The sequence below is a fragment of the Scomber scombrus genome, chromosome 9, assembly GCF_963691925.1.
Source record: "Scomber scombrus chromosome 9, fScoSco1.1, whole genome shotgun sequence".
In the NCBI taxonomy this organism is placed as follows: Eukaryota; Metazoa; Chordata; class Actinopteri; order Scombriformes; family Scombridae; genus Scomber; species Scomber scombrus.
Window position 1 is genome coordinate 32,650,070 of NC_084978.1, and position 144,179 is coordinate 32,794,248.

The 144,179-nt window shown below is 40.6% G+C and overlaps 3 protein-coding genes and 1 long non-coding RNA gene across 5 annotated transcripts in view; 2 read left to right on the forward strand and 2 right to left on the reverse strand.

The window, feature by feature from the left end:
• The window catches only part of LOC133985502 (storkhead-box protein 2-like), a 165,193-nt gene extending 142,068 nt beyond the window's left edge, over positions 1–23,125 (forward strand). For both annotated transcript variants that reach the window (XM_062425160.1, XM_062425161.1), the window contains exon 4: positions 22,921–23,125. In XM_062425160.1, coding sequence (XP_062281144.1) covers positions 22,921–23,125 — 205 coding nt within the window. The remainder of the gene's footprint in view (positions 1–22,920) is intronic.
• On the forward strand, positions 6,852–8,588 carry LOC133985509 (uncharacterized). Its single transcript, XR_009925471.1, has 3 exons — positions 6,852–7,757; positions 7,859–8,041; positions 8,173–8,588. It is a non-coding gene; the product is annotated as an uncharacterized LOC133985509 (long non-coding RNA).
• A 20,779-nt stretch (positions 23,126–43,904) lies between the features above and the next one.
• Positions 43,905–113,586, reverse strand: enpp6 (ectonucleotide pyrophosphatase/phosphodiesterase 6). The gene is made up of 8 exons (XM_062425306.1): positions 113,337–113,586; positions 96,791–96,970; positions 95,426–95,537; positions 54,351–54,492; positions 54,062–54,241; positions 48,743–48,880; positions 44,531–44,654; positions 43,905–44,156 (listed from the first exon to the last, which is right to left on the reverse strand). Exons 1-8 carry the CDS (start codon positions 113,584–113,586, stop codon positions 43,948–43,950), a joined length of 1,335 nt encoding a protein of 444 aa, XP_062281290.1. The 3' UTR covers positions 43,905–43,947.
• An 8,674-nt stretch (positions 113,587–122,260) lies between these two features.
• LOC133985656 (uncharacterized) lies at positions 122,261–123,446 on the reverse strand. The gene is made up of 2 exons (XM_062425307.1): positions 122,938–123,446; positions 122,261–122,627 (listed from the first exon to the last, which is right to left on the reverse strand). Exons 1-2 carry the CDS (start codon positions 123,444–123,446, stop codon positions 122,261–122,263), a joined length of 876 nt encoding a protein of 291 aa, XP_062281291.1.
• Positions 123,447–144,179: the final 20,733 nt, after the last annotated feature.

A 144,179-nucleotide genomic window follows, 5' to 3' on the forward strand; every position in this document is an offset into this window, starting at 1 on the left:
CAGAGAGGGCCTTTCCTTCTCCATGGAAGTTGTGGTTAGGGAAAGTGATGAGTTTTGAGATCCAGATGTATTCCTTTGTAGTTGATGTAAAATACCAGGAGTACGGCAACTGGATTCAACTGAATTTTATTTATATGGTGCCACATCACAGCAAAATTATCTCAAGGTCTAGACCACATTCTTTGATTTAATTAAAAAAGACCCAGCATTCCCCCATGCACAAACACCAGGCAACAGCAACAAGGAAAAACACCCCTTTAACAGGAGGAAACCTCGAGTAGAACTAGGCTCTTGGTGATCATCAGCCTTGATCAGTTGGGTTGAGTGTGAAAGAAGACATGAGAGAGAAGCGAGAGAGAGTGAGAGAGGAGAGGGAGAGAGAAGAGAGAGACACAGAAAGGCACAGTAACAACAACAATGGTAATAACAGAAGTATGACTAATGATGATAATAATAAGAGCACAATACATTGATGTCAAGGACAGAGTTGACATCTGGCTGACTGGCTTCTGCATCCCCCAGTGAGATGAGAGAGCACAAAAACTCTTGGGAAGAATTTAAGTTATTAACATTCATTAATGGTACATGAATGTGAACAGATAGAGAGGGGGTGGAGGATAGAAGGAGCTCAGTGCATCATGGGAAGGCCCCTGGCAGTCTAGAGCTATAGCAGCATAACTAGGGGCTATAACTATAAGCTTTATCAAAGATTAAAGGTTTTAAGCCTACTCTTAAATTTAGAGAGGGTTGCTTGGCCACTGGACAGGATCTGGAAGATGGTTCCACAGGAGAAAAGCCTGATAGTTGAAAGCTCTGCCTCCCATTCTACTTTTGGAGAGACTAGGAACCACAAGTAAGCCTGCATTCTGGGAGTGCAATGTTCTACTGGGGTGGTCGGGTACTAGGAGCTCTTTAAGATATGATGGTGCCTGACCATTATGGACTATGTAGTGTAGGTGAGGAGAAGGATTTTAACTTATATTCTGGATTTTACAGGAAGCCAGTGCAGTGATGCTAAAATGGGAGCAATATGATACCTTTTTACTTTTTTAACTTTTTGTTCAGTACACATGCAGCTGAATTTTGGATAGAAACCTGCTAGGGCAGCCTGATAATAATGAATTGCAAAAATCCAGCCTAGAAGTAATGAATGCATGGACTAGGTTTTCTGCATTATTTTTAAACAAGATGTGGCTGATTTTTGCAATGTTTCATAGGTAAAAGAAAAAAAGGTAGTCCTTGAAATGTGTTGTATGTGGGATTTGAAGGACATATCCTGATCAAAGGTAACTAACGCCTAGAGTCCTTATGTTGGTGTTGGAGTTATATCATTAGATAAGATGTTTCTATTATGTTTAGGGCCAAGCACAGTAACTTCAGTTTTGTTTTGAGATTTATAGTTTTATTATAATTTTCATCAATGCATTACAAAGACAAACAATACATGAACTGTATAGAACATTCCCTTCATAAGAATAATGCATTAAATTAAGTAAACTCATAACTGGTGAAAAAGGGAAGCATGGGGAAGTATTTGCAGTGCAGACAGAACCTAAATAGTAACAGGAAAAAAGTAATGGAGAAAAAAAGACGCAAAAAACAAAAACCAAAAAAACAAAGATGTCATAAAATGAGGTAAAGAAAAGAAAATGTTTTACAATGGTAAACAATAAGATTGAGGACAAGACACTTGTATATGAGTCAATCCTCCATCAGAGTCCTTAATGTGGGTTACCCAAACATTCCATTTCAATGTGGATAGGTACTAGGTCAGTACGGTGGCCGACCGGGGCCAACCACTTCATTTGGGGGAGAACAGCTGCAAGTACAGAAACGATGCAAACTCCAAAACACAAACAAAAGTCAAAACAAATACAACTACAAAAACACGCTGCAAATAAAAAACATGCTGCAAGAAACAAAAACAAATGCATAAACGTCAAACACGCTGCAAATAAGGAAATGATGCAAAGCCAGAAACGATGCAAATCAAGAAAACACCTGCATTAAGAGAAACGCTGCATAGAGAAAAACCAGTCACTACAATGGAAGTGCCCCAAACCTACAGGGGGCGCTCTAGGTAGTCACTTTTGACAGACTTTTTTTTTTTTTTAAAGTTAAATACTATATAAAAATATAAAATAAAAATTGGGGGATTCATGTAAGGAAAAGGAAAAACAAAACAAAAAAACTAAAACAAATAAAGTGCACATAAGTTTCCATGTAAATTAGGCATTTAAATCAACATATCGGAGCAGAGACAAGAAAGGAAAGTCAAAAATTAAAATAATGTGTCCAGCACTTATTTTTCTTGCAACATGAAAAGAAAATCTTAAAATCATTAATAAATCCAGGGAAGGAGGGCTTACAGTTTCTCCATTTTGAGCAGTGAATATGACATTTACCCAGTAATAAAATGATATTAATAATGTCCGAAACAGAAAAAGCCAAATCATCCATGTAGAAAATAATATGACATAGTTCAAAAGATGGCACATCTTTAATTTCTAGTGACACCCAATTTTTAATGTCTGATCAAAAACATTGTGATATAGGACATTGAAAAAATAAATGTTCCAGTGTTTCATTCTCTTCATTGCAGAAGGAACATTGATCCACCTCGAATTTAATCCACAGGATACATTTTGTTTATGTTTTTGAAATGAGTTTCTTTAACTTAAGGCAAAATAGGCCATTTAATAAATTTAGAATACGCTTTGTTCAATGTAGCTGAATTAACCAAATTAGAACTGTGCCAAATGATCCCTCTGCAATAATCAAGAAACAATCTGGATTTCAGAGCACTAACAATAAACTTATTACTACATTTTTTATCAGTCAGATTACATTCTCCGATCAATTGATTTGGTAATACTGTTAAAGCATTATTATATATTAAAAAGTTATGAATTAAGTGAGACAAAGGTAGAGGAATCACACTACACATTTTTTTATATTCTCTTTGAGAACTATTTAAATTGTATTTTTCTATAAAGTCTGTGTAATTCAAAAAGATACCATTACTATCCATTCAATCAGTTACAAAAATAATGCCTCTTTCAAACCAGGTACTTTTAAAGACTGATTTTCTATTAATTGTAATTACTCTGTTGTTCTATAAAGTTGAATTATGAGGAAGAAATTGTGGGTAAATATCATCTTCCAAAAATTAAGAATCTGTTTATGAAAATTGGACAGCTTTATAGGGATCTTGTTCACCTCAAAATCACATTTCAAAATAAAATGTAAACATCCTATTTTCTTAAACAAGGACCGTGGAGTGTGGAACCACATGGAGTCTGGCTGTGACGGACAAGATTTTAACCAGTTCACTCTAAAGGTGCCGACCATAGATTAAAATTGTGGAGTTTTAATACCACCTGTGTCATACTCCTTAACAAGCTGAGACCTTTTAATGTAATGAGTTTTGTTTCTCCACAACTTTTGACAGAGACGCTTTCATTCACAGCAGAATGGGCATGGCACTGACCCTCAGTGGTCTCACTCTCTCCCTTTATACCTGCCTCCCGTTGAGTCGAGATAACCTAGAGCGCCCCCTGTAGATTTGGGGCACTTCCGTTGTAGTGACTGGTTATGCAGTATTTTTCTTAATGCAGGTGTTTTCTTGATTTGCATCGTTTCTGGCTTTGCATCATTTCCTTATTTGCAGCGCGTTTGACGTTTATGCATTTTTTTTTGTTTCTTGCAGCGTGTTTTTTATTTGCAGCGCGATTTTTTAGTTGTATTTGTTTTGACTTTTGTTTGTTTTGGAGTTTGCATCGTTTCTGTACTTGCAGCTGTTCTCCCCCAAATTAAGCGGTTGGCCCCGGTCGGCCACCGTAGGTCAGTACTTCATAAATCTGAATGTCAGCTTTTCCAGTGCTACCAGATGACCAATCTGACTAAACCAGGGATTGACAGAGCGAGCCTCCTAGGTCTTCCATTCACACTTGATTAGTTTGCGTCCCAGCATGAGCACTGTGAATCCACTTTGCATCTAAGGGGCTGATACCCCGAAGAAGTGAAGATCGCCTAAGACAAAAAGCCTAGGAGAGAAGGGAATTTTGTGTCTCTGGATACGTTCGATCTGGGCACTAATTCCCGCCCTGAAAATGTTGTATCCTAAAGCAGTCCAATACCATGTGCATCACAGTAACTAAGTTTTGTTTGAGTTCAGTCGCAGAAAGTTGCAGGTCATCCATTTCTTCATGTCCTTACGGTTTTCTTTGAGTTTAGTTAACTGATCGGACTCATCTGGCTTCATTGAGAGATATAATTGGATATCATCATCATCATCATCATCACATTACCTAAAGAAAGCATATATAAAGTGAGTAGTATTAGTCCAAGCACTGAACCCTGAGGTTTTATCATTAATGTGTACAAACTGTAACTGCTCTGATAAATTGGATTTAAACTAGTTTTATTCAGTTTTTTAATGCCAATTCACTGTTATAGTGTCTGTTATAGGATGTGATGGTGCACTGTTAATTTCAGAATGACAGTCCTTAAGATTTATAGGTTAGATATAGATCTATAGTTGGCTAAGACGTTTGAATCAAGACAACGCTTTTTAAGAAGAGTTTTTGTTACAGCTACTTTAAAGGACTGTGGTACATATCCTGTTACTAAGGACTGATTGAACATATCTAGTAAAGAAATGCTAACTGAGGAAAAGAGTTATACACAGAGCTAACCTCTTTTGTTTTATCTCTTTCCTAAGCAATGGAGTTGAGAGTCATTCGCAGTAAGCCTGCAGCACTTTCAACAAGATGCGTAGTCCAGTAATAAGAATGTAAAGTTATTAAGTAAGGGTCTGCTAAAATAGGATGTCGTGGAAAAACTATTAAATGTTACATTTTGATGCCATATGCCAGAACAAGGTTGAAGTTGTGGTTAAGACAGTTAGTGGGTTTATTCACACTCTGAGATAAGCCAATTTAGTCTAATAATGAGATAAACACTGTGCTAAGGCTATCATTATCGACATCAACATGAATATTAAAGTCACCCACTATTAGGCTTTCCGCCAATCTGATCGGCTATATCGGATCTGCCGATATTTTGCATTTTATGCAATTTGTGAGATCGGCTGTAATGTCTTTTTTGCCGATCCGATCAATGTCGACATTGTTGTGTTGAAACTTTTTGCAGATGCTCCCGTTGCATAGATTGCAGATGGTTTGTGTTTTATCTGTCTCATTTAATCCGAAGAAATTCCACACCACTGACATGTTTGTTTGGATCCGCTAGTTTTGAGCCCTGTCATGATGTGACGGACAATAAAGTTTTTTAATCTTGAATCATTAGCTGTCGGATTCAAACCAACATGTCGGTGTGGGACTTCGTCAGAGTAAATGAGACCGATAAAACGCAGGCTATTTGCAATTTGTGCAACATTAAAGTACCTCGTGGGGGAGCATCCGCAAAAATGTTTCAACACCACAAATGTAATCAGGCACGATAAGGAACACAAGGAGGAGCATGCCGAGTTTAAGAAACGGAGCGTGGACAAAGAAGACGTGATCGGATCGGTGATCGATTTATTTAAATTCACTAATTGGTGATCGGTCCCAAAAATCCTGATCGTCTTACGCCTACCCACTATAATGACTTCATCAGTGCTAAGGACTAAGTTTGATAAAAAACTGAGAAAACAGATACAAATATGGGCCAGGAGAACGGTACATTATAACAAATAAAACTGGCTATTACGTTTTCTAGGCTGGATGTGAAAGGCAAAGAACAAGGCTTTCAAATAAGTTATAATGAGGTTTAGGTCTATGGTTAATTATTAGGCTTGAGTTGAAAATGGCTGCAACTCCATCTCCCAAGTCGGTCGGGAGGAATGTGAGTATTAATATGACTGGGAGGAGTGGATTCATTTACATAGTCTTCATGATACAGCCAGGTTACAGTAAGACAAAATAAATCAATATGATAATCTGAGATTACATTATTTATTTATATGGCTTGACATATATCTAATGCTGTGCTATTTTGCCTTATTTGTAGATATGAGTCACGCTGAATTGACATTACCATATTTACGTTGATCCTTAGCCAGCAGTTTTGATGTTTGAAACATGAAGTGTGTTGAACCGTGAGCTTCTGCTTAGGGCTGTGCTTCCTTTAGACAGTCACTTAGCGACCCTTGTTTCTCGGCTGCTTGGGTACTACCATGGGAGTAGGAGCTACGGGTCTACTAGCTAGGAGCTACTACATTGGCTCACCCTGGCTACAAGGGGCTGGCTAACTACATTAGCTAACGATTGGGTTTCCATGCTATGGAGCTGTGATTTGAATTCACTGAGCCTTGCCTCCAACACTCCAAATAAATTAATTTATTACATTACCTTTTTCACTAAAGGAGGCAGAGGAATAGCTGAATATATGACACACCAAGTCAATGTCAATGTCATCTTTATTTATATAGCACATTTAAAACTGCCAATGGCCTACCAGTAAAAGAGAGGAGGAGAGCTAAAGGACAGAAGCCTTTGCTAAGTTAGGATGCTGCAATTCACCATGAAAAATTACAATGTTGCTATAGTCACCAATACTGTTATCATATTCTTAAAGTCTGTGTAAAGTCAATTCATTGATTTACTTCTAAACACATGGTTTCAGAAAACATGTGAAAAGGCTGATAACTATGCAGTACTGAATTGTGGAGATAGAGCCTTAAACTGTTTTCTCACCCTCTCATTTTTCCTGATTTTCTTAGCCTGCGCATATTTATTCTTACTTTACACAGACTTTAAAGACTTCAGTAATTTCATGAAAATTTCATACATACTATCTAGGCTATAGGTTGGGCAAAAGTAAAGCCATCATATCTGCTTACTTCCAGTTAGGGTTGCCAACTCCCTGAAAAATAAATATAGGGACACCTAGTTGGCAGGGCCGGCTGACCCGATTGCGTTCACCCCTCCCGGCTTAGTGAAAGCCGGGAGGTTTTTAGTGATACGAATACATGGAAAACTAATTATTATTCAACCATTTATTTATTTAAATCTGTCCTGCTCAACTTAACAGAATAAAATAAATATCTTTCTTCTAACAGAACGCAGTCCTGCTTAACGTAACAGAATAAAATAACAAAAAACAATAGAAAGCAGAAAATTCTTGTAATAGTGCACATTTAGTGCAATAAGAAAAGTGCAAACAGAAAGTCTGTGGAAAAGTTGTAAACATAAACACTTTGTACCTCAAAATCTTGTCTTCCGGTATCTTCTTGCAACAACGGTCCCTCGACCAATGAAAAGAGCCGGATTCTGCATTGTCATTCTTGTGTGTGAGTGTGCTGTCAGCTCATTGGTCACAGACCAGGACAGGGCTGGCAATAAGAATACCATAAATTTTCATATAAAACGCCCTGTCATTCATTGATTCCATTGACATTTTACAGACTATTTTGATTCTCGCGGAAATACGGGACAAAGTATTTTCAGCTCAATACGGGACACGCAATTTCTTTTCTAAATACGGGACGATTCCGTTATTTCAAGGGGCGGTTGGCGACCCTACTTCCAGTCCTTTTGAATGCCACCTGCTGATCCACAGATTTTCTTTTTGCTTTTCACATAAGCATCTCTTAATGCATTTCATCTTTACTTGCAAATGTTGACTGGAACAAAGAGACACAGGAGAATAAAATAATTTCACATGTAACTTCTCTTTGCTTGTTTTTTCACTCACAGGTAATTGGTTTCTGAGGACTCACTGGTCAGCCTAGCATTCAGCTATCACATAAGGTACACAGCTGTAATAAAGTCTGTCTATATGGTGTGTGCACCATTTATGAAAAAAAAAAATAAAATAAAAAAAAAGTGATGATGGAGAGGTTTCTACCCAGGCCAGCAAAAGACACTTGGAAGGAGGCACAGGGCTTCTGGGGAAAATTAAAATTCCCAAATTGCCAAGGAGCAATAGATGGAAAACATGTTATCATACAAGCACCACCATCATGGTGGAGTGTATACTGGATTGGAGGAATTGATACCAGGGTGATGCAGATTTCCCACTCAAGCCATATTGGGTAAGACCATACCCCAGACAGAACCTCACTCATCAAAACAGTATTTTCAACTACAGACTGTCAAGAGCAAGTATGGTGTTGGAAAATGCCTTTGACATTCTGTCCTAAAGCTGGAGAATATTTCATTGCAGAATCAAACTTCACCCACCAAAAGGAGACACACTTGTGGTGGCTGCATGCAACTACCTGTCTTAACCCTAGTGAAAACCAGAGGTTGCCAGATGAGGCAGAGCAGATGGCCCCAGTAAGAAACACAGAAGGAAACAGGGCATCAAGGGAGGCCTGTAATGTGCGGGAGGTCTTTTGCACCTTCTTCAACTCTCCTGAAGGCTTCTTGGCAGGACGGAATGTTTTTTTGCAGACTCAAAGAAACTGTGCATATTCATTTGCAAATAGCTGTCTTTTGTTTTTCAGATTTGTTATTTTTTATTATGTTGGAAAACAAATTTAAAAAGGCTGATAACTGATTTTGCGACCAAGTTGTATTTTTGTATTCATGAAAAGGTCTTGTTTATGGTGTCTTTCTTTTGAAAATAAAATATATGAAAAAACATTTCTGTTTGAGAACTTTTGAAAGCATGGCCTTATTTACTTAATGGGCCATAACTCCCCAATACTTAATTGGATTGCAACCAAACAGTCACATTGCATGAGTGTAACATTTCATACATTTCTACCTACAGTAGGCACTTCAGTAACATTGTAAAATGATATATCTGCAATTGTGTTATCTTTAATAAAATTAAGTTGGTACACAAGTTCTCCGGGAGAATGCGCACAACATAGTGAAACATGCCACAAATAGCTCCATCTTGTGGCCAATAGTAAAACACCACCATGCTATTAATTAACTGCCATCTTTTTAATGTAATATTCTTTGAAATCCAAATTCAGCAGAATTATACAGATGGGGATGCTGAACAAGTCTGTAGGTGGTGCTTAAAGATTGGAAAAATTGCTGCTACCGCAGAAGCTTGCAGTGGCAGCAGCACTTTGCAGTAGCAGTTGTAGCAGTAGCAGTGGCTAAGAGCGGCAGCAGGAGTTAACGGCTTCCAGCTCTAAAATGCATTTTCTGAGATGTAACTGAAAACAGATAAAATGCATTTTAGAGCTGGAAGAAAAGAGTGGAAAAGTAGTTAATAACTGACGAGGTCTATCTGACCCAAATCATTGGAGGCTATTAATTCCACCACAGTGAATATGTTTTGTGTGTGTGTGTGTGTGTGTGTGTAATCCTGCAAAATCCCTGTTATAATCACACAATAATGTCCAAATATTTTCTTTTTTTCCCCAATACTTTATTTTTATAGAAAGAACATAAACCACATACAGCATTCATAAAAAAACATGGAACAAACAGTTGGTCACCAACACATTCATGGGTCAATGACGTATAAGGATTTATTTAAAAATAATAAATATGGGAATATCTATTGCAGTAATTCAAACATTAAGAAAGGTTGAGTACACATAAATACATATGAAAATAGTAAATTAGGTGTTTTATGTGTTTTCCCATCTCGATGAATTAGAACTGACCTTAAAAAAGTCATGTGGTGCGACCATGATCTATCTTAAAATAAATGAATTTAAGTGTTTCGAAACAAATTATTTGCATGTGTTAAGTTTTTGTAAATAATAATCTCATATTTATGTTCTATAATGTCACAGTTGCCTTCTTAAATGTATGTAAGACTTATTTTTCCTGTAAATTGCTTAAAAATGATTGAAAAAATTTAAAAATACAATTCAGTTAAGCGTACTGTATCAGTGATTAATATTAAAAGTGATATTTTACTCTGAATTTAATACAGTTATTGGTATTATTGGTCGCACCACATGATATTTTGTCACTTTAAATAACAGAAAAATTACTAATAACTTGTGGTTTTTGAAAAGTTAAAGTGATTTCATATAAAGGAAAGGTACTACATATATATGGTATTTTTAAAAATCAATTTAAACCTTTTTCTAACTGAAAAAAATGCAGTTAGACTGAAAATGTCATAGTCACGTCATTGACCCTCATACAGACATACTGATGGAGATACAAGTCAGTTCATACAGTAATGGCTCAGTGAACATCTCTTGTGGTCGCAAACATAATCAATTTTTCCCAATATTGTAAATACTTGTCTATCCGTAGACTTAGCGAAAAGGTCATCCTTTCCATATTTTGAATATTAGTCACAGTATCTATCCAGTCTACCTCTGTTGGAGGTGTGGCCTGCAACCATTTTCGGGTTACAGCTTTCTTGCTGGCTGCTAATAGTATTTTTAAAAGATATTTGTCTCGCACCAGTAAATGGGGTGCAATATTGCCCAAATAGAGCAATGAATTTCATCGGCAATAATATTTTGTATAACCCGTTTAATCTCTTGCCAGTATGGCTGAATAGCTGGGCAGCTCTAAAATATATGAAAATGGTCTGCTAGCTGTTCTCCACAGTTCCTCCAACATAGACCTCTGGACCGTCTCCCCTGTCTGCACACATTTTAGCTTAGGAATGATGAAATACCTAACCAGATTCCGCCAGCAAAAATCTCTCCAAAAACCAGAACTAGTGGAAGTTGACTGCACAGAGCACATATTCAACCACTCTTCGTCTGTGATGACAGTTCCAGATTCTTTCTCCCATTTTAATCTAACCATATCTGAATACAGAAGTACAGTGTTGAAAGTTTCTTATTGTCCTTTTTTTTTTTGTACATGTCAATAAATATGTCAATTAAGTTAGTCTCACATTCCTCTTTTGGTTTTATCTCATCATTAAAATAAGTCCTGATTTGAAGATACCTAAAGAAATCCAATTTTTCTAATCCATATGAATCCGAAATTTTTCTGAAAATTATCAAATTCTCCCTTCGATGAAATTGAAGTAGTGAAAGTAGTGATTCTCCTTCTATACCAATGTTTAAACCTCCCGTCTATCCTTGCAGGCTTGAATTCGGGGTCAAAAGCAACCCATCTCAGCAGTTTAGACTGCCTTTCAACTACTTGTGATTTACATTCCTTAAGCCAAATTCGAAGGCAAACTTTAGACCATTGATTCAGCCCACTAGAATGCTGCTCATACAGTATTTTACTTACCAGTATAGATTGTAACGGTATATCTAATTGTGAAGTTTCCAAATCCTTCCATTTTGCTGTATAATTTGGATTACAGCAGCATGCCAGTGGTATTAATTGCACTGCCTTATAGTAGTCTGATAAGCATGGTAGGGATCTACCCCCTTTCTCTTGAGACAGTTTCAAAGTTTTGAATTGAATCCTTGGCCTTCTACCCGCCCATATGAATCTTGAGATCCATTTATCCCATTAGCTAAATTGCTTTGGTGTAACCATTACTGGCAGGGATTGAAAAAGGTATAAGAGTCAGGGAAGTAGGTTCATTTTTTATTGTTTTTATCCTATTGTGCATGTCTAAGGGCAGCTGAGACTATCTGTCAATATCTGACATGATGGTTTTACTTATGGGACCATAGTTTCTTTCATATATTTTTTGGATAGATCTTACGGTATTCAAATCCCCAGGTACTTAATTTCCGATGAGTTCCATTTAAAATCCAATTTATTTAGCATGCCTTTCTGAGGGGTGTAGTTATAGCTTAAAATTTGGGTTTTTTTGCACATATAATTTATATCCAGAATAGGTTCCGAAGTCTTTTAGTGTAGACATCAACCTAGGGATGCTAATCAATGCTGTTATAAGCAGTAACACGTCGTCTGCATATAGACAAATCTTTTGCTCCAAGCCTCTGACCATTATTCCTTTTATTGCCGGGTCATCCCTAATTGACTGTGCTAAGGGTTCGATAAATATGGAAAAAAGAGATGGCTTGAGAGGACAACCTTGCCGGCAACCTCGCTCCAGTTCAATGGGCTGTGAGTGATGTCCGTTCATTTTTATTCTGGCTTCTGGAGAAAAGTATAAGGTTTTTTAAAACATCTAATCGAGTCATCTTTAAGTCCAAATTTTCTCAGCGTCAGATATACAGTTGTGACCAAAATTATTAGCCCCCCAGGAATTATGGAACATTTTCCTAAAATTCTTCCAAATGTTTGCAGCATTGATAAAACTCGATATAATCAAACATTCACCAGTGCTTTTTAGTAGCTTTTGGTACATTTTGGAATATAAAATAACATTTTAGGCTTGCTTTATATGAAATATAGAGAAAAATGGGGATGTCAAAAATATTAGCCCCCATGATGGGGTGGTCAATAATATTTCCCCCCATGTGAATTCTTGCTTTCAAAAACACACCTAATTAACCAATCAGCTTTCAAACCACACCTGTGCAGTCAATTGGCTTCCTCACAACACTTGGACATTCAATCAGCATAAAAGGACTCCAAGGAACAGGGCACTTGAACACATTATTGAGAGGGACTACTTTTACTCACCATGCCAAAGACAAAGGAAATCAGTCTTGAACTCAGAAAGAAGATAGTGGAGGCTCATGATAAGGGGGAAGGCTATACTGCCATTTCCAAGCGTTTCACAGTGTCTAGAACCGCTGTACGTTGCATCATTGCCAAGTACAAGGAGACAAATTCTGTAAGAAACAAACCTGGGCGGGGTCGTAAGCTCAAGATTTCAAGAACTCTAGAGAGGAAAATTGTCAGAGATGTCAGCAAGAATCCCCGGACATCTGCCAAGATGATTGTTGCTGACCTGGCCTCTTCTGGAGTTGATGTTTCAAGGAGCACAGTTGTGAGGGCTCTCCATCGTGGTGGGCTTCAGGGCCATCGTCCAAGAAGAACCCCTTTACTCAAAGAGCGGCACATCAAAGCCAGACTGAGGTTTGCCCGTGAACAGGTGAAAGGTAAAGATGAGTTTTGGAAGTCTGTGCTTTAGTCTGATGAGACTAAACTGGAATTGTTTGGGCACATGGATGTTGCTTATGTTAAGCGAAGAAAGGGAGAGGCCTTGAACCCTAAGAACACAGTTCCCACAGTTAAACATGGTGGTGGGAGCATCATGCTGTGGGGCTGTTTTGCAGCCTCAGGCACAGGGAGCCTTGTTCGGGTGCATGGCATCATGAAAAAAGAAAATTATGTTGACATTTTGAGGGATATTATGCAGAAATCTGCTCGTAGTTTATCCTTAGGTCGTCGCTGGGTCTTCCAACAAGACAATGACCCGAAGCACATATCGAAATTGGTCCAACAGTTCCTGAAGGATACCAAAACCAAGGTCCTGGAGTGGCCCGCACAGAGCCCAGACCTCAATCCTATTGAGAATCTGTGGCGGGTGCTCAAAGTGAATGTCCATGCTCGGAAACCACGCAATTTGGACCGACTGGAACAATTTGCAATGGAAGAATGGGCCAAAATCCCTCAGGAGACCTGTACCAACCTAGTAAAGAACCACTCTAAGAGGTTGTCGTCAGTTGTGGCTCAGAAAGGGTACACTATTGACTATTAATGGCCAGGGGGCTAATAATTTTGGATTTCTCATTGTTGCCCTTTTTTGTTTCAATTCATTGTATCAATAAAATAACCTAATCAAACTTGTCAACTTTTATCTATGTAGCGTATTTGTTTCCACAATAATAAACACGTGCTGTTAATGGCCATTTCCATGGAGAAATCAAGAATTGTGTCTAATTTCACAAGGGGGGCTAATCATTTTGGTCACAACTGTAGGTACTCCCAGTGAACCGACTCAAACGCCTTCTCAACATCTTGACTGAGTGCTACAGCTCTGTTATTTCCCTTAGTCACATGATGAAGTACATATAGCACCCGTCTAATATTGTCTTGCGTCTGTCTATCATGCACAAAGCCTGTTTGATCTGGATCCACTAGTTCTGGTATTATATGTTCTACTCTTTTAGCCAGTATTGACGCGTACAACTTATAATCAATATTCAGTACAGAAATTGGTCTATATGCACTACACTTTTTTTTTTTAGCCTTCCCCTCTTTATGAATAACTGAAATTATTGCTTTCCTCTATGTTCTTGGTGGATCACCTTCTTTGAGTTTGTGGTTAAAGCAGTCCAAGAGTATGGGCATTATTTGCTCTTTAAAGGCCTTATACCATTCGGCCGGAAAGCCATCAGTTCCCGGCGCTTTATTGGCTTTCAACTTAGAAATTGCCTTTTCTATTTCCTCCTTTGTGATATCTGCCGTAAGGGCTTTATTCTGTTCTTCACCTATGGAGGGTAGATCTAGTGATTCTAGAAATGTATTTATTTCCTGAGGGCTAGTTCTATTCAGTTCCCTATATAGTTCCCTGTAGTAGTTTTCAAAAATGTGTTCTATGTCCTCTAATTTGTGGCACGCTTTTTTAGTTCTAGGGTCTCTGATTTCAAATATAGAACTCTCTGCTTGTTGCTTCCTTAGCCTCTATGCAAGGAGTTTCAGGGCCCTAGGGCCATTCTCATAATATCTCTGCTTAACAAACTTGGCTTTTTTCTCTAATTCCTTCTCATAGAGTCCATCATTTAGTTCCTTTTTGATGGTGTTGATTTTATTTAGGATGTGGGGATCTTTCCCGTCAACATGTTCCCTCTCTAACACTTTCAGATTTTCTTGTAGATCAGACAGCTTTTTATCTCTTTTGTTTTTCTTATGTGATGTGTAGGCAATAAGCTTTCCTCTGATCACTGATTTAGCAGCATCCCACAAAACACTTGACAATACTTCACCATCATTGATGTTATCCATGTAGCAGTGGCGGTTCTAACTTGAATGAATTTGAATTTGTTTCTGTGGGTCTCACAAATACACCAACATTCACTCTCAGCATTCCAAGATAAAATAAATAAATAGAACATAGAAAAACAGTACTAAGGCACCTGCTGAGGTAGAGCAGCAGCAGCTGAATAAAGTGCATAATGCATGTTAAAGTGCACAATGCGATAAACAATAAATAATTCAAATCATATATAAAACTTCGCTATTAAAAAGTCGTACAGCTTGGGGGTACATGCTGTTCTTAAATCTTGATGTTCTTGCTTTTATGTTTCTCAGTCTTTTATGAGAGGGGAAAAAGTTCAGTAGGCAGTTAGCTGGTTGGGAGGGGTCCCTTAAAATCTTTAGGCCTCTTTTCTGCAACCTGGCCTTGTAGATTTCTGAGAGCAATGGAACCTCACACCCAGTGGTTTTTGATGCGGTGCGCACCACCTTGTTCAGCTGCTTCTCCTCCTCTACAGTCACATTTCCAAACCAGACAGTTACAGCATAGGTGAGAATACTCTCCACAGCTGCCCGGTAAAACTGTAGCAATCCTTTGCTAGACACCCCACTCTTTTTCAACTGTTTTAAAAGGAATAGTCTGGTGAGCTTTCTTTAAAATCATACAGGTATTGTCCTTCCATTTCAAGGTGGACATGATGGTCACTCCCAGAAACTTAAAGCTGTGTAACCGCTGCACTTCTATGCTGTTGATAGTCAAGGGTGGGTGGTCCTCATGTTTAGTACGAAAGTCCACAACCATTTCCTTGGTTTTACCCACATTGAGTTCCAGATTGTTTGCACTGCACCAGTCTAGCAGAAATGAGATATGATTTCTATACTCTGATTCCGCATTTCTATTAATTAAACCCATTACTGTAGTGTCATCAGCGAATTTGAACAATTTAACTGATTGATGATGTGAGATACAGTCATTAGTGTATAGTGAGAACAGGAGAGGGGACAGAATGCACCCCTGGGGGGCCCGAGTGCTGACAGTCAGGGGTTTTGATGTTTTGTTGCAGCTCTTAACCACCTGCACTCTCCCTGTAAAAAAAAATCAAATATCCACCGGCACAATGACTTATCAACACCCATATGAAGGAGCTTATCATCTAGATGGCAGAATCATATTAAAAGCTGAACTGTAATTGATAAAAAGAACACTTTCATAGTTACCAGGACCCTTTAGATGTTGCAGAATAAAATGTAAACACAGAGAAACAGCATCATCAACAGACTTGTTAGCTCAGTATGCAAACTGATATGGTTCTAGAGTGATACTGGACAAATGGTTACAAACCAAGCGTTCGAATATTTTCATTATGACAAATGTTAAAGCCACAGGTCTATAATCATTCAGACAGCTTCCATTGGGTTTCTTAGGCACAGGTACAATCACAGCAGATTTGAAACATTTTGGAACCTTTTGCTGAGTAAGAGAGCAGTTATAAATGTAAGTTAAAACAGGAGCCAATTCATATGCACAGTATTTAAGACTAGCAGATGAAATTTGGTCGGGGCCAGCTGCCTTTCTACTGTTTTGCCTGCATAACAGGTTTCTAACCTCATGCTCTCCGATTAAAAGTGGTGGAGCACTAGGTTTGGATGGATTCGCAGTAGAAAGGTGTGAGCTATTTGTGGTTTCAAACCTACAGTAAAAGTTGTTCAGCTTATCAGGCAGGTTAGGATCAGTATCCAGTCAAGCATGGTTCATCTTATAGTTGGTCATTAATTGAGAGCCACGCCACAGCTCTCTACTGTCCTTAGAACCAAGCTTACTTTCTAGCTTTTCTTTACAGTCTTTTTTAGCTTTAAGAAGAGCAGAAAGCAACAATAATAATATAATACAAATACAATAGAGAATAAATATTCTTAATAGCACAAATCATTTGTACACAAATGGAAAAACACTGAAGAGAATCTAATTATTACAGCAAACACACTGTTTAAATGGCACAAGACTAAACCAATTCACCTTGAAGGTGAAGAGAGATTCTTTTGTAAAAATAAAAATGTGCATGAACTATAAGCCTGTATTTATAATATTATGAATGAAATGTGCGTTATTTGGAAGAAAGTCGAGGTGTGACTGACTTTAGAGTATTGCTCTATTATGTGGATCCCCCGTTCTCCCCTGCCTGTTCCAGTAGGGAGACCCAGAGGTGAACTGTCCCTCCCTCCCCTTCTCTCACAGCTTCTGTGAGCGCGGCACCATCTCAGCAAGCAGGGAAGCGTGCACAACAGAGTGATAAATTGACTTGACGTGCAAATAATAGAAAACGGCTTCGCGGTGTAAAGGTTTTGGGTTTTTTTTACAAAGAGCTTGTGCCGCCCCCCATGAGTCATGACAAAATGCCACCCTGGGCGCTTGCCCAATTCGCTTGCCCAATTCGCTCATATCGAAGACCACTACTGCCATGTAATCTTTAAATTCCTTCTGTACATAGTTCTTATATGTGCTATCATTTAAGATACTTGAATTAAGTCACCAAAACGTGTTTTTCTTTTTATTGTCTAGGTGCAGGGTTAGATAAACAGGTCAGAGACATCTCGAATCCCTATACTGCATTCCTTGAGTCGATGTCTGTTATATGTAAAAAAAAAAATAGTCAATTCTTGAGTGCAATACTATTATTAACGAGAAAAGCACATGTTAAATTTCACAATTTTCAACATAAATCTTAAAAGGTTAACAAAAGCATCCTCATTCCTAATATCATCAAATATAATCCAAACATAACGATACATAACTTAGAAACTTACAGATGATGCTTTCACAAGCTCAAACAATAGGATGGTGGCAGATGAGACATGCGTCTGCTCCTTGGTCTGCTTGATGTCTACTTTCAGACCACATGTAAACCTACTGCAAACTAAATCACCACTAGGATGTGCTACAATGCCAAAAGGAAACTTAAAATCCAGAGACAGGACAGTAACTACCCCATATTCCTGACATTGCATTTAATCCCACAGTTAACACAGGTAGGTGAATGACATGTTATTGGTGACCGAACTTGAACTGTTTTTAAACTATAAAACAAACTCGAAACATTGCAAGATAAAACAAGCCAATAGAATAAAAAACTCAGGTAGACCTCCATTTTGAAGTAGTACAACACTTGGACGCTCGCTGGACGTCGGCAGGTGTTTTTCCATACTTTCTCCAGGATCCAGCAGATCCCGGATTCAGCAGTGCTCTCACGCTCAAGCGGGAAGCCCCTCTTCTTCAAATCCTCCGCTGCACTCCCGTATGTTACCGGTCCACTGTCGAAGAAAACTCGTAGCTTGGCTGGCGGTGGTGTCTGAAACCGTAATCCCTTTTCCCGCAGAAGTCTCCTAATCTGCGCATACGCCTTTCTTTCTTTTTTCTTTAAAAAAAAAAGATTTTCTCTGGCATAGACGCCTTTATTTGAAAGTAGAGAGACAGGAAATTACGGGAGAGAGAGGGGGGTGTGACATGCAGAAAGGACCGCCGGCTGGGTCTCGAACCAGGGTCCGCCGCTTACATGGCATGCGCTTTTAACCACTCGACCACCTGCGCGCCCGATACGCCTTTCTTTTTGTCAGCGTTTCTGCAGGGTAGTCATGGTCGAAATAAATCCTCCTGTCGCCATAGTAGATCTCCCTCCCCATTCAGAATGCAGCACCAGTTCTTTTGTTTTAAACTCGTGAAAGTATACAACCACCGACCTGGGTTGTGCCTCTTTTGGGGGATAAGGGCTGAGTGCTCTGTGACACTGTAGTATTATATTGTCAATAAATTGCTGGATGTTGTTTTCTTCAGCTCCCTCTGAGATGCCATAAATGCATGTTATTACGCCTCGAACGTGCTTCCAGGTCTGTTAGCTTCATCTGTAATCTATCCTGGGTTTGTAGTGACTGACTCAGCGCCTCTTTGAAGTCCACGGCCCACGGTCCACTCCTCAATGTCTTTAAGGTCGGTTGTTACTTCACCTAGCTTGTGTTGAATTTCCTCCCTTATGTCAACTAGCTCCTTTTCAAAGTTCTCTGATGCTATCTCGAAAATTACCCAGCTCAGACTTCATATCCGTGACCATAGTCTTTATGTCTGTGCGGATGATGGCAATGCTAGATTCCATATCCACTGCTGCTAGCTCAGTGTGTTGTCCTCCTCTGCCATTACCGTCTCCGTGTTCCTCGACTATGGCCCCTTCTGTCGCCAATTTGTCGCCCTTCTCCACTTTCCTGGGTTGTTTACCCTTGCCCTTCTTGTGTTTTTCCCCCTCCATCGTTAATTAGAGCAAAGTTTGGAGAGTATTTGTATTTAAATTGGGGAATAAACTCCGACCGACCGGGGGGGATTATTTATGCGGCCATCCGCTTCAGTCGCTCCACCGGAAGTCCTCAATGTCCAAATCTTAAAGACTGTGTAAAGTGAATTCAGACATTTTCTTCTAAACACATTAAATAGGTCATAAATGTATTTCTAAAAGTGTGTGTAAAAAGCATTTAAACCATTTATATTTGAATTGTGGAGCTAGGCTTCACAAACTGTGTTTCAAAATTTCTGTGTTCAGGATTTAGTGGGCGGGTCTGAAGCATAACCCCGCCCCTGCTGCTGTAGCGGTATAAATACATTCAGCGCACACTACTACTACTACAGTGTACAGTTAGCCAGTTTCTCTATAGGTATTTATGACAGGACTCTTTGTGACTCCACAGGATGATGTCTGCAGGATCTGCTTGCATTGCGTTTCAGCTGTTTTCCGAATCACTTGTGGCTCCATTGCTGTTTTTTAGCAGGCAAATTAATAATATTCCGTATTTACTCAAATAGTGGCCGGGACCTTTAACTGCATAGGGTACCAGGCTGGAAGCAGGTGTTACCGGCCTCAAGCCTAGGGGTACCTGTGTCAGTGGCTAAATTGCTGGTGGCTGCCATTAAAACAATTACAGTGCCACAAACCACAACAAGCTCACAAAAATTGTATTTATAGCTCATTAAATCAAAACCAAATACTTTATCTTCACATTATTGCATATTATGTCAATTTGAGCTAGGCAGTGAAAACAATAGCTTAGATGCTAGCTTACAAAATACATTCACACAAACTACGTCCAAACTCGTTCTTTGAGCGCTATTAAAGCCCAAAACTCAAGCCAAATGCTTTTTTAACATCTAGGTAGTATGTTGATTAAGTTGTTTTACACCACCTTTTTCATACCTGTGGAGCAGTAAGGAACAGACTTGGGTTCATCAGTGTGTGACCAGCTCAAGCACCATTTTATTCTGCCTATGACTAACACAGGCTTGAGTTGGCTGTTTCTTATTGAACCTGGTATTGCAGTGACACGTACTGTCACAAAATGGAATAACAACAATTTAAATTGAATGTAATGTGTGAGAGTCTAACTTATAAAGTAGCTAGTTATTTACAGGTATTAAAGTTTTCCGTCGCTAAGACGGATTTCCATCAATTGGTCTGCCATAAGGTGATATACACGAGTCAATTTCCAAATATCAATACATTTTTAAAATAGCGTTGGAAGTAAGGAGTACTGCATCTAAATGACTGAGTTAAGTTGTCACAACTCTCCACCGCTGTCTCTGTGTCTGCTGCACAGAGGACTCAGCGTTAGCCTCTGCTGCAGTTTGCTGTCATCGCACTGCTCTCAGAGAGTCTGTTCACGGCAGGAATACTGCTGCTTTATTCTGCCTCGCTGTTCTGTATGAAAGGTCCGGACACTGAATAGGGGACAGAGTTGCTCCACCAGTAAGCGGCTACAGGACGCGGTTGTGTTAGCTGTGGTTCGAGGTAGAGAGTGAATGAAGAGAGGGATCGCTGACAGTAAGAAAGCCGGTGAATCAGATCAATAAAACGTTATTTTCAAATTGTTTACAGCGGGTTACGTTCAACAGCACAAATAAACTTCCCCACACACCTCCACTCAACCCTGCAGCTCAACCTCAAAGCTCTGAATCGGTAACGCCAGCGTGTTCACTGTACAAGGCAGCGACATTATGCTGGTTTTGGTTGGTTCAATGTAAGAAAGCAAAGGCTCAATGAGAGATCTTCTTTATGGCTATGATGATGATCTCTGTATTAATGAGGGGTAAGGATCACCTCGGGCAGAACTGAGCCCTCAGTGTGTGCTGCTCACACAGAGACAGTGAACCAGGTGAAAACTGGAGGTGAAAACTGCACTTGTTATGAGAGAATAATAAAAGATAAATCATTGGCAAATAGAAACAAAAAATTACCCATTTTCTTATATCCTGAGACTGGATGTTGTCATCAAGACAAGAGCGCAATAAAGATCAATGAAAAATAAAAATCCTCTCTGTGTCACTGCAACAGTCTGACGGACCGTTTGAGTTTTTATAATGTTAATATGCCTAACTATTTTCTGAAGCCCATAAGATGCTAAAATAACACACAAAGGATTTCTGATTGAACATTTATGCCTCCGACCCCCCTGGTTATACAGACTGCAGTATGCCTTATTAATGCCTGTAAGCTTTTCCATTTTATTTAGAAAAGAGCAGCAATGGTTAGTAGCGGGATGAAATATAATCTTGTTCAGCAGGAGAACAATTTGCCGTTTTCTTATGCGTTTCCACCCTGTTTACCTTAAATCCTAGGAAGCGACCACAAAAAGGTTTCTATGAAATGGTAGATAGTGAACAGCTTTTGACTTGGCTGGAAAACAAATGTCAGCTTTAATCCTTGTATTTATGTTGTTAAATAAGAATAGAGGGGGTCATTTTCTATTAACTTGTAATAGAGACCTTTTTTTCCCACCCTCTACACAGGCATATATTAGAAAGAGGCCTTTATTTATAATTCCTTCTGTTTGATCAGTATATTTGCTCATTTTTTGTACAAAGCCTCATTGTTTTCTTATCTACTTCATTTTACTCTGTTAATTTTTGTTATCGTATTACTGGTAATCCACTTACTCTGATGTGCAGAAAAAGAATTTTAGCACTTAAATTACACCTGGAATGTTTTGGCAGTTGACCACTTAGCTGTAGCATGTGTATAGATATTGCTGCCATAGCCAAATGACGCTCATGTAGTGTTGCTTAAATCATTATTACTAAATATGTGCTGCTATCCCATTTAAACAATCTTGGGCATATAGGTGAGGTAACGGTGGTAACAACTATTTATGCTTAACTGCCATGATATAAAAAGCACCAGGAGTTTATCCACCCTTGTTTTTACCCTGGCCTGTTTTTGTCCGTGCCCACCATGCCTCTGCCATTATCAAAGACCCGGCTTAGTCTTTTATTTGAGGAAATACAGTAGTTAATATAGTAACAAATTGCTGTTCCTAAATATGACAACCTTTTGTGCCTCTAGTTTTCTGTCACTACTGATTTTCAAAACACACGTGTGTTTGAGATTAAGTCAGTAAAAAATGATAAGCACAATAAAAACTTCTTTCTTAAGTCCACTGTCAATTAATTCAGGCAATTATACAATTGAAATGAATTACACACTTCAGAGACACAGACACTCGATGTGAATAAGTAGGATTAAAAAAAAAAAACATTTTTAGTTTCGGAATATAATATATAATATAAAGGTGAACAAATCTCAAAACCATGGACCTCAGCGTTACTAAATCAGTTACTACATCAGACCTGCATTTTGAGCTACTGTTATCTTGACACTGTCATGAACATGGGTCCTCTATCAAAATCTAGTTTGAAGAGCTTTATTATTTTACTTTAAATATTGATTAATACATACCCATGCAAATATTAATTCATAAATATCCAAGCAATGTTCCCCAATCCATGCATACTCTTGAGGACCACCCTGAAAAACGCATCTGATAAAGTATCTTCTCCTAGCCAGTTAAGACAGTGACAAAGGCCAGGAGGACTTGCTGATGTAAGCTCTCACTGGTTCAATTAAGCAAAAAATAAAAAACAAAAGAGTAACCACATAAATTGTAACAAAATTGTAATTTGAATCTGAAAAAAAACAAAACTCATCAAAGATTAAGTAAACGATAGTTTGAATATAAGAAAGTAGTCACTGACAAACAGTTCTGTCAATAGTATCGAGGTTCTGCAAGAGTGTTTCCCAATCCGACGGGAAATAATGAAGTCCTGTTGTCTGTTTATTTTTTGTCCCCAGCAGAAGTGGAAGCTTCAAGCATTTCCTTTGGTGTGGTTACATATTTTCTCACTGTGTCTTTCTCTTTGCAGAACCAGGGAGAGCCTAGCATCTAACACCTCTTCCATAGTGGAGAGTAACCGTCGACAGAACCTGGCACTGAGCCCTGGCCACCTCGGCATCACCACTGGCAACGGTCCCCCTTTCTCCTTCCGAGCCATTCCTGAACCTGCCAGCACCCAACCAGAGAAACTCCAGAAGCCCAATACCTGCCTTGCTTCAATCACCAGCGTCTAGAGGCGGAACTGAGGGCTGGGTGTAGCTGTGAGAGCCAATGGAAACCCCCCCCCCCCCCCCCCCCCCCCCCCCCCCCCCAAGGACTGTTACAACCTTAGACTGACAGAATGACTGAATCAGTGGAGTTGGCACAGGCCCATTGTGGAACTATAGCTGTTAACACACACACACACACACACACACACACACACACCACATACATACAGACAGACAGACAGACAAAAAAGGAATTTAGACCACCAGGAAACTGCTCTTTCTCTCACACATACAAACACGTACACACCAGGCCACTGGGCGGATTGAACATTGTCATTTTACAGCCCTCTAGTTTACACACACACACACTAATGTTGTGTTGTTTCACTTAGTGAGTTCTAGTTGTGTGTGTGTATGCGTGTATGCGCGTGCAGGGGATATGTTTGTGTACCAGTAATCTGTAATCTCAGGTCATGTTATTTCCTCTCCCATTCCAGCTGCTCCAGATCAACACATCTCCCTCTAGTAGTGTCTTCTGCTACTATACACTGGAGTGATGCAGCTCTGCTGACTACTGTTATTGATGGTGTATACACTCACATTGATCCAGCTTTTACCCACTGAATTAACTATAATCTATTCACCAGTGTAAGGTGCATGGCCACAGAAGTTGACAGCTTGAAATTCCTTGAATATTGAATATTGCTCCAAAATCCAACAACAATGCGGGGTGGTTAGGTAGTCAAATGTTTTACCTGTACCCAGGATTGTTTTTAATTAATTGGCCAGTTCTTGCATCTGTTGGAAGCCATGATGCCCATATGAACTGCCTAAACAGTATTTCCATTTTTAACAGCTATTCCCAAAAATGTCACTAGATATATAGAAAACCTGAGTTGCAGCTCCACAGATGAGATTTTTAAATACAGTACTTAGAGCTTGTATCTCTATTTTCATGTTACCCCTCATGTCCACTGGATTTAGCTGCATGTCTACCAGACACATGAGCCAAGTGTCTTCCTCGTGCCTCCTTTACAGGCCAGGTGTATCTTAACAGAGCAGCTCACATGAGAGCCTGAAATTCTTTTGTCAATATTGATAGTTGACATGAAATGAGTGCTTAATGACACATGACATTTTGTTGATGTTTCATTTTGGATTTCTTTTTTTCTTGTTTGTTTATAAAATCACCTAGCACTGGTATAGTCTGCAGGTGTTGCCATAGTTTGCAACAACTGCCATACAAGCAGGCAGAAGACATGCATCTGTCTTATTAATATATAAATGCATTAACAATGACTGCTGAGGTAGCTAATTTCACATGAGATGTTAAAAGGAGCCCCTACTATTAAGACTTGTATGCCTTAATACACTACAACTGCCTTCTCCTACTAAAATACGCTGTTAGAAACACATTCAATATTTTCGTTATTTAAAAATCCTCAATGTTTAATACATATTTTGAACTCTAGGTTGATTACCTAAATTGATTGCGTTTGAGAGGCGACTGTGCTGCTTTTGGTTGTAATTTCCAGTTGAAATTTCTCCTCTTCTTTACAGCTTTCTGAGCGATAAGAAGAGGAGAAAGAAGTGGAAAAATGCTAGTGGATGAATAGAACTTCCTAATCCCGCAGCTGTGTTCTTGCCATTCAGTATTGATGCATTTGGTCCAGCACAGCTGTTATAAGAGCTAACGGGTGCTACTGGTTATAAGCAAAGACTACAAAGACTACAACCAGATGCTGGATGCTCTCCTGTTAGGATGTAACGTTAAACAACCTGCTCCTGCAGTTACAGCCTCTGAAGGTGAACCATCAGACATGACCCTGATAAACACAGAGGAACTTGACTGTCCACCAGTTTTACCTTTGACTCAGCGATCTGTAATTGTAAAGTGTTCTCCTATAAGACCAATGCAGTTTGATCCAAACACTTACCTTAAACAGCTGGTGACATTAAGCGGAGCTCTTTACGACACACATTCTCCCTCTCAGTTAGCATAGGCGAGCAGCTGCTGCACACTCTCTCCTCCTCACCTCTTTGATCATCATTTTGATTTAAAATTGCAGTAATGTCTTCTTTGTTGTCCTTCTCGCTTACTTTGAACTCCAGATTAAATAGAGAGGGCTGAACAGAAGACTTTGTCTTGCTGTAGTGTAAACAGACCAAAGACCATTGCAACCATTTGACGTCACTACCCAGACTGCATTGCAATGTAAACAACATGGCAACTTATGAGGGAAAGGATTTAAGAAAATTTAAGACACCAAGAGTAGGGCTGGGCGATATTACTTAATATCAATATCACGACTAATTGAAGCTTTTACCTCGATTAATGAACGATTATTTTTATTGTTATTATTTTTATTAAAATATTTTTTTATGCTCAACTATTAAAGCTGGCATATTTTGTGGCATTTGTAAATGCCTGTGACAGTGACAGTTGCTTTGTGGAAGCACTAGTTGTAGGGTGCCTGTCAGTCTCCCTCTTTTTTTGCACTATGCACTCTTCATATTGGGTAACGTGATTGTGGTGTTACCCTGGCTCGCTGAAATAGTTTTTCTGCAGTACTTGCACTTGACTTCTTTCTGTTCAATGTCGTCTGCAATGAACCCAAAATGTGTCCAAACAACGGACACGGCATTCTGTTTCGGTACAAGCTGCGGTACAAAGGCTCAGTGTTTGTGCTCCTCTCCTTACAAGGCATAGTTTTTTTTTTCTTCCCTCAAGGGGACAGCACGGGGAAAGTAATAACCGACATGAGTAAGATTACGTCGGTTAGAGGGTTTAAATGTCGGTTTCGGTATATTTTCGGTTAATTGCCCAGCCCTAACCAAGAGTGTTTTTATATTACATTTATATAGTTCATGATGACTAGGTGAAGGCCTTCAAGTCTTAATAGTCGGGGTTCGATTTAACATTTCCACAATGCCAGACACAGTGACTAAACCCAGGAAGGTGATCAGAGTCAGAGAATAAATTCATAAAAATATGAAGTAGTCTTTGTTTATAGACCTGGTATTTTTGCTCTTCAATATGGCATTGAATGCCAGATGTTGACGTCGCAGCAGAACTTCAGTTAACCCACTTTTAATTAAAAAAGCATGTCTGCTTAAATCATTTTCCTTCAAAAAACAAAACCAGTTAAGCCAGGGTGTCATTTATTGCTCTTACACGTTTTCAAAGGGAAGTGAGAGACAAATAAAACACAAACAATGTAGGCAAAATGACTTTCAGTGGAAATTTGAACTGCAACAAATGTGTTGTGATACAGCCAAATTCAGTGGACATGAGGGATTCTCATAACATCCCTGTTAAGTTTAACTGCTAAGCTGCTAGCTATTACTCAGACTTACAAGATGTGCAATTTATCAACCAGCAAAAACTGTTTTCAGTATATGAGCTGTGGATTTCAATTAAAGGTGCAGGTCTGCATTAGAGAAAAAGTGCAAATTCAATTAATCTTTTTCGAGATCATTTCTAGATTGTTATCTAGAAAAAAAACTAATTCAGACCAATGTTGTACACAACAAGCAGGGATGTGGCTTTTCTTTTCAATTTCTTGATTTATACACATCCTACCCATTAATTTACATTTTGATCATGTTCATGACTAATTCAATTTTAATTACTATTTGATTCAGATCCCTTAAGCATTCTCTCTTTCCTGGTGCTAAGATGTATTATGGTCAGTGATGGCCATGATAGTAATCACAATAAAAATAATGGTGATACAGTTTAAATATAGTATTAAATGGCTGCCGACACTTGTAAAATAGGTTTCACCTGCATACTTTGGCATTTGGGTGAACTGGATTGGTATTACACACTGACTAAACAGACAGAGAGAGAGATGGGACAACCACTGACACAGAGATGTGACATGAGACCTACATTTGACATGTGTTGGTTTCATTCTGAAACCAGACAAGGGGCATGCACTATGAAGCAGGATTTTGAGTTAGCTGAGTAACTTCAGGTTTAACTGGGTTTTCAGGGATTTGACGGTGGTTCACTTCTTACTGGGGTACATCACCATGGCAACTTATGCTGAACAGCTAACCTGCTCTTCAGAGGAACAAATCACAACCTGTCAACACCCAGACCACTGACCAATCAGATCACTGGAAAAAAGGAGTCATCATTCCCACAGGATCCTGACATGGACAAAATTCCTGAGTAATAAAGTGACAAGTAAAACATTAGCAATATCTACTTTTCCACTGTTTGCATTATTTTTTTTAGTCTTTTATGTGAAATATTAAGATGGTTACTTCATCATCCCATTAAATAGTAAAAAATAAAAAGCCTCACTCTATACTTAAGTCATATATAATAATACCTACATGCATTTTAAGCCTTAGCCTACTTTAATGTTTGGAAATTATTTCTAGTGTTTCATCTTATTCTGTTGTATGATTATTAGCTGTTGTTTACGTTTTACTACACTGAAAAAATGACTTTTTGCTGTCACTAAAATGTTCTCAACAGGTACTTACACTGTTTCATCTCATATCATATGTAGTACTTCATTCATGGTTCTGATGTCACTCATATCTTAAAACTACGCTTCTTTCACATAAACGCGCTCATAGCTTGATCGGAAAATCCTGGGTTGACTGATAACCAGTTTCGTAGTACTGGTCATCTGTACAGCCAATGTTAGGCTCAGTGAAGCCAGCTAACAAAAATATATCCTGGGTATGTTGAACTTGCTTCGTAGTACAGGCCCCTGATCTGAGCTGTATTTATCTATATTGAATATTACTGTCGTACATACAGTACAGTATATACAGTGATATATCAGTCATTTGAGTCTGATCCTCCTAAAAGCTGAGGGAGTTGACAAATCCTCCCATTGTTGTTGTCCTACCGGCTCCTCTACAACTACCTCCACAGCAGCAAAAACACAGCCCATCCTTTCTACTATCACACTGTCGTCAGCCTCTAGCCTGTGAATGTCTACACACACACACACTTACACACCGCACATCAAAGTGTGGGACTCCCCTGTTGTTTCCCTTTGTTCACTATTAGGGTTTCTTCTAATGGTACATGCATTGTGGTTTAGCTGCCACCCCCCCCCCCCCCCCCCCCCCCTACTGAATTAGGAGTCACTTAAATACAAACTGCATTAGATAATGTTCGTTATGGAACTATATTACATTTATCAACCACAATATGGAGTGGTGTACATCAAGACACTTGTTGCTCTCATGTTGACTTAACTTGCTTGCTGTATGATAGCAGGTGATGCTTTTATAAAAGTTCAATTTATCTTAATAGATTTACCAAATTTCTTCCACTGTACTAAATGTACAGTTGGCCTGGAAAAGTGTGCAGACACCATGATCAACCAGTGAGAGTCACAACTCTCCACCTGCAAACACATATTTGTGGGAACACATAACCAAGATAGAGATGGGAATTGAACTCCTGTACATGGTATACTGGCACTATACCCCTTCACCACAATACACAAGGAACACATAATACAAGGGAACAAATGGCTAGTCAAATCGATATGGGCATGATGTATGAGGATATCAATCTAATACCACTGGTATAGTATTCTACACTCTAACCTTACGCTATGCAGAGCTTTAGTTCCCACTGCATCCGGTTCTATTCTATATCCTGTCAAATTTTTAGATTTTAGTGTGCTTCAAACAAAGTTCATAGTTCATAGAAGTTGCACGATCATGTCTAAAGGCATACACGTTTGGTCCTTTTCCAAACGATGACCATGGAAGGTCGGGTGAAAATCGTTTTGTCTTAGCGAGGAATGACACCTAGTAAATCACACAAATGGGGACACTTTCAGACAGACTCCTCAAAGCTATTCCAGCTGAATCAGTGACTGTATAAACTGGATGTGATTGTTAGATTGTAAATTTTGGAAATTAATAAGAAATAGTTGCAAACTGTTGAATGCATCCTCTACCAATTCCAATGTTAGAAATGTGTAGGGCTAGATGTTTCAGAGAGTGTTAGACAATCCAAGAAATACTTTGTTTGAAGCATACTGAGGCCTTAAATGTCTATAACTTGTCTTAAACCTGTCTCTTCACTAAGTTGTCAGACCTTAATCTACCACTGTCATAACATTACAAGCAAAGTTCTTTACAAGTTTTCACAATTGCATTTCCAGCATTGTGCCAATTACATTACAATACAAACAATGTCTGAATTGATTCTGGGGTGTTTTAGAGCTTTCATCAATAGTTTCAGAATTAAAAATCGGTTGAATAGAGATTTATACTCTGCTCTACTGCTGGTCTTGGATTTTAGTATTCAGGTTTGCTAGGGACTAAAACCATTGGGTGTTCCAACAATTTTGATTCTAGTCTGTTATCTGAGTATCCTAGGCTTGTATGCAGAAGTCTACAATGCCAGTAGGGTTCTAAACCTACTTTAGGGTTTTAGTCCCTTTTACCAATTTTCCAGGGGTATACTGTAAATCATTTTCTTAAATAGGGTTCTTGTCTCCTCTCACCCGACAGTAGAGATCGAGTCCATTACAAAGCTCACGACATTAGGGATTTAGTTCTCTTATAATTGCAATAGCGTCCTAGTCCCAGTTACCTCTCCAGAAGAGTTGCAGTCCCAGTTGTACCTATGTAGCAGAGACATAGACGAGGATAAATCTCATGCTGTTAGTGAAGTTCTAGTTTCTGTTCTACTATTACGATTTACCGAGTGCTAATTGCTGTCACTAGTTATACAGTAGTTTCAGTCTCTATTGTGCCACTAATCTTGGGTTTACCATTACAGATGAGTTCTACTCCCTACAGTTGAGTTTTATCTACACCACTTTTCAGGGGTTTTAGCTTCTGTTCTACCGTGAAGTTCTTGTCCCTGTTCCACCAGTAAAATAGGGCTCCTGCCTGGTGAAGGTCATGGGGTTCCATCCCTCATGTCTGATGTTTGCACTGCCCTGTACCCCAGTCCTCTCTGCTACTGTCTGGCCCAGTGGACCTCCACTTTCTCCCCTTCAGCCCCTATCCTGTAACGTTCCTTCCTTTTTCTACACTGACAGTCCATGAAATGTCTTCCCTTAACATCGATGGTGGTTTATAAAAATGGAGGTTCAACAATAACATTATTTCTAATGGTGACAGTATGTCATACCTGTAAATGGTTTTATCTGTCATGCCTAGTCAAATAATTTAAACAATAAAAGAGGGATTTTTTTTAAATGTCTATAATATCTGAAAGTCCCTTTGATGTGTAGTACTGGTGTTACTGTTGTTGTAGTGTATGTGATACCCTATGAGGATTGTGTTACTTTTTAAAATAATAAAATAACAATGTTTGATTACACCGTTGTTGTGTGTTTTTCATGTGATTAACATTAATGCTTTATTAGAATGCAACGCTGTAGTATGTGTTCTTGCTACCGCTGCTCCCGCTCTTCGTTCCCTCTCAGCTCACTTAACCACTGCCATTATCTTTCTCTCTCTGCTCAAGCTCTCAGTTCAATTCAAGTGGCTTTATTTAATAACATAAAACATAAACATTCAACAAATTAAATTATGAATTAATAAATATTAATTATTTGCCATGTGGGACAGGGGGTTTACAGAGCTTGTAGCTCATGGCACGCTGCTACATATCTTGCTGCCAGTCTACAGTGCTCCTGCCTCTCTCCCCGTAGAACTGGAAGTCTCTCAAAGTCACTTAGATAAGAAACTCTGGGAATATTTTTATTGTTTTTACAAAATATTTGACTTTGATATTGGTTGCAGTGAGTTAAGAAGTGTCTCCACTGTTCTCTGGTCACAACACAACCTCTATTTTCTGGGCAGCCAGGTCTCTCTGCCAACCTGCTTTCACTGCCAGGTTGTGCTCGTTCTGTCTGAACTTTGTCAGTGTTCTCCTCAGGCCGTATTCACACCAAATTAGGTGTTGCAGTGCACCTCCGCAGGATTGAGGTGTAGGGTGGGGTTATGTTTCTTTGTGTTTTTCTTCTCTCTCTCTCTCTCTCTCTCTCTCTCTCTCTCTCTCTCTCTCTCTCTCTCTCTCTCTCTCTCTCTATTATACTGGTAATCAGATTTGTTTGCACTCCTACTTGTTAATTTCACTGCCTCTCACCTCTGTTTTTCTCCTGTATATGCTCGTTCTTCGTTGTCCCACTCACCTAGTCAGAACCCAGAAGCTGGTGTTTATATCAAACAGCTGTCCCTGCACTCAGACACAGAGCTGAGCAGCTTGCTGTTTGCGTACTTATTCAAGGTTGTTTTTCCCCCCATGGTTTATTTAAGAACATTTCCAAATTACAGAATGCATGAAAAAAAAGAATCTGTAATTATAATATGTATATAATTATATATATACATGTTGTCTATATTTACAATACAATGTAATAAAACATGTCAATAAAGAAAGACAATTATAAACCATACCCACAATGAGAACAATAGCACATCTCTTATCCATAAGGTGTGTGAGGGTGGACGCTTAGCTTTCCAGTGAATCAACATTAACCTCCTAGCCATGAGAAAAAGAAATGCAACAAAGTCTGATTTAGACCTGGATAGTTTGACGGTGTCTGGTAGGACTCCAAACAAGGCCACAATGTGGCATGGCTCTAATTGTATCTGCAACACATCTGAGATGGAAGAGAATACAGAAGACCAGTATGTATGTAAAGTGGGACACGACCAAAACATATGAACCAGTGTACCACGGTGCTGACGACATCTGTCACAAATTGGATCAGTATTGGGATAGCCCTTGTCCAGTACACATGGTGTAGGAGCTTACACTGAATAACCCCATGCCTAGCACACACTGAAGATGAGTGGATGCGGCCAAGAATAGACCCCCAGGCGGTGCCAAATCCATACCCAAATCCTGGGACCAGAGGGCCAAAAGTGATTGATCGGGAGGAGAGCAGAGAGATAGTATGACACCATACAGTGTGGATACCACGCCCCTCATTGTGAGGGGCACCTTAAAGATCCTATCAATAGGTGTATCTGGGGGGATATTTGGAAAATCTTTATATATCTTTCTGTAAAAATCGTACTTGTCTTATTTGTAAATATTTGAAAAAATTAGTACGGGAAAGCCCAAATTTCTCAACTAGCTGTTCAAATGTAGCAAAGACGCACTTTACAAACAAGTCCCTTACTGGCGCCACAGCCTGAAAGCACCATCCTCCATTGAGGGAGGGAACAGGGGGTTGCAGCTAAGTGGCATACAGAGTGATGGTGTTTTGACTCCTAGATGTTTACAGAATTGGTTCCAAATACGAAAAGTGGATGAGACAAGTGTATTTTTCCCAGGGTGAATACAGGGAAGCAGGTAACTCGTGCATATAGACTGGCAGGTGCGCTTGAGAGGGCCTCCATCAAGCACCAGACGAACACTGGAGTACACTGAAAGAGATGACGACATTCATTTTAACTGAATTTATTCTACCAGCTAGCAATAAGGGCAGTAGTGACCAGCAATTTACATCATCTTTATGCGTGAGAGTAGTGTTTTAAAGTTGGTCTTAAAGAGGTTGCTGAACTTTGGAGAGATTGCTACACAAATGTATTTAAAGCAGGTAGTTTTGTTGACAGGAAAGATTTCACTTTTATCAAGATTGATTTAATATCCTGATACAGCCCCAAAATGCGTTAAGATTCCAAGAATATGCGGCATAGACTCAATTGGATTAAACATATATAAAAGTTAAACTGGTTAAATTCCGACCTCTGCCTCTTCCTCACCTGCCAGACACAGAGTTACACCATGATAGTAATGACACATAAATAACATCAGACATATTACCTTGCAAACTTGGTATAAAATGTTATTTACTACAGGAAACATAAATAAATAAAAACCTTGACTGTGTGACGTTACTCTTCCAGTCTATGCCCTCTTGTGAGTCAAAAATGGGAAAGGGTGGGCGATTGTCCCAAACCTTGCTAAAAGGGGCCAGTGGGGCAGGCTGAGTGAAAAAGGAGCAAAATCAAGCACAGTTGGGGCGTTATGTGAAATTGTGAAGGATTTTCAAAACCGTGCAAAATTGAAAAAAACAACAGGGCCGGTAGTGTCGAAAAAGTCAAAAATGGGGAAGGGTGGCCGATTGTCCCAAACATTGCTTAAAGGGGTTAGGGGGCCGGGCTGAGTGAAAGAGGAGCAAAATCAAGCATAGTTGTGGTGTTATGTGAAAATTGTTAAGGATTTTCCAAAGCGGGCAAAAATTGAAAAAAACGACAGGGCCGGTAGTGTCGCAAAAGTCAAAAATGGGGATTTTCCCAAACCTTGCTAAAAGGGGCCAGGGGGGCGGGCTGAGTGAAAAACGAGCTAAATGAAGCACAGTTGGGGCGTTCTGTGAAAATTTTGAAGGATTTTCCAAACCGGACAAAAATTGAAAAAAACCACAGGGCCGGTATTGTCGAAAAAGTCAAAAATGGGGATTTTCCCAAACCTTGCTAAAAGGAGCCAGGGGGGCGGGCTGAGTGAGAAAGGAGCAAAATCAAGAACAGTTGGGGCGTTTTGTGAAAATTGTGAAGGATTTTCCAAAGTGGGCAAAAATTTAAAAAAACGAAAGGGCTGGTAGTGTTGAAAAAGTCAAAAATGGGGAAAGGTGGGCGATTGTCCCAAACCTTGCTTAAAGGGGCCAGAGGGCCGGGCTGAGTGAGAAAGGAGCAAAATCAAGCACAGTTGGGGCGTTATGTGAAAATTGTGAAGGATTTTCCAAAGTGGGCAAAAATTGAAAAAAACGACAGGGCCAATTGTGTCGAAAAAGTCAAAAATGGGGATTTTCCCAAACCTTGCTAAAAGGGGCCAGGGGGGCGGGCTGAGTTAGAAAGGAGCAAAATCAAGAACAGTTGTGGCGTTATGTGAAAATTGTGAAGGATTTTCCAAAGTGGGCAAAAATTGAAAAAAAACGACAGGGCCGGTAGTGTCGAAAAAGTCAAAAATGGGGATTTTCCCAAATCTTGCTAAAAGGGGCCAGGGGGCGGGCTGAGTGAAAAACAAGCTAAATCAAGCACAGTTGGGGCGTTATGTGAAAATTCTGAAGGATTTTCCAAAGCGGGTAAAAATTGAAAAAAAACGACAGGGCCGGTAGTGTCGAAAAAGTCAAAAATGGGGATTTTCCAAAAGCTTGCTAAAAGGGGCCAGGGGGAAGGGCTGAGTGAGAATGGAGCAAAATAAAGCACAGTTGGGGCGTTATGTGAAAATTGTGAAGGATTTTCCAAAGTGGGCAAAAATTGAAAAAAAACGACAGGGCCGGTAGTGTCGTAAAAGTCAAAAATGGGGATTTTCCCAAATCTTGCTAAAAGGGGCCAGGGGGCGGGCTGAGTGAAAAACAAGCTAAATCAAGCACAGTTGGGGCGTTATGTGAAAATTGTGAAGGATTTTCCAAAGCGGGCAAAAATTGAAAAAAACGACAGGGCCGGTAGTGTCGAAAAAGTCAAAAATGGGGATTTTCCAAAAGCTTACTAAAAGGGGCCAAGGGGGCGGGCTGAGTGAGAATGGAGTAAAAATAAAGCACAGTTGGGGCGTTATGTGAAAATTGTGAAGGATTTTCCAAAGTGGGCACAAATTGAAAAAAACGACATGGCCGGTAGTGTTGAAAAAGTCAAAAATGGGGAAAGGTGGGCGATTGTCCCAAACCTTGCTTAAAGGGGCCAGGGGGCCGGGCTGAGTGAGAAAGGAGCAAAATCAAGCATAGTTGGGGCGTTATGTGAAAATTGTGAAGGATTTTCCAAAGTGGGCAAAAATTGAAAAAAACGACAGTGCCTGTAGTGTCGAAAAAGTCAAAAATGGGGATTTTCCCAAACTTTGCTAAAAGGAGCCAGGGGGGCGGGCTGAGTGAGAAAAAAGCAAAATCAAGCACAGTTGGGGCGTTATGTGAAAATTGTGAAGGATTTCCAAAGTGGGCAAAAATTGAAAAAAACGACAGGGCTGGTAGTGTCGAAAAAGTCAAAAATGGGAAAGGATTAGCGATTGTCCCAAACCTTGCTAAAAGGGGCCAGGGGGCCAGGCTGAGTGAGAAAGGAGCAAAATCAAGCACAGTTGGGGCGTTATGTGAAAATTGTGAAGGATTTTCCAAAGTGGGCAAAAATTGAAAAAAACGACATGGCCAATTGTGTCGAAAAAGTCAAAAATGGGGATTTTCCCAAACCTTGCTAAAAGGGGCCAGGGGGGCGGGCTGAGTTAGAAAGGAGCAAAATCAAAAACAGTTGTGGCGTTATTTGAAAATTCTGAAGGATTTTCCAAAGCGGGTAAAAATTGAAAAAAATGACAGGGCCGGTAGTGTCGAAAAAGTCAAAAATGGGGATTTTCCAAAAGCTTACTAAAAGGGGCCAGGGGGGCGGGCTGAGTGAAAATGGAGCAAAATAAAGCACAGTTGGGGCGTTATGTGAAAATTGTGAAGGATTTTCCAAAGTGGGCACAAATTGAAAAAAACGACAGGGCCGATAGTGTTGAAAAAGTCAAAACTGGGGAAGGGTGGGTGAATGTCCCAAACCTTGCTAAAAGGGGCCAGGGGGGCGGGCTGAGTGAAAAACGAGCTAAATCAAGCACAGTTGGGGCGTTATGTGAAAATTGTGAAGGATTTTCCAAACCGGGCAAAAATTGAAAAAAACGACAGGGCCGGTAGTGTCGAAAAAGTCAAAAATGGGGAAGGGTGGGCGATTGTCCCAAACATTGCTAAAAGGGGTTAGGGGGCCGGGCTGAGTGAAAGAGGAGCAAAATCAAGCATAGTTGTGGTGTTATGTGAAAATTGTTAAGGATTTTCCAAACCGGGCAAAAATTTAAAAAAACGAAAGGGCCGGTAGTGTCGCAAAAGTCAAAAATGGGGATTTTCCCAAACCTTGCTAAAAGGGGCCAGGGGGCGGGCTGAGTGAAAAACAAGCTAAATCAAGCACAGTTGGGGCGTTATGTGAAAATTGTGAAGGATTTTCCAAAGTGGGCAAAAATTTAAAAAAACGACAGGGCCGGTAGTGTTGAAAAAGTCAAAAATGGGGAAAGGTGGGCGATTGTCCCAAACCTTGCTTAAAGGGGCCAGGGGGCCGGGCTGAGTGAGAAAGGAGCAAAATCAAGCACAGTTCGGGCGTTATTTGAAAATTGTGAAGGATTTTCCAAACCGGGCAAAAATTGAAAAAAACGACAGGGCCGGTATTGTCGAAAAAGTCAAAAATGGGGATTTTCCCAAACCTTGCTAAAAGGGGCCAAGGGGGCGGGCTGAGTGAGAAAGGAGCAAAATCAAGCACAGTTGGGGCGTTATTTGAAAATTGTGAAGGATTTTCCAAAGTGGGCAAAAATTGAAAAAAACGACAGGGCCGGTAGTGTCGAAAAAGTCAAAAATGGGGAAAGGTGGGCGATTGTCCCAAACCTTGCTAAAAGGGGCCAGGGGGCCGGGCTGAGTGAGAAAGGAGCAAAATCAAGCACAGTTGGGGCGTTATGTGAAAATTGTGAAAGATTTTCCAAACCGGGCAAAAATCGAAAAAAAACGACAGGGCCGGTAATGTCGAAAAAGTCAAAAATGGGGATTTTCCAAAAGCTTGCTAAAAGGGGCCAGGGGGGCGGGCTGAGTGAGAATGGAGCAAAATAAAGCATAGTTGGGGCGTTATGTGAAAATTGTGAAGGATTTTCCAAAGTGGGCAAAAATTGAAAAAAACGACATGGCCAATTGTGTCGAAAAAGTCAAAAATGGGGATTTTCCCAAACCTTGCTAAAAGGGGCCAGGGGGGCGGGCTGAGTTAGAAAGGAGCAAAATCAAGAAAAGTTGTGGCGTTATGTGAAAATTCTGAAGGATTTTCCAAAGCGGGTAAAAATTGAAAAAAAACGACAGGGCCGGTAGTGTCGAAAAAGTCAAAAATGGGGATATTCCAAAACATTGCTAAAAGGGGCTAGGGGGGCAGGCTGAGTGAAAAAGGAGCAAAATCAAGCATAGTTGCGGCCTTATGTGAAAATTGTGAAGGATTTTCCAAAGTGGGCAAAAATTTAAAAAAAATGACAGGGCTGGTAGTGTCGAAAAAGTCAAAAATGGGAAAGGGTGGGCGATTGTCCCAAACCTTGCTAAAAGGGGCCAGGGGGCCGGGCTGAGTGAGAAAGGAGCAAAATCAAGCACAGTTGGGGCGTTATGTGAAAATTGTGAAGGATTTTCCAAAGTGGGCAAAAATTGAAAAAAACGACAGGGCCAATTGTGTCGAAAAAGTCAAAAATGGGGATTTTCCCAAACCTTGCTAAAAGGGGCCAGGGGGGTAAAAATGTATCTAATTACCAAACAGATTACACCTAGTGGAGCGGGTGACCGTTCCAAGATGGCGGCCCCACGGCTCGTCAGCACCAATAGGCAGTAGCGGTCGATGCAGTGTCTACTCTTTATTATGTCTATGGTCATGAAGGCCTGTGTAATTCAAGTCAATGTGGGCATGAATTTGAGTTTGACAGTTGTCTTAGCCAATCATGCTTTATTGAGGTGTGGGCCATATCAGGACATTCACGAATACCTAGCGGATAACATATATAAGCGACCAGTCAATCTAGCGGAGTGAGTGAGTGGGCGAGCGAGAGTGAGGGAGCGGCGTGTTGCAGTGTTTCAGTGTCAGGGCGGACAGAGGTGTGTTGATGATCAGACAGAGCTGGATGAGCAGTATAAACTGAATGTAGTTGGAATGTATGTTATGAGCCACATTTTGCAATAAAAATAAATTATGCAGTCCTTCGAGCAAAGCAGAGTTCCTGAATTTTGTGTAGATACATTTAGCTGATTGTAGTGATATGATGATGAGCTGCAATTTATTCTATGGAGCAGTAATGAGCATAACTTACAAAGAGCTTGTGCCTTTTCCCATTTCACCTCAGGAGGTGTTGTTTCATACTTTTGGTAGAAATATTAAATCTACATTGAAATTCAATTGTGTCTAAGCTCAAACAAACACAAAAAACATTGGATCCATCTTTAGTTGTTGAACAGTAGCTAATGATTATTCTAGACAATTTACTTTAATTCCAGCTAAACATATGAAGTAAGTGAATGTGTGATTTGCTTGTTTCATTTAGTTTTTTTTAAATAAGTGATGTCATGATAGCCAGCTTTGAATGACTGTTTTTCCGGAATCACCTTTGTGTGTCGTGAAGCCAGTTAGGGCAAAGAAACCTTTAATATGCTGAACATCCATGTGACAGGGCTCTGGCTATTATTTGTATTGCTATGTTTAATTTGTTATTGCTACATGTCGTCCTATTGAAGGCCCAGGGTCCAGGTCCACGGTTCGCCACTGGTATAAAGTAAAGCTAGGTACTATTATTACTAATAACTAGATAAATATAAGTGCTTTGAAAAAGGCATTTTCTTCACTTTTCTAAATTCAATATAAGTAATGTAGTGCAGTGACACTCTCATTCTTAGTCTCTGTCTCTGTCTCTGTCACACACACACACACACACACACACACACACACACACACACACACACACACACACACACACACACACACACACACACACACAAATCTATAAACTGTTGATGTTAATAGTTATTTTTTTCATTCAAATGCTACTTTCAGGCAATATGTTCATCTGTTTATTTTTGTTCATGTTCATTTTTGCAAATCTATAAAATTGGCCAGAGATTATATTTGTATTTATAGTTCACTGTTGAATGTGTGCACTTTCATTTGCACTTAAAGATAATTAAGCTGCAAAAAATCTTTAAAATGTTGTTACTGATACGGCAATCTGTACATTTACTTTATTTACTGTTTGTTTCTGCAAATACAGAGTATTGTTTGTGCAATGTTGAGCAATTTGAATGCACTACCCCTTTATTTGGATTTATATACACTATTTGTAATTAAAAAAAGAATACTTTAAAGAACTGTAAATAAATACTTTTAATGTTTTTGAATTATATGTAGTCCCCTTCGTAATAAATGGTAAAGCAAGCGTATCTGTACATGTTCAAAGATATTTGAAGGTAAACTGATTCACTGTTTATCTCTCTGTTGATCTTGCCTATTAATTTTCCCATTGAACGGGTCACCTTAGTTATCATCAGAACAGTTGTCCCCCCTGAAAAATTTGTCAGGTGCCGCCACTGCTCTCGACCTCAACTGGTCAAGGCAGATGGCTGCCCACTTAGAGCCCTGTTCTGCCTGAGCTTTCTTCTCGTTAAAAGGGAGTTTTTCCTTGCCACTGTCGCCAAGTGCTTGGTAGGCTGTGTGTGTCAGCCAGTAGGATTTACCCTTGTTAGATAATTAATTCTTGTCATAATGTAAACTTAACCTCAATGTTGTTACATTGATTTCTCCTCACATGAGGTTCACTCATGCAAGCTGTTTTTGCTTATAAAAGAAGATCTAATGACAGTTCATCAAATACCCGTTTAAGTTTTTTTACGTATCCAATTCTGAGAGTGTAGAAGGGGAGTGGTGTTTTCATGATCAGTCCTGACGTCCAATGAAGATACCAGGATCTGTCTTATGTTACTTTTTATGTAGTTCTGTCCCTTTAAGGTTAAGGTACTGTAAGGTAACTTTATTTGTACCCGAAGGTAGATTCGGTTCACAGTTTAAGTGATGATTTGGCTTCATCCACACAAAACAAACAAACAAACAAACAGGTCAGACACAGTAACATAATAACAGTAAAAAGGTAAAGTGCCATCAGTGTGTCCTTTCAAAGTGCTGGATCAAAAAAGAACATTTAAAACCATTGTAATACTTCATAAATGAATTTAAAAGAAAACCTAAATAAATAAATAAAACTGTAATTACTTAAATTTAATTTGGGGTAAGTTTTATTTATCTCTCTAACGGCTGATGGGACAAAGCTGTTTTTATATCGCTTTGTTTTGCAGGCTGGGAGTTTGTATCTGCGGCCTGATGGGAGGGGCTGAAATTCCCCGTGTAGTGGGTGCGAGCCATCTAGGAGGATGGAACCAGCCATCCTCTGTAACTGCCTGGTATATACCAGGGATTCTGGGTTAAGCTGATGTTCTCCTATCAGCCTAACATCTAACTATTTGATTTAGGGAGTTCTTATTTTTTAGGGAAAGGTTGCTAAACCAAGACACCAAGCAGAAAGATCAAATAGATTCAATAAAAGCACGGTATAAGAGGGTCAATAAAGTTCGATCAATGTGAAAAGAAGACAGCTTTCTCAGACAATACAAACGCTGGTTCCCCTTTTTGTACACAGCTTCACAGTTTGCCTCAAATGTGAGCTTATTATCACTGATTGTTCCCAGGTATCTATATCTTTCCACAGACTTTTTTCTGTCTGACCCTTTATAACGGTTGGCTTCTGGACCTTTGGGCATTTCCTAAAATCAATTTGCATGTCTTTAGTTTTTGAGATGTTCATCTGCAGGAATGACTTGTCACACCAATCAATAAAATCCTGAACCCCATGGCTTACCTCATCTCCTTGGAGTAGGCTTACAATAACAGAGTCGTCAGCATACTTTACAATAAATCTGTCTGCCCTGCTGCTGCGACACATATTTGTGTACAGAATGAACAAGAGGGGGGACAGTACACACCCCTGGGGAGAGCCAGTTGAGGTGCGGGTTCGGTCAGATAGGATACCATTAACTCGCACTCTTTGTGTCCTATTAGATAGAAAATTAAGAATCCAGCCCACAAGATTATTACTTAAACTGAATTGCTCCACAAGCCTTTCCGTTAAAATGTGGGGTTGGATTGTGTTGAAAGCCGATGAGAAATCAATAAATAAAAGCCGAACATATGTTCCTTTTCCTTCCAGATATTTAAAAATCATATTTATTAAAGTGACCGTTGCGTCCTCCACTCCCATGTGTGGCCTATAAGCAAACTGCAAGGGATCAATTTCAGGCTCTGTCACCTTAACAATTTCAGATCTCAAAAGTTTTCATCACAATGGATGTGTCAGTGCGATAGGTCTGAAATCATTAAGCACTTTAGGGCAGTTTGTCTTGGGGACTGGGACGACCACAGCATCCTTCCAGCATTTGGGGACATGCTGTGTTTGTAGGGACTTATTGAATATGTAATGAAATATTGGACCCAATTCTTTAGAGCATGATTTCAGCAGGCGGCCACACATATTGTCAGGTCCCTGGCTCTTATTTGTTTTTATTAGTGAGAAAGCCTTCACAATGTCTTCCTCTATAATGGTAACATGATCATGAAGAGCATTTGCAAGAACATGGTCTGCATCAAAAACCTCTAAAGTGAGAGTGCTGTTATTATTGGAGTTGCTAATACCTGCAATGGTTTTCATACATGACCAGGCTGAACCCAGGTTTTTTGCAGCTAGGTTGTTTTCCAATTTTCCCTTGTAGTTCTGTTTTGCTCTTAGTATTTCAATGTTCATATTTTTAGTGGCTGATTGTATCTCTAATGCAGTTCCTTGCTTGAAAGCAAGTTTCTTGGCCTGTATGCTAGATTTAATAGATTTCGTCACCCACAGTCGATTATTAGGGTACATTTTTTACTCTCTTGCATGGTATGATCATGTCTCTGTAGAATGCAGCATAAGAACATGTTACATCCACAAGCTCGTCTAGGTCTCCATCACATGCTTCTACAAACATATTTTTAGTGCATTCAAAACACTTCTGCAAACACTGAACAGAGTCCTCAGTCCATGTTTTAATGTCCTTAGTTGTGACCTTTTCCCTCTTAAGGAAGGTTTTATAGGTGGGTAGGAGGTTGTGATCTCCATGGCCCAGGGAATTTATATGCGTCTTTTACTGATCCATAACAAAGATCAATGGTTTTATCCCGTCTGGTAGGACAGGTTACATATTGATGCAGGTTTGGAAGTGTCTTTTTAAGTGAAATGTGATTTAAGTCTCCGAGTACGAATATCGGAGCGTCAGGGGAGAAAGACTGGAGTTTGTGTACAACGTCAGAGACAGTTTTGCAGGCTGAGGGGGCATGGGCTTTCAGATGAATATAAGCGACTGTAATAAATAGCTGGTGGAACTTGCGAGGTAGGTAGAAGGGGCGCAAAGACACTGCTAAAGGTTCAACATCAGGGGTGCAGATGCGCTCTCTCACTGTCACTGAAGTGCAGTATCTTTGACTCACATACAGGCATACCCTTCCTCCCTGGGATTTCCCCGTCACCTGTCTGTTCCGATCCAGGCGATGCAGTGGTCCAAAACCACTGATCAGCAGGTCAGATTCCGGGTCACTTTCAGTTAGCCATGTCTCCGTGAACGCCATCACACAGCAGTCTTTAAAATCTTTAAGAAAGTGGACATTCCCCTGGAGTTCGTCCACTTTATTCCTAAGGGATCGGACATTTCCCAGGATCATCAATTTGCAGTGTCTTAGGGCTTCTTCGTGGAATGTTAATTTTTTTTTGTTTATCCAAAAGAGGGGCAGTGTCAATTTCTCTTTCAAACATAGTTTAGTTTATTTCACCCAGGTTCAAAGGTGATTTTGGCAAGATGGTGTTCTGAGCATAGCATTATCAGTTACAATATACCTTTGTTTGTGTATAAACATAATTTGTGTGATTTTCTGGTGACATTGGTACTTATGGGGACCTAAACCAACATATCGTTCAGATTTAACCAGGGGCCCCAAATGATTCCCCACTCTCTGGGATGACTATTTGATTATTTATTATCAAATGATTGAGGAATTACATTTTTTTATTCTAATTGTCCTGACCCTAAACCAGTGAAAAGTGAACCACCGTCATGAGACTGAATTAATTCCTTTTTGCCTGCATAACCATGATAGTGGTTTAATTATTCTAATTGACACTTCTGTTATTCCACACTCTTGAGCAAACTAGTGATATCCTGATAGACAAACAGAATCGTGTTTTCCAAATCAAAGCACATTTATTTATAGAACACGTTCCATAAAGTATTGTATCATACAGGGTCCTAGAAATCCAACAAATCACGTCACATGACTAACTGAATTAAACACCAGATCAAGGCTGTAATCTCAGTAATCATCATCCACCATATATACTCTCAAGATTTTAAAAGGAAAAGTAATACAATTGATTGTCTGTATAGATACAAGTTATTTTATGCAAACCAAAGTCTGTAATTCTCACACAAACACACAAATCCAATAGAAATTTGTAGTGTTGGCTTATAATAATCTCCCAAAGTCGAGAATGGTCCGTTTGTTTTACTTCATTTTTACACTGAGTGGATCTTTTTCGTGTTACAACAACATACAAATTTAACATATACAGAGAAAATTGAATGTAATATGCTGCCTTAGGTAAGCATACAGCTCAACATATATGTATATCAATGCTTACATTAATCAATAATTACTGAATATGTCAAGTTTAAACAAACCAGTTGTTTGAAGGAAATTCACATTTCCCTGTAATTTGTTTCAAATTACATAGCTCCAGAAAGAAAGAATATATATAACATACTGGAAACTGCAAAGCACCAGAAACGAAAGTGCTGCTATTATGTGTACTTCTAACATAAATAAGCCAAAACTGTGAAAATGCTCAGGTAAATGCCTTTCTTACATTTCTCCTGGGCATTTGATGTCTGTTTAACCGACATCAACACATTTTGATCAGACATGGAGATCAATATGTGGAGAATGTTTTCCACCATGATCTTTTCCAGCTCTGCATGTCTAATGAACATGTGAGATCAGGGCTCTTCAGGTTTCAAAATGGAAATCCTTTGTTAGGCGTGGGCTTTCTTCAAGGTCTTTTCAAGAAGTTGGAAGTTATGGCAAACTCTGCAGGCTTCAACGTTTTGGTCCTTTCAAATGCTCTAACCACTTTAAGATGATTTTTCCAGCCTATTAAATTTATTTTCCCATTCTGCCAGGCACATTGACCTCCACATGGTTTAATGTTCCAACTCTAGCTATCATTAGTTATCAACATTGTTTATTGTTTAGTCCCACAGTGCAAGCAGTATTCCTGACAAAACCATACAGCAGGTCCAGAGGGTAGGGCATGATGGACCATCAGAGCCATTCAGGAAGTATTCCACCCGAGACCAGGACCCATTATTGGGCAACGGTTTAACTCCCAATGCCCAGCACATCACATTATAGATGTCCACTGCTCGTATTGGAGCCGCCTGAACATTCTGCTTGAAGTCTAGATGAAATGAAGTACACAAAATTAAATCAACATCACAACATTACAATTTTTATTAATTCCACCACAAAGACACCATTGCAGAAATATATGTAATTTCTCCTGCACTTTAAAGTTTACACTTTCCATCTGCTTCAAAACACACCCAGGATTGGGCCCAACTTTGGTTGTGAGTCAGGTCTTAATTACTAGGAACTTACTGTTGCCTACTGAAGTATATTTCCACTGACATCCAGCTTGAGACACAATAACAGGAGAAGAGTGTGGTAGTTTCAAGACAGATAGTATTGTGAAGCAGGGTGTTGCTTTCTTGATAAATCAAAGGCAAAAATAAATATTCAGATTGTACTGTGAAAATATGATTAGTTTGTTACCAGGTCCTGTTGCCAAGAAAAAGCCTCTCATGTCAAGGAACTCATTGTCGTAACCATGCCAGCCATTTTGCCATGCTGAGGGCTCACCAGTGTCATTTTTCCAGTATGGGAGTCCATCCTTATTCTGGAGTCAACAGACATACACACACAAACACACATATCCACATTGATTTAAACAAAGACATAGCATTAGCATGTGGTAAGGTTTTCTGGGTGACACTATCAAAAACTGCAGAACATCTAATAAATGGAGCTTGAGGTATTGTTTTTATTATGTTGTTACCAAGATCAAGAGAGAACTTTCTAACCTTTTCTCGTCAACACGGATGAAAAATCCCTGCACGTATATCTGTTCTCCATTTACCCATATCAACTTCATTATCTCTAAAACTTCTTTAAGGGACTGTAGTAAGGGTCGACCGATACATCGATGTGTGGTTGCGTTCGCCGATATATATATATCATTTAACCTAAGTTACAGACAGGCGCATCTACAGGCAGCCCTGTGTTGTTGGGGGCGCTGGAGAGCACGTGCAGCGCATGCATTGCCCTTCCCTCGCTGGCAGCGTGCAGCTGGAAGTTTTGGAAGCCTGCCAACAACAATACAGCTCCCAGAGTCCCGTGAGAGAACGGTAAATTTTCACTCCGACTGAGAACGGGGCGGAGCAGCCATCACAGCGGTGTGTGTGTGTGTGTGTTTTTGTTTGTCTCTCTCTCTCTCTGTCTCTCACTCCAACTGAGAGCGGGGCGGAGCACCTATCACAGCGGTGTGTGTGCGTGCGTGTGTGTGTGTCTGTCTCTCTCTCTCTCTCACTCTGACTGAGAGTGGGACGGAGCAGCCATCACAGCGGTGTGTGTGCCTGTGTGTGTGTTTGTCTCTCTCTCACTCTGAGTGTGGTACGGAGCAGCCATCACAGCGATGTGTGTGTGTGTGTTTCTCTCTCTCTCGCTCTCTCTCACTCTGACTGAGAGAGGGACGGAGCAGACATCACAGCGGGGTATGTGTGTGTTTGTCTCTCTCTCTTTCACTCTGACTGAGAGAGGGACAGAGCAGCCATCACAGCGGTGTGTGTGTAAACGCTGCTCTTCGTCTGGAGGGAGGAAAAGCAATATCGGCTCCAAATATCGGCTCAAAAAAATCGGCAGCACATATCGGCCATCGGCTAATGCTGATGTAAAAAAAAAATCAGTATCGGTATCAGCCATAAGGGAGGGACACAGACAGAGAGAGTAACAGCACGGCTGCAGCTATCACATAGCAGGCTGACAGCCACAGTTTCTGCTTAATACAAACACTAAGACTAACTTTAAGTTTAGGTTAGGTTAACTTTAGATATGTATACAACAGAGAGCAGGAAGTCTCATAAACAGGGCTCTCAAGTTTCATGAAAGGTTTGGAGTGAGATTACATCTGTTAGGACCAGAACAACTCAAAATTCTTTGGGTTTTGGCCACAGCGGCCCCTCGGCCCTATCCAGTTCTCCCAAAAAATGTTGCTACTTAAAAACCAGTTCAATTTTACATACAGTTCATAATTGACCAGCACAAATAAAAATATTATATATTTTTATTTAATTTTTTTGAAATAAATATGTGTCAAACATGTATCAGCTGCACACAAATGTTTTTAAGAGGTTGAAATATTTCCAAAGTTCAAAGTAAAACATATTTAAGGTGTTTTTACAGTTTTAAAATGTAAAAGTTGGTCAAATTTGACACTATGGCACAGCAGTGCTCAACTTTTGTGTGTGTGTGTGTATTGGCCTGTGCATTACTGCACATGCCACATAGGCAGCCGACCCCGGTTTGAATCCCGGCCGGAAGTCCTTTGCTGCATGTCACACCCCCCTCTCTCTCCCAAGTTTCCTGTCTGTCTACTGCTAAATAATGGTGTCAATGCCAGACAAAATCTTAAAAAAAAAAAAAGATGTTGTGTGTTGTAAGTGTTTGTGTCAGATATTGATGCCTTGATGACAGACGTTATAAAATTATACATCCTTGTGGTCTGTTTGGGTAGGTAGAGACCGTCATATGAGAACGTGCTCGCAGGGGGGAAAAAAACAACTTATTTTCCGAATTTACCTGGCTACAAGAACTACTATTTTTTCTGATTGGCTGGTAGGTCGCTACCTATGGACAGCTGTGAACTCAGCAGAGAAATCTGCCTACACCTTGCTGTTCATTTCTGTATATTATAGCTTATATTAATTTCTGTGCACCTAGGCACTCTTAAAATCGCTCCAGATTATAAAGTTGGTGACTCTCTGTTGAAACGCAGCGGATTTTGATGTCTCGCCATGAAATTTCAAAGCCTTATAACCTGCCAGCCACACGTCTGGAGTTGTGCCAGTTAACATCCAATAGAGGTCGATTGCATGGAGTGTGGCTAAATGGCTCAACAGCGCCCCCTTGAACATTTAAAAATTGAAGCCCGCCTTCCAAATTGACATAGAAGAATAAAATTCAGAAGGCGTATGTATTACAGCCAGACGCACAAAAATGCCTCTTGAAGCCATACCCTAAATCCAACAGGAAGTCGACCATCTTGGAAAAACTGCTCAATTTTGCTTTTTTTTGGCCATTTCCAGTCCTTACATTTTTAAGTTGATTGTCTCCAAATTATCTTAAATAAAGGTCATCTTAAGACCTTTGTGATGATAAGTTATTAAAAGCTAAAGTCTGCTTTAAACGGCCTTACCGTGACGCCACACCAAAGTCTGCTAATTCGTTATGAAGCAAGAAGCTGCTGTAACTTTAACGGACATGTTCCAATCATTTGTGGTCTTAGATTGCCAACTAGTGGAGAAAACTTTTATTGATTCAGCATACCTGATAAGGAAAGGTGCCTCAGTTTTCTGTTTTATAGTTCTAGTTTATTGACTGTTATTTTTATTGTGGTTTTAGACAATGATTGCAAATCAAACCACTGTCTCCTTCATCCTTGATCGGATGCCTGTGGTGGGTGTAATTCTGCATTAAAGAACTTTGCTGTTTCAAACCTTTGGAACAATCAGATTTACATGAGCTTCACATGGTGTGTTGTGCACATCATACACATGACTTATGATTAGTGGCTGTGTGTATTACTTAGTGGCTGTTTTCTAGCTCCACATAGTGAACCCAGGAAGTGTTATCTTACCACTTGGTGCAGTGTCCAATAATAGACTGCATATGAATACGTCTACATGCGAGCCCTCTGACTGCGCCACAGCCCGATGTGCATGAGGTGCAAGGCCCCTCCCTCCAGATTGACGTAGACGAACGAATTTTGGTTTATATGTATTATCTAAAGATGCACAAAAAAGTATCTTGGACCCATACCCTCACTCCAACAGTAAGTCAGCCATTTTGCAAATTTGCCATTTTGGTGCTGTTTGATACCATTTCCACACCACGTACTATGATGAATTCCTCCTACAGATTTAATCAGACCTTGAAGATGCTGCTTCGGGGCGGTGCGGGGGAGTGAGGGCCCGGTCATTACTGCTTGCATCTTTAATTATCTTTAAATTGTAGTTATTTTATGTAGTATCTCTGGATTTGTTTTCTTTATCACATCATTGTTTTATGTATGATACAAAATTATTCAAACTGGTTACCACTAAACACTGAGCTTTTTGTTTTAATTTACTAATTTCAACTAGCCTAAAATGGTTTCTAGTTCCATTTAAATCATCATACTATCTCAGACACATCCAACACCCTTTCTTTGTGGTACCAACAATTTGTTAAGAAATTGGGAGCTTTTATATATAAAGTTGCATTAGACTGGAATAATTAGCCAGATCCATTATTTATTTTCAAGTCTTTATGTTTGTTTACCTCAAATGATTTGTTCTTGTTTTTAACTGTATTTACATACATCTGTAATATTTTTCTCTTTTACCTCACTGTTTTACCCTTTTGTTTTGTTGGTTGACTCAGTACTTACCACAATTTTGTTTGATCTGGCAGTTGCTAAGTTGTTGTTGGTCTGGTGGTCCTTGTAACAGATTGTGTTTTCTTTCTTCTTGTGTGTTGTTTAATTTTATTATCTTTATCATTATTAATATGGGTTGTTTGTGGAATTGTCTGTTTATTTATTTATTTATTTATATCATTTTCAAAAGCATTTGTTACACAGGAACCCCTTGAAAACAAGATGATGCATCTTAACAGGGGAAGCTTACCTCAAATTTCAAATAAGACAAATGATAAATTATTATAATTTACCTCTATGATAAACCAGCTTGGCTCAGCCACAAGCGTCAGGGTGGAAACAAACCGTCCTCCTTTGTAATGGAGACGTTTGGGGATCTCATGTCTGGCATAGACACGCATGTTAGGGGCCTGGGACAATGCAGCATACACCTGGCATAACACAAATACAAAAAAAACAGTGTTACACACACCCACACCCAAAAGAAAAAACAAATAAACATGGGGAAGGAGGGGTTGGCATCAATGGATACAGCAATAGCCTACATTAGGGATCCTCAAACGGCGGACTCCGGCCCGCATCCAGACTGCGGGACAACTATCTGCGGACCCTGGTCTAATCTTAAAAAAAGAAAAATCTTGCATAAAATATTATTATTATTAAATGCGAGTGTTCGCGAGTCGGAATTATCCGTTTTATCGCAGGTATGGATGTGTGACTCCAGTCCTTCACCATGTGTATGTTGGTCTCCATGGCAACAATGCGCTGATAGGCTGTGACTTGTTGTGACATTTTTACTGCAGCACTACAGTTCTTTCCTCCTTTCTTGTGTCATTTGTTTTGGATTATTTGCAGGGGTTGTTAATGTATTTTGTTTTGTTTTATATAAGTATTTATTTGAATTTATGTTAAAACGAAAAATAAATTTAATAATAATAATATTTTATGCAAGATCTTTCTTTTTTTAAGATTAGACCAGGGTCCGCAGATAGTTGTCCCGCGGTCTGGATGCGGACTTAAGTCCGCTGTTTTAGGATCCCTGGGTTAATGTCTGTCATAGCCAGACCACCCTTATGTCTTGGTAATAAAAGTTTCCATTTTAGGTTTCTTATTACACCACAAAAAAGACAATAACAAAGATGGTAACTCCTTAAATCAGCTTGATGGAAACTGCATGGGTAAAGCTGACATGATGAATAGTCTTGGAAAATCATTCATCTTCATCACCTCAGCCCTCCCTCACAGAGACATTAACATTTGTTCAAAGATTTTGGAAATATGGGCTGTGATTATAATACCAAATTACTTCATTCCATTGGGTTTCCACATGAATGGTGCATTACGAAAGTCCATGGAAAAAGTATTACAATTCAGAGGTATTACCTCAAATTTACTCAAAATTACTGAATGTATTGAGAAGCCTTAATACTGGTGAGATAGATTACTTAGGTGTAATATTAACAAAATGTTGTCTGTGTATAAATTTGATTTAAAGTCATACCCTCCTACTTTAATGTCCTTTATTTTTTAATAAAAATAGTTGGTGAGACTGAAGCTAGGTGCATAAAAAAAAGGAGCAATGTGCATAAAAAAAGCTTTCTCTGCATTCAGTGAAACAGCCAGAGCTCGCTTTATAGATAATGTGATAAAGTCTTCTCATGTTATTAGATGATAGTGCCCCTTATAGCAGCTGATAACGTAATTACAAACAATAACGTCATAATGGCCAATAACATAATAAATTTGCCCATTATTAAATGTAATAAGCCGATAACATAATATATTGCCAATAACATAATAAAAGTCCCGACCCAATAACGTAATAAGTTATTACATTATTGGCTGGTTATTACGTTTTTACGTCACGGCCAGAGAACCGTGCATTATGATTCACCGCTAAACAACGTTGTACTGGAAACACGACTGAACGAACTAATGAACGAACTATATGAATCCATTCCCTTCCGAACTGACTGACGGGATCTGAATCTTGACAAAGAATCATGAAATCCATAACCATATCACATCCATAACCCTGGAACTGTTCCAATGATGCACTTTATTACCTGACTGCATTTAAGCCAAAAAGATTTATGTGAGGTTTTATTTATGAGGTTTATTTACATTTGATGTTAATCCTATTCATATATTGGTGTTTTTTGCCCATTATATTAGATTCACACCTGTGCTACTTGGCTGGAGCCAAATTAATTCATTTTCCATATAAACTAACAATTTTTTTCTGATATTTGGCATTCAGTTTTAATTGAAAATACACTTCATTCCTTGCGGCTGTGGGATATAGGATATTTATCTGGTACTGCAGCTGCACTACAGCTGAGAGGATCATTGGCTCCTCCCTCCCCCCCCCTCAGCGACATCTACTCGAGCCGTCTCCACGGGCATGGCAAAATGGCTCTATAGCGCCCCCTAACACTTTTCAAAACCAAACCCCCCCCCCCCTCCTTTCTCTTTGACGTTGATGAACGAAATTTGGTAGGCACATGTATCATGCCAAGACTTGCAAAAAAGCCACTTGAGGCCATACTCCAAATCCAACAGGAAGTCGGCCATTTTAGGTCATATCGGCGAAAACAACGTTGTTTTGGGCGTTTAACAAACTCCCCCTTCATATTTGACCTCAGCAACTTCAAATTTAGTCAGTATCATCTACAGACCTTGGAGATGATTAGAATATTGAGTTTTCATCATTCCCAGGGGTCATTGAATTTCGCCATGAAAATTAAAATGGTCAGACATAAATGAACGTATGAGGCCCAGACTTCCTGTGCTTGATAGGAGTCCCGCCCTGAACAGATCCATATGTCAATACTGGATCTGAGTCATAGCGCCACCTACTGGCAACAGGAAGTCACATGTTTTACACTTTTGCGCCCTGTGGGTAGCACGTTGATCAGATGCATCTCAAATTTATATAGCAAAGCGTCAAGACCTTAAAGATTGTATATTATAAAGTTGGTGACTCTCTGTCAAAAGGTGTTGCCTTGACGACGCAAAGCATCGCCATGAAATTTCAAAGCCTTATAACTTGACTCCACATTGTCTAATCTTTTCCAAATTTCATATGATTGTTCAGAGTCCCGGTCTGAAGACATGTACAGGGTCATATTTAGTGACATTCGTAGCGCCACCTAATGGTAACAGAAAGTGACATGCGTCATTCTATGACTAATTACTCCCAGAATCTTAAGTAGGTACACCTGAAATTTCTCATGACCCATAATCAAATACTGTTGCAATGGCGACACATTCTATGCCATGACGTATGATTATTTTTTTTTACAGTCAGAAACATAAAACACACGTCTGGAGTGGTGCCAAGTAACATCCTAAATAGGTCAATTGCATGGGTGTGGCTAAATGGCTCAACAGCGCCCCCTTGAAAATTCAAAATCTAAGCCCCGCCTTCCAAATTGAGGTAGAGAATTGAAATCGACAATGCATATAGCATGTCCAGACGCACAATAAAGCCTCTTGGAACCTTACCCTAACTCCAACAGGAAGTCGGCCATCTTGGAAAAACTCCTTAATCTATTAATTAATCCAAATTCAGTCAGTATCAGCTTAAGACCTTTTTGATTATAGGTTATTAAAATCTAAAGTCTGCATCAAATGCCCTTACCTAACGCCACACCAAACTCTGATGATTCGCCATGAAGCAGGAAGCAGCTGTAACTTTAACATACATGTTCCAATCTGCACCAAATGTCTCATGGTTGACAAGAGTCCCTTCCTGAACACATGCTACGATATTGTCTTTTAGTCATAGCGCCACCGACTGGATACAGGTAGTCAGCCTTAGGTGACAAACATCATCATATTTACATGAAATTCACATGGTGTTTTCTTCATCACAACATGACTTATGATTAGGTACGGTGTGCGGTGCAATGGCTTCAGTACCAGTGATCTGTGCGTGAATAAAGAGTGAGTAGTTTATCTGCTGCATTACTAGTATTGTATTCCGTTATGTTGATGTAACTGGAGATAAGTTTATTAGTTAATGTGGAGAAGAGGTCAGAGTTTAATTGCCCGCCATGCCGGCTCCATGCCTGGCTTTGCACTTCAGGTCAAAATATATCATGTAGAGTCCAAACTATGTTCACACATGTGTTACCTGTTGTAGAGTCTTAAGAGTGTTTTGTGATTGCGCTGGGGTACAGATTGTTTGATGTGGGGTGTCGTTTCCATGCCGAAATGAAAGCTAAGGCTAATTAGCCACTGGAAGTGGCGCGCTGACAATGATTTAACAATAAGAGCATCCGGCTGCCACAGGCAGTGGTATGTCAGCATTAGCGGTAGCTTGACAGTGAAAACAAGCCTGAGAAACTTGTGTATTGAGTGTTTGGAGTATATTTCTGTTTCCTTCTAGTGTAAATGAGTAAGAGAAAATGTAAGATTGTAATCATTTGATTACCTCCTCTGGTTTAATTACTGTTAGTTGATATTAGGTTGGTAATATTATTTATATTACTTCATGTGTGCAAGATTAATGTATGGATATGTGGTTATCCTTTATTGAGTTGTTTTTGTTATTCTTTCTTTATAGAAAAACCACACAATCACAACTGTAATATCCAGCTGTTCTGGAAGCTCTGTATGTTTGCTTCAAAGAAGAAGAAGTAAAGAGAGTAAACTGCAGATTGTCCTCTCTGTTCTTTATTCCTCCATACTCTGGAAATGGCCTTAAGTGGTGTTCTGGCCGACACTCCTGTGTGAATTTAGTAATACAATCAGAACTAGCACACAGCTAGAGCTTCTCTTCCCTACATTGTTTGTCCGATGATTGAGTGAAACTAGCTAGCATATGCAAGCGTCTGTGATCACTCGTTACCATCACAGTAAACAACAGTAAAACGTCTGTGCCAACAGGATGTGAATATCACATCCATCAAACGTCACTGTAAATACTGACAAAACATATTGTAATTAGTAGCACAGAGTGATTTAGTAGTGGTAGCAGTTAGTAAATCATTAGGAAAAAAATAATTTATTTTATAAGTGTTTCATTTATTATAACTCCATTATAAATCGAAATATCGACTAACCAAGTCGAAATAATGACGTATTAACTTGAAATAATGAGAAAGTATGGGGCGCCCGGATTGCCTGGTCGAGCGGGCGCCCCTTCTGCACCGGCCGTGGGTTCGTGTCCGACCCATGGACTTTCTCATTATTTCGAGTTAGCAAGTCATTATTTTGAGATAGTAAGTCATTATTTTGAGATATTTTCTCATTATTTTGGGATAGTAAGTCATTATTTTGAGATACTTTCTCATAATTATGAGATACTAAGTCATTATTTTGATAGACCAACCCAGGTCCCTGGGGAGTCTAAGTCCCCAGTTGGGACCCATAGAATAAGATACTGTTGGAAATAACCCTCACAGAAAAATATTAACTTATTTCTTTTCAAAACATTATCAGTTATGTCATTTATGTCACGTAGAAAAAAACGCACACACAAAAAAAATAGCATTATTGTTATTTTAGGGTCATGGTTTTGCCTTTCCTAGTACAGATACGCATATCTATGAGATTAAGCTTAAAGAGCATAATGGCAGAGCCTAAAACACAGATTACAGTCTCACCTGTTGGTACTTGTTTTCTTCTGGCCACAGACTGACTACTGGTCCTCTGTCCATCATCTTGACAATGTCTGACATATTAATATACTTGTCCAGTTCTATGACCTTGTCCATCCACTGGATCTTTGTCATGCCATGGTCAGAAAATAGCATAATGTTCAGCTGTTTCACCATGTTCTTCTCCTGAAAGAATATCATAAGCAAGATAAACAGATGAAAATAAACCACATGACAGCAAAACTATAATTGTAGAAGCTGTAACTGTAACAACATTGTTAATGATACTACTAACTTTAATTTTGAAGTTGAGTGTCTGCATGGCATGGTCCAATTGTTGCACAGCTGCTCTGACCTGATGAGAGTCTGGCCCAAAGTGATGACCCTCCACATCTATTTTCTCATAATATATTGCTGCCATGTCTGCATGACCTGACCTACAAACAAAGACACACACACACATTGTAATATGTTCAAATCTATATATTTGATCAGGATATGTCCTTTAACTCGCACATCAAACTAAATTTGAATGACTGCCTTTTTTCATCGACGTAACATTGGCAAAATTTAAATAGATAGTGAAATTTGGTAGGCACATGTATATGTATCGAAGTCCAACAGGAAGTCAGCCATTTTGAATTTCCTTTTCAATTTTTTCAATTTGCAAGCATTGTATTTTAACAAACTCCTCCTAGTGATTTAACCCAACTAAATCATTAGTTCCATTATGAAATGCAATTTATGCAGCATGGTGGTATATTTGCATGTTTCGCCATTAAACAAGGTGTTGTAACTCCACTGGACTTTCTCGAGTCTGCCAGCAAGTTTCAGATACTTGATTGGGGACCAGGCCTGAAAACATCTGCATCTAAATATTGACTCACTGCAATAGGGCCACCTGTTGAAAACAGGAGGTCAGCTTTGTGTGAATAACATCATCCAATTTGGATGGAATTTACATGGTGTGGTCTCCACATGACAAGACATGACGTGTCATTAGTGGGTGTTCTGAAGCACACCATAGTGTACACAAGAAGTTATATTTAACCAGTACATGCAGTAGGGGTAGGCAATATAGCCTCAAAATTATATCATAATATTTCAAAGAAATTTGTGATAATGATATTTATGATGATATAGAAAAAACATTTTATCAGTGACTGCAGATTTCAGGCAGAAGTATTTATTAGTGCAAACAAAATGAAGGGCATTTTCCATCTTTCTTTTCCAATGAGCTACTGTCATTGATGACAGACTACCTAATTCAAAATGTGAATCTATTGCCACAAGGTGGCAGCAGCAAGAGCAATATAGTGAAAAGGACACAGCAAGTCAAATGTAAACACAAAAGTGACTTATGTATTGTTTTCCCTGGAAATCTTATAAGGATCCCTGACTAATAAGACTTGTATGCCTAATTACATTCATGTTGTCATCAACTATATAAATGTGATATAAAAAACTCTTGGGGCCTGATTTATAAGATCCCAAATAAAGGGTATTAAATTGCGTGTGCAATGCAATAGATTGCACGTTTAGTTGGCGTGCGTTTTGCTGGTGATCTACTCAGAATAATTATGCAAATGACAACAGGTGCAGACAGCAGTATTTAAATGAGGGTATTGGGTCTTAATGGAGAGTTTTGACGAGCAGAAAGCCTGCAAACGCAAAATGAAATTTGATCCCATGGAATTAGATGTTCTAGTGTAAGAAGTTAACAAACATACTGAGTTACAACAAAAAAATATTACCAAAAAAAAACGCTATATGGGAGAGTATTTGTGACAAAGTCAATGTTGTTAGTAAAACCAACAATATTCCACTCCAAAAATATTGGGGAAAATCAGGCCCTTGGTGTCTTCATTTTTTTATAATATTGGAAAAATCACTCCTAAGTCGACATTGTTGTTTACATCGCAATGCATTCTGGGTAGTGACGTCAGACAGTTGCAGTGGTCTTCAGCCCCAGTCTGTTTACACTACAGCGAGATAAAAATGTCCTGTCCAATTTGAACCCGAGTGCAATATAGCAAGGAGGACACAGAAAACATTACTGCAAAGAAGACAATTGGAGAGGTGAGGAGGAGAGGAGAGGAGGACAGGTGATGAGTGCTGCTCCCTGTGCTAACCAGGAGAGTGTGTGTTGTAAGGAGTTCCGCTTTCTGACACCAGCTTTTCAAGGCAAGCGTTTGGATTAAACTATTGTTGTCTTATAAAACTGCATCGGTCCTACTTGGAGACTGTACACACACTGCCGAGTCAAAGGTAAAACTGGTGGACTGTCAGGTTCCTCCGTGTTTATCAGGGTAGTGTCTGATAGTTCACCTTCCACCCACTGTTTGCTCTTCCTGTAATATGTGTTGCTACTAGTGAGTGCTCCAGCAATGCTCGGTTGGGTCATTTGTTTTTTTTGGGCCGCACATTACCAGGTGCTAGTTTCTCTTCCTCACATGCCTTCATAGCCTGGTTGTTCTCAGGTGTGTTTTTGCTTCAAGTGGTGAAACAAATTTGTTGTTTTTCCACCTTTAGTGGTAACAGTTTTCTTGCATATTCTTGCAAAATATTGTGCTTTGTTGGAGGTCTGACCTTAGGTAGCGAAACCACTTCCACATTCGTAATCTGAGGGAGTTGCTGCCCAGTCCACGAAATTTGCAGTGGGTTGCAATTTTGCAAAACCCACGCGATAATTTCCAAATTCCTGGAAAATGTACTTATGGTAATTTTGTGAACCAATTTGGTAGTTTAACTCCTCAGAATGAGACCACATTTCCCACAAACACCAATCTTCTCAGCTCCCTGCATCAGTCAAATCAACCAATGTGACACGTCATAACAATGTGCATTCGCAAGTGAAGATATGGGAAACATACAATGGCGAAGGTTAACCCCTCTCATTTGCCAAAAAAATAACTGCAAACACAGTGCAAAACTATTTTCAAATGTTTTACACACAAATGGAGCCAAACTGTTTTGCACTCTGTGCAATATTGTGGTGGAACACAAATGGAAATCATCACTGGGAAGCCACTTCTTTACCATGAAACACTTGAAGATGGTTTCATCACCCCAACGACAGCATAGACAACTCAGTGTTACCAAAGCGGCAACATCCAAATCAGTTTTTTTTGAGTGCCGAAAGAGTCATGGTATGTAGCCTAAAAGACTGAAGCTGGTCAGGTCATGAAGACATGATCGTAAAAGAGAGAACATGCATGGCTATAATAATTATAATGATAATAATAATAATAATAATAATAATACATTTTATTTATAGAGTGCTTTAACAATACTCACTATGAAAATACAATCAATAAAAGCAATGCAGAGAAGAAGAAACTAAATAGAAAACAAAAACAATTAAAATTAAAACTGCAAGCAGTGTCGAAGGGCCCTCGCATCCCCGAGATTACCCCCAACTGTAACGCGCGACGTACATGCACGTCGGTGCATGCGGCAGTCGCAGGGCGGGCAAAACTGGCATGTAGATGTCTTAGCTCCTGTGCCTTTATGTGAAACCAACTGACAACTCTCTTTCAGCTAGCCAAACAACGACGGGGGCAATGGCGGGGCCAAGCACTGCGGGCGAGATGATTAGCGCCATCCGCACTGAGGTGAAAGCGTTAAAATCAGAGATTATGGATGAATTCCGTGCCACAGCTCAAACTATCCGTGAAGAAATAGTTAAAGAACTTCGCACAACGATGACCTCACTACAGTCAACAGTGAATGACCATGCTAACAAAATCATTGCCTTGGAAACTTCACAAAATGACGTTACTGACCGGCTGGAGGAGATGGAGACTCGATGTGCTGCCCTGATTGCAAGCAACGCAGACCTCAGGGCTGCAGTGGATGATCAAGAGAATCACTCCCGTCGACAGAACATACGTGTGGTCGGTTTACCTGAGGGAAAAGAGGGCACCAACCCGACTGCCTTCATGGGACCCTTCCTGAAGGGCGAGGAGTCTCTCGCTGACATGCCGGTCATAGACAGAGCTCATCGTACCGTCGCAGCCAAACCACTTCCAGGTAAACCCCCGAGAGCTATGCTAGTGTGGCTGCACTATTACCAGACGAAGGAGTTGATCCTCCGTGCATACCGTGAGCGATAGCAGCTGGTTTATAACGGGAAAAGGATCCACATATTTCTGGATTATTCCGCTGCTCTCGCCCGGCGCAGAGCGGAGTTTAAAGATGTGAAGGCTCAAGTCCGCCATGCCGGTGTGAAGTTTGGCCTACTCCACCCCGCCATGCTACGGATCACCTTCCAGGGAGCGACCCACACGTTTGACAGCCCCGATGCAGCGCTTCTGTTTCTCCGCACAACTATTCAACCTGCGACCAACCGACCGCACAACAGATGATGCAGTCTACCTATAGATATTATTTAAAACTCCTGGATTACCTGTATCTTTTCTCTCTCTTCTGGGACACGGAATTTTGATTGTTGGATTTAGACATTTTGGATGTGTGTTGTTTTTTTTAATGTACATACCAGCTTTGACAGCACGTGGGGGTAAGTGAGATAACTCTGTATTATGCTCCAAGTACACCTGTCCATTTATATTAGGCCTCATATAATTTACCTTACCTTTTGGTGTAAGGTTGATGGTGAGGGTTTTGATGAACCTAATGATGTAAGTTAATAAGACTTGTGTTGGGCACTATGTTCAGCCTACCCTACAGAAGAAGAGAAAGACATGTCAGATTTGACTGTGTGAAGAGCACCCCCCCCCCCCCCCCACACACACACACACACACACACTTTTTTTTTTTTTTTTTAAATGTACTTATTTATACGTACTGTTGGGAAGTCTGTCGATTTGTGGGGTGTGTGGGTTAATTCCTAACTTCATTCAGACTATCACTTGCTGCGTTTGTTTTTTGTTTTGTTTTTCTAAGTCTGTGAAGATATGATTATTATAGGAAACACTAGCTACACTTTAGTGATGTTGTATCCCACTGGAGAATATACTTGCTCTGTGTCTGCTGCAGAAGTTGCCAGGGCTTATGTAATTGAAAAATACATAAGGGCCTGTTTTAAAGGGCTTTTATTGTTGATGTGGCCTACGCTCTTAATTACTGCAGCAATTTCTTACATTCTTGGTTTTAATTTGTGTTCATGCCTAGTTCTCAATACATGCTGCTTACAGACTAGCTGGCTGTTTTTATTAGTTTTTATTTATTTTCTTTCCTTTTTTTTTTTTTTTTTAAACTTATTTAGAATGGGTTAGTACTATGCTTTTGACAAATTTTCCTACCTGAGTATATAACTAACTGTGGCTACTAAGATTAAAGCTTAAATTTAAGCTACATTTCTTTATTGTTCAGTGGAGTTACTCTGTTAGTTTCATGACAGAGAACGACTGAGTAATTTACACAAGCGTTTGTTGTGTTAGGGTTTTGGGTTTAAGGTGGCTTGTTTCGGAAAGCACCTGGGGTGAGTGAGCGGGATGCCAGGGTGAGAGGTGGGGGAGGGCTAATCAGAGGGTAGAGATTTTTTTTTAAATGATTTACTCTTTTCTTTATTTTCTCTCCATTTGTGTGTGCAACTTTTACATGGCTCTGGCTGCAAGGGCAATGCACTGGATATTTCTTCTCCTGCATTCCGTATGGCTGATTTGAACACTACTGAGTGTAGTATCCGTTTTGTTTCCTGGAATGTTAAGGGTTCAAATAAGGCCACTAAATTAAACAGAATAATGACCCATTTACCATATTTGAAGGCCGAAGTCCAGGAGACACACTTATGTGCCTCTGGCGTGCCAAGACTTAAAAGGGGATGGGTTGGTCATTTATTTGACTCAAAATTTTATGGTGAAGGTAGGGGTGCTGCCATATTAATTCGTAAAAATATTACCTTTGAAACACTTAGCTCTATCATTGACCCCAATGGCCGCTTTGTTATTGTTTCCGGTCTCATCCAAAATACTCCAGTAGTCCTTGCCTCTATATACGCGCCTAATTTCAACGATAGTCAGTTTATTTCCAAATTCTTCTCTAAGTTACCTAACCTTGACAACAGTTTTTTAATTATAGGCGGTGACTTCAACATGGTCCAGGATACCACTCTTGATAGACCAGAGATGCAGTTCTTTTCAGCTCTTCAAAGGTTTTGGCCTCTTATGCCGAGCAGCTAGGCATGACTGATCCCTGGAGGTTCAACTTCCCATCAACCCATCAATGTACTCAATTCTTTTCGCACCTGCACCATACATATACACGGATAGATTTCTTTCTTGTGGATGATCGATTGTTATCAAGTGTTAAATCGTGTGAATACCACAGCATTGTTAAATCGGACCACGCCCCCACCTCTATGAAAATTACCTTATCCAAAAGCTACGTTCCATCTAGGCAATGGCTCTTCAACTCCCCACAGCTTTCTGACAACACTTTTAAGGGGTTCCTTACTTCCCAAATTGGAATTTTTTTTAAACCAATAAAACCCCTGATGTCTCTCAGTCTACTTTGTGGGAAGCATTTAAAGCTTATTTACGTGGTCAGATAATTTCTTATGTTTCGCACGCTAAAAAGGCGGAAGCAGTTAAATTGTCTGAGATCTCTGAGGAAATTTTACAATCAGATAATCAGTATGCAGTAGCCCCTACCCCGGCTCTATATAACAGACGCCAGATCTCCAGACTGAGTTTGATATGTTATCAATAAGTAAGGCTGAACTAATTCTGCTTAGATCCAGACAACATATTTGAGTTGGGAGATAAAGCTAACAAACTCCTCTCCTATCAAGCTCGTTCGGCTGCAGCCTTTAGACAGATTACTAAAATAAAATCCCCCATTGGTGTTGTTTTCACAGACACAAGAGATATAAACAGAACATTTTTAAATTTCTACTCCGATCTCTACTCTTCTGAATGTCCCCCTAATATTTGGGACAACGACAACCCTCTTGATAAAATATGCTATCCCACACTTGATGAAACACTTTCTGGCAACCTTGGCAGACCAATTACACTTCTTGAGATTCAAGAAGCCATAAAAACGATGCAAAATGGTAAATCTCCGGGGCCAGATAGCTATCAGTGGAGTTTTATAATACTTTCTCTCATCTTATAAGTCCTGAATTGCAAGCCATGTATAATGAATCATTTTTGAATGGACGGTTGCCAGATACATTATTTCAGGCTTCTATTTCTTTGTTGCTCAAGAGAGACAAGGACCCACTTCTTTGCAGTAGATGGAGACCAATCTCGCTTCTTAATGTGGATCAAAAGATCCTGGCCAAAGTCCTTTATAATCGTCTCCCACAAGTGGTTCCAGATCTGATATCGCCTGACCAAACAGGCTTTATTTAGGGGAGACATTCTTTTTATAACACAAGGCGACTTCTTGACATCATCCATGTACCAGGTTCCGATTCTCCTGAACTCGTCCTTTAATTGGATGCGGAAAAAGCCTTTGACAGGGTGGAGTGGACTTATCTTCTTTTTTCTTTTTTTTTGAAAAATTGGGTTTAGTGAAGATTTTATTTCGTGGATTAAACTTTTATATTCGGCCCCGGTAGCTTCAGTTATCACTAACGACCTACATTCTGCTTTCTTTCCTCTCAAATGCGGCATGAAACAAGATTGCCCTTTATCCCCACTGCTATTTGCAATCGCTATTGAACCTTTAGTTATTTGGATCCGTTAGGAGAGGTTTGAGGGTATAGGGAGAGGTGGGATCACTCGCAAAGTGTCCTTGTATGCAGATGACTTACTTCTGTATATGTCCAATCCATCCTCTTCGATTCCTATTATTATGTCTATCCTAGAGCAGTTTAGGAGATTTTCAGGGTACAAACTGAACTTCCTTAAAAGTGAACTTTTTCCTATAAACCCAAAGGCCACAAGATTGCCTCACTCACTCTTTACCTTCAAATGGATGGATAATGGGTTTAAACACCTGGGCATCTTTATTGCCAAGTCATTTTATCACGTTTAAAGAAATGTTTTTCCCCATTATTGGAACGTTGCAAAAGTGATTTCTGCCGTTGGTCCACTCTGCCTCTCTCACTGGTCAGCAGTATTAACCTTATCAAAATGGTTGTTTTACCCAAATTCTTAGATCTCTTTCAACATATAACAGTATTTATTAGGAAAAGCTTCTTCTCAAAATTTGACCAGACCGTATCTTCCTTCCTGTGGGGAAACAAACTGCGGCGCATTAAAAAGGTGTATCTCCAACGTCCTAAGACGACAGGCGGGATGGCCCTTCCTAATTTTCTTCATTATTATTGGGCATGTAATATTCAAAAGCTTCTTTACTGGTCTGACTTAGGGAATCCTCCTCTCTGGGTGCAAATGGAATGGTCTTCCTCCCAGCAGTCTCTTCATTCTTTGGTGTGTTCTACCTTACCGCTTGTCTCTGACATCAGCTCCATGCCCACAGTTACAAACTCTACAAACTAATAAAGATCTGGACACAATTCAGGAGGCACTTTGGTCTTAACAGATCATCTTTTCATTCCCCAATATACCGTAACGATCTGTTCAAACCGTTGTGTACCGATTTTGCTTTCCAAACCTGGTTTAACAAGGGAATCAGAACTGTTGGTATGTATATACGGGTTCCCAATCCGACCATTTTTTTGTGTATTATTTTATCATTATTAAGGCAAAAAGAACTCAATTTATGTCCATTGACATTATAATGAATAGGCTATAGGCTTAATATTAGTTTGCATCCAGCGTGCAGCGTGGACTTCGTTACATCTGCTGCACGGCTGCTACCACAATTATGAAATTCTAAGTTTATTGTCTGTGACTGTGACCCTCATAAAAGTAATATTTTACAAATCTACATTATATAAACTAACGAAATTCATTAAAATAAGTCATTTGGCAACTTCTAAGTCATTCAGTTAAACTAAGTCTATTCCTGTGAGCGTGAATGATCACTCGAAATGATCGAACTTTCTTACTTTTACTGGAGTAAAGAGTAAACAGTACGTCTGCTTTTACTAGTCTTTTTTACACAAGTATCTGTAGTACTGCATACTACACAGGCATGACTCAGAAGAACAAGTTTGCACTTTTTAATCATAGTGCGTTGTGTTAATTGATCGGCTGTGTTGTGTTTTACCAGCGCACAGCACGCAAACACACACCTGTGCATGTTTTATGAGAATAAACTGTCTGCTTATGTTTTAGTGAATATATTTCATCAATGTTCTGTGTTTTTAAATTTTTAAATAACAATATTTTTCCCGGTACCCGTCATTAAATTGCCCAGGAATTGGGAAATGGTTTTGATTGGATTTCCCGGGAATTCCCTTCCTGGGATTAAACCCTAATGCGCACACGGTTACTTACACAACATGCAACGCATGTGTCGGAGGAGGCAACCGTGCTACACTTGGGTTTGAGTGCGGGCCAGTGGGGGACGGGAGTGGGGACATTCGTAGGGAACAACTGGCCCTAGTGTGAGTGTGCCCTGAAAGACATTTAAAACAAATTTTGAAGTCTTGTAGTCTGTTTCGGCGCAAGGGATACACCACCTTGGATCACGTAGTTAATTTCATTCATTCAACAGTTACAAACATCTGGCCAGCTCTGTGGATATAGGTGGATGTACACAAAATGCAAGGAGAATTAGGACATTAGGCTATACATGTATTGCTTACTTTATGTGACTAAAGTTAACATTTATCTTCACCTTATCATCTTTTAGTTTGTTGATGACACTTTCAGGTGTATTTAGCGTTTGGAGGAAAGAGAATAAATCCACTTCTGCTGCCATTCTTTGCGCAGCCTGGAGGCTTAAGCACAGGAGGCACAACTATCCTTAATTAGGCTACCTTTAGTTTCTCGTGCTCACGAGAAAAGTATCTCGTGCTCACCAGAAAGTATCTTGTGTTCACCAGAAATGTTTCTCGTGCTCACGGGAAACCAAAGTTTTATTTTATTTTCACCATGTCCCTTTACGGGCTCCGTAGTTTCGCTACTTCCAAGTTAGGCATTTTCTACAAAAGCAATTTTCAGAATTTCCAAACCTTTCTATTCCTTCTGTAACTGACTCTGTTCTCTCCTTGAACCCCAATGTCAAGAGTTTAATTTCAACTATTTACACAGAGATAGATTCTATCAATCCTGAATCTCTTAATGATCTTAAGATTGCTTGGGAGCAGGACCTGGGGGTGGAGCTGTCGGTTAGGACCTGGGAGACTGTATTGGGACTAGTCCACACCTCCTCAATATGTGCCAGACATAAGTTGTGTCTCAATTCAGGGGCTGCATCCTTCGAAGGACGCGGCCTTGGGGCTTCGATGACCGCGTCCTTCTGAGGAACCTCCGAAGGATGCATCAACCGTTGTGAAATGGGACGGTCTAGGCTTCTAAGCATTTCCTGGTTGCGTCACCAGCTGTTCCCGCCCATAAGACGAGAAAGACACACACAGAAAAATAACACAGACAGAAGAAAAAACACAGAAGTATAAGACAAACAGAAGAAAGAAGAGGTGGTGGTGGTGGTTGGAGATGTTACATATTTTATTATTTTTTAGTTATTATAGTATCATATAATTTCATAATTATAACAAATATTTTAAATACTACTCATGTTATTTAAAAGAAAAATGAAAAAAAGAAAAGGAAACGGATATTTATCATTGCCAACCAGTGGATGATGCACAAAGCAACACTGCTTGACCCAAGATACCGAGGCGACCACATGAAGCAACCTGAGCTAAGTGATATAAAAACAGTATTGGTAGCGGAGATGGCGGCGGCAGCAGAAGCAACATGAGCAAGTCCGACACCCGGTGCCGCACAAGTGAGAGAGGAAGAGGAATCCGGTGCTGGCACCGTGCCCAAGAAGAAGAAACGCTCGCTTGGCAGCCTTCTTGGGAAAAGATCAGCTACAGCAGCCACTCTCACACCAGATCACAACGCCACAGCAGAGATGACAATGTACCTGCAGGAAATGGCTATTGATGGAGAAGAAAACCCTCTAACTTGGTGGAAAACTAACCAGGGACGTTTTCCGCTCGTGGCCAGGCTCCATCTGAACGTGTGTTCAGCACAGCTGGTAGTGTTGCTACCCCACTCCACAGTCTGTTAAAGCCAGGAAAAGGTGAACATGTTGGTGTTTCTGGCCAAAAACTTTGACCTTTAAATTTGTTTGATTTCCTGACACTGTCGTTTTGCATTTGCACTTTTGTACAGCAAAATGTTTAGTTTATCCAGGGCAGGCCCATGTAAATAGTTTTTAACTTTGTTCCTTATTATTGGTTTAAGATAATTGCGTAATTCGTTTCGAATTTCTACACATTTTTGAGTGTTTAATTAATTATTAATTTAAATAATTTTGAATTTTATTGTTTTTAGTATAATTTGTTTCGTTCGTTTAAGACCTTGGTTAAAATAATTTTATATAATTCGCTTTGCACGGGGGGAGGGGGGCGGACCAACCCTAGTGGACAGTGGAGACCAGACCCCCAAACACCCTGAATACCAGCCCAGATGATGTCCCACTGACCACAGAAGACACCAGGGTATTTATTGTGGCATTGTGACATTTTTATTTATTTTTTATTAATTTGTTATTATTTATTAATTTATTATTTTTATTATTGTAAATCATTTGGGATTTTAGTATTGTTGTATTTAATAATACATATTTGTTAATAGTTTGCTCATAATTGTACATCATTTTGTAATAATAATCTGTAAATAGTTATTTCTGATGTATTTTTTGTAAATAGTTAAATGTTAAGACTGCCCCCTGGTAGAGTTAAGTTGCATCCTTTGCTAATAAAAGAAAATATTAAAGAAAATATTAAATCCCTTGTTGTTCCTGAACAGTAGCACTTTATGCCGTTTGCTAATCCTGTTATAAATTGTAAATACTAAATGGAATAGACAACGTGTAACAATTAACAACATTTTTATTTATTAACAATAACAACCATTGTTCTTTTCGCAGGACTGAACAGATATATATGGAACACATGTTCCATATATATCTGTGGGACTGAACAGCGGCCCGCAAAGGATCTTGGGATATGTGAGGCCGCCAAGGATAGTAGCGGTGCATCCTCAAAAAGAGGGAAAAGAAGGACGCATTTGAAGGCTGCTTTTGAGGAGTCTTCGAATTGGGACAGCCTTCGCGCGGTGTTGTGACGTAATCGGCCTTAAAATGCGTCCTTCAAAGGATGCCGCCCCTGAATTGAGACACAGCCATATACAGTGCAAGATATTTCCTTGTACAAGTGACGCATGTCATCGCTGTAGACAATCACCCGCTGATTTGCTCCACATGTTTTGGACTTGTCCTTGCTTTTTTTAATTTTGGAGGGACATTTTTAAATCCTTTATGGACGTGTCCGGGGTGGACATCCCTCCCGATCCAATTACAGCCCTGTTTGGTGCTCCCCCAGGACTAACACTCCCTTGTATCTTAATCGAATTATGTCATTTACTTCTCTTTTAGCAAGACGTCTAATACTTCTAAAATGGAAAGATGTACTGCCACCCTCCCATAGTAGGTGGATCAGGGATGTGCTATATTATTTCAAGCTGGAGAAGATCAGATTTTCCCTTAAAGGTTCACTGACCAACTTTGAAAAGACATGGACACCCTTTCTGGATTATGCAAAGGCGTTAACAGTTGTCCCAGAGGATGGGGATAATTAAAGGGTTGCTGGAGAGGTTATTCTGTGGGGACAACTACTCTTACACGCACACATATAACCATATACCCTTTTGTCGGGACCCAGGACTTTATGGTGACTGATATATGTAGCATATATGGACTCAGTTTATTGTCACTTGCTTTTATATATACGTATATATTTATTTTATTGTTATTATTTATTTATTTATTTTCGTTTGTTTGGTTGGTTTTTTCCCCCCATTTATATTCTGATCTTTATCACTACCAGCATTTGGTTTGATTTCTTTTTTCTTAATGCCTATTCTCTGCTCTGGGGGTTGCGGGGGGGGGGGGGGGGGGGGGGGGGAGAAGTGAACAGAACACTACAGGTTCTTTAAGACTGTCACAACTATGTTTTGCCAACTTCTGTTCCATTTGGGCCTAATTTGGTTCAATTTGCATGGAAAACTGTCCTTAAATAACACTGCAGGTGTGTTTTACCTAAGTTAAATCTCCCATCTGGATAAACATAGAAATCTCTCCACTATTTCAGTAACGTTAGCATCTGTCGTGTGTTTTGCTTTTTCGCGACATTAATTAACAGTCAACAACAGAGTATCATATCATTGTTGCTACTGTGATGTTGGTACAATGCAAATAACATGTTGCTTTTCATTGTGTTTGTGGACACATTTTCAATTTAGACTACAGGGAGATATCTCAAATTTCTTCACTAAGAAGAAAATGAGCAGGGAAAGTGCAGGTGACCAGTAGGAGTGTGAGAGTCAGAGTCAGAGTCAAGTTGAAGGCAGCCAGGCAGCTAACACTGACCAAAATTTCCAGGGCCAGACCAGCACTCATGGACCTCCAGGTGAAAATGCAGGTATTAGGGAAAAGCTTTAAAATGTGTAATGCACAATTTTACAGTTATTCAGTGAATGAACAAATTTAAATACCTCCTTCTAATAGCTGCACTTAGAGTCTTAGGTTTTTATCAATTGAATCATATTTGTTGCATTTTTATGTATTTTATTGACACTGATTCTGATTCTTTGTCATGTAATTAAATAGGTTGTAATTGGTCATGCAGTAGTAGAGGCAACATTTTCAACACATTTTCCTCTAAGCTATCACCAAGACCTCTTCATTGACATTATGTTCTGTCCCTCCACCCCAAAGCGCCTCATTCACAGTGCCCTGGCTCGGGGTGTCTGGCCTGGGTACTTTGTGCAAGACGCCCCTGGCTCTGTTGGAGCAGCTGCTCCCCCTCTCCCCTCTACTCTCCCGGACACACCCAGCTCTACCGCTCAGCCAACTATTTTACATTTTTATTTTATTTATTTTTTATTATTATAGGATATTGTTGTTATATTGTAAGTATTTAAGTGGTGCTTAAAACTGATTACTACACACAACACTGCTATGTTCACTGTACAGAGCTAGAAACACTAACTTCTGACTAACTCTGTACAGCAAACATCCTAGTGTTCTGTGTTAGCACTTGTTAAGAGTACACCCAGCAGATTTAATACGGTCAAGAAAAGCAAGATGAAAACATAAACAGTGTGTAACTGTACAATATAAATATTGAAATGGGCGATGAGTGGCAGCCTTCATTTTTGTTACTTTTAGGCGGCCCCCCCAGATTAATTGTTGTTACTTGCTGTGCCCCCCACTAGAAAATTCCCGCCCCTGGAAAATAAGACAGCCCAATAGTGTTATATTAAATGATTTAAAAGTGAAATATCAAAATTAACAATTGTACCTAAATCCAGCTGTCCTTTTTGTTTTTAGATTTGTAAAAACTAGGTTACCACTTGCACTGCAGTCAACATTCCACTCTCTCAGAGTGACCATGCTGCAATGAGGAAATTTCTGAACGAGACAGTAATCAACTGAAAAGCCATTCCTGGTTTTCATAAGCCTCAAGAGAGGTACTTGGGAGCAGTATATGAGAAAGAAAAAGGAACTCAAGACACATGTTTCGGGAAAACCTGTAGCAGTGATGTTTGATGAGACTACAGATGTAGAGGGCATCCTCCTATGTGGCATTGACAGTGAGGATGACATTGTGTTTGACATGGTTAAGCGTACATGAAGAAAGCATTCAATGCTGCACTGCATTGTTTTTTCCCCAACTCACGTTGCATAACATGCATAGCACATACAATGAACCTAATCAGTGGTGCCTTCCACAAAACCTTTAATCAGTTGAACAGCTTCATGCTGAGTTTATTCCAGAATTTCTAACACCCTTGATGAAACAAAAAAAGATCAATTTCTTTCATGACAAACACGTTGCCAACAGGAAAAAAGGCTACCATGGCTCCAAATCCATATGCAACAAGCTAGAACTCAAGATTTTTTACAGTGCAGTACAACTCAGAGAACTTTGGACTGTACAGGGTGCAGCCACACTCGGCTGTGGCTGCACCAGCTCTTGATAGTTTCAGACATTTAATGACTTAGACAGCACAGTTCGATAATTAATTTGCAGCATAGTAACACTAAACTTGTATATGACCGTCCATGCTGCAATTGCAGGGATCCAGCGGTTTGGGAGCCCTGGATGCGAATACTATCAACTGTTTACATAGCCTTGGACTGCTGCACCTAGCAACCACACAGCATCCCACCGGGCAGTGGAGTCCTCTACAAGCCGAGTCTGCTACCAGACGAGATGTGACAGAAAGCCTAAGAGGGGCAGTTGAGGGGGGTTATCAGCCAGGCTAAAGGCCACCCCATGCAGAACACCACTTCCTTCCATCCCGCTTGCTAATGTCCGCTCCTTGGAAAATAAACTGGACTACTTTAAACTGGATTTAACAACCAAACGGGAGATGAGAGACTGTTGTGCCATAATTCTGACAGAGACACGGTTAAACACATCTGTTCCAGATGATGTTGTTGGCATGGAATGGCTAACAGCTTTCAGGTTGGACACAAACTGCACTCTCACTGGTTAATCCCGGGTTGGAGGTGTGTGCATTTACACTAACAACAGCTGGCACAATAAAGCCGAAGTGGTCTCAAGTCACTGCTCTTCAGACAGACATGTTTTTGACTGTTAAATTTAGGCCCTCCTATCTACCCAGGGAATTTACTGTGATTACCATGACAGCAGTGTACATTCCCCCCAGTGCAATTGTTAAGGAAGCCCTGAATGTTCTCTACCGTTCCATCAGACTAGCAAAATACTCACCCAGAAAGTGTCTTCCTTGTGTTGGGGGACTTTAATCAGGCCAACATGAAAACAGTTCTCCCTCACTTCCATCAGTATGTGGATTTTACAACTAGGGGAGAGAACACACTGGATCTAGCCTATACTAACATCAAGAAGGCATTTAAGGCAGCATCCCACCCCCACCTCGGCTCCGAAGACAATGTCTCTGTGATGCTGATTCCTCCATACAAACTCCTACTAATCAGAGTAAAAACCACTGTGAAGCAGGTGAGGATCTGGCCTGCAGGAGCTATGGAAGAATAACAGGACTGTTTTGAATGCACTGACTGGGAAATGTTCAAGGCAGCTGCAACTGATGGTCAACACACGAGTGTGGAGGAGTATGCTGAGTCCGTGACTGCTTATATTCAGAAGTGCATGGAAGATGTCTCTGTCATCAAGAACATCACCATACAGGCCAGCGAGAAACCCTGGATGACTAAGGAGGTAAGTGCAATGCCCAAAGCACGGAATGACGCCTTTATAGCTGGAGACATGGTGTCAAAACAGCAAGAGCCAACCTCAACAAGTGCCATAAGAGCAAGCGTGCCCTTAGTCAGATACAGATAGAAAGATACAGAATTCCTTCCATGACCCTATGAACACCAGATGCATGTGGCAGGGTATCCAAACCTGTGTGAACAATACAAACTTGTTCGTCCTCATCATGATAAGCAGACTTCATTTGAGTTTGGCACATTCAGAGGAGAAGAACACACATGTGTGAATGCTGTTTGTGGACTTCAGCTCAGTGTTTATTACCATCATCCCACAGCATTTGGTAAGCAAACTGGGCCCCTGGGCTTAAGCATCCCTATGGGTAACTGGCTGCTTGACTTCCTCGCCAACAGACCCCAATCAGTGCGGGTGGGAAACAATGTCTCCAGTGTCATCTCCCTTCAGGGCTGCATCCTTAGTCCGCTGCGGTTCACTCTGATGACCCATGACTGCTGCGCCAGGTCCACTACTAATCACATCATGAAGTATGGGTCAATGACGTATAAGGATTTGCAACAACTCAATTGTAGAATAATAAAAACAAGCATATCTAATGCAGTAGTTCAAACATTCAGAATTTTGTGTACCTGAAGATCCATATTATAAATTTGAAATTAAGTGATTTTAGTGGGGGGTTTTCAAGATTAATTGGCACTGGCCTTAAAAAAAGTCATGTGGTGCGACCATGATTCATCTTGAAATAAATTAATTTACTTAACACGCTTCACATCTTTTTTTACAAGTTTTCAGTAATATAAAGTATTACATTATGCATTTTTTTTTTTTTTTTGTAAATGATGATCTTTTATTTATATAAGATATTTGAAGATGAATCACGGTCGCACCACATGACTTTTTTTAAGGCCAGTGCCAATTAATCTTGAAAACCCCCCACTAAAATCACTTTCAAATTGTAATATGAATTTTAAGGTACACAACATTCTGAATGTTTTAACTTTTTTTACTCATTAGATATGCTTGTTTTTATTATTCTAAAATTGAGTTGTTCAAAATCCTTATACGTCATTGACACGTATGCAGACAACACAACAGTAGTGGGCCTCATCCGGGATGACAATGACCTGGCCTAGAGAGAAGAGGTGAACCAACTGGTGGACTCGTGCTATACAAACAACCTGGCCCTGAATGTCGAAAAAACAAATGAGATCATTGTCGACTTCAGGAGGAACCTGCACAGTCACACACCACTCCTCATCAGGTCAGTTGAGGAAGTCAACAGAACAAAGTTCTTGGGGGTGCAGATAACAAACACTTTGTCCTGCTCTCTTCACACCAAAGTTCTTGTAAAGAGAGCTCAGCATAAATATACATACATAAAATATATGTTGGGCCTTGACTTTACTGTGGAAATGAACTCAGCACATAGATCATTTTGTTTGCTCCCCCAGGCCAGGGGAAAATCCCCAAAAGCTCAAATTTTACCTTTTCAGGCCCCCTCCCCCATGTTTGACATGACCCAATATCGCTTCCAACTGCTGACATCACCGGAGCTTCAAAAGGAGACGCGCAAGAAAATTCTGCGTTGCCCCTGAACGCATCATTTAAACAAATCCAATGTTGGCCCATCGCCCTCCAACTAGGTCAGATGTTACGAGGAGCTTTCTATGGCAGTGTGTGTCAGGCAGCACTGCTGTCGACGCACACTTGGCTGCGGAGATGTAGCGATCAGCTGGGAAGCATGCCCCTGTTACCTCCGATGAGGTCGTATTTCACGGAGGACAATGGCCATGCAAGTGGACCGGCAAACCGGTGTCACAAGTCGCCACACTTTCACCAGCCTGTGTGGCAAAGACAGTCGCAGCAATCCAGAGAAGGGCCCGTAGACCAGCTCTCCAAAACCCAAAGTAAGTGGATATTATGCACACAATCCATCTAAACACACGCTACTCTTAATGCTTCTCAAGAGAATCACATACAACTGCTTGCAGCGGAAATCAAGGAATCGGATGGGCCACACAGGTGTGGTGCTTATATAGCCCCAGGTTGCCAATCAGTGTGGCCATCACAGGTAATGTGTCTTAAAGAGTAATCCACAACAACTGCCCCTGTGGGGTCATGTATGGGGATACATATGGAATATGTAGGATGGAGAGATAGTCTTGACACGATAGAGAACCCCCAAACACTGGGAGAATATATATGACAATGTTTCTTCAATATTTGGGAAGCTATAAAACACATTTTGGGACTACAAATCCCAAGGACATGTCCATACATCCATCAATCTTCTACAGCTTATCGGGGTCGGGTCGCGGGGGCAGCAGCCTAAGCAGGGAAGCCCAGACTTCCCTCTCCCCAGCCACTTGGTCCAGCTCTTCCCAAGGGATCCCGAGGCGTTCCCAGGCCAGCCGAGAGACATAGTCTCTCCAGCATTTCCTGGGTCTTCCCCGGGGTCTCCTACCGGTGGGACATGCCCTGAACACCTCACCAGCAGACCTGCCAACATGTACGCATTTTCCGCAGTGGTCACGCATTTTGACCTCCTAGTACGCTTGTACGATATAAAGACGTTGAGTTAGCCCATTATTAACCACTCGTCAAGGTTCATCTATTCGATGTGTGTTGCAATGGTAACCGTCACGTTTCCCCGTATTCTTCAGATTTCTGAAGGTATAATAATAATATATATGTGATACTCAACATTATTATCACAACAAACACACAGAGCAGGCATGGGTAGTCCGTGAGTCAATTTCCAAATATCAATAAATTGTAACAATGATATTGGAAGCAAGCAGACCATAACTGCATCTAAATTACTGAGTTAAATTATCACAGCTCTCCACCACTGTGTGTGTGTCTGCTGCACGGAGGAGAGGAACAGCTAACGTTAGCCTCTCCTGCTATTTGCGGTCATCACGCTGCTTTCCTCTGAGAGTCTGTTCACGGCAGACTATTCTGTCTCGCTGTTCTATATAAAAGGTCCGGACACTGAATGGAGGACAGAGTTGCTCCGCCAATAAGTGGCTACAGAGGTAGCGTCTGTAGGATGCTGTTGTGTTAGCTGTTAGCTTCCCCCCACACCTCCACTCAACCCGGCAGCTCAGCTCAACACCTGCGCTGTTTAAAAGTACACAGCAGCAACATTTTTCTGATTTTGGTTGGTTCAATATAAGAAAGCAATGTCTTAATGAGGGATCTTCTTTATGGCTATGATGATGATCTCTGTATTAAACAGCTGTATGGATCACCTGGTGGGGCTGAGCATCAGTGTGTGCTGCTCACACAGTGAACTAGGTGAAAACTGGAGGTGATAACTACATCCTTACGTTACTGTAAGTGCAATCAAATCTACCAGAGTAAAAATCCAAGAAGAGTGATTTAATTGAATCCACCCAAAAAACGAGTGGTTACTTGATTTTTGTTTTAAAATACAAAATGTTAAATTGAAATACAATTTTTCTTTTTCCTGGTCAAATAGTGATAAGCAGAAATTTTAAAAATGGTTTGATTTTCTTTTCCTATTTAGAATAGTAAAATATAAAATCACTGGCAAACCGACAAAAAATAACCAGTTTTCTCATATTCTTAGACTGAATGTTGTCATCAAGGCGAGAGTGCAATAAATATAAATAAAAAATAAAAATCCTCTCCCTGTAACTAAAGAAAGCAAACCATTGGGCTACATTTCAACATTGCTTACACACAGCCCATGTGAAGCATCAAGTAGATAGCAAAAACAGTTGAAAGAAGTAACTGTGTACAGTTCATCTGTATTATCATTGTAATGACCGCAAAGCTGTTCTGATAATAAAACTTGAGTGAAAGTATTATGCTTGCTTCTGCAATCTAATGCTAGGTATTTCAGTGGTGGTGTGTACATTGGCGGTGGACTCGACTGTTGGGTGGGCCTGGCCGGTGAGTTCTTTGGTGGATCGTCCCTGGGTTCGGGGGGGTGGGGTTGACCTCATAATAATTCTTTCAAGGTTGGCAGGTCTGCACCAGGGAGGCGTCCGGGAGGCATCCGAACTAGGTGCCTGAGCCACCTCATCTGGCTCCTCTCAACGCGGAGGAGCAGCAGGTCTACTCCGAGCTCCTCCCGGATGACCGAGCTTGTCACCCTATCTTTAAGGGAGAGCCCAGCTCATCCTACGGAGGAAGCACATGTCGGCTGCTTGTACCTGCGATCTTGTTCTTTCGGTCACTACCCAAAGCTCATGACCATAGGTGATGGCCAAGGACATGTCTATCACTTAATTTGGGTGATCTGCCAAAAGAATTAACAAGAAATGATAAGTATATTTTGAAAGTACTCACAGCAGCAGCAAAGAAAGCAATTATTTGTAAATGGTTACAGGCCTATCTACCTACAGTCGATAACTGGTTAGATATACTGTATATTAGAAAGGCTAACCTTTCTTCTGCATCTGAGAAAATACCTGTTTATTGGAAGATGGACAAAATGGATTTTGTATGTGTTTAATTAGCTGTGTGATTGATGGCCGACACTGATATAATCATATCTTACAATTTCAGTTACCTCTCTACTGCTGTATATTGTTTAATGCCGTGCAAGAATTTATATGTGTGCTTTAATCCATATCACATTAATATTATGGTAGAAATGGAAATTGTTGTGCCAACAACTGAATTGTACTTGTGTGGTTTTTCAGTGCCATTGTTCTTTACAAAAAATTAATTAATAGACTTTAAGTATTCAAAAAAATGTCATCACACCACCACCTTCTCCACATTACATACAGAAAAATAACATGGAAATACTGGGTGTTCTTTAGCACTACAGAACATTTCAAATTAAAAGTCCACACCTTTAAATTTGACATACATGAACAAAATTTAGTAGGCATATGTCAAGATGCACAAAAAAACCCTTGGAACCAGGTCTGTGCAGGTCTGCCATTTTGAATTGAATTTGCTATTTTTACACAGATTTAGCCATTTCTAGGCCTAATACTTTAACAATGTTCAAGAGATTTGAACCCACCGACTTCAAATTTGGTCAGTGTCATCTAAAGACCTTTGTGATGAAAGTTATCAAAATTGTGAGTTGTGGCCATGGCGAGGCATTGAATTTCCATGTTTCACCATGAAATAGTTGTTGTATGAATGCACATTGTCCAACCTGTCCCAAATGTCCTATGCTTGATAAGAGTCCTGGCCGGATATACAGTGCTGTGAAAAAGTATTTGCCCCCTTACGGATTACCTATTTTTTTGCACATTTGGCACACTTAAATGTTCCAGATTATCAAACAAATTCTAATATCAGACAAAAATAACCCAAGTAAATACAAAATGCAGTTTTCAAATGATGATTTCATTTATTAAGGGAAAAAAACTATCCAAATCAACCTGGCCCTATGTGAAAAAGTAATTGCCCCCCCCCCCCTTGTCAAATCATGAATTAACTGTGATTAACCACATTTTTTGGAAAACTGAGTTCAATTTCACTAGCCACACCCAGGCCTGATTACTGCCAGACCTGTACAATCAAGAAATCACTTAAATAGAACCTGTCTGACAACATGAAGTAGGCTAAAAGATCTCAAAAAGCCACACATCATGCCGCGATCTAAAGAAATCCAAGAACAGATGAGAAACAAAGTAATTGACATCTATTAGTCTGGAAAGGGTTACAAAGCCAGTTCTAAGGCTTTGGGACTCCAGCGAACCACTGTGAGAGCCATTATCCACAAATGGAGAAAACATGGAACAGTGGTGAACCTTCCCAGTAGTGGCCGGCCTACCAAAATTACTCCAAGAGTGCATTGACGACTCATCCAGGAGGTCACAAAAGAACCCAGAAAAACATCTAAAGAACTGCAGGCCTCACTTGCCTCAGTTACGGTCAGTGTTTATGATTCTACCATAAGAAAGAGACTGGGCAAAAATGGCATCCATGGTAGAGTTCCAAGGCGAAAACCACTGCTGACCAAAAAGAACACAAAGGCTTGTCTCACATTTTCCAAAAAACACCTGGATGATCCCCAAGACTTTTGGGATAATATTCTGTGGACTGATGAGACAAAAGTGGAACTTTTTGGAAGGTGTGTGTCCTGTTACATCTGGCGCAAAACTAACACATCATTTGATAAAAAGAACATCATCCCAACAGTCAAACATGGTGGTGGTAGTGTGATGGTCCGGGGCTGCTTTGCTGCTTCAGGGCCTGGACGACTTGCTGTGATTGACGGAACCATGAATTCTGCTCTCTATCAAAAAATCCTGAAGGAGAATGTCCGGCCATCAGTTCGTGACTTGAAGCTCAAGCGCACTTGGGTTATGCAGCAGGACAATGACCCGAAGCACACCAGCAAGTCCACCTCTGAATGGCTCAAAAAAAACAAAATTAAGGTTTAGGAGTGGCCTAGTCAAAGTCCGGACCTGAATCCAATCGAGATGCTGTGGCATGACCTTAAACGGGCTGTTCATGCTCGAAAACCTTCCAATGTGGCTGAATTAAAGCAGTTCTGCAAAGAAGAATGGGCCAAAATTCCTCCACAGCGATGTGAAAGACTCATTGCTAGTTATCGCAAACAATTGATTGCAGTTGTTGCAGCAAAGGGTGGCACAACCAGTTATTAAGTTAAGGGGGCAATTATTTTTTCACATTGGTGATATAGGTTTTGAATAATTCTTTACTTTAAATAAATGGAATGATCATTTAAAAGCTGCATTTTATGTTCACTCTCATTGTCTTTTTCTTAAATTAAAGTTTATTTGATGATATGAAAAATGTAAGTGTGACAAAAAAGCAAAAACAGAAGAAATTCGGTAGGGGGCAAATACTTTTTCACAGCACTGTATATTTATGTGTCACTATTGCATGATAGGCATAACCCCACACTGACAACACAAAGCAATTTCCATGTTTTGCCATAAAACAGGAAGTTGCTGTAACTCCACTGGACTTTGTCCAATCTCATTTCAATCAAGATTTCACATACTTGATTGGAGTCCATGCCAGAGCACATGTACCCATCAATATTTAGTCATAGTCATAGTTCCACCTACTGACAACAGGCAAACATCATCCAATTTAAATTAAATGTACATGATATGCTCTACACATGATATAAAACATGACATATCATTAGTGGGTGTTCCGTTGCACAATATAGTAGACAAGGGAAGTGATTTTAACTCATATACAACTGATATTTATGAAAATACATATTCATGTCAGGATACTAATGACCTACATGCACAGCACTACCTAGTGACAATAGGAAGCAAGCCTCGTGTTACAATGATTTTGATTTATATGACATTTAAATTGTGTGGTCTGAATTTGATATGCAGCAACGTAATGTATATTTAGTGTTCTAGCACCACGAAGTGGACAAAGGAAGTGTTAGTCATCGTATGGAGCTACTATTAGAGCAGTACTTTTTGCAAATGCGTATCTCAATCTGTGTGTGTGTAATCAGATCTGTGTGTGCGTATTCAGATCTGTGTGTGCGTATTCAGATCTGTGTGTACGTGTTCAGATCTGTGTGTGTAAAAAAATATGTATTCAGATTTGCAAGTGAAGACAGATCTGCAAATGCATGCAAAGATCTGTGAATGCGTACACAGATCTGTAAGTGTACATACATCTGTAAATGTGTAAACAGATCTGTAAATGCGTACATAGATCTGTAAATGTCTGTCATCAGTTAAAACTCAGGCAGGAGCTCTCGATTGGCTGTCTTTTTACACGTGATTTTTGCTACACTTCTGCCGTGGCAGATCTGCAAATGCGTGCAGCGATCCGCTAATGTGTAAAAAAGATTTGTATGTAACGTCACCTTTCCTTTTCCCTGAGCTCAGGCTCACATGCTCACACTGCCTGGCTTCAGTAGCAATACAGCCTACACACCACTAGTCGTCGCGTAGCACACAGTGATGTTAAAGAGCAGGTTGCAGGTTAAACTTTTTACAAAATGTACATGTAATCCATAGCTGCCAACACTCCCGTTTTTCCCGAGTTTCTCCTGTATTTTAGACCCATCTCCCGTCGCCCTCCCGTTTTGTCAAATTCTCAAATTTGTTTGTTAATAATAATAATGAGAAGCGCAAAATAACAAAAGTTTTATTTTGAAAGCTTAGACCGGAAGCTGCCGCAGCTCCGTTTGTTTGACAGAAGCTGAAACACACAGCGAAATGTTTTTAACTGTAAATAAAAGTGCATATTTTGCAGCCTGCGTCAGACAATGCTGACTAATTATTAAAAACCAGGATGTGCTGCGTGAACTATCGTCATCTTAACCCGCTCGGCAAACATTAATATCCACGCCCATTTTCTGCTGTGTGTTGCGTTAAGCGGCAGATAAAAGGCTGCTGCTTGGAGAGAAAATTAATTAAGCCGAATTCAAAAGATTAAATGTGACAAAAGTGTTTTTGTTTTTGTTTTACATTGTATTTATCTCAGTATTAAACTGTGATGTTCATGTTTTGTTGTAATAAAAATAGAAGCATGAATAAATAAACACCAAGTAAGATAAACACTAGTGAATAAGATAAATACCAAATAATAATTTGTATACTTAGAGACTCAGCTCAAGAAAACCAGGGGCCTCATGTACAAAGGGTGCGTACGCACAAAAACGTGGCGTACGTTCTTTTTCACGGCAAAGTTCAGATGTATCAAGAGTGAAATGACCGTGAAAATGTGCGGTGCCTCACGCCAACTTCATGGCTGGCGTACGCACGTTTCTACAGCTGTTGATCCTTTGGCGACACTTAGAGGTGATGCTGGGAAACTGTTATAATAAATAAATGTGAAAACAATCCTCAGACTGAGTGATGTTCACATCAGAACATGAACAATTAACACTGGTGAACAATTAACACACCCACGTGTCTGCAATTACATGAGTGGATATAAAAGCATGCGCAGAGTGGTGCAGAAAATACCGTTAACAACAATGGCTGCTTTAGCAGTATTACAAGACATTGTACATGGTGTAATACGAAGAGAGCGTGTGTTCAGAGACAGAGGATTTAATGGCACATGATGACAACTGGCTCATCAGCCGCTTTAGGTTCCCGAGGGCAATCCTCCTGGAACTGTGCGCAGAGCTGCCGCCGGCCTTGGAGCACGACACAGCGAGGAGCCATGCGCTGCCTGTCTCCATACAGGTGCTGACCACACTGGGGTTCCTAGCAACTGGGGCATTCCAGAGGGAGCTGGCCGACCGATCGGGACTGTGCCAGTCGACCTGAGCCGAGCCATGCCAGCCGTGTGGGACGGAATTATCCGCATGTCAGCCAGGTCTATATCAAATTCCCATACAATGCAGCTGAACAGGTCAACATTAAAGCACAATTTGCAGCGAGAGCCTGTTTTCCTAATGTAATCGGAGCTATCGACTGCACACACATTGCTATTAAAGCGCCATCACATGATGAATTTGTATATGTCAACAGGAAAACATTTTCATGCACAATGCGCATCATTGAGCATGTGCGCCCCCAAATACTATCCCTGTTTTCACAGCATCGTTACTAGTCAGGTTAAAGTTAGTGACTTGCTGGTTAAACTATAGCTTCAGATTTTTCTAACAAGCCCCTGATTGTCTCTGTGTGCAGAGTACTCGTGTTAATAACCCTGTGCGTAAAGTGTGAAATGTCTTAATCAGCCTCACCTTTTCCCCTGCGCACTTCTGCATTCATTTGCAACAATACTGTGTGATCCTTGGGGGTAATCAGAGTCACCCACATGTGCTCCCACCACCCCTGAGAGAGCAGTGTCACCCACGATTGCGGCGACTCTCTGTTCAAACGGAGTGGGCCCCTCTTCTCTGTCCCCCCCCCCGCCTGTTTAGCCACACTTTGGCGTCGGGCAGCCGTCCTCCGCTTCACATCCACCTTGATGTCGGACCACTTCTTTTTCAATTCAGCATGTGTGCACTTTTCTGACCCCACAGCATTGACAGCCTCACACACACTCTCCCACTCACTCCTCTTGCGTTTATTGTTTATGCCGGAGGACAGCGTGCCAAAGAGTACATTTTTGCGCGCCTCCACTTCAGTGAGTAGCGTCTCCAATTATCTTTCTGTAAAGTTCTTCTTTTTTCCCGTCTTACTCATTCTTTTGTTTTCATTTTCTGATCATGCAGAGAGGAGAATCTCAGGTGCAGGACCCATTTAAATATGATTTGCGTATTTAAATGGGGGCGTGGACAGGGAGGGGTCGGGTGTGCGCTCAATTCCACGTTGATTGGGATGTACAAAGGAAATGTGCTTGGATTCATGCGTACGCACAGATTCATACATCTGGATTTTTTTGTGCGTATGACGTTTTCTGGATTTGAGTGTACGCCATGTTTCAGTAGGAAATCCACGCACATCTTAGTACATGAGGCCCCTGGACTGTGCACTGCAAGTCTTGTTTTCTATCATTTGCTAATTACCAGCCAAGTCAACATAATGATGTCAGTTATGAGAAGCAACGTGATATGTATGTAGCACCCGACCCATGTAGCTATTAAGTTACTATCTACATACAGATGAAGCCCCTTGAAAGTTCCCGTTCAAGCTGAAAGCCAGCTGAATGGCAGCTGACTCCCAGCCGGCTGCCAGCCGACTCAGCAACCCCCTCCTTCTCCTGGGCGTGTCTATCTTTTCCTGTAAACCCACCTATTCATTGTAATACAGGGTATGACCAGGTGATGGCGCTTCTGTCACAGAATAGCCCACATATTCTATGAATTTTTACTGGTCATCCGAACCAGTAAACTTACTTACTACCTAACATAACCCACTGACTTTTTATATGCACGCACCACAACTTAGAAAAAATATTTTAAATTTCAAGGAAGACCATGACTGAGCAAACAATTTGCAGACACAGATACATGACTATCTTGAATAAAAAATGCAGAGTGTCTATTTGCACCCTACACGTAGCCTATAACAACGTGAAAACATGGCGGGTATTCATCTTCCACGCCAACAGAAAAGGGCGAATTTAGAAAGGTTTCATATCTTATGTTTGTTCTAAAGACATTTCTGGCGGGAAAGTTGTATTATATTTTCATAATCTTTCCTCAGTGAATGCATACAAGCGTAAGCTTCTCAGTTAGACACGTTATAACGTAGGACCGGAGCGGTGGCCTAACGGGCAGCGTGTCCGTCATTAGTGCGGGAGACCTGGGTTCGAGTCTTTGCAGTAGCAGTTACTTATTGGCAATGTTTTCAGCGGAAAAACTCTGCTGCATTTTCATAACTTTGTTAAGTAAATGCATACAACCCGAAAATAACTGACTTTACAACCTTCAGGTTGTTAAATGATGGAAATCAAATCTTGACCGATAATTCTATGGTTCTCTGCTATGTGCCATTAGTTTAATATGTGTTTAATGATGTTCTCTTGGTTAACAGGAAGTGTGTTTGCCTGTAGAGTATTTTAAGAGTGTTTTTATTGTTTAGCAGTGAAGAAAGGAAAATGAATGGGATGTTTGTGCTAGAAAGAGAAACAAAGTGTGCGTGACAGGATTTGGCAAGAGTTCATACTGCAAAAAATCGGAACACATTTTCAAATCAAAAAATTAAATAGCCTACTGACTGATTATTTTGTTATTTGTTTTGAATCTAACACAAAAAAGAAAGACAAATTGCTTTTCATATTTCAATTTTAGGCTCAGATCAATTATACGAAATGGAAAAACGTAAACGACTGTATTTGATTTTAGGCAAGGCAAGACAAGGCAACGCAGCTTTATTTATATGAAAATAAACATTTGACAGTGAGAAATTAGAAACAAACGTAAAAACAGGGAATTTAAAGGATGATTAACCTTTCATTTGATGCTGGTTTGAATATTCTCACACAAATTATGCCAGAGTGCTAAAACTGAGAATGAGTAGTTCAGCGTCTGCTAATTTGTGAATTGTAGAATTGTTGAAAAATGTGCAAGCCAACCCCGGTCTGTTCAGTGCATGCTGTAAGTCAGGTAAGCCCATCCACTTTATTAGCATTATCATTGCTTAACTTTTTGTTTGGGCTTAATGTGCTATTTGGTTCCATTGCCACACAAATCACGCAAGAGTGTTCATGGCCGTTGCAACTACAGTACTTTCTGAGAAGGGGTGCGGATTTGGCGGGGTGATGATGGGTTTGGGGGGATGGTTGGGAGCCTGTTCCATTGTCTTTCAAAGCGAATGCCCCCCTCCCCCCACACCTGTCCATGTCTCCTGGCAAACTGTGAATCCTTTGAATTTTTCCTCCCATGGCTCTATTACGCCTGCTCTCATTATGATCAAATTATTTTAACAATTATGTTTTATAACATATTGCCAATAAAATAAAAGTACTGAACAGACTCACTGGAGCTGAGGTTAATGTTAGCTGCACGGACAGAGACGTGTTTTCTCAAGCGAGTTCAAAGTTTTATCTATTTTACTTTCTTTTGACAATGACACGCTGGATGATGATTTCGGAGGTAATCCGACAGGAGAAGGATTGTGTAAACCAGTCGGTCTCAACAGGGCTTACGATTGGCTACGAGAAAGTGACGTGTCGGGGGGTGCCTCGAGTGGGAGATCCCCCTCCATTCATAACCCGTTGTGCGCCAACGTCATTCATTTCATTTCATTTCATTTTGACTTTTGACTTTGTAATTACCGGATAACGGAAACCCAGTATCAGTGTCAGAATATAATAGCAGCAATAAGAAAAGAATAAAGAACAATAAATAATAAATACAAAAAAACAAACGAACAAACAAAAAACTATAAGAACAATAATAGTAAGAAATATGTAGTAAAATAGTCGTGACATTATTTACATTATTTACACCGTCCATTGAAATACTATGTATTACAGTAAATAGCGCGTCCTGTTTTGAATCACTAGACGGGGTATGTCACATGGGCTATTTCTTGGTTTGACAGTGACAATGATTTGTCAGAGGTCCTGTAAAATGTACGGTATCTTCAATTGCATCCTTCTAATGAATTAACTCAGTTTATGTCCATGGACATTATAATGAAAAGGCTAAAGGCTTAATATTAGTTTGCATCCAGCGTGCTGCGTGGACTTCATTACATCTGCTGCACCGCTGCTACCACAATTATGAAATGCTAAGTTTATTGTCAGTGACTGTGACCTTCATAAAAGTAATATTTTACAAATCTGCATTATATAAACTAACGAAATTCGTAAAAGTAAGTCATTTGGCGACTTCTAAGTCATTAAACTAAGTCTTACTTTTACTGGCATAAAGAGTTGAATCAGGACGTCTGCTTTTACTAGAGTCTTTTTTACACTAGTATCTAGTACTGCATACTACACAGGCATGACTCAGAATAACAAGCTTGCACTTTTTAATCATAGTGCGTTTTGTTAATTGATCGGCTGTGTTGTGTTTTACCGGCGCACAGCAGCTTCAATTGCATCCTTCTAATGGATTGAACTATATTGCACCCTTCATTAGATAGATAGATAGATAGATAGATAGATAGATAGATAGATAGATAGATAGATAGATAGATAGATAGATAGATATACGTTATTGATCCCAAGCTGGGAAATTATAGTGTAGCAGCAGCATTACACAGACACATAGTGACGATACAGTGACAATAACAACAACATATAGTATAAGGCTACTTTATGAAGAAGAATAGAAGTAAATACAAGTTATATTAGTGTGTAAAACTAACTCGGGTCTCCTGCACTAATACCTGCGCCTCCCCGTGGAAAAATGAAGCATTGCAACTGGTTTTCACTCAGGCAGTTTAGGGGCATTTCCAGTCGGGGCCTCATTGACACGTCATCGCATTTCCCCCCTGCTTCCATTATCGGCCAGTCAAGGACCTATCAAGGGGCGGTCAAGGAGCCATCACGGAAACAGGGGAAATTTCTAGTGGCTTCATCTGTAACAAGGGTTGTAGTACTATGGGCAGGGCCCTGGGTACTTTACCTGTGGCTTACTGTTTTACCTCTGTAACCAAATTATATAATCAGTTTGAAACCCCTTTTTTTCCCTTATTACTTATTATGAATTTCCAATGTATGGCGGCGCCTCCACTTAGCAAGAATATAATATAAAGCACTACTTTTTTAAATCTCACTAAGAATAATGTTTTTAACCCCTACTTCATGTTTCTTCCCTCAATTCACACCTTAATGAAATATAAACAACACACTCCCAACACTTTCAATCCAAATAATGAATTTAGTTATAGAAACAAATATTTAAATCTGTAACAAAAATAAAACAAGTATAATAATATTACACCACAATCAAAGGTTTTTTGCTTTCTTTCCTTAAATTTGAACTAAAGGGCCCACACTCGCACACACACTGCAACCAAAATAAAAGTGTCCTTTAATTAAACAAAAACCCCGTTGCTTGGGAGCGGTGAGACCTAAAACAAATGGTCGCTTCACTTGCTACTGCAAGCCACAAATAAATGCAAGTGCACTGTTTTTTGTTACTCACAAAATCCTTCAGTTGGAAACATGGATGACGGATGGGAAAACCTGACGCAACTTCAGAAAGGGAGAGGTGATGAGGGGAACCACCAGCTAGCTGCCCATGGCAGTCTGGATGATGTGATATCCGAGCCAGAGATGGCTAACCGTATCAAGAGTCCAAGGAGTTTTTCCTGACCCTCAGTCTTCTGCAATCTGTAATATATCCCTTATGCTTCGGTAAACTCTGCATCCACCGCTGTAACAGACATAAACAAGCTCCAGCAGCTTACACAGCTATCACACAGCTCTTCTGTTGTCGTCTGACGTGCCCGTGCCTGCCTGCTCCGGGGTCACCTCTACATCCCGCCCCTCTACCTTTCCGATTGGATATTAAGTTTGTAACAACCAATGCAATTAACAACATGACAAGACAGGCAGCCTTATCTCTCTGAGATTTGGTCGTGTCATGACCACGTTTCTCTTCTGTGTACCTCAAACAAACTATTTCAATTTCATTGAACTTTACACACACTGACAAAGATTTGTTTATCTGCAAATAGCATTTTAACTCACTATGAACTATTTTCAACATTCCACTTAACTGATTTGAATAAATGCTTCTTAACAGTTACAATTATTATATTTATTTGCATATTTATTTATTAGTCTAAATTAAGTAATTTAGACTGGGCTACATGTATAAGCTGTTGTAGAGTAGCGCAGCTAGCTTATAACCCCCATGCTAATAAGGCAGCAATGCCAGCTAACGTTAGCTAGCGTTAGCTGGCACTGCTAATTATAGCAACGTTTTTTGTAAAACTTCCATTATAATAAGGCGTTACTGGTATTCTCGGTTTGCTAATATTATAATTGTCAAGTTTAGTTAAAGCTTATTGACTTTGTTTGTAAAGTAAATACATTCGTAATGTGTTTTCATCTGGTGTGTTTACAGATGAAGCCACGTCAAAGTTCCCAAGTTTCCTTGATGGCTCCTTGGCTGATCCCTGAACGGTCCATGGCTGGCCGATAATGGGCGCAGGGGGGTAATGTACGGTGGCCAACCAGGGCCAACCACTTCATTTGGGGGAGAACAGCTGCAAGTACAGAAACGATGCAAACTCCAAAACACAAACAAAAGTCAAAACTAATACAACTACAAAATCACACTGCAAATAAAAAACACGCTGCAAGAAACAAAAACAAATGCATAAACGTCAAACGCGCTGCAAATAAGGAAATGATGCAAAGCTAGAAACGATGCAAATCAAGAAAACACCTGCATTAAGAAAAATACTGCATAACCAGTCACTACAACGGAAGTGCCCCAAACCTACAGGGGGCGCTTTAGGTTGTCTCGACTCAACGGGAGGCAGGTATAAAGGGAGAGAGTGAGACCACTGAGGGTCAGTGCCATGCCCATTCTGCTGTGAATGAAAGTGTCTCTGTCAAAAGTTGTGGAGGAACAAAACTCATTACATTAAAAGGTCTCAGCTTGTTAAGGAGTATGACACAGGTGGTATTAAAACTCCACAATTTTAATCTATGGTCGGCACCTTTAGAGTGAACTGGTTAGAATCTTGTCCGTCACAGCCAGACTCCATGTGGTTCCACACTCCACGGTCCTTGTTTAAGAAAATAGGATGTTTACATTTTATTTTGAAATGTGATTTTGAGGTGAACAAGATCCCTATAAAGCTGTCCAATTTTCATAAACAGATTCTTAATTTTTGGAAGATGATAATTACCCACAATTTTTTCCTCATAATTCAACTTTATGGAACAACAGAGTAATTACAATTAATAGAAAATCAGTCTTTAAAAGTACCTGGTTTGAAAGAGGCATTATTTTTGTAACTGATTGAATGGATAGTAATGGTATCTTTTTGAATTACACAGACTTTATAGAAAAATACAATTTAAATAGTTCTCAAACAGAATATAAAAAAATGTGTAGTGTGATTCCTCTACCTTTGTTTCACTTAATTCATAACTTTTTAATATATAATAATGCTTTAACAGTATTACCAAATCAATTGATCGGAGAATGTAATCTGACTGATAAAAAATGTAGTAATAAGTTTATTGTTAGTGCTCTGAAATCCAGATTGTTTCTTGATTATTGCAGAGGGATCATTTGGCACAGTTCTAATTTGGTTAATTCAGCTACATTGAACAAAGCGTATTCTAAATTTATTAAATGGCCTATTTTGCCTAATGTTAAAGAAACTCAATTCAAAATCATAAACAAAATTTATCCTGTGGCATAGTTTCTAAAAATAAAGAGATACATTCTAGGTGGATCAATGTTCCTTCTGCAATGAAGAGAATGAAACACTGGAACATTTATTTTTTCAATGTCCTATATCACAATGTTTTTGATCAGACATTAAAAATTGGGTGTCACTAAAAATTAAAGATGTGCCATCTTTTGAACTATGTCATATTATTTTCTACATAGATGATTTGGCTTTTTCTGTTTCGGACATTATTAATATCATTTTATTACTGGGTAAATGTCATATTCACTGCTCAAAATGGAGAAACTGTAAGCCCTCCTTCCCTGGATTTATTAATGATTAAGATTTTCTTTTCATGTCTCAAAAAAATTGAAACTAACAAAACTGTAAGAAAAAAAGTCTGGACATTGCTCGCTATTTGTTATTTTAATTTTTTACTTTCTTTTCTTGTCTCTACTCCGATATGTTGATTTAAATGCCAAATTTACATGGAAACTTATGTGCACTTTATTTGTTTTTTTTGTTTTGTTTTTCTTTACATGAATCCCCCAATTTTTATTTCTATTTTTATATTGCATTTAACTTTGATCTGTTATTAATATCCTCTTGAGAGTCTGTATTTTTTCAATGTTCAATAAAGTTCTGGGGGGAAAAAATTCTCTGTCAAAAGCATGGTCAAAAGTAACTACATAGAGTGCCCCCTGTAGGTTTGGGGCACTTCCGTTGTAGTGACTGGTTATGCAGTATTTTTCTTAATGCAGGTGTTTTCTTGATTTGCATCGTTTCTGGCTTTGCATCATTTCCTTTTTTGGAGCACGTTTGACGTTTATGCATTTGTTTTTGTTTCTTGCAGCGTATTTTTTATTTGCAGCGCGATTTTGTAGTTGTATTTGTTTTGACTTTTGTTTGTGTTTTGGAGTTTGCATCGTTTCTGTACTTGCAGCTGTTCTCCCCCAAATGAAGTGGTTGGCCCCGGCCGGCCACTGTAGTAATGTGATCCCCCAGCAATGACATGGTCAATGAGGCCCCCGACTGGACGCCCCTAAGCTGCCTGAGTGAAAACCAGCTGCAATGCCTCATTTGTCCACGGGGAGGAGCAGTGGGTTTAGAACAGGGGCGACAACAAGGGAAACTCACCTTCCCCTAAAATTTCATCAAATAAATTGTCACAACTGTCATATTAAAATCACACTAAAATTATAACTTAAATCACATCAAATCTGCACTTGAATGCGTTCAAATTTACAACTATGTCATCCTGTAACCAGCGGTTTATTGCTGACGCTGTCATTTTACGACGTGATTTCCCTATCACACACTGGCAGTCCGCCGCAGACTCAGAGCTTCAACGGTGTTCAATGAGGCTTCTCCCAACAGCTGTTTTGGGCCAGGGCGGGACAAGCCAGAATAAGACGCTCATTGGATAATGCGACAAACTCGTCCCGCCCCTGGATGCTGAGCGTCTCTGGCGGTTAATGGAGCAGTGGGCGGGTCTGACACTCTGCTGCTGTATGATGATTGGAGGAAATGTTTGGAGGGCTCAAAGCCCTTGATAGAACAGCTTTGGGAAGGCTGACTCTTCTGAGTGTAGTTTTGCCAATGAGGCTTGACTTTCTCGCTAAATCTGGCGACTTTCCAACTCTTCTTAGCAACTTTTTTTTCTAAAAAGTGACTATCGACAAATCTAGCGACTTTTTCCGGTGTTATTGGAGAGTTTTCTGATGTTTTGGAGACTCTGACATGAAAGCACGTATCACTGTCCTCAACGAGCAGAGTTACTATAGGGCTGTGGAGTTAGATTTGTTTCATAATGATGTGTGTGTGCAGATCGACAATCTGTGTGTAAATGTGTAATCTGTAAATATAAACACCTTCCACAAATACAAAAAAAATATTTGTATACTCACAAAAATATTTTGCAAATATAAAACTGGTCTGCAAATACACAAACAAATTCCACAAATAAAAAAAATATCTGTGAATACATTAAATTAATTTACAAATAACTGAAAAGCATTTGTGAATATCTTCCTAACATTTACAACTTTCAAACAGGCATTTGTGAACTCAGTTTTTATTTGTGAATCGAAAAAACATTTGTGGATCTCAGTTCTACGCTTGTGCATTTGCTTTCTACACACACAGAGTTTTGAAGCAAACTTTCCGCCGGTCCAAACGAAAATCCACTCGTATCACTCGGCCATTTTCAGATAGCAAGTGATCGCCTACTGATGACGTCATTTCCGCATTTCAAAGTAAGAGCATGCAATCTTTCTATGAGCTTTTTTAAAAAATGTTATTATCAGGCTGTCCTAACAAATCTCTAAAGACTCTCCAGCTGGTCCAGAATGCAGCTGCACCCGTTCTGACAAAAACTAGAAAGAGAGATAATATTACTCCCATTTTGGCTTCACTTCATTGGCTTCCCGTAAAATCTAGAATAGAATTTAAAATCCTTCTCCTCACTTTTAAAGCTCTTAATGGCCAGGCTCCATCATATCTTAAAGAGCTTATAGTAACTTATGTACCTACCAGAACACTGCGCTCCCAGCATGCAGGCCTACTTGTGGTACCTAGTATCTCTAAAAGTAGAATGGGAGGCAGAGCCTTCAGTTATCAGGCTCCTCTCCTGTGGAACCATCTCCCAGATTCAGTCCGGAGGGCAGACACCCTCTCTACATTTAAGAGTAGGCTTAAAACTTTCCTTTTTGATAAAGCTTATAATTAGGGCCGGCCAGGCTGTCCTGGACCAGCTCCTAGTTTATGCTGCTATAGGCTTAGACTGTCGGGGGACTCCTACTCCCATGATGCACTGAGCTCCTCTCTCCTCCTCTCTCTCTCTCTCTATCCATCCATCTATATCCATTAACATTCATGTACTATTAATGCATTCAATTACCTAAACTTCTTCCCCGGATTTGTCTGTGCTTTCTCGTCTCACAGGTAATCTGGGCCTGTAGACGTCCGAATGACAGATTCCAGTCCCGGACCTACTAGCTTCAATGTTGATTTTCAATGTGCTTCTCTCTCTCTCCTATTCTTCCTCTCTCTCCTCTTTACCCCAACCAGTCGAGGCAGATGGCCGCCCACTTTGAGCCTGGTTCTGCCTGAGGTTTCTTCCTGTTAAAAGGGAGTTTTTTCTTGCCATTGTCGCTAAGTGTTTGCTCATGTGGGAATGTTGGGTCTCTTTAAAATTAAAACCTGAAGAGTACGGTTTAGACCTTTCTTATACTGCTTGCCTTATTTAATGTTTTTTTTTCCATTATATCTCATATACCAGTTAAAACCTGCAGAGTACGGTTTAGACCTGCTCTATGTGTAAAGTGCCTTGAGATAACTTTGTTGTGATTTGGCACTATACAAATAAAGATTGATTGATTGACTGATTGATTGGTTGATTTTGGATTTTTTAACAAGGACGGGAGATGGACATGACAAATGAAAATGACAAATGAAAATAAAATACTCTGGGAATACTACAAACATGAGGGCTCATCTCACGCGCCACCATCCAGAGATTGCGCTAGCCGAGGATGGCAAAGCTAATATTAAATTAGTCCACCGGAAAACCAAACAACACTGGACACACTTAGCTTGACAAAGCTATCTCCCAATTCAGAGTGAGCAAAGAAAATAACACAGTCCATCACCTACTTCATGTGCAAAGACCTGTGTCCATACAGCGTTGTAGAAAACGAGGGTTTTTGTTACATGCTGAACACACTAGAAGGTATGTGACTCCGTTTTTTTCACGGGCTCTACAGAGAAGTGAAGCTGAGCAAAGTTTGAGAACAGCAGAAGTTGCATTAACTTGTGATGCGTGGACGTCATGGTCAGTGAATTCATGACTATTACAGTCACAGAAGCCTGGTAACTGCTGTCTCATGTTCTACAAACTAGAGCCAGTGGCAGCTGCTGGGTTTTAAACAGGGGATGCTCACTTTACGTCTTCATCATAAAACTTGTCATATCGAAGCGAGGCAGTTACAAATAAAAGAAGTGTTTAATTGCGGCTGTTGTATGCTTCATCTATGCCATAGAACCACAGCAACACACACCTAAAAAAGATTTTCAAAATAGTCGATATTCGCTTTTGAGAAAAGTCGCTAGCAAGAGTTGGAAAGTTGCCAGATTTAGCGAGAAAGTCAAGCCACATTGGCAAAACTACACTCAGAAGAGTCACCCTTCCCAAAGCTGTTCTATCAAGGGCTTTGAGCCCTCCAAACATTTCCTCCAATCATCATACAGCAGCAGAGCGTCCGACCCGCCCACTGCTCCATTGAAGGCCAGAGACGCTCAGCGTCCAGGTGCGGGACGAATTTGTTGCATTATCCAATGAGCGTCTTATCCTGGTTTGTCCCGCCCTAGCCCAAAACAGCTGTTGGGAGAAGCCTCATTGAACACCGTTGAAGCTCTGAGTCTGCGGCGGACTGCCAGTGTATGATAGGGAAATCACGTCGGAAAATAACAGCGTCGGCAACAAACAGCTGGTTACAGGATGACATAGTTGTAAAATCGAATGCATTCAAGTGCAGAAGTGATGTTATACTAGTTATAATTTTAATGTGAATTTAGACAGTTGACCCTTGTTGTCTCAGTGCACTTTGGAGAAAAAACAGAAAATGTTACAACTCCTGACCAACAAACTCAAGACTGATGTTAGCTTGAGATGGAATAATGCTTATTAAAAAGCTCCGGAGGTTTCTTGAACAACAGCCCGCCATTTATGCAGCTCTGTTGTCTCCCAGGTGAGAAGGAATAGCACAGATATCTTCACCTTGAATGAGACCGATATTGGGAAGGCCGAGGAAATACTCCAGGCTTTGAAGTCGATGTAATTGACGACCACTGTGATGTCTGAGGGAAAAAATCCTAGAACTCAATATTCAGAAATATTTAGCAAATCACTACTTTGTATTAGGCCTACTATGCCAACCGATTTATGTATTAATAAACAATAATCTGCCGAGAAAATGATTGCAAAGCAAAACATTGCACCTAATGTGAAGGCTGGTGTTGCATGGTGCCAACAAGATACTTAATGTCTGGCTCAATGGATGAAAGTCGAAGTCGAAGATCTGGCTCAACATTCAGTTTGTTTCTGTACTTGGTTTTCACGGCCACTAATGCAGAGAACCCGCTCTCACACAGGTACGTCGATGGAAAGGGCATCAGGTATCGCACAGCTTTGTCGGCCAGGTCTGGGTACTCAGAGGCAACATGCAGCCAAAAGTTTATCAGATGCTTGTGCAAGAACACCAGCTTCAATGCGGTGTCGCAGGAGAGATCCAACAGTCCGTCTTGCTCTTTTGCGCTCAGGACAGCAAGGGCCTCGTCCTGAACTTCGAACGGATTTTCGATCCAACTGCACTGCGCGTCGAGGGCAGGGAAGTATTCGCGCAGCTGTGTTTTCAAACCCTCCAGGTGCTCTTTCACTGCATTCGTCACGGTGTTGGGAAGCCGTGTCTCCTCCTTTGTCAGAAAATCTGACATGTTTTCAAAGGAGTCGTAATTCCCCTGGTCGACTCGCTTCTTCCACTGCGCGAGTTTTCTTATGGTTGCCTCCACTTTGTGCTGGACCTTGAACACGCTGACAGCTGACCCCTGAAGAGCTAGATTCAAACTATTCAAGTGGCTGAAAATGTCGGCGAGATAAGCCAATTTAGCCAGCCACTCAAAATCATTGAAGCAGTGTGCAAGTTCAAACTTTGAGTTGAGGAAGAACAGGCGCACTTCATCTCGAAGCTCGAACAGGCGCGTCAGCATCTTGCCCCTGGACAGCCACCGCACTTCAGTGTGTAACAACAGCTGCTTGTGATTGCTGCCCATCTCTCCACAGAGCACGCCAAATAAACGTGATTGTAGTGGACGGCTCTTGATGAAGTTCACGGCTTTCACTGCTTGGTCTAAAACAGTCTTTAGCTCCAGTGGCATTTTCTTTGCAGCCAGGGCTTCGCGGTGTATGCTGCAGTGGACAGAGCTGGCGAGAGGGGCCACCGCTTTCACTCGACTGACTACTCCGCTGTGCTGGCCCAGCATCGCACGCGCTCCATCAGTGCTCAGCCCAACACATTTGGACCAATGCCATTTGAAAGGATGAAAGTGTTAGGGACGTCAAAAATTGCCTCAGCAGTTGAATGGGTTGGCGGAGGTCTACAAAACAAAAAATCTTCCTTTATCTCCGCATTTTTTTCGTATCGGATGTAGGCAAGCAGGTTCGCTACGTTGGCAATGTCAGTCGATTCGTCCAGGATGGCATAGAAACGGCTCGCTTTCACGTCCTGTATCAGCTGATCAAGCACATTGTCTGCCATGTCATCAATTCTGCGTTTGACAGTATTGTCCGACAGTGAAATGAGTTTAATAGGCTGTAATGCCTTCTCTCCCAACATCTTCTCCACTATAATTTTAGTACCTGGAAGAAGAAAAGTCTCGCCATCTGTGTGTGGTTTTCCAGTCTTAGCGATTAGCTCGGACATCAGGTACGATGTTTCCACTGCAATTGCGTTGTCATTGCCCATAGCCCGACCTTCCATTACTTTTTTCTTGCTCTGATATTCCTTCAGCTTGTTCTCAAAGAACTGAAGAGGCTTGGTGACATACTCTCCATGTTTTGTTTCGAGATGACGGCGTAGTTTACACGGCTTCAGAGCCTCATTTGACAGTGTCTCCAAGCACACCAGACACAGCGGTAGTGGTTCAGCCTCGGAGCCAGTCCAATGAAACCCCAACCCCAGATACTCATCGCTGTACTTTCGCCGGACCTTTCTTTTTTGTTTGGCAACAGGATGATCACTTGTAGATTCTGTATCTGTAATACTACTCTCGCTTCTTTTAAGTTGCCCTGTTGCTAACCAGCGATCCATTTTGCTGCTGTTTTTTTAAGCTAGCTAGGTAACTAGCTTTGCTTTATCATCACTATGACAACGACCGGCCCGTACCGCAGCTGATTGTAGTCAGCAGCCAATCACAACCACCCCCCTTTGCTTTGAAAGATACTTCTTAAGACATACTCAACAATACATAAAATTCAGGAAATAACTTTTTTTAAATTTTTGGGCACACAGTCCCACACAACTATGATATTTTAGATTTTTAGAAAAGGATTTCGCCGCCCACCTGCCATACCTCCGCGGCCCACCAGAGGGCCGCGGCCCACCAGAGGGCCGCGGCCCATAGGTTGAAAACCACTGCTCTACACAGCAGCAGCTATGGACCCCTGGTTTAAAACACTGCTATTCCTGTCCCCAGAGGAGGGACAAGAAACCTATGCCAGAGTGGTTGTTGAGGCTGTAACCCTACAGGTAAACAAAATAAAGGTAGAATATATTCTAACCCACATAAGAAATGCCACTGCTCAACTAATATTGTAGTCATATTGGTAAAGATTTATTAAAAACTTACAGGCACATTAACTATAATTTACCAAAGAGAAACAACATATTTACTGCATACTTAATTAAAGATATATGAAATATAAACACATTTTTCATGGGCACAACCCACATACCCACATACACAATGCTGCTCATCCCACAAATGAATGTTCCTTACAAATGTGGCACCATTTAAAAGGGAAATAAAGCCATTCCAACGGTATAAGATTCATTGCCAAGAAGCATTGTTACAACGAAGAAATAATCTACCAATCACAAATGTCCTTACTTTTTGTGCTATGTTTATGTATTCTCTCCCTCTGTGCGTGTGTGCGTGTGTGTGTGTGTGTGTGTGTGTGTGTGTGTGTGTGTGTGTGTGTGTGTGTGTGTGTGTGTGTGTGTGTGTTTATTCTGCATGAAGAAATATGGTAGCAGACCATCCCTGAGCCAGAATTGCAGGAACATCAGGAGGAATTGGGCTACACTGAAGAGGATCCCTCACTCCCAGCCAAGATGAAGAAATTGTGTGGGCAAACATTCTTGTTGGTCAGACTTATGGGGATGTTGGAGCCCCACCCAAATCATTATCTGCCATAGCTGAGGAGGAGATGAAAAGATACCAGGATGTCACACCACTGGCACTCAAAGGAGAAGACCCACTAAGCTTGTCTATCCTTTCGTGGCCAAGGAGGCAAAAAGATACTTTTGTATCCCAGGTACTAGCGTCTCAGCTGAAAGAGTCTTCTCAACGGCTGGAGACATCGTCACAGCACAAAGGAGCATTCAGAACAGACCTCAGAACATGTTGATCAGCTCCTCTTTCTGAGCAAGAATGTGGACATTCCTTCACTGTCCAAATGTATTTGAACTTTTTTAGGCCAAGGGCAAAGCTAGCAGCAAACAGTAGCACATTTGATTTATTTTAAGAGTACATGTTGTATTTTATTAATATTTTATCAATTTTGTATTGTGGAGCCTCTGGTGATTCCCACCCCTAGTAACCAGAGGACATTACATGATAAATGACAGGTACAGGTCATTGTGTTTTTACCTCAACACGCTGAGAGCATTCTCTATTGAGTCTGTAAGATTTTTCTCAGATGGGTTGTAGATGTACTCCTCACAGAACGAGGGGCGGACACCCAGAATCTCCACCTCGCAGCCTAGAGACACACACACACAAGGTAACTGTAGAATATACACAGTACTTGGGATAAATATTGCACATAGTAGTACACAGGTCTTAAAATTAATTTCTTACCTCAACTTTAAACTATCAGTGACCATTTATGTTCAGGAATCTGTGTTGGTGGTTTATTGCTTGGGTGAGAGTAGGATTTAAAGGCTGCTTAAAATAAATTAGGTCATTTCTGGAGAATGGAGTCACCTGTCATAAGGCACGGCTGATATGAGGCATAACATGAAAAATGGGGGGAAAAGCAATGTTCAACCGACTTTTGGCACATTTAACTTGTATTGGTAAGTGTGATAAAAGAGCTGATTTTAGAAATATAACACTGATCAAGGTCTACCTGTGAAACCTGTAATGCTCCATGAGATGGGGATATAATGCAGAATGTCCACAAGATCTGTTTGTATCTTATTTAGGTTTCTCTCTGACTCAGTCACTGCTCTGTTGTGGCTTCAATGCCAATTGGAAGCATTCTTTTGAATTTTTTTGTGTTTTACAAGTATAAGAACAATCTTTGCAGATGCTGTGTGGCTGTACTTGAACGTGCCCTTTTAACTCTTCTGTGATTATTCATTTTAAAGTCAGTGTAAACCTGTTAGCATAGAGGGCTATTGAAGATTTATTAATTATTCAGAAAGTGGTAGAAAATAAGATTTATCTATTTTTGAGGTGTTTGACAGCCATTAATTTGATGTTGATGAAAATGATTAAGAATATTATTGTGAACGTCTGTAAGGTGAAAGGAGAGTGAACTCCGCCCCATGTGTGTGCTCTGAGGTACTGGCAGAGAGAAAAAAATGGAGAGAAAAGAAAAAAACTCTCATCCTCCATGCTCAAAAAAAATTTCTGACTTGCAGTTAATGCATGTTGCTCTCTGAGATAGACTTTTAAATATACTAGGACTCTTCTTGTTGCTCTGCAGCTACACAGTCACTATTTTGAGGTTGCAGGAGAGCACTTTTTCTTGTTCTCTTTATTCCAAAGATTGCCAGCCACTGAAACGGGATCCACTGTGATTATGACTGATGTCAAGAGAATTTAAAAATTCTGTGACTGAGAGTTTCTGTTTCAATCTGTCATCTTTGACCAAAAGTTCTAGTACAAAAACCAGACTGACAGAGGAGGAAAAAGATCAGAAAAATTGTAATCTTGCCTTTGCAGTCTAAAAAATTTCATCCATGCATGCTAACAACAGAGTTTTCAGTTTAATTTTTCTGTACTCACCAGGCCAGTAGTACATGAAAACCTTCTTTCCCAGCTTCTGCAGGGTGACCCATAATGGCTCTGATCCATTCCACCAAAGAGGCAAGCGGCTATCAGGATTGATCCCAATCAGGAATTCCTTCTTAGAAGCTTCATCCCACATGTAGTTTCCAGTCATCTGATGAACATCACAGTGACGGCCTGATAAAAATGAGCACAAATAACTAAAAATAACAACAATAACAATTCCTCTGTGATATAGAACATCATTGTCCACAAATGTAACACATAACCACACAGTTGCAGGTGAGTGACATGTTCCATTCTTTCTACAGTATTTTTTAGGATCAAGCCTTCTTTAAAAGTGAAATAACTTATAAACTTGTGAACTTGATTTTGGGGCCCTCTATTACTGCCAATAATAATGATTATTGATCATTCACACACCTACTATAAACATATTCTACTTATTCTACTCTGTCATTACGAATACACTAAATGTGATAACTTTTTGTTGTAGTTAGATTGTAATCCACAGTGATTAAGGCCATGGAAGCAGACACCAGATTTGCAAACTTACAGAAAAATCTTTCAATTAATATTTGGCAAAGTCAGCAACTCCCCCTACTGGCCACACAGAGAATCAATACATAAAACCTCAAAGAGCTGACCGGCATGTTTGACCCATCTATGGTTTTTAATCTGAAATGGTAGCAAATTCAGCTACAAGAGCAGCCTGGGGTTGATTTAAACTTAATATTCAAAGTGATATAGTACTAAGTGGGATACTGAATGTCATCTAGGCCAACTAAAAGTAACAAAATAAACCAATCATTTCCTGTAAACACAATCTGCTTTATTATGTTTTGTTTTAAATAAACTGTAACAGCAAATGTACAAAACCAGACAGTATTAAATACAATTAATTAAAAAAATATCAGACAAATACTTAAATAATGATGTAAATCAACAGAGGCACCTGAAACAAGGTAACACAAATGGTTTATAAATAAAATATAAAGTAGTCTGACAGGCTGCAAACTGGATGCTGAAGAAGTAGATGAAACAGCAACATGACCAAAGATGAAGGACCTATAGGGAAATTAAATTAATATTTTTGGACAAAATTGTTCATCTCAGAATATTCTGCAGTACACTGAGCAATTATAAAGGCTGTTTTGTTGTTAACTTACCAGGTACATTTGAGGTTGCAGAGAGGACAGTGGGCACAGTGGATGGAACAGAGGATAGAGATGGACCTAAGAATAAAAACAACAACATAAAAAGCTAGCCATGTTATAGTCATATTACACTTGAAAATGATGCAGCTTATTTTCTAAATAAAAAAGTACAGCTGTAGCTTGTCATAAGAAAACAAACTGCCAGTGGAACAACTGAAAATTGCTTGAGAAGTTTTGAAATAAAACGCATTTGTCTAAAAACATGTCCCTTGTCATATGATTATATCTTATATTTAAAAAATATTCATCTCAGTATGTTCTGCAGCGCACTGAGCAATTAAAGGCTGTTTTGTTGTTAACTTACCAGGTACAGCTGAGGTTGCACAGAGGACAGTGGGCATAGTGGATGGAGCAGAGGATAGAGATGGACCTGAGATGAAAAACATGTCCCTTGTCATATGATTATATCTTATATTATTACATTTTAATGAGATCATTTGACTAGTAATTAAATATATATGGTGACAGTTTTTGATCACCTGATTCATCAGCCTTGGCTGCTCCTAAGGAGGTGGATTGCCCCTGGGCTGAGTCAGTACCTCCTCCAAAATACTTTAACAGTGCTCCTGGGGAAGTTTCATATAACGTATGAGCATAATAGGGAGTTGATGTAAAAGGAATATGTTTATTTACTCACATAAATGACTGTGCTCTGCAGCAAACAATTGCAAACAACATACCTCAAACTATAAGTTAACTAAGTTAATTCATTAATGTAAAACCATATTGCTAGCAAACGTCACTGCGTTTGTAATTAACGTTCGTTATTAAACATTTGCTATCAAACATTGTTATCAAAAACTTTGTTTTGATGCCAAAAATCGACCCAGAATAAAACTGAGAATCAACTTATTCAACATACATACCTTTATCTTGTTGTTTTCCTCCTCTTCCTTTTTCTTTTTTCTGGCCCTGAAGGGTATGTCCTTTTTTACAACATTATTCACCTGCTCCTAGCTCCTGGATGCTCAGCGCGCACTGCACACGTTACTAGCGCAGCTCTGACATTTCGAGCAGAGAGGCAGTAGGAAGTAGTTTCCTACTGCTCTGTTAACATAATATTATTGTTGTTTTTTTGTACAAAAATGCACATTTGATAATATATGAATCATCACCACTCACACATGGAAATAAAACATTAATAACTTATTTCTTTCTTAAGTCAATTGCTCTGCTCTTGGGGCCCCCTAGTGGTCACAGGGCCCTAAGCAGCTGCTTAGTTCGCTTATGCCTTGGGCCGGCCCTGGCAGTAATATTCCAATCCTTTTTGTTTAAGTGTCAATAATTGCACCTGACAGCAGGGGGCAAAGTGAAGCTGTCTGTGGTAAATGACTGCCAGCCAAGTAGCAGAAGAAATAGTTTTTCAGTTGTGAGACAGAGCTCTTGTGCTCAGAAGTGTGCACCCAGTAGCAAAAGTGAACTTTTCCTACACCATACCGTTGCAGTCTGAGGGCCTTGTTTTAACGATCTATAGCGCATGGCGTGAAGTGCCTTGGGGGCATGTCCAAATCCACTTTTGCTATTTTAACGGCAGAAAAATGGTCAGTGTGCCAGGCACATGGTTCAAAAGGATTAGACTTAAGTCCCCTCATTAATCACGGGTGTGTTTTGGGCGTAACAAGTGGCAAACCAATCAGTGTCATCTCCCATTCCCTTTAAAAGCCAGGAGTGCTGTCACTTTGGCGGATTGTTATTATAACAGTGCATTTGTCAAGCAATGTGTTTAAAGAATAAAACATGAGTTACTTTTGCTGAAGGGAAGTTGGCTGATGAGCTGCTAACCTGATGTGTCATTCATAAAAAAGAAGAATATGGAGCAGCATGGTGTCATCAGCTGATAAAATGAATAGTGAGTGGTGTGTAATGGCACTGTGCTCTGTGCAGCATCTCAGAGGCTGCAGATTCATCAACATATCAGTCCTGCTGCTGTGTTGGACACGTTTGAGCCTGTGACCCTGCCCTTTGTGCAAGAGATTGTGGGTCATTTGAAGTTCTCCGGATGATACTGTCCCGTCCCGATTTTTTAAGGAGGTTTTTCCCACTGTTGGGCCATCTTGTCTCACAGTTATTAATACCAGTCTGTCCTCTGGAGTAGTCCCTGTACATTTTAAACATGCAGTTGTGCAGCCTTTGTTAAAAAAAAACCTGGGCTGGATCCTATCCGCAAATTTCAGGCCTATCTCTAAATTGCCTTTCTTCTCTAAAATCTTAGAGAAGATTGTTTATTCCCAGCTCATGGACTTTTTAAATGAACAAAATATTCTTGAGATTTTCCAATCTGGTTTTAAAACATTGCACAGCACAGAATCAGCGCTTTTAAGAGTTTTTAATGATATCTTTTTAGCTACTGACTCTGGTCACTGTGTTGTCTTTGTACTTTTAGATTTGACTGCAGCATTTGATACAGTGGACCATGAAATCCCGATTGCTTGTTTGGAGCAGTGGGTGAGCATCAGTGGCACAGCACTGGAATGGTTCAGGTCCTACCGTCACATTGGACTTTCTGTGTCAGCCTTGATGACTCTGTGTCCTCCACTGCTCCTCTCTCATGTGGGGTCCCACAGGGCTCTGTGCTTGGCCCTCTTTTATTTTCTCTCTATCTACTCCCACTTGGTTCCATTCTCAGGAAACATGGCATTTCTTTTCACTGCTATTCGGATGACAGCCAGATATGTCCCCCTCAAAAAGTCTGACTCGTACTCTCTTAACCCACTGCTAAAGTCTTTACACGACCTTAAAGCTTGGATGTCTTTAAATTTTCTGAATTTTAATGAAAAAAAGACAGAAGTCATGGTCTTTGGTGGCAATTCTGTGACACCCTCCCCCCTAGTTGATCTGGGTTCTTTGGCACAGTATCACAAGCCAATTGTGAACAATCTAGGGGTAAAAGTGGACGCAGACCTTAAATTTGACAGCCAGATTAAAGCTGTGGTGAAGTCTAACTTTTTCCAGTTAAGGCAGCTGGCCAAAATTAATCCAATCCTTCAGAGAAACCACTTTCAGACAGTAATCCACGCCTTTGTGACCACTCGGCTGGATCAATTGATACTGGGGGGCGATTTCAACAATGTTTTACACCCAAAACTAGACATCAAATCCAAGACCTAATAGTAAGATCTCAAACTCAGGTGCAATTATCCAATCACTTATAGACACATACACACTTTTTGACCCGTGGAGGAGAAACAACCCTACTACTAGGCAATACTCCTTATTCTCCCCAGTTCACCACTCTTTTTCCAGGATCGACTTCTTCCTTGTAGATAGCAGAATTCTCCCGATGGTCAAGGATAGCCAGTATAATAGCATTGTAATTTCTGACCATGGCCAGTTACAGCTGGATATATGTTTCCCAGAGTGCATCAGACCACGCTGCACATGGCGGTTTGATCCTCTGTTGTTATAAAGGGACTCTTTTAAGAAATTCATCTCCCAACAAATTGATAGTTTTTTGGAATTCAATCGCACACCTGATATGCCACTAACCACTGTGTGGAAGGCTCTTAAGGCCTATCTCAGGGGCCAGATAATATCTTATACAGCCTATGAGAGAAAGAAACGCAAACAACACTTGAGTGACCTGTCTCACAGCATAGCAGAGGTGGACCGTATATATGCTGACGCTCCGACGCCCGAGCTCTACAAAGAAAAATTATTGTTAAAAACTGAATTCGATAACATCCTATTAAGAAAACCGAACAGTTATTTTTTTTAATCAAAACAAAAATTTACCGAACACGGGGAGAAGGCTTGTAAAGCTTTTAGCCCACCAAATTAGGCAGTCCGCAGCTGTAAGCACCATTCCTGAAATCCGAACAGAGCTGGGGGAGAAAACCACTAACCTTAATACAATAAATGATGAGTTTAAACAATTCTATATGACTCTGTACAGGTCGGAGCCACCAGACAACTCGTCAGATATTATTACATTCTTAGAGGGGCTGACCATCCCAACGATAACCCCAGAGGACAGTTTACAGATAGATAGAGGGATTATAGCGGGCAGTAACGCAGGCAATTAAATCAATGCAGAGCGGCAAGGCCGGGGGGCCTATTGGGTTTTCAATTGAGTTTTACAAGGAATTTGTTGATAAGCTAGCACCGATACTTAGCCAGTTGTACCAGGACATTTTTGAACAACAGAAATTGCCACAAACCATGATTCAGGCCATAATTTCAGTGCTGCTCAAAAAAGACAAGTAAGCTCATACCACCCAATAAGCCTTTTAAACTGTGACTATAAGATTCTCACAAAAATATTAGCCACCCGTATAGACAATGTTATTCCAACAGTCATCGTTCCAGACCAAACAGGCTTTATTCCAGGTAGGCAGTCATTTTATAATATGCACAGATTATTCAATATCCTGTACACCACGCACCCAGCATCCGGGGAGATCATGGAAGTGGTGATCTCCTTGGATGCTGAAAAAGCATTTGATCGTGTTGAGTGGCGGTACCTGTTTGCCATCCTAGAAACATTTGGTTTTGGATCATCATTCTTGACATGGATCAAAATAATATATGACGCACCCACTGCGGCTGTACGGACCAATAACAATATTTCTGACTATTTCCCCCTCCACAGGTCTTGCAGGCAAGGCTGCGGCCTCTCCCCATAACTGTTCGATCTGGCGGTCGAACCCCTTGCTATAGCCCTTAGGGCAGTAGAGGGTATTACTGGTACCTCCCATGGCGGCAAAGTCCACAAAGTGGCGCTATACGCGGATGACCTGTTTTTGTATATGGGTCAATGACGTATAAGCATTTATTTAAAAATAATAAATATGGGAATATCTATTGCAGTAATTCAAACATTAAGAAAGGTTGAGTACACATAAATACATATGAAAATAGTAAATTAGGTGTTTTATGTGTTTTCCCATCTCGATGAATTAGAACTGACCTTAAAAAAGTCATGTGGTGCGACCATGATCTATCTTAAAATAAATGAATTTAAGTGTTTCGAAACAAATTATTTGCATGTCTTTTAAGTTTTTGTAAATAATAATCTCATATTTATGTTCTATAATGTCACAGTTGCCTTCTGAAATGTATGTAAGACTTATTTTTCCTGTAAATTGCTTAAAAATGATTGAAAAAATGTAAAAATACAATTCAGTTAAGCATACTGTATCAGTGATTAATATTAAAAGTGATATTTTACTCTGAATTTAATACAGTTATTGGTATTATTGGTCGCACCACATGATATTTTGTCACTTTAAATAACAGAAAAATTACTAATAACTTTAACTTTTTTTGAAAAGTTAAAGTGATTACATGGAATGTAAGGAAAGGTACTACATATATATGGTATTTTTTTAATCAATGTAAACCTTTTTCTAACTGAAAAAAATGCAGTTAGACTGAAAATGTCATAGTCACGTCATTGACCCATATATCCAACCCGACAGTATCAATACCAAAACTATTGTCGATGCTAGAAAACTTTGGACACCTCTCAGGCTGCAAATTGAACTATTCAAAGAGCCTGCTTTTTCCAATTGACAAACAGATTATTCCAAATTTCCATTCAAAATAGAACACGATATGTTCACATATCTAAGAATTAAAGTTACCCACAAGATGGAGAATTTGGAGAAACACAACTTTAAGTCAAGTTATTAGAACAAATAAAACAAGATCTTGGGAAATGGTCAACATTACCGATTTCATTAGCAGGTCGCATCAATATAGTAAAAATGACAGTCCTACCTAGATTTCTTTATGTGTTTCAGATTATCCTCATATTTATCCCCATGAAAACATTTAAACAGTTAGATAGACTAATTTCTTCATTTATATGGAACAATTCTAATCCTAGGATGAAAAAAATGTACGTGGAGGATGCTGGTAGGTTGGGTTTACCCAATTTTCTTTTTATTTTCTTATTATTATTAAAAACATTTATTTACCTTTATAATTATTTATTACCAATAACCAAACGTATTCTTTCCAGATCCTACACTAATCAATGGGCATTACAGGAGAAAGTAACTGATTTAGAAGGGCACTCTAGGCGCCATAAAATCAGGATCTATGGCAACCTCGGAGAATGCCAAAGGCACATCTGCAGTGGCTTTCATTGAAAAATGTATCAAGTCGGAGCTGGGAAATGACCTCAGCTGTGACCTGGGGATAGAGCGTGCCCACTTTGCCAAGAAGGTGCTGAAGGACAATGGCATACGTTTCCTGACCCCAATAACAAGAATGTGTCTTTTTCGAAACGGGCCCTGTCATGTATAATAACAGGGCAACACAAGCAGCAGAGGACCTGTGGAAGCGAGGAATTAAGAAGAATTACGGGCGGGACCAAGAGTAAGGGCAAATTTGGAGTATGTGCTTCTACCTTGGGAGACAACTGAGACTCGACGCAGCAGAGAAAAGCAACGGTTCCATGGGCAGATCCGGGATAAACTGAGGGAGTACTGTAGGACTAGAGCCAGGGGCCGTAGAAAGGCACAAGTGAGACATTTAAGCATAATTTTCTATTATTAAATTATAATGACACCAAGCATAAGGAAAGGCTGATACCTGTGGATCAAAGACTGAGCCACAAGACTTTATTACTACTGAGGGCCCCCACCTTTAGGCCAGTACCCCTCACTGTCTAAAGCAACATGACAGCTTTTCTGTTGGAAGTTCAATTCAGCATTCTGCAGCACAGTTACTTGTGTTGGTTTGTTCTATACTACTTTGTTTATTATTATAGGTTACAAGTGTAATGTTTCATAAGTAAGATAAATGCATTGCCCACATTATAACATAATTTCTCTGAATGTAAATTGACTAAATAATCCGATCAAAAGAAGTAAAATGATAGCTGAAATAAAAAGGGAGAGGATGAATATATCGTTTTGGCAGGAAACCCATATCTCAGGTGCTAAACACGAAAAACTAAGAAAAACAAGCTTTAGGAACACTTTTTTCTCATCATACAAAAACGGAAAAAAGAGAGTTGCTATATTGATTTCAAACACGGTTCAATTTGAATTCATTCCTTCATTACATGCAACCAAGAGGATAAGTAGAAGTAACTCAATTGAACAAATGCATAATTAGGCTACTTTAAGACCTGGGACTTATTGATGTATGGTGGCCTTGCAGGGATCAAACCCAGGACACACATTTTATTCTATGTGACACACAGCCTTTTCAAGAATAGACTACTTTTTGGTACACTACCAGTTAGGGATGTCCCGATCCAGCGTTTTTCACTTCCGATCCGATACCGATATTGTAGCTTTTAGCATAGGCCGATACCGATACCGGCCGATCCAAGCATGTATTAAAGATTAAAGATATTTACTTATTTTGTTGTTATACTCATGTTGAAAAGGGTTTTACTCTTAAGAACAACTAGCCAACTTAATTAGGTTAGTTTGAATAATCCACAATGGTTGGTAATGAGAAGCTGACCTGTTTATTCTTAACAGGGTTAAATAAACACAAAATAGACAAAATAATAAATAGTCAATTAACCACACAAACTGAATTGGCATCAGTGCTCTGCTCTTGAACAACAAGAGTGTAAACCAAGGCTTAAAAAGCCATCAGTGCAAACAATATTGTAAACTGTATTAAAAAAGCAAAACACACAAAAAAGCTGAGTAGAAAATAAATAGTGGGATGCTGGACAGGTCGCTAGGTGTGCTGAAAAACGCGGACCGGATTTAGGGGGAAAAAGCTGAAAAAAACTGGAATGGATTACCTACATCGGTGCGCTGGAAAACACGGACTGGAGAAACAACAAACTGGATCGGGAGTCCGGATCGGGAGTCCGGATCGGGATTTTCCCATGCAGGCCGATCCGATATTGATATGCATTTTTTGCTAATATCGGCGGCCGATCCGATCCAAATATCGGATCGGGACATCCCTACTACCAGTCAAAAGTTTTAGAACACCCCAATTTTTCCAGTTTTTTATTGAAATTCAAGCAGTTCAAGTCCAATCAATAGCTTGAAATGGTAAAAAAGGCAAGTGGTGAACTGCCAGAGGTTAAAAAAAAAGGTAAGGATATCCAAAACTGAAAATTATACAAAAACACTTAAAATGTAGGTCTTTCCTACAGAGAAATTGCAAAGAAAGTCAAGGTGTCAGTGAGTACAGTTTCCTTCACCATCAAAAAACACTCAGAAACTGGAGGAAACTCTGACAGGAAGAGGTCTGGCAGACCCAAAGCCACAACAGAGTCAGAAGACAAGTTTCTGAGAGTCAAAAGCTTGCGTGATAGGCGGCTCACAGGACAACAGCTTCAAGCACAGCTTCATAGTGGTCGTAGTAAGCAAGTCTCAGTTTCAACTGTGAAGAGAAGACTTCGAGTTGAAGGTTTGACAGATCAAGTTGCAGCTAGAAAGCCATTGCTAAGAAGTCAGAATAAGAAAAAGAGGCTTGCCTGGGCCATGAAACACCAATTATGGACTACTGAAGACTGGAAGAAGGTGTTATGGACTGATGAATTAAAATGTAAAATATTCTGTTTATCAGGCAGGAGTTTTGTACGCCGTTAAGTAGGCGAAAGGATGGTTCCTCAGTGTGTGACTTGTGCATGTGTCTTCGTTAGTTTCCCCGGGCGCAGTTGTCATTTTCTCGCCCTGCGCTCAAGTTGTCTAAATAGCAAATGCACTTGCACCAGTCTGTGCGCCTATGGGCGTGTTGGTCTCAAAATGAGGTGTGGTCAGGTGCTTGGTGGCACGTTGATATTTTGAGGCAGAGGCAAGCGATTGTGCTACTGACCAAAAAAACCAGGTCTAAAGTCAGTGGCGCATATTTCACTGTTATTTAAGTGGCACATCATCAAGAGTCCAATATGCTCCTAGATAGGCGGGTGTGCAGCGAGCACACACTGTGCTTGTTACGCACACATGGACGCACAGCAGCGCACAAACATGCACAACATTACAAATAAAAGGACTACAATGTGAATTCGTATTATGATGTACATCAACTTATTAAAAATACATGTCATATTAGTTAATATTTCCATCAATCCATCCATCTTCTTGCCGCGGTCATAATATTTATCAGATTTAATTAATTATAAAAAAAAATATCAAATTAAATGAGAAATAGCCTTCCACTGTTTGTTTTTTTGGTGCATCTGCATGCATGGTGACCTGACTGGAGGAGACGTGAAAATATGCAGCACAAAGTGAGTCGTTGGTGTTTTTGTGGAGAATGGGTCTCAGAACAACGTCTGCTTCTGGAGGAAAGACTCTCCGCTTCCACTTAGTGATTTTTATCAACAAGAAAAGCATTTGAACATCTGTGGTTAAAACATCTGTACTGATCTGTTAATGAACGTGAGTGATTTTTACAGTGTCTCTTATTCACAGCTGGTTATACTATAGGACTGATATGTTGATAAGTCTGCAGCCTCTGAGATGCTTCACAGAGCACAGTGCCATTACACACAGCCACTCACTGGTTATTAAATCAGCTGATGACACCAGGCTGCTGCAGTATAACCACACACACCTCTACACTCATCAGACTGGTTGGTTATATCTCCATATTCTTCCTTTATATCAATTAAATGTCATGTTAGCAGCTCATCAGCCAACTTTCTTTTCAGGAAAAGTAACTTGTGTATTATTATTGAAACGCATTGCTGGGTAAATGCGCCGTTATAATAGCAATCCGCCAAAGTACCCAAAAACTGATTAGTGTTGGGCCTTGACTTTACTGTTGGAAATGAATTAGGAGCACATGGCCTATTGTGTTCTTGAGAGGCCTACCTGAAAAGACAAAAGCCTGTGAAGAGGCCTACACGGGAGTCAAAAAGCCTGACTCGAGTCACCTCTGACCCGCCTGGGACCCCTTCCCCCATGTCTAGGGTCATATCACCCGAGAACCCAATATCCCATAATCCCCTTGGCTCTGGTCCCTGATTGGCTGTGAGTCATCTGACGTCACTTTCAGCTGCTGACCGAAATCTTTAAAATGGAGAAGTGGGAACTACACTTTGCCTTTACCAGTCAACAAGCGATCGAAGATGTTGTCTACGTTAGCGACTGGCTTAAAAAGGTGTCAATGCACGTGTACCCCCCCCCCCCCCCACCTTTTCTTCGAAGCTTCGAGCGAACATGGGTTGCTGCTGAACGGTGTGTTGGGGATCATTGACCACGAGTCAGCTCCATTGCGCCATTTTAGTCCAGCGGAAACGGCCCTATATATTGATTAACTTGTTGATTGATAGTTGGTAATAAATTGTTTTAAGCTTTAAAGAGAAGTGTCTTGTTTCATTGTGTTATCAAGATAAGTGGTTGATCAAATAGTCAGCTCAGTCTCTAATCCTTCACTTTTCCAAAGTTTATTATTGATTGAGGTTAATTTGATGGTTTGGTTATTGTTTCAGGTTTTCCAGTGGTGTCTCAAATTAATAATTAGAATTAATTACTCTTTATTTTTTCTTATTAATAATGAATAATTATGTATGATTATGAGTCATTATTTAAAATGAAATGCACTCCCTTCCGCTCCTACATTAGGAAAAACTGACATTTACTGCCTTAGTTTGTACGTTTTTTCGTTTTAAAAAATCCGACGTGTACAAAACAACCCTTTGCTGCAAATGTTGTTGGACTTAAGTTGTTGCCACAGGCGACAACACAAGCAATTTACTCCACCACCTTAGCCGGAAGCATGTCTTGGAGTACCAAGAATGCATGAAATTACAATCTGCTTCCACATCATCAGGTAACACTGTTGAAAAAGCAAAATCAGAGGGTCACTTGAGGGTGTGTTTCTCAGAGGGACTGCCTACGACAAAAAAACAAACAGTGATGCGAGATAACAAACTCAATCACAATTCACCTAGCCAAACAACGTCAAACTTGGCACTGCACTTACTCGAGCCCGTAGCAAGACACCTGTCACGTTTGAAATCAATCGGATGAAACGTTCGAGAGATATGTGAATAACAGACAGACCGACGTTCCTGTCATTTATAGATAGATATTATGTATATACCTTTGCTTGAAGCAAGGCCAATATTAATGCAAGTTGCCTTAATGAAGGTACAGTTGTTATAGAAGTTTTCACTTTGCAGTTTCAGATGAGGGGGATTGTTTACCTTACCAGAGAATGTAGTTGGTTTGGAAATACATCTTTGGATACTTTACTAATTGAAAATATGTTGCAAAATTTGCACAGGCTATATTTTGACTACAGCCATCATGCATCCTGATTCCTTCACTTCATAAGAGTCATGAGTGCCACTTCCTTGTTAAACCATATCATTTTGTGGGTCACGCAAACCTGTATTAATATTTCTGTAGACATTAAAATATTTTTCTACACTATCCACTCCTTATGACAGTAGAATACGTCATTCTAAGCCAATCTACTGCAGTAATTCATCTCTCAATCTGTAAAAAAAAAAAAGAAAAACACCCAGTTTCCATGCATGGAAAAAATATAAATATACCGTCATATACTGTCAAACCGGTATAACTAACAGACAATGCCACAAATATGGCTTGTGCTGTGGAATTGATGTATGAAGGACAAAAAATGACATAATAATAAATAAATAAATACACATATAAATAAATAAATAAAAACATATGTTTTTAGTTGTGAAAAGGGCTAATTTTACATTTGTATTTATGTATTTATTTATTTGTGTATTTATACATTTCTTTATTTATTTATTTCTACATTTATTTATTTATGTCTACGTGTATTTATTCATTTATTTATTTATGTATTTATACATTTATTTATGTATTTATACATTTGCACATTTATTTATTTCTGTATTTCGGTCTCCGTATGTTAATGAGGTGGGCGGTTCTAACATTATTCTTAAGCACGATTGGTTAACTGGGAAAAATCAGACAAAAGCAAACGATTCATGCATGGATGCAAATGAATGCATTCTCTTGTTCACGCTCTTGTCCACGTGATGCAAAGGCTGCAGCCAATCAGTTGGTCTAATAAGCAGCAACACAGAGCTATAAGGACGGTTTGCTCTCACACACGCTGCATTTATAGTCACACAAACACGCAGACACTCTCTAGCGCGCGCTCTGCTCGCTCACTCCAGATTCCAGGAGATTGTGTCTCATTTGCGGGCGTCAGGGAGCCGCTATCAATAGGCGGGAGACTCCCGATCTCAAAATTCCAGCTGTTCTGCACTTGCTTGGCCGAGTGACATGAATTACTACATTTTTTCATTGGAGTACTATGGCAAGCCACAAGCTCAAGGAGAAGCAAAGGATGCTGCAGCCGCCAGCACATAAGCTGGTGATTGACGCGTTGACTGACGATGTGATTGACCAGGTGGAATAGCGGGCTGGAGATGCTGGAACACTTCCTGGAGCAGCAACGATCATTCTCTGCAGCTTTGCGGTCACCTGACATTACAGTGGTACAAGATGTGGTTAAAGCTCTTCAGCAACTTAAGGCACCCACTCAAGTAATGTCTGAAGAAAAGTCCCCATTTCTATCCCATGATGCACTGAGCTCCTCTCTCATCTACCCTCTCTCTATCCATCCATCCATTTACATTCATGTGCTATTAATGCATTCACTAACTTAAACTTCTTCCCCGGAGTTCTCTGTGCTCTCTCGTCTCACAGATAACCTGGGGTTGTAGACGTCTGGTTGACCGGTTCCTGTCCTGGACCTACTATTTTCAATGTTCATTTTCAATGTGCTCCTCTCTCGTCTCCTTTCTCTTGTGAACTGCAAAATAACAAGGCCCCTGGGCCGGATGGCCTGACTCCTGAGTTTTTTTAAATATTTTCAGAGCCTGCTAGTTGACCCTCTGCTTAAAATGTTATGGGAGTTGTTTTTCACCATGTTCTGTATAGTATGAGCTGCTTTTATGTTTTAGTACAATGCCTTTCTTGTATAAATTGAAAAAGTAATAAAGATATCTTTAAACATTTTTTAAATAGTACGGTCTAGACCTGCTCTATATGTAAAGTGCCTTTTGATGATTTTCAGAAACACAGAATGTTTTGAAATTCGAATTTGAATTTGTGAAGCCAAGCTCCACAATTCAAATTTAAATGGTTGAAATGCTTTTTACACCTTTTTTAGAAATACATTTATGACCTCTTTAATGTGTTTAGAAGAAAATGTCTGAATTTACTTTACACGGTCTTTAAAGAACATATAATAATAATAATAATACATTTTATTTAAGGCGCCTTTCAGGGCACTCAAGGTCGCCTTACACAACATATAAACAACGATTTAAAAGAGCAAAGGACACATATAAGTGCAATAAAAAAACTGAAATAAAATCAGAAAACTCCAGGGTGGATGACAAATTAAAGTGAGTATGAAAGTTTGAAGAGGAGGGTTTTTAGACGGGATTTGAAGATGGATAGAGAGTTAATGTTGCTGATGTCGGGGGGGAGGGAGTTCCAGAGGCGGGGGGCAGAGCGGCTGAAGGCTCTGGACCCCATGGTGGACAGACGGGCAGAGGGAACAGCGAGGCTGATGGAGGAGGCTGATCTGAGTGCCCGGGAGGGAGTGTTGATGTGGAGGAGGTCAGAGAGGTATGGGGGGGCGAGGTTGTGGATGGCCTTGAAAGTGTGAAGCAGGATTTTGAAGTCTATGCGAAATTTGACAGGAAGCCAGTGAAGTTGTTGAGGAACAGGAGTGATATGATTGATGGATGGAGTTCTGGAGACAATACGAGCAGAACTAATTTTTTGAATTGGTTGTGTTGTACACTTCTAATGTTGACAATTAGTAAACATACTGTGATTTATATGCAGCATAGGCCAATGCAGGTTACAGAAAGATATGTTTCAGCTGCATTTAAAAACTGAACATTTCCACTGTTTGAGTTTACATAAATATATATAAGATATTTGTGGCCATAAACAAATGTATTACTTTTTTCATGGTCTAAAATGACCCTTTTTGAAAGTTAGCCGACCCTGATCTAGGCTGTGGGTTAAAGCATGTAACTGCATTGTAAGTTAGAATGCCACAGTTGCACTAGTCTGTCTTGGGGATAAATGCTCTTGTTTTCCCTAAAAATGTAGCTATATAGTGTATTGTTTTTTTCATCACAATTGTAGTCCCAAGTGCAATAGAATGTATAATATATGTGTAATATAATGTTTTTTTCCTTTTCTTTAAAGGAACACCAACAGAGGAAAATATACTCGGGGCAGGCCTTTGACAGTTATGAAGATTTCAACAGAGCACTGAAAGCATGGAGTGCTGAGGGCTACAATCCCATGCACAAAGAGAGATCTGAGAAGATACAGAGTTCAGATAGAACTGTCTTGAGTACATTTAAGTACTCTAAATTGACCCTGTCTCTGCCCAGGCTAGTCATTTCCTGTATTCTGGAGCCTTTTAACAGGTGTTTTGAAACTTAGATCTCACTAAATGATGGGTGCATTTTTCAATTACATCCCAGAGCAAGCGTTTGGCCCCAGATCACAAATTAGAAGATATTAAAAATCTAAATATAGAAATTGATGATTTGTATATTCATATTGAATAAATTACTGATTTTTGACATGGTAAAAGTGAGAGGTCCAATTTCATGCAGCCTGTCTTATATCCGTTATCTTTGATATCAGATCGGGCCATCCCTAATTCAAAACTTTTCCAAAACATTCACGTAATTCCAAACCATTTCCAGGCCTGGAAAACAGTTTTAACTTTTCCAGGAATTTCATGACCGAGGGAACCCTGATAGAAGCTATTGAAGAAAAACACTTTTCCATAGAAAATGAATTGAGTTTTTAAAAAATGATATAAAATAGAAGGTGCAAAATAGTGTGTATGGTTGGTCCCACATAACAGAACCGTTGTGCATTGGTTTAGGGTCTCTAGGACCCATTATATGGAAGCTATTGAAGAAAAAATACTTTTCTTTTAAAGATTAATACAAAATAGAAGGTGCAGGAAAACCCATTAAGTTTAGGTGTGTCTGATTCGTGCCATATAGCGAGAAAAAAACTGTTGAACCAACATCGAATATCTGTCGAATATCCAACCTGAAACTAACTTCACCACGGTGGACAACCGGCTCAATACTGTTATATGAGACAGAACTAAAGCAAAGAGGATTTTTTATTTATTTATTTTTATAATTATTATTTTATTTATTATTTGTATTTATTATTTTGCGTTGAATGCTCGCAACATGGCTTGTCTTTCAATTTTCAACCAGAAAACGTGAAAAGACGACGAGATAGATAGATAGATAGATAGATAGATAGATAGATAGATACATAGATAGATAGATAGATAGATAGATAGATAGATAGATAGATAGATAGATAGATAGATAGATAGATAGATAGATAGATAGATAGATAGATAGATAGATAGCCTACCTGTCATTAATGAATAGTAATTAGGGTATGATAAACTCGGAAAGTCCGGCGTCATGTAGTCCACTTTCACCCCATTGTCCACGAGCTCACGAAATCCGGGTAGGGCATGCAGGTCGTCCATGTAGTCATAGCGGAATCCATCGATCAGAAAGACAAGCAAGGGGCGGGCTGCCAGACAATGTTGTCCAAAAAGCAGCAAAAGCGGAGGGAAGAGACACAGGGAGCACGCCGGTATATAACTCGGGCACATGCTGGTTGTAGCTGTGTTGCTATAGTGAGAAACAGACTCTGGCTGACGCTGGGAATGAGCAAGCAGCTGTGAGCATGTGAGTGGGTCCCCTCAGTGCGGTGGGTGTGAACCATCCGTGCACGTGGGTTGGGTTAATTTAGAAATGGACAGAAAGCAGCACAGTCCCAAAGGAATTTGATTGGCTTCCAATCGGTGCCGGATTTAGATATGGTCGACATGGCAGCTGCCCAGGGCGGCATCTTGCCGGGGTGCACGCACCAACAGAAAAAAAGAAAAAACTAAAAACTATCGGTTTTCTATCACACGTCACATCTTCTTATAATGTCACCGTGTGGGTCAATTAACCTTGTTGCAGCTGTAGCTCTAGTTTGTGAACTAACAGGCTTCTGTTTGCTGAGAATATCTCACAGTCATAAGTACGACATGGGGAGAGGGGGCAGGGGTAGGTTGACTTCAGGTCTCTCCACTGAAAGCCCACGGTTGGAGGAACGGGGGAATCTAGCGCACCTAATTGTATGGTAGCCGACTGATGCAAAAAGTAAAATCAGTTGGACTACCAAATAAACCACAATTTATAAGTGTGTTGTTCTATTTGTGTGATGTAGGATTGAATCTTTATTTCGTTTAATAAATTCAATTCTAGTAAGATACTAAAATTGTTTCTAATCTCCACACTTCATTTATGGTATTTGTGATTGTTATAGTCGTGTATAATTTTGGCATTTATGGTTATCTATCTATCTATCTATCTATCTATCTATCTATCTATCTATCTATCTATCTATATATATATATATTTATGTATCTATCTATCTATCTATATATATATATATATATATATATATATATATATATATATATATATATATATATATATATATATATATATATATTTATGTATCTATCTATCTATCTATCTATCTATCTATCTATCTATCTATCATCTATCTATTTATGTATCTATCTATCTATATATATAACTATCTATCTATTTATGTATCTATCTATCTACTAACTAACTGAATGGTCCTGAAAATGTCAAATAGTGTAACTACAAAATAATGATGAATATTAAATATTGAATCGACCTACAGTGTATTTAAGTGTATTTATACAAATTGTTTTTATTTTTATGAAAAAAAATACTGGTTACACCAATTGATAAAACCAAGTGTTTTTAAAAAAAATCTGATACACTGCCTGACCATGTTCCTTCTACAGTCAAACACATTGTTTGCTGAAGAAATGGACACTGAAAATCAAATATGACAGTTAGCAAGCTTCAGTGAACTTGGTTTTTCATGTTCTGATCTGACAACAAGAAATTATATTTTAAATTCAGTTGAGAAACAATCATTGTAATTTCATTTAATAAATGAACTCATCACTTCTACTTGCCAAAATTAATTGATTTTACAACAAAAATCATGGTAATTTCATCTTAAAATGTATCTCGTGTTTTTTAACGTAGACAAAAGACAAAAAAAAATCCCCTGACAACAACTCATGTCTGTGGGCAGAGGGAGAGATCCCTCTGCCCACACACACAGAGGGATGACAGAGGACTGGTTCCAGTCCTCTGTCATGAGCTTTGAATGTCATGATTTCAGAGGTTTTGGCTCAGCAATTATGTGCAGCACATCAGACTCAAAATAAAAGAAGTCAGGTGGTTGAGGCCAAGTGAAGACATTCTTCCCACCCAGCTCTTTCATGCAGCAGCATTAGCATTCACAAACGCTCTGTGACAAGCCAATTTTTCCTTGTTAGAAGATGGCATCTAATGGGGAAAACTGATTTTATTTATTTATTTTGATTTTAATAGTTTTTATATATATATATAATGAAATAGCAGAAATGTCAATAATTATATTTTACATATGTAAATGTTAATGCTTAAGTAACATTGCTATAACATCCTGCCAGTTAAAAGTAATACGACCCAGTGCTTATATGGGAAGCACTGTGGAAAATACGTTGAACACTAATGATTGAGTTAACAGTATAAAAACAAAGATAGTGTTACTTATCAAACTCTTAAACTCATGTAAATTATTAACACCATAATGGATAACAAGAACATTGATTGGTGTTCAAAGTTCACTCATTCAAGAAACTCATTGACTAAACTGTGGTGATAGTCCTTTAATTTACTGATTCAAATTTACACAAAAATATTGCTGGAAAAAACTGTTACTGTTTGTTAAAATGTACAATCTGCAGCACCGTGGTGCGAACATGAGGCCCCCTCATAGCTAACCTTGAACGGGACCCTTTCATGCAGAACATAGCAGTGGAATTTTATCGTCTTTCATTGTAAGGATACTAATCATTTCAAATGTACAAAGAAATTGAATAGACCACCTTAGAACACTGAACACAGAGCTGTGGTGGGCACTCTGGGCTTTCCCTCACCTGATGCTAACACTACTGGGGTCTCTCCCTCCCTGACTGCTCTCTGTCGTGAATTTGCTGCCTAATGGAGCCTATGGATTGGACCAAAAATCTATGACGCATATAACAAAGAAAACTATGGACCAAAGAGTTGTAAAGCATTTTATTTTAATGCCAGTATTGCCTCTGAAAATACAGAAAATATCACGATGTGCCTATGTAATTGTAGTAGCCTATTAAAAAGAAATAAAAGAAAAGAACATTCTTATCAGGCAGGGGTGGGCCTGATTGGACTTGGGGCTCACGGGGGCTGTGTGGGTGTACTTTACAGTGCTCACAATCTGTAAGTCCAGCCCTCCCAAAACCTTTGTTACAATCACTCCAAATGGGTTCTCAAAAAACAGGTGCCACAGGGCACTCAAAAAAGAAGTGAACCATGCACTGACCTTGTACAATACAATACTGCCAAAAACATGACAGTCTAGCTTGCACTTGCCCTGTCTCGTGTCCTGTTGCATTGCTTTCAATATTTCCTGTCCGGCACAGCTCAAGGAGACACTGTAGTCTCTTTTGGGCTCCCTGGTCATAGCAAACCAAGCTCACTTAACTGATATAGCTCTCCCACCATTATCAAAAATGGTGGGAAAATCTTTGTTTACGAATTTCCAAAAGAAACTGACGATCATAGTCATATTTCCCTTGAACTCCACATGATAGAATAAAATAGAATGGAATAGAATAAAACTTTGTTGTCCACCATGGTGGAAAATTGTCTTTGGCTCACCAGTAATAGACATACAATAGACAGAAATTACATTAAAACCATAGAATCCATAAACTCCATAAAATAATTCTTAAAATACATAAATGCATAAAAAATGTAAGGTATAAAAATATAAGTGCATTTCAGTTCCTGTGTGTGTATTGATCATTTGGAAGTGTTAAAAAAAAATGAATTGCACTTGGGATAAAAGACCTCTTATAAATATTCCTGGTTGCCTCTGTAGTGCCTCCCAGAGCTCAAAAGCTCAAACTGGCCAGAGAGAGGATGTTAGCGACATCTTGCTTTCTTCCTTGACCTCTCAGGGAACAATTGGTTCAAAGAGGTTTGAGGTGAACCAAATATTTTACTGGCCAAGACTATTATCTTAGAAAGTTTGTTCTTAGATTGGCAACTCAGATGACCGTAACAGGCTGGGAACACTCTCTACAAGACTCTTGTACACAACTTCTAATATCTTCAGGCTGATACCGAGGCTGTGGTGCCTTCTCAGAAGATAGAGTCGTTTTGAACAACTCATTTTAAGAATATTTTCTTTATTTACAGAGAAGCTCATCTGAGAGTCCAGAACTGTACCAAGATACTTAAAGGTGCAATATGTATGGCGTCATTTCAGTGCCAAAATCCGCGCGCATAAAAACCATAATCAGCGCATGAAGACCACTCTCTGCGAGCTCGTGGTCTCTGTGTACACGCTCGCGGTCACTCTCTGCACGCTCGTGGTCTCTGTGTATACGCTCACTGTCACTCTCTGTGCCTTATACTCGCTCGCCTTTGCTGAGTTCAGGCACTTTGGGGGCGGGCATTGAATAGACGGCCCCGCAACCCCCCCTCCTTTCTGATTGGTCACTACTGTCTCTCTCCAGGTCAGAGCCAATCCAAGGCAGAGTAGGGCGGGTCATCATTGTGGTTGGCGGCAGAATTTGATTGCTGATCGAGATTTCAATGAAAAAAGAGCTTGGGAGTAATTGTGATAGTTTAGTGACTTACATCTGTCAGATTGTGACAGATGTAAATTGTGACCCGAAAAAATCTGACTCCCCTCCTTTTTTCCTCTGTTAACACTAGTTACAAATAACTTTACACATAAGTAGCAGAGGTCACAATATGCCAGCCGATTGAAAATTGTTGTTGTTACATCTTGCATTTTTAATATAAGAGGGGAGTCAGATTGTGACAGATGTAAAATGTAAGCTGAAAAAATCTGAATCCCCTCCTTTTGTCCTCTCTGTTAACACTAGTTACAAATAACTTTATAATTAAGTAGCAGTGGTCACAATATGCCAGCAGTGTAAAAATGGTTGGTGTTACTTATTGTACAGACAGACATTCGCTTCATTCGCGCTTGTGACGTCCAACTTTATTCGCGCCGCTTTAGACGCTTCATTCGCACTGCCTGATATGAAATTGCGTGTTATCACGCCATTTACATTTATGTAGACTTGCTGCTCAATTCGCGTCAGACGCTTTTGGTCTGAACGCCCCTTTAGAGTTTGTAAAGTAAATAAATTACATATTTATGACGTCATTTCAGTGCCAAAATCCGCACGCATAAAAACCATAATCAGCGCGCATAAAGACCACTCTCTGCGCGCTAGCCGTCACTCTCTGCGCGCTAACACCGGCTACCCGTACCACCGGGGCCTAAGCGTCGGAGAGTTATTCTACAAAAAGGTATTATGAGATGTATAGCATGAATTGTGTTGTACAATTTGCATAATGTCATGAAATAGCTCTGTGCTCAGCGTAGCGGACAGCGGCCCTAGTAAGAGGCAGAGGAAGAAGTTTATGGCCCCCCCTGCACTGCCCAGTACTGAATGTCCATCAAGTTCAACACTTTCAGACCGGTCAGTATTCAGGATCTGAATCAATATTAGTTATCAACCCACATTTTGAAATGTGTGTCACAATGTGAATACAGAAGTATGTAACTGAAACTAAGCTGATGTGTTGCAATTTGGATACATTGTTTATTACCTGTGACCTACATTTGCTCAAATGGCAAATTAATGTCAGTTAATAGTAAAACAATCCTTGTCTCTACAGAGAAGGGCTGCTGCACAGAGAAGAAGGCATTGAAGTTTTGGAGACCACCATGGATGCCTCCGAATGTCATGAGATAAGGTACTTTCAGCATACAGTGAAATAGTAGCTGCACTCCTCGTTGTTCTTACATGTCTAAAGTTAGCTTTTAGGGTAATAAGTAGTGGAAATCTGACAACCTCACAACTGTTCCTGTATCTGTCAATGTGGTTAGCATAACTGATAAGGTAACTCCCCTGCTATAGAGATGTTGTTGTGACAATTCTGACATCTTTTGTTCAGAGAAACAGGGGTAGATGTTCAAATAGATGTAAAATTGTACAGTCATCCAATGCCATGATGATGACAATAATAAAAAGTGTATTTGTATAGCACCCTTCATACAAGAAATGCAACTTAAAATGCTTTACAGGAAAATACATTTCAAGCACTAAGTCCTTCACATTACAAAACAAAAAATATAACCCACTTCATAGTAATACAAAAAGATAAAATAAACAACATACAATACATAGAAAGCATATGTCAGTGGACCTAATAAGCGAAAACTGAAAGTATTTGATAAAGAGAGGCCAAAGCCAGTGGTCCACCAATGTGACTTGTGGAAAATAACATGGAGGTGGATATTTTCTTCAGACCTGTGGACTGCATTTCTTGCTCCATGTAATTGCCTGATAAAAATCCAACTCTAATTAGCCCCCAACTCCCTAAACAGTCATATTTTGGACTACTGGCTTTGACCTCTGCTTATCAAAGAAGCATTGCAACAATATGGTTGCTATGTCTTCATACTACCTATAAGGCTGACCACATCTTTACAGCAGAGGACTATAACTCAATAATCAATACCTATGCTGATAGGTTGCTGATCTGTAGATGTGTTTCCATTACCCCTAGAAATGTGCAAAACCTAAATATCGCAATAAAAAACTGGTAATGGAAACACCTACATTTCGAAAATTCTCTCAAATATCGCTAAAACATTTTTACGCTCTCATGAGGTGGTTTTTCAGACATGTTTGTAAACAACAAAGAAATTCTGAATGCTATAAGGATATAAAAAGGGAATTGAGGGAGAGGGGTTTCGAGAAGCCGTGGCAAATTATCCGCAGCAAGTGGAAAACCCTCAAACAAAGATACCTGGCCAAAAGACGCACCTTGTGGAAAAGTGGAGCTGGCAGGGGGGCTAAAATAAAATTTAAACTTGAAGAACCTTCTGAAGCTCAACTTCCACCTCAAGAGGCATTGAGACGGCCAACGAAACGTAGAGCCTTAACTTCATCTCTGTACATGAACATGATAAAGGAGCAAACAAAACAAGATCAGGCCACCCTAACCACAATTTGTGATATGCGTTGATTTGAGAGGCAGCAGAGCGCCATGCTCGTGCTCTAGAAGTGCTGTCTGGAGCTCGGCTCCCTGTCCCCCAGCAACCACCTCCAGCATACAATCCTTACTTCCAAATCACCACCACCAACCACCTACATCATCTCAGCCTGCTCCTACCTCCTACCATCACTTCCAGCAGCAGCCTCCTTCTACCTCTTCCCCATTACCATTCCTCTTACAACACATACCATAGTTTGTGGTTTGTCATATACAAACATATGTTCATCACTTTTAATGTTATTTCTCTGTCGGTTGGCAGCAGAGGTGTTCACAAGTCATTTTTTACAAGTCCAAGTCAAGTCTCAAGTCTTTGAGCTAAAGTCTAAGTCAAGTCTCAAGTCTTTGAGGGTCAAGTCCAAGTCAAGTCTCAAGTCTCTGGTCAAGAGTCCGAGTCAAGTCTCAAGTCTCTCGACAACACTAAATCAAATTCAAATTCTGACCTTAGAGCTTTACAATCCTTCATCCTGATCCTTGCGAGCACCTGCCCATGTCTGTTTTTGTGGTGTTTTAACTGTCTGCTTTCACTATGTATGTATGTTGAGATGCCCTCTCCTGAAACTGTAACCAAATCTACCTTCGGGTATTAATAAAGTTACCTTGACCTGACCTTGATATAGGACAGTATGAAAATTGAACAATTGTAGGTTCACTATAGAGAATCTACTGCAATGTGATGTGAAGAAACATACAATAAGAATTATTTCAATTCCATAACTGTATTTTCTTCAACAAAAAATAATTATTTTAACAATGTTTTAAAATATAACAAAATGAACAAAACATGAACATCACAGAAACACTGCACTGCAGTTTAACACTGTGGTACAAACACATGTTCATTATTTCTTTCTCCAAGCTGCCTTCTGCTGCTTAACACAACACACAGCAGGGAATGTGTGGGGATATTATAAAATATATATATAAAATGAGCATAGTTAACGCAACTTTAGTAGCGGAGCCACTAAGTTAGTGGAACTAACTAAGAGGAGGAGTCGCGGTGGTTTCCTGTCTGAGCTTTCAAAATAAAACCTTTGCTATTGTGCGCTTCTTATTGTTATTAACAAACAAATTTGGGGCTTGTCAATTACGGGAGAAATGACAGGAGGGCGGCGGGAGAAGGGTTCGAAATATGGGAGAACCAGGGAAAAACAGGAGTGTGAAGGCATTGTATCCAAACGTAATGATCTGAGGCACTCCTGGTGAACTTGTCGCATTCGCCATTGTCAATGTCTGATACTGAAGATGCATGTTTCACACCTGGCGCATGCGCGTGGCATGACGTTGGTGTTTACATCTAGCTCAGAGCCAGAGATCGTACAAAAAGATGAATGACAGATAAATAATGAGAATAATAATAATAATAACATGAAATAAAGGTTGTTCACAAGTCTTGGGCAAGTCTCGAGCCTCGAGTCGAAGTCAAGTCTGAAGTCTTTTGAGGTCGAGTCCAAGTCGAGTCTGAAGTCACAGTTTAGTGAGACTTAAGTGCAACTCGAGTCCGAGTCGCAAGTCCGAGTCCCCAGCTCTGGTTGGCAGTTAATTGTATTACTTAAGTTTGTTTATTGAGATAGCCTATTTTTTGTGTAATGGCAGTTTAAAGATGGAGCTATACCTGTTTTCTTTGAAAAGGCTCTTTTATTTAATGTTTTATCGTATTAAAGTTTTGTGTTGTACATTGGAATATTTTTCTAAGCAGGCAACAAAGCCAAAGAAGTTGCATGAAACCACAAATTTAAAAACAAACTTGAAAATGATGCCATAGTGTTCATGGAGCCACATTTATTTATTTATTTTTTATGCTTAGAAAAAGAAAACATTTTGTGTTACAAAAAGTTGTGTAAAACAACGCATTAAACTTGAAATACACCATTAAGATGTGCCTTTGTGTTACTGTAATAACTATGCGCACTCATGAAAGTAAGGTAAAGCTAAACTTAACTTTGCTTCTGACCAAAGATATTTCAGTTTGTTTGCCTGTGTGTGGGGAAACTAATGAGCTGTGGCCAAATGCCGGGCAAGTGCTTCTCTGATTGCAACTGCTCGTGGGTCTGGTTGGTCCTGATGATGTCCCTAGGGCTGTTGAGCATGGGGTACTGCAGGATGTAATGCTGCAGGTGGTAGCTGCTGTTTTTTCTTCTCACATATGTTATGTAGAACACAACATGCGGCCACCACCACTGGCATGAAATTATAGTCTATATCAGACTGCTTGGACAGGACACGCCATCTCGCCTTCAGGTGTCCAAAGGCATGCTCAACTTTCACACGGATGGCACTTAAGTGTTCATTGAAAGTCTCTTGTGTAGCTGTCAAATTGGGACCAGAGAAGCCCTTCATGACCCAGGGTAGTAGTGGGTATGCAGGGTCACCAGCGAGGAGTAGTGGCACTCGGACTCCTTCTATGTCCTTTATCGCTTGGGGGTGTTTAGCTGGATATCTGAGAACAGCACAAATGTTTGTGGTGTCACATATTAAGTAAGATTTCACGTTACAAGCAAAAAGCATACCAAGATTTTAAAAAATGCCCAAAAATGTATTTTGAACTAAAGAAAGTGCATAATACTTTTTTGAAACAAGATAATTAGGCATATTTTTATTTGTTCCATTGACTTTAAAAAAAAAAGATTTACATATTACAAGCAAAAATACTATGTACCTCACTTAAATGTTTCAAGTTAGATGATTTTGACTTATTTAGTATGAGATATTTGAATAAAATTAGACAAATATAAGATATGGAGTTTTACCTAAACAGATGTGATGTGGCAAACACAGCAGCATCATGAGCGCATCCAGGTGATCCCACACAGATGTCCCTGATCGTTAATTGATCATCAACGACAGCCTGCAGGACAATTGATATCCAAACCTTCCTGTAGTCGCGATAGCCATCACTTGGGGCACGAAGGTATGTTAGACCCATCGATTGTACCGTAGACCTGGGGTATTTTACTGTATGTGACTCATAATTACGTTGTGCAATCTCCAGGGCCTCATCCACGTCTGGCAAACTGATTTTTCTTTTCATCAGTTTGCTGCATATAGCTTGGCAAACCCCATACACACACCTGTGTACGGTGGTTTTGCTGACACCAAACGTTTCACCTATTACCCTGTACTCAGAGCAGGTTGCTAGTTTATAAAGGGCAATAGCCACTCGCTTCCGAGTAGGAACAGCCTCCCGGGGGCATGACACATCTGGTGCCACAAGAGGTTCAAGAACATCGCAAAGCTCAATGAACGTGTCCCGGGTCATCCGAAAATTTTCTATCCACTGTTCGTCTGTGAATTCCTCATTCACAATCCTCTCCCAGAAATCCCTTATTCGTGGCCGCTGCACACATAAAGGCTTTGCCTTTGAATAATTATGCGTTGCCTTCGCCTTCTGTTCATAATAAGTGCAGCAATCGCTGTAGTGGCAGCTGAGATCACTGTCCCGAAACCATGGAAACGCAAACCGCTTTCGTCCATCTTCCTCAAAGTGAAATCTCGCGGGATGATAATTTACGAGAATTACGGCTAGTTCGCAAAACACCGTTCAATGGAAACACCTGCAAGTAGAAATTGAACTTTGTCGAAATGTCAGAAATATCGCTATTATTTTCGACCAACTGTAATGGAAACGCGGCTACTTTCTTATGATTTTTCATTCAGAATAGTGTCCATGATGACAGCCAAAACCTGATCAATGACCTCAGGGACAGTGGGGTTACGCACACACCCAGGGTTAAAAACATCACAGACTACAAGCAACGCCACAAGACCCCCTCCCCTGCTGACACCTCTCTACTAGACCACCTCAACACCTTTTTCTCAGGCTTTGAGGAAGACAATAGCAGACAGGCAGAGGACACACTGCTGACACCATCAGAGCATGACCAGCCCCCCACCCTCCAACAACATCAGGTATTGCGGGTCCTGCGTGACATCAGCAAAAGCACCAGGACCAGATGGAGTACCTGGGAGGGTGCTGAAATCATGCGCTTATCAGCTTGCTGCAGTATTCACTAACATCTTCAACCGCCTAAACCTGCCTGAAAACTGCTACCCTGTGCCTAAAACCTCTGCCATCACAGGGTTGAATGACTACCGGCCTGTGGCCCTGACGCCTATGATCATGAAATGCATGGAGAGACTGGTGTTGCAGCATATTAAGGGCCATATCCCTCCCAGCCTTGACCAACATCAGTTCGCCTACAGGTCCAACAGATCCACAGACGATGCCATCTCCATTGCCCTCCACACTGCCCACAGCCACCTGGAAAGACATCAGGATTCTGTTTGTTGACTTCAGCTCGGCATTCAACTCCATCAGCCACAGCCGACTGATCAACAAACTGCAGATATTGCAACTCGGAACCCCCCCTCTGTCTGTGGATCAAGGACTTTCTGACGAACAGACCCCAGCACCTCAGGATGGGCACCTCCACATCCTCCACCATCTTCCTCAACACTGGTGTTCCTCAGGGCTGCGTCCTGAGTCCAGTCCAGACCACTCACCCAGGTCATTCTCTGTTCACCAGACTCCCGTCTGGCAGGCTCAGAGTAATGCAAGTCCGTACAAACAGACTCAAACACAGCTTCTTCCCCAATGGCAGTGAAGAGACTGCTTCAGGAACCATGAACATACTGCAATTTTACCTGCACTTTAACTTGTTCTTGTTGTTATTTGATTTTTATACATATTTTTAGATACGTTATTTATTTTAATACATATTTATTTATATTGATATTGATTGTAGCTGCTACAAGGATTGCTGCCAAACTAAATTTCATTGTATCTTGTGTGCAATGACAATAAAGCTTCTTTATCTTTATATTTATCGTAAAGGACATTTTAAATCACTTTTGGTGGTGCTGCAAAACAGCGGATTCGTCCTAGGACTTACTTGTAAGTTGTTTTATGGACTAAATGGACCGTGTGTGTGTGTGTGTGTGTGTGTGTGTCTCTATGTATATACACACATATACATCTCAACACATACAAACTGATCATCCTATAAAAAGTTGTCAAAGGTTTGTGGCAAAATGTGTACGTTGTTTTCTTTTTTGTACAGGAGCTGTGGCTGGGCCTTGCTCATCATGTGGTCAACGAACACAAGTGGGTGCAGGGGAGTTGCCAGCATGAGCACATGGAATGCGATGGGACTAAGCAGTGGCTTGTAAGAGGCTCGTTGACACGAGGGGCTTGAGAACAAATGTTGGCTCAAGCATGTTCATAATTACCTGAATTTTAGGTAATTAGGGGCGAAAGGCAGGCGCCGAAAGGCAGGCGAGGACTCCACAGGAGTCCTGCCTTGACTGAAGGCAAGGACCCTATTGTTATTGTGTCGTTTCTTATTATTAAGGCCCGAGCACTTCAGTGCGAACTGCGAAGGCCCTATTGAAACTGTAGAAATTATTATTTTTCTTCCACCAAATCAAAGCCATTTTTGAGGGCCTAAACATACGCGAAAACTCACCAAACTTCGCACACACGTCACATCTGGCGAAAAATTTGACCAAAAAGTTTCTCTGATCTGCATGGAATTTCCATATGTTATGGGTCTCATTGGTATACCTGGGATTTAATTTTGTGAAATTTTTTTACCCAACAGGAAGTCGGCCATGTTGAATGGCGTGCCCTGTACACCTGCCAAATTTCACACATCCATCAAGAGTCACGAATATTGATATGGTCTGGGGCTTTTAAGTTGCAAAATGGCTCCACAGTGCCCCCTGGACCATTAAAACGTGAAACCCCGCCTCCTACATGAACCTAAATTAACGAAATTTGGTATGCATATGTATCATGACCAGACGCACAAAATATTTGCTTGGACCCATACCCCTAAGTCCAACAGGAAGTCGGCCATTTTGATTCAAAGTTGCAAATTTGCTAGTTAACCCATCACACAATGTTCATTAAAAGCCTGGGTGCCAACACATCTACATGCCCGCTGTGTCTGCCATGCAATTGCAGCATGCACCGCCATGCACGTACCGCATATTTCGATGTTTGGGGGCGGGGCGGGGGAGCTAGGGCCCGTTAAAGCTGCTTGCAGCTTTCTAGTTATTAGGGCCCGAGTAAAACTGTAGAAATTCTTATTAGGGCCCGAGCATAGCCCGAAGAAATAATAATGACCCACCACCTTCAGGGATGAAGTCTGGGGTGGGGTGCAATGCCAATCGGGCATTTGGCAGAGGCGTGGGCCTAGGTGTGCGGATTCTCAGTGTCCCAAGTTGACTCTGGGAACATGGAACGTCACCTCCCTTTTTTTTCTTTTTTTTCCCAATTTTTTCTGTTAAATGTTTGTTTTATGTAAAGCACATTGAGTTGCCACTGTGTATGAAATGCGCTATATAAATAAAACTGCCTTGCCTTGCCTTGCCTTGCCTCGCTGGTTGGGAAGGAGCCGGAGATAGTGTGGGACGTGGAGCGGTACCAGCTGGACATAGTTGGGCTCCTGGAGAGAGGGGCTGGACTCTCTTCTTTTCCGGAGTTGCCCAGGGGAAAAGGCGCCAGGCGGGTGTGGCGATACTCAACCTTTGTGTTGGAGTTCTCCCCATGGAGCGAGAGGGTTGCCTCCCTCCGACTTCGCGTTGCTGGGGGGAAGGCTCTGACTGTTGTTTGTGCATATGCGCCGAATGGCAGCTCGGAGTATCCGGCCTTCTTGGATTCGCTGTGAGGTGCCCTGGAAAGGGAGATTTTGACGCCCCTGTGGGCAATAATGGAGAAACCTGAAAGGGGGTGATTGGGAGGAAGGGTCTGCCTGATCTGAACCCGAGCGGTGAGTTGTTGTTGGACTTCTGTGCTAGCCACGGATTGGCCATAGCAAACACCATGTTTGAACATAAGGGTGTTCATAAGTGTACGTGGTACCAGAACACCTTAGGCCAAAGGTCGATCATCGACTTTGTAGTTGTATCATCTGACCTGCGGCTGTATGTTTTGGACACTCGTGGGAAGAGAGGAGCGAAGGTGTCAACTGATCACCACCTGGCGGTGAGCTGGATCAGGTGGCAGGGAAGGCTGCCAGACAGACCTGGGAGGCCTAAGCGAGTAGTGAGGACGGACTAGGAACGTCTGGCGGGGGCCCCTGTACGTAAGGTCTTCAAGTCCCACCTACTGCATTCCTGGGGAAGGTGAGTGGACCATGTTCAAGACCTAAGTCATGGAGGCGGCTGCTCAGAGTTGTTGCCTGAAGGTCGTCGGTGCCTGTCGGTGTGGCAACCGGAGAACGCGCTGTTGGACACCGGCGGTTAAGGAGGCCGTCAAGCTAAAGAAGGAGGCCTTTGGGTCCTGGCTGGTCCAGGGGTCTATGGAAGCAGCATACAGATACCGGACAGCCAAGAAGGCCGTGGCTCGGGCAGTTGCTGAAGCAATAACCCGGGTGTGGGAGGAGTTTGGTGAGACCATGCAGAAGGACTATCGGATGGCCTCGAGGAAGATCTGGCCATTAGGCGACTCAGGAGGAGGAAGCAGGGCTTAGCTCATGCTGTTTTCAGCAGGGAGCGGAGAACTGCTGACCTCGACTGGGGATATTGTTGGGCGGTGGAAGGAGCACTTCAAGGAACTCCTAAACTTGGCCAACATGTCCTCTGTACAGGAGGCAGAGCTGGATGATCCAAGGGGATCTTCATTCATATCCCTGGCAGAGGTCACTGAGGTAGTTAAACAGCTCCTCAGTGACAAGGCGCCAAGGGAAATTGAGATTTGCCCTGAGATGCTGAAGGCTCTGGACATTGTGGGGCTGTCATGGTTGGCATGCCTCTTCAATGTCGCATGGAGGTCAGGGACAGTGCCCATGGACTGGCAGATGGTGTTCCCCATTTTTTACAAAGGGGGACCGCAGGGTGTGTTCCAACTATCGGGGGATCACACCTGGGAAAAGCTTATGCCAGGGTGCTGGCGATTGTCGAACCTTTGATTCAGGAGGAAAAATGCGGATTCCGTCCTGGTCGTGGAACAGTGGACCAGCTCTTCACCCTTGCAGGGTTACTGGAGGGGGCATGGGAGTTCGCTCATCCAGTCTACATGTGTTTTGTGGACTTGGAGAAGTCTTACGACCGTATCCCTCGGGGGAACCTGTGGGAGGTGTTGCGGGAGTATGGGGTACCAGGGTCACTGCTGCGAGCCATTCGGTCCCTATACAACCGCTGTGAGATCAACAGGTGGAACGCCCGCATCACTGCTGATGCTGCACCGGACTGTCTTTGTGAAGAAGGAGCTGAGCCTGAAGGCAAAGCTCTCGATTTACCGGTAGGTCTACGTTCCAACCCTCACCTATGGTCTTTGGGTAGTGACTGAAAGAATAAGATCGCAGATACAAGCAGCTCTAATGTAGACTATGACAGTTGTGCAGATGACACGCAGATATAGCACTGTCCCCGGATGAATACTGTCCAATACAGTCACTGTGTTACTGTTTAGAGCCGGGTCAAGTAACAAATTGGATGAACCAAAATTTCCTTCAATTAAATCAGGACAAAACTGAGGTAATTGTTTTTGGCAATAAAGAGAAGAGGATTGCTGTCAGTAAACATCTCGAGTCACTCTCTCTAAAAACTAGCGACCAAGTCCGAAACCTTGGCGTGCTGATAGACTCAGATCTGAGCTTCAGAAGTCATCATCAAATCAATCACCAAAACAGCCTTCTATCAGCTTAAGAACATATCCAGAGTGAAGGGTTTTATGTCTCAAACAGACCAGGAGAAGTAGATTCATGCTTTCATCTCCAGTAGACTCGACTACTGTAACAGTCTTCTGACTGGACTACCACAAAAAAGCATTAAACAACTGCAGCTCATTCAGAACGCAGCAGCTTGAGTTTTGACCAGAACAAAGAGATCGGAGCACATTACTCCAGTTCTAAAGTCTTTACACTGGCTCCCAGTCAGCTATAAAATAGATTTTAAAGTTATGCTACTGGTCTACAAATCACTGAATGATTTAGGTCCAGAATACATGAATGACATGTTAGTAGAATATAAACCCAGTAGAGTTCTGAGATCTACTGACTCAGGTCAGATAGAGGAGCCCAGAGTTCAGACTAAACATGGTGAAGCAGCATTTAGCTGTTATGCTGCACACAACTGGAACAAACTACCAGCAGAACTGAAATCAGCCCCAACTGTGAATATTTTTAAATCCAGGTTAAAAACACTTCTCTTCTCCTGTGCTTATGATTGAGCTCTTTCAAAGCACTTTAAATTTTAATCTTTCATTTGCACTCTATGTCCTTTTAATGATTTTAAAGCAAATCATTATTTTATGCTGCAACCTTATATTTAATGCTCTATTATAGTATTTTATTTCTCTCTCTTTCTATGTTTCTGTACTTTGTTTTTATTATTAGTGTGTGTGTGTGTGTGTGTGTGTGTGTGGGGGGGGGGTATGTTTGTGTTTACTATAATTAGGGCCCGAGCACTGACCAGTCAGTGAGGGACCTATTGCTTTTGCCAGGATTCTTATTATTATTATTATACGTCACATCTGGTGAAAGTGTATTTAATTCAACGTAATTGGCCGCAAGTGTAGTAAGGGGGCTCTATAGCGCCCCCAAACGTCGGGTCATGTGACCACAAATCCTCTCGGATATGCATGAAATTTCAATATGTCATAGCTCTCATCAGATCATGGGGAAATTAATTTTGTGGAATTTTTTTACGAAACAGGAAGTCAACCACGCTGCGTGCACTGATTTTAATTTTTCCAACACCGTTTTGAGGACTTTACGATGTTCACAGAATCAGCCACGTAGGTTTCAAATCATGAGCTCTTTCATCTGATACCACATTTGCCCAAAAATGTGCCCCAACAGCTCAGTAGCGCCCCCTAATGCCTTTTCCCACTTAGTATGTACTGACAAACTCTAAAACTCACCAAATTGGACACACTCGTCAAGACTCACAAATAGTGTTTTCTGGTATAAGCGCAACCTTTTCAGTGCCAAGATGATTCTACAGCGCCCCCTAGAACATTAAAAGTTGAAGCCCCGCCTTCTACATACACGTACATGAATGAAATTTAGGATTCATATATATCATGACCAGACGCACAAAAAAGCCTCTTGGACCCATACCCTAAGTCCAACAGGAAGTCGGCCATGTTGGATCACAGGTGCATTTTTGCCGCCATTTTCCCCATTTCCAGGCCTCGCACTTTAACGAACTCCTCCTGCAGTTTTGACTCCACAGACTTCAGATTCGAACTGTATCATCCTCAGACCTTGATGCTGTAAACTTGACGACAGATTTTACCTACGTTATACCAGGTGGGCGTGGCAGTCGTTTGTTTGTATAAACAAACAACCCCCTATAACTCCTCCATACATTGTCTGATGTTTATACATATATATGTTTATACATATATTATAAATGTCACACCTGGTGACGCTGTTTCAATTTAAACATCATTGGGGGTGGGTGTGGCAAGGGGTCTCCATAGCACCTACTAACAGTAGGTCATGTGACCAAAAACTTTGTCTGATCTTCGTGAAATGTACAGACCTCATAGCACTCATGGGTAAACCCCCAAATTAATTTTTTCAAAATTTTCGCTGTAAAAGGAAGTCGGTTATTGTGCATTTCCTGCTTCAATTTTCCGTTTTTCCCACAGCGTTTAGAGGACTTTCCCGTTCTCACAGAATCACCAAATTGCCCACATAGGTTCACACTCAGGAGCACTTTAATTTGAGACCATAACTGCCCCTGGGCATGGCACAACAGCTCAATAGCGCCCCCTAATGCCTTTATCCATTTTGTACATTTTAACAAACTCCTACACTCACCAAATTGTACACATACGTCAACAGTCACACATATTGCCTACTGACAATGTTTGGGATTTTTAAGTGAGAAGATAGCTCCACAGCGCCCCCTGAAATATTTCAAAGTTTAAGCCCTGCCTTGCACATTGACATAGAGAAATGAAATCGACAAGGCCTACATATCATGTCCTGACGCACAAATAGCCTCTTGGACCCATACCCTAAGTCCAACACGAAGTCGGCCATCCAGGCAAAAATGTTCAATCTGGATGATTTTTATTATTAATGGTAAATGGACTGTACTTATATAGTGCCTTTATAGTCTTTTCTACCACTCAAAGCGCTTTACACTACAACTCATTCACCCCATTCACACATATTCATACACTGATGGCAGGCACCTACCACGCAGGGTGCCAACCTGCACATCAGGAGGAAGTTAACCATTCACTCGCATTCATACACCGTTGGCACAGCAACGGGAGCAATTAAGGACACATCGACATGTAGACTGGAGGAGCTGGGAAGCGAACCGCCAATCTTCCAATTGGAGGACGACCGCTCTACCTCCTGAGCCACAGCCGCCCCTTATTATTATAGTTTTACGCCTTTTTGACAGCCTAAACATGCCCCAAAACTCACCAAAACTTGCAATCATGTCCGATCCGGTGAAAAATTTTATATTTTAAGGATCGCAGAAATGGCCGACGCAAAAATGGATTAATAGCGCCCCCTAGAAAATTTATAAAATCAAGCCCCTCAACTCAGATTGCCATAGACAAACAAAATTTGGTAAACACATGTATCGTGTAAAGACACTCAATCTTAATGATTTTTTGGCCCTTCATCCACATTCTTTTGTGCTGAGAAGTCCCCCAGACTCATTTGTGGTCTTAGTTTGCCATCTAGTGGAGACTTTAACCCCATCACACAATGTTCAATTAAAGACACAGGAGCAAAGACATCTACATGCCAGTTTTGCATGCGCATACCATGGACAAAAAATCAGCCATGGATTTTGGACCAGACCGGCCCACTACATTCGATAACGCACACCTTTTCGCTCTTTTCGGTCTCTTGAATGTGTATACCAACTGTGCAACTCCAGAGGTGTTCACAAGTCATTTTTTGCAAGTCCAAATCAAGTCTCTCGCCAACACTAAATCAAATTCAAATACAATCCTTCATATAGGACAGTATGAAAATTGATCAATTGTAGGGTCACTATAGTGAATATAATGGAATGTGATGTGAAGAAACACAAACTAAAAATTATTTAATTTTCATCAACAAAAAATAAGTATTTTAACAATTAACAAAACGCACGTTGGGGCGTTATGTGAAAATAGTGAAGGATTTTCAAAACTCGGCAAATATTGAAAAAAACGACAGGTGTCGAAAAAGTCAAAAATGGGGAAGGGTGGGCGAAAATCCCCATTTTTGACTTTTTCGACACTAACGGACGGCCCTGTCGTTTTTTTCAATTTTTGCCCACTTTGGAAAATCCTTCACAATTTTCACAAAACGTGTGATTGTGAAGGATTTTCCAAACCGGGCAAAAATTGAATAAAACGACAGGGTCAGTAGTGTCGAAAAAGTCAAAAATGGGGATTTTCCCAAACCTTGCTAAAAGGGGCCAGAGGGGCAGGCTGAGTGAAAAAGGAGCAAAATCACGCACAGTTGTGTGAAAATTGTGAAGGATTTTCCAAACCGGGCAAAAATTGAAAAAAAACGACAGGGCCGGTAGTGTCGAAAAAGTCAAAAATGCGGATTTTCCCAAACCTTGCTAAGAGGGGCCGGGGGGCAGGATAAGCGAAAAACGAGCAAATCAAGCACAGTTGGGGCGTTTTGTGAAAATTGTGAAGGATTTTCCAAACCGGGCAAAATTTGAAAAAAAAAAGACAGGGCCGGTAGTGTCGAAAAAGTCAAAAATGCGGATTTTCACAAACCTTATTAAAAGGGGCCAGGGGGGCGGACTGAGTCAGAAAGGAGCAAAATCAAGCACAGTTGGGGCGTTTTGGGAAAATTGTGAAGGATTTTCCAAAGTGGGCAAAAATTGAAAAAACGACAGGGCCGGTAGTGTCGAAAAAGTCAAAAATGGGTATTTTCCCAAATCCTTGCTAAAAGGGGCCAGGGGGGCGGACTGAGTCAGAAAGGAGCAAAATCAAGCACAGTTGGGGCGTTTTGGGAAAATTGTGAAAGATTTTCCAAACCGGGCAAAATTTGAAAAAAACGACAGGGCCGGTAGTGTCGAAAAAGTCAAAAATGGGGATTTTCCCAAATCCTTGCTAAAAGGGGCCAGGGGGGCAGGCTGAGTGAGAAAGGAGAAAAATCAAGCACAGTTGGGGCGTTTTGAGAAAATTGTGAAGGATTTTCCAAACCGGGCAAAATTTGAAAAAAACGACAGTGCCGGTAGTGTCGAAAAAGTAAAAAATGGGGATTTTCCCAAACCTTGCTAAAAGGGGCCAGGGGGGCGGACTGAGTCAGAAATGAGCAAAATCAAGCACAGTTGGGGCGTTTTGGGAAAATTGTGAAGGATTTTACAAACCAGGCAAAGAATGAAAAAACGACAGGGCCGGTAGTTTCGAAAAAGTCAAAAATGCGGATTTTCCCAAACCTTGCTAAAAGGGGCCGGGATGAGCGAAAAACGAGAAAAATCAAGCACAGTTGGGGCGTTTTGTGAAAATTGTGAAGGATTTTCCAAAGTGGGCAAAAATTTAAAAAAACGACAGGGCCAGTAGTGTCGAAAAAGTCAAAAATGGGGATTTTCCCAAACCTTGCTAAAAGGGGCCAGGGGGCGGACTGAGTCAGAAAGGAGCAAAATCAAGCACAGTTGGGGCATTGTGTGATATTGTGAAGGATTTTCCAAAGTGGGCAACAATTGAAAAAAACGACATGGCCGGTAGTGTCGAAAAAGTCAAAAATGGGGATTTTCCCAAACCTTGCTAAAAGGGGCCAGGGGGGCGGACTGAGTCAGAAATGAGCAAAATCAAGCACAGTTGGGGCGTTTTGGGAAATTTGTGAAGGATTTTCAAAAGTGGGCAAAAATTTTAAAAACCGACAGGGCCGGTCAAAAATGGGTATTTTCACAAACTTTGCTAAAAGGGGCCAGGGGGGCGGGCTGAGTGAGAAAGGAGCATAATCAAGCACAGTTGGGGCGTTTTGAGAACATTTTGAAGGATTTTCCAAAGTGGGCAAAAATTGAAAAAAACGACAGGGCCGGTAGTGTCGAAAAAGTCAATAATGGGGATTTTCCCAAACTTGCTAAAAGGGGCCAGGGGGGCGGGCTGAGTGAGAAGGGAGCAAAATCAAGCACAGTTGGGGCGTTTTGTGAAAATTGTGAAGGATTTTCCAAAACAGGCAAAAATTGAAAAAAACGACAGGGCCGGTAGTGTCGAAAAAGTCAAAAATGGGGATTTTCCCAAACCTTGCTAAAAGTAGCCAGAGGGGGGGCTGAGTGAAAAAGGAGCAAAATCAAGCACAGTTGGGGCGTTGTGTGAAAATTGTGAAGGATTTTCCAAAGTGGGCAAAAATTGAAAAAAACGACAGGGCTGGTAGTGTCGAAAAAGTCAAAAATGGGGATTTTCACAAACTTTGCTAAAAGGGGCCGGGATGAGCGAAAAACGCGCAAAATCGAGCACAGTTGGGGCGTTTTGGGAAAATTGTGAAGGATTTTCCAAAGTGGGCAAAAATTGAAAAAAACGACAGGGCCGGTAGTGTCGAAAAAGTCAATAATGGGGATTTTCCCAAACTTGCTAAAAGGGGCCAGGGGGGCGGGCTGAGTGAGAAGGGAGCAAAATCAAGCACAGTTGGGGCGTTGTGTGAAAATTGTGAAGGATTTTCCAAAGTGGGCAAAAATTGAAAAAAACGACAGGGCTGGTAGTGTCGAAAAAGTCAAAAATGGGGATTTTCAGAAACTTTGCTAAAAGAGTCCAGAGGGGGGGGGCTGAGTGAAAAAGGAGCAAAATCAAGCACAGTTGGGGCGTTATGTGAAAATTGTGAAGGATTTTCCAAAGTGGGCAAAAATTGAAAAAAACGACAGGGCCGGTAGTGTCGAAAAAGTCAAAAATGGGGATTTTCCCAAACCTTGCTAAAAGGGGCCTGGGGGGCGGACTGAGTCAGAAAGGAGCAAAATCAAGCACAGTTGGGGCGTTTTGTGAAAATTGTGAAGGATTTTCCAAAGTGGGCAAAAATTGAAAAAAACGACAGGGCCGGTAGTGTCGAAAAAGTCAAAAATGGGGATTTTCACAAACTTTGCTTAAAGAGGCCAGAGGGGGGGGGCTGAGTGAAAAAGGAGAAAAATCAAGCACAGTTGGGGCGTTTTGTGAAAATTGTGAAGGATTTTCCAAAATGGGAAAAAATTGAAAAAAACGACAGGACCGGTAGTGTCAAAAAGTCAAAAATGCGGATTTTCCCAAACCTTGCTAAAAGGGGCCAGGGGGGCGGACTGAGTCAGAAAGGAGCAAAATCAAGCACAGTTGGGGCGTTGTGTGAAAATTGTGAAGGATTTTCCAAACCGGGCAAAATTTGAAAAAAACGACAGTGCCGGTAGTGTCGAAAAAGTCAAAAATGGGGATTTTCCCAAACCTGGCTAAAAGGGGCCAGGGGGCGGGCTGAGTGAAAAACGAGCAAAATCAAGCACAGTTGGGGCGTTTTGTGAAAATTGTGAAGGATTTTCCGAACCGGGCAAAATTTGAAAAAAAAGACAGGGCCGGTAGTGTCGAAAAAGTCAAAAATGGGGATTTTCCAAAACCTTGCTAAAAGGGGCCAGGGGGCGGGCTGAGTGAAAAACGAGCAAAATCAAGCACAGTTGGGGCGTTTTGTGAAAATTGTGAAGGATTTTCCAAACCGGGCAAAATTTGAAAAAAACGTCAGGACCGGTAGTGTCGAAAAAGTCAAAAATGCGGATTTTCCCAAACCTTGCTAAAAGGGGCCAGGGGGGCGGACTGAGTCAGAAATGAGCAAAATCAAGCACAGTTGGGGCGTTTTGAGAAAATTGTGAAGGATTTTCCATACCGGGCAAAATTTGAAAAAAACGACAGGGCCGGTAGTGTCGAAAAAGTCAAAAATGGGGATTTTCCCAAACCTTGCTAAAAGTAGCCAGAGGGGGGGCTGAGTGAAAAAGGAGCAAAATCAAGCACAGTTGGGGCGTTGTGTGAAAATTGTGAAGGATTTTCCAAAGTTGGCAAAAATTGAAAAAAACGACAGGGCTGGTAGTGTCGAAAAAGTCAAAAATGGGGATTTTCAGAAACTTTGCTAAAAGAGTCCAGAGGGGGGGGGCTGAGTGAAAAAGGAGCAAAATCAAGCACAGTTGGGGCGTTATGTGAAAATTGTGAAGGATTTTCCAAAGTGGGCAAAAATTGAAAAAAACGACAGGGCCGGTAGTGTCGAAAAAGTCAAAAATGGGGATTTTCACAAACTTTGCTTAAAGAGGCCAGAGGGGGGGGGGCTGAGTGAAAAAGGAGAAAAATCAAGCACAGTTGGGGCGTTTTGTGAAAATTGTGAAGGATTTTCCAAAGTGGGAAAAAATTGAAAAAAACGACAGGACCGGTAGTGTCAAAAAGTCAAAAATGCGGATTTTCCCAAACCTTGCTAAAAGGGGCCAGGGGGCGGGCTGAGTGAAAAACGAGCAAAATCAAGCACAGTTGGGGCGTTTTGTGAAAATTGTGAAGGATTTTCCAAACCGGGCAAAATTTGAAAAAAACGACAGGGCCGGTAGTGTCGAAAAAGTCAAAAATGGGGATTTTCACAAACTTTGCTTAAAGAGGCCAGAGGGGGGGGGGGGCTGAGTGAAAAAGGAGCAAAATCAAGCACAGTTGGGGCGTTTTGTGAAAATTGTGAAGGATTTTCCAATGTGGGAAAAAATTGAAAAAAACGACAGGACCGGTAGTGTCGAAAAAGTCAAAAATGCGGATTTTCCCAAACCTTGCTAAAAGGGGCCAGGGGGGCGGACTGAGACAGAAATGAGCAAAATCAAGCACAGTTGGGGCGTTTTGAGAAAATTGTGATGGATTTTCCAAACCGGGCAAAATTTGAAAAAAAACGACAGGGCCGGTAGTGTCGAAAAAGTCAAAAATGGGGATTTTCACAAACTTTGCTTAAAGAGGCCAGAGGGGGGGGGGGCTGAGTGAAAAAGGAGCAAAATCAAGCACAGTTGGGGCGTTGTGTGAAAATTGTGAAGGATTTTCCAAAGTGGGCAAAAATTGAAAAAAAACGACAGGGCCGGTAGTGTCGAAAAAGTCAAAAATGGGGATTTTCCCAAACCTTGCTAAAAGGGGCCAGGGGGGCGGACTGAGTCAGAAATGAGCAAAATCAAGCACAGTTGGGGCGTTTTGAGAAAATTGTGATGGATTTTCCAAACCGGGCAAAATTTGAAAAAAACGACAGGGCCGGTAGTGTCGAAAAAGTCAAAAATGGGGATTTTCACAAACTTTGCTTAAAGAGGCCAGAGGGGGGGGGGCTGAGTGAAAAACGAGCAAAATCAAGCACAGTTGGGGCGTTTTGTGAAAATTGTGAAGGATTTTCCAAACCGGGCAAAATTTGAAAAAAACGACAGGGCCGGTAGTGTCGAAAAAGTCAAAAATGGGGATTTTCCCAAACCTTGCTAAAAGGGGCCAGGGGGCGGGCTGAGTGAAAAACGAGTAAAATCAAGCACAGTTGGGGCTTTTTGTGAAAATTGTGAAGGATTTTCCAAACCGGGCAAAATTTGAAAAAAAAGACAGGGCCGGTAGTGTCGAAAAAGTCAAAAATGGGGATTTTCACAAAATTTGCTTAAAGAGGCCAGAGGGGGGGGGCTGAGTGAAAAAGGAGCAAAATCAAGCACAGTTGGGGCGTTTTGTGAAAATTGTGAAGGATTTTCCAAAATGGGAAAAAATTGAAAAAAACGACAGGACCGGTAGTGTCGATAAAGTCAAAAATGCGGATTTTCCCAAACCTTGCTAAAAGGGGCCAGGGGGGCGGACTGAGTCAGAAATGAGCAAAATCAAGCACAGTTGGGGCGTTTTGAGAAAATTGTGAAGGATTTTCCAAACCGGGCAAAATTTGAAAAAAACGACAGGGCCGGTAGTGTCGAAAAAGTCAAAAATGGGGATTTTCATAAACTTTGCTTAAAGAGGCCAGAGGGGGGGGGCTGAGTGAAAAAGGAGCAAAATCAAGCACAGTTGGGGCGTTGTGTGAAAATTGTGAAGGATTTTCCAAAGTGGGCAAAAATTGAAAAAAAACGACAGGGCCGGTAGTGTCGAAAAAGTCAAAAATGGGGATTTTCCCAAACCTTGCTAAAAGGGGCCAGGGGGGCGGACTGATTCAGAAATGAACAAAATCAAGCACAGTTGGGGCGTTTTGAGAAAATTGTGAAGGATTTTCCAAACCGGGCAAAATTTGAAAAAAACGACAGGGCCGGTAGTGTCGAAAAAGTCAAAAATGGGGATTTTCCCAAACCTTGCTAAAAGGGGCCAGGGGGCGGGCTGAGTGAAAAACGAGCAAAATCAAGCACAGTTGGGGCGTTTTGTGAAAATTGTGAAGGATTTTCCAAAGAGGGCAAAAATTGAAAAAAACGACAGGGCCGGTAGTGTCGAAAAAGTCAAAAATTGGGATTTTCACAAACCTTGCTAAAAGGTGCAAGGGGGTGGACTGAGTCAGAAAGGAGCTAAATCAAGCACAGTTGGGGCGTTTTGGGACAATTGTGAAGGATTTTCCAAACCGGGCAAAATTTGAAAAAAACGACAGGTCCGGTAGTGTCGAAAAAGTCAAAAATGCGGATTTTCCCAAACCTTGCTAAAAGGGGCCAGGGGGGCGGACTGAGTCAGAAATGAGCAAAATCAAGCACAGTTGGGGCGTTTTGAGAAAATTGTGAAGGATTTTCCAAAGTGGGCAAAATTTGAAAAAAACGACAGGTCCGGTAGTGTCGAAAAAGTCAAAAATTGGGATTTTCCCAAATTTTTGCTAAAAGGGGCCAGGGGGCGGGCTGATTGAAAAACGAGCAAAATCAAGCACAGTTGGGGCGTTTTGTGAAAATTGTGAAGGATTTTCCAAACCGGGCAAAATTTGAAAAAAAGACAGGGCCGGTAGTGTCGAAAAAGTCAAAAATGGGGATTTTCCCAAACCTTGCTAAAAGGTGCCAGGGGGTGGACTGAGTCAGAAAGGAGCAAAATCAAGCACAGTTGGGGCGTTTTGAGAAAATTGTGAAGGATTTTCCAAAGTGGGCAAAATTTGAAAAAAACGACAGGTCCGGTAGTGTCGAAAAAGTCAAAAATTGGGATGTTCCCAAACCTTGCTAAAAGGGGCCAAGGGGGCGGACTGAGTCAGAAAGGAGCAAAATCAAGCACAGTTGGGGCGTTTTGGGAAAATTGTGAAGGATTTTCCAAACCGGGCAAAATTTGAAAAAAAACGACAGTGCCGGTAGTGTCGAAAAAGTCAAAAATGGGGATTTTCCCAAACTTTGCTTAAAGAGGCCAGAGGGGGGGGCTGGGTGAAAAAGGAGCAAAATCAAGCACAGTTGGGGCGTTTTGTGAAAATTGTGAAGGATTTTCCAAAGAGGGCAAAAATTGAAAAAAACGACAGGGCCGGTAGTGTCGAAAAAGTCAAAAATTGGGATTTTCACAAACCTTGCTAAAAGGTGCCAGGGGGTGGACTGAGTCAGAAAGGAGCAAAATCAAGCACAGTTGGGGCGTTTTGTGAAAATTGTGAATGATTTTCCGAACCGGGCAAAATTTGAAAAAAAAGACAGGGCCGGTAGTGTCGAAAAAGTCAAAAATGGGGATTTTCCCAAACCTTGCTAAAAGGTGCCAGGGGGCGGACTGAGTCAGAAAGGAGCAAAATCAAGCACAGTTGGGGCGTTTTGGGAAAATTGTGAAGGATTTTCCAACGTGGGCAAAAATTGAAAAAAACGACAGGGCCGGTAGTGTCGAAAAAGTCAAAAATGCAGATTTTCCCAAACCTTGCTAAAAGGGGCCAGGGGGGCGGACTGAGTAAGAAATGAGCAAAATCAAGCACAGTTGGGGCGTTTTGAGAAAATTGTGAAGGATTTTCCAACGTGGGCAAAAATTGAAAAAAACGACAGGGCCGGTAGTGTCGAAAAAGTCAAAAATGCAGATTTTCCCAAACCTTGCTAAAAGGGGCCAGGGGGGCGGACTGAGTAAGAAATGAGCAAAATCAAGCACAGTTGGGGCGTTTTGAGAAAATTGTGAAGGATTTTCCAAACCGGGCAAAATTTGAAAAAAACGACAGGTCCGGTAGTGTCGAAAAAGTCAAAAATGGGGATTTTCCAAAACCTTGCTAAAAGGGGCCTGGGGGGCGGACTAAGTAATAAAGGAGCAAAATCAAGCACAGTTGGGGCGTTGTGTGAAAATTGTGAAGGATTTTCCAAACCGGGCATAAATTGAAAAAAAAGACAGGGCCGGTAGTGTCGAAAAAGTCAAAAATGGGGATTTTCCCAAACCTTGCTAAAAGGGGCCAGGGGGGCGGACTGAGTCAGAAAGGAGCAAAATCAAGCACAGTTGGGGCGTTTTGTGAAAATTGTGAAGGATTTTCCAAAGTGGGCAAAAATTGAAAAAAACGACAGGGCCGGTAGTGTCGAAAAAGTCAAAAATGGGGATTTTCACAAACCTTGCTAAAAGGTGCCAGGGGTGGACTGAGTCAGAAAGGAGCAAAATCAAGCACAGTTGGGGCGTTTTGAGAAAATTGTGAAGGATTTTCCAAAGTGGGCAAAATTTGAAAAAAACGACAGGTCCGGTAGTGTCGAAAAAGTCAAAAATTGGGATTTTCCCAAATTTTTGCTAAAAGGGGCCAGGGGGCGGGCTGATTGAAAAACGAGCAAAATCAAGCACAGTTGGGGCGTTTTGTGAAAATTGTGAAGGATTTTCCAAACCGGGCAAAATTTGAAAAAAAGACAGGGCCGGTAGTGTCGAAAAAGTCAAAAATGGGGATTTTCCCAAACCTTGCTAAAAGGTGCCAGGGGGTGGACTGAGTCAGAAAGGAGCAAAATCAAGCACAGTTGGGGCGTTTTGAGAAAATTGTGAAGGATTTTCCAAAGTGGGCAAAATTTGAAAAAAACGACAGGTCCGGTAGTGTCGAAAAAGTCAAAAATTGGGATGTTCCCAAACCTTGCTAAAAGGGGCCAAGGGGGCGGACTGAGTCAGAAAGGAGCAAAATCAAGCACAGTTGGGGCGTTTTGGGAAAATTGTGAAGGATTTTCCAAACCGGGCAAAATTTGAAAAAAAACGACAGTGCCGGTAGTGTCGAAAAAGTCAAAAATGGGGATTTTCCCAAACTTTGCTTAAAGAGGCCAGAGGGGGGGGCTGGGTGAAAAAGGAGCAAAATCAAGCACAGTTGGGGCGTTTTGTGAAAATTGTGAAGGATTTTCCAAAGAGGGCAAAAATTGAAAAAAACGACAGGGCCGGTAGTGTCGAAAAAGTCAAAAATTGGGATTTTCACAAACCTTGCTAAAAGGTGCCAGGGGGTGGACTGAGTCAGAAAGGAGCTAAATCAAGCACAGTTGGGGCGTTTTGGGACAATTGTGAAGGATTTTCCAAACCGGGCAAAATTTGAAAAAAACGACAGGGCCGGTAGTGTCGAAAAAGTCAAAAATTCGGATTTTCCCAAACCTTGCTAAAAGGGGCCAGGGGGGCGGACTGAGTCAGAAATGAGCAAAATCAAGCACAGTTGGGGTGTTTTGAAAAAATTGTGAAGGATTTTCCAAAGTGGGCAAAAATTGAAAAAAACGACAGGGGCGGTAGTGTCGAAAAAGTCAAAAATCGGGATTTTCACAAACCTTGCTAAAAGGTGCCAGGGGGTGGACTGAGTCAGAAAGGAGCAAAATCAAGCACAGTTGGGGCGTTTTGTGAAAATTGTGAAGGATTTTCCGAACCGGGCAAAATTTGAAAAAAAAGACAGGGCCGGTAGTGTCGAAAAAGTCAAAAATGGGGATTTTCCCAAACCTTGCTAAAAGGTGCCAGGGGGCGGACTGAGTCAGAAAGGAGCAAAATCAAGCACAGTTGGGGCGTTTTGGGAAAATTGTGAAGGATTTTCCAACGTGGGCAAAAATTGAAAAAAACGACAGGGCCGGTAGTGTCGAAAAAGTCAAAAATGCAGATTTTCCCAAACCTTGCTAAAAGGGGCCAGGGGGGCGGACTGAGTAAGAAATGAGCAAAATCAAGCACAGTTGGGGCGTTTTGAGAAAATTGTGAAGGATTTTCCAACGTGGGCAAAAATTGAAAAAAACGACAGGGCCGGTAGTGTCGAAAAAGTCAAAAATGCAGATTTTCCCAAACCTTGCTAAAAGGGGCCAGGGGGGCGGACTGAGTAAGAAATGAGCAAAATCAAGCACAGTTGGGGCGTTTTGTGAAAATTGTGAAGGATTTTCCAAACCGGGCAAAATTTGAAAAAAACGACAGGTCCGGTAGTGTCGAAAAAGTCAAAAATGGGGATTTTCCAAAACCTTGCTAAAAGGGGCCTGGGGGGCGGACTAAGTAATAAAGGAGCAAAATCAAGCACAGTTGGGGCGTTGTGTGAAAATTGTGAAGGATTTTCCAAACCGGGCATAAATTGAAAAAAAAGACAGGGCCGGTAGTTTCGAAAAAGTCAAAAATGGGGATTTTCCCAAACCTTGCTAAAAGGGGCCAGGGGGGCGGACTGAGTCAGAACGGAGCAAAATCAAGCACAGTTGGGGCGTTTTGTGAAAATTGTGAAGGATTTTCCAAAGTGGGCAAAAATTGAAAAAAACGACAGGGCCGGTAGTGTCGAAAAAGTCAAAAATGGGGATTTTCACAAACCTTGCTAAAAGGTGCCAGGGGTGGACTGAGTCAGAAAGGAGCAAAATCAAGCACAGTTGGGGCGTTTTGAGAAAATTGTGAAGGATTTTCCAAAGTGGGCAAAATTTGAAAAAAACGACAGGTCCGGTAGTGTCGAAAAAGTCAAAAATTGGGATTTTCCCAAATTTTTGCTAAAAGGGGCCAGGGGGCGGGCTGATTGAAAAACGAGCAAAATCAAGCACAGTTGGGGCGTTTTGTGAAAATTGTGAAGGATTTTCCAAACCGGGCAAAATTTGAAAAAAAGACAGGGCCGGTAGTGTCGAAAAAGTCAAAAATGGGGATTTTCCCAAACCTTGCTAAAAGGTGCCAGGGGGTGGACTGAGTCAGAAAGGAGCAAAATCAAGCACAGTTGGGGCGTTTTGAGAAAATTGTGAAGGATTTTCCAAAGTGGGCAAAATTTGAAAAAAACGACAGGTCCGGTAGTGTCGAAAAAGTCAAAAATTGGGATGTTCCCAAACCTTGCTAAAAGGGGCCAAGGGGGCGGACTGAGTCAGAAAGGAGCAAAATCAAGCACAGTTGGGGCGTTTTGGGAAAATTGTGAAGGATTTTCCAAACCGGGCAAAATTTGAAAAAAAACGACAGTGCCGGTAGTGTCGAAAAAGTCAAAAATGGGGATTTTCCCAAACTTTGCTTAAAGAGGCCAGAGGGGGGGGCTGGGTGAAAAAGGAGCAAAATCAAGCACAGTTGGGGCGTTTTGTGAAAATTGTGAAGGATTTTCCAAACCGGGCAAAATTTGAAAAAAACGACAGGGCCGGTAGTGTCGAAAAAGTCAAAAATTGGGATTTTCACAAACCTTGCTAAAAGGTGCCAGGGGGTGGACTGAGTCAGAAAGGAGCTAAATCAAGCACAGTTGGGGCGTTTTGGGACAATTGTGAAGGATTTTCCAAACCGGGCAAAATTTGAAAAAAACGACAGGTCCGGTAGTGTCGAAAAAGTCAAAAATGGGGATTTTCCCAAACCTTGCTAAAAGGGGCCAGGGGGGCGGACTAAGTAAGAAAGGAGCAAAATCAAGCACAGTTGGGGCGTTGTGTGAAAATTGTGAAGGATTTTCCAAAGTGGGCAAAAACTTGAAAAAAACGACAGGGCCGGTAGTGTCGAAAAAGTCAAAAATGCGGATTTTCCCAAACCTTGCTAAAAGGGGCCAGGGGGGCGGACTGAGTCAGAAATGAGCAAAATCAAGCACAGTTGGGGTGTTTTGAAAAAATTGTGAAGGATTTTCCAAAGTGGGCAAAAATTGAAAAAAACGACAGGGGCGGTAGTGTCGAAAAAGTCAAAAATCGGGATTTTCCCAAACCTTGCTAAAAGGTGCCAGGGGGTGGACTGAGTCAGAAAGGAGCAAAATCAAGCACAGTTGGGGCGTTTTGTGAAAATTGTGAAGGATTTTCCGAACCGGGCAAAATTTGAAAAAAAAGACAGGGCCGGTAGTGTCGA

What these genes read in the sequence shown, in the direction of transcription:
- enpp6 (XM_062425306.1), bottom strand. Translation starts at nt 113,586, where the DNA reads ATGTGCCCGAGTTATATACCGGCGTGCTCCCTGTGTCTCTTCCCTCCG. An exon ending in CAAGCTGGTTTATCATAGAG is followed by an intron (nt 44,655 to 48,742) that starts GTAAATTATAAT and finishes TGTTGACTCCAG; the next exon opens with AATAAGGATGGACTCCCATA. An exon ending in TTTCTTGGCAACAGGACCTG is followed by an intron (nt 44,157 to 44,530) that starts GTAACAAACTAA and finishes CATTTCATCTAG; the next exon opens with ACTTCAAGCAGAATGTTCAG.
- LOC133985656 (XM_062425307.1), bottom strand. Translation starts at nt 123,446, where the DNA reads ATGACCCGGGACACGTTCATTGAGCTTTGCGATGTTCTTGAACCTCTT. An exon ending in GCCACATCACATCTGTTTAG is followed by an intron (nt 122,628 to 122,937) that starts GTAAAACTCCAT and finishes TGCTGTTCTCAG; the next exon opens with ATATCCAGCTAAACACCCCC.